Source organism: Osmerus mordax, chromosome 8 (assembly GCF_038355195.1).
Source record: "Osmerus mordax isolate fOsmMor3 chromosome 8, fOsmMor3.pri, whole genome shotgun sequence".
Classification (NCBI taxonomy): domain Eukaryota; kingdom Metazoa; phylum Chordata; class Actinopteri; order Osmeriformes; family Osmeridae; genus Osmerus; species Osmerus mordax.
Genome location: NC_090057.1, coordinates 14264859 through 14409037, shown reverse-complemented (window position 1 = coordinate 14409037; position 144179 = coordinate 14264859). Strand labels below are relative to the sequence as shown.

At 44.0% G+C, this 144179-nt stretch overlaps 7 protein-coding genes across 11 annotated transcripts; 4 read left to right on the top strand and 3 right to left on the bottom strand.

Moving 5' to 3' along the window:
- Nucleotides 1-53069: 53069 nt before the first annotated feature.
- On the top strand, nt 53070-55562 carry cited2 (Cbp/p300-interacting transactivator, with Glu/Asp-rich carboxy-terminal domain, 2). Its single transcript, XM_067242058.1, has 2 exons — nt 53070-53164; nt 53405-55562. Exon 2 carries the CDS (start codon nt 53413-53415, stop codon nt 54112-54114), a length of 702 nt encoding a protein of 233 aa, XP_067098159.1. The 5' UTR covers nt 53070-53164; nt 53405-53412; the 3' UTR covers nt 54115-55562.
- Nucleotides 55563-61657: 6095 nt separating this feature from the next.
- On the top strand, nt 61658-71504 carry txlnba (taxilin beta a). Of its 2 annotated transcripts, none has more exons than XM_067241826.1 (12): nt 61658-61741; nt 63342-63540; nt 63724-63838; nt 64685-64776; nt 66069-66239; nt 66651-66845; nt 67682-67801; nt 68349-68423; nt 69482-69574; nt 69800-69895; nt 70065-70217; nt 70408-71504. In XM_067241826.1, the coding sequence occupies exons 2-12, from the start codon at nt 63355-63357 to the stop codon at nt 71212-71214; spliced, it is 2103 nt and encodes a 700-aa protein (XP_067097927.1). In that variant the 5' UTR covers nt 61658-61741; nt 63342-63354; the 3' UTR covers nt 71215-71504. The 2 variants fall into 2 exon arrangements, with proteins under 2 accessions (XP_067097927.1, XP_067097926.1); XM_067241825.1 differs by lacking the exon at nt 68349-68423 and adding an exon at nt 68222-68296 and having other exon boundaries at nt 61659-61741.
- Nucleotides 71505-71870: 366 nt separating this feature from the next.
- heca (hdc homolog, cell cycle regulator) lies at nt 71871-80080 on the bottom strand. 3 transcript variants are annotated; one of them, XM_067241722.1, is made up of 5 exons: nt 79728-80080; nt 75485-76457; nt 74792-74958; nt 73176-73330; nt 71871-72371 (listed from the first exon to the last, which is right to left on the bottom strand). In XM_067241722.1, the coding sequence occupies exons 1-5, from the start codon at nt 79888-79890 to the stop codon at nt 72207-72209; spliced, it is 1623 nt and encodes a 540-aa protein (XP_067097823.1). In that variant the 5' UTR covers nt 79891-80080; the 3' UTR covers nt 71871-72206. The 3 variants fall into 3 exon arrangements, with proteins under 3 accessions (XP_067097823.1, XP_067097824.1, XP_067097825.1); XM_067241723.1 differs by having other exon boundaries at nt 75497-76457; XM_067241724.1 differs by lacking the exon at nt 73176-73330 and having other exon boundaries at nt 72220-72371.
- A 466-nt stretch (nt 80081-80546) lies between these two features.
- Nucleotides 80547-84077, bottom strand: abracl (ABRA C-terminal like). Its single transcript, XM_067241635.1, has 3 exons — nt 83996-84077; nt 83293-83358; nt 80547-81992 (listed from the first exon to the last, which is right to left on the bottom strand). The coding sequence occupies exons 2-3, from the start codon at nt 83351-83353 to the stop codon at nt 81808-81810; spliced, it is 246 nt and encodes an 81-aa protein (XP_067097736.1). The 5' UTR covers nt 83354-83358; nt 83996-84077; the 3' UTR covers nt 80547-81807.
- A 1049-nt stretch (nt 84078-85126) lies between these two features.
- reps1 (RALBP1 associated Eps domain containing 1) lies at nt 85127-99640 on the top strand. 2 transcript variants are annotated; one of them, XM_067241821.1, is made up of 19 exons: nt 85127-85814; nt 86877-87000; nt 88223-88422; nt 89773-89932; nt 90040-90101; nt 91397-91559; nt 91706-91769; nt 92038-92192; nt 92666-92787; nt 94129-94209; nt 94688-94775; nt 95334-95432; nt 95550-95646; nt 95744-95951; nt 96139-96297; nt 96514-96597; nt 96679-96827; nt 97688-97793; nt 97923-99640. In XM_067241821.1, the coding sequence occupies exons 1-19, from the start codon at nt 85662-85664 to the stop codon at nt 97989-97991; spliced, it is 2343 nt and encodes a 780-aa protein (XP_067097922.1). In that variant the 5' UTR covers nt 85127-85661; the 3' UTR covers nt 97992-99640. The 2 variants fall into 2 exon arrangements, with proteins under 2 accessions (XP_067097922.1, XP_067097923.1); XM_067241822.1 differs by lacking the exon at nt 96139-96297.
- A 273-nt stretch (nt 99641-99913) lies between these two features.
- clu (clusterin) lies at nt 99914-105416 on the bottom strand. The gene is made up of 9 exons (XM_067241824.1): nt 105301-105416; nt 103283-103436; nt 102775-102923; nt 102494-102664; nt 101802-102258; nt 101482-101622; nt 100902-101128; nt 100535-100710; nt 99914-100390 (listed from the first exon to the last, which is right to left on the bottom strand). Exons 2-9 carry the CDS (start codon nt 103392-103394, stop codon nt 100381-100383), a joined length of 1443 nt encoding a protein of 480 aa, XP_067097925.1. The 5' UTR covers nt 103395-103436; nt 105301-105416; the 3' UTR covers nt 99914-100380.
- Nucleotides 105417-108831: 3415 nt separating this feature from the next.
- On the top strand, nt 108832-123727 carry scara3 (scavenger receptor class A, member 3). Its single transcript, XM_067241820.1, has 11 exons — nt 108832-109060; nt 109186-109271; nt 114459-114494; nt 114747-114791; nt 116978-117097; nt 119077-119157; nt 119953-120071; nt 120273-120517; nt 120620-120928; nt 121319-121689; nt 122052-123727. The coding sequence occupies exons 2-11, from the start codon at nt 109265-109267 to the stop codon at nt 122498-122500; spliced, it is 1782 nt and encodes a 593-aa protein (XP_067097921.1). The 5' UTR covers nt 108832-109060; nt 109186-109264; the 3' UTR covers nt 122501-123727.
- Nucleotides 123728-144179: the final 20452 nt, after the last annotated feature.

The following is a 144179-nucleotide window of genomic DNA, read 5'->3' as shown; positions in this document are numbered from 1 at the left end:
AAATTTAGTTGGGTCAGTCATAGAGGGTGAGTGAGTAGGATCAGGAAACTGACTGCTAATATCCACAACTTTCTTCTCAAAGAAAGAGGACAAGCAGTCTGCTGTCAGGGAGGAAGGGGGCGGGGGAGGTTGGTTGAGAAGGGTGGAGAAGGTAGAGAAAGGTTTGTGAGGGTTAGAGGCAGAATTAATTTAGATCAGGAAGTAGTGGGTTTTAGCATCAGTTGTGTGAGCAGAAAAGGATTTAAGGATACTTAAATACTAATGGATCCTCTCAGCTGCCCGAAGGGTGGACACGAAGAACATCCATGAGCCACAGACAGGAGGGAAAAGACTGTGCAGGCCTGGTTGACAGGGGACAGAGAGTGTCAAGTGACGAAGTTAATATGGATATCAGGATGTTGGTGGCAGTGTCGGTGGGGTGAGTCGTGAAGTCACATAGGCAGGGTCGATGGGAGGCATGGAGGATGTTACTATGGAGGAGAATTGGGAGGGGATTAGGGAGCGGAGGTTGCGACGGAAAGTTACGAGGGGTGGGGAGGCAGGAGGAGTTGGAGGGAGAGAGACAGAGAACGGGATAAAGAAGTGATCATAATTGTGTAGTGGGGTTACAGAGATTAAGTCAGTGATACAGTTACGTGCCAGAAAAAGGCTTTTTGTGAGAAAACAGTTAGTGGTGTCTAAAATCTGATTTCAGAATAGCTTAACAGCAGGTCTGGACTGGGACTGAAAAACGGCCCGGGAATTTGAAACGCAGACCGGCCCACGACCGTTCGTTATCTGCCGCTTGTCCGGGGGTTGGGTCGCGGGGGCAGCAACCGAAGCAGGGAGGCCGAGACTTCCCTCTCCCCGGCCACTTACACCAGCTCTTCCTGGGGGACCCCGAGGCGTTCCCAGGCCAGCCGAGAGACATAGTCCCTCCAGCATGTCCTGGGTCTTCCTTGGGGCCTCTTCCCAGTGGGACGTGCCCAGAACACCTCACCAGGGAGGCGTCCAGGAGGCCTCCTGATCAGATGCCCGAGCCACCTCAGCTGGCTCCTCTCGACGTGGAGGTTCTACTCTGAGCCCCTCCCGGATGACCGAGCTTCTCACCCTAACTCTAAGGGAGAGCCCGGACACCCTGCGCAGAAAGCTCATTTCGGCCGCTTGTATTCGCAATCTCGTTCTTTCGGTCACTACCCACAGTTCGTGACCATAGGTGAGGGTAGGAACGTAGATCGACCGGTAAATAGAGAGCTTTGCCTTTCGACTCAGCTCCTTCTTCACCACGACGGACCGATGCAGAGCCCGCATCACTGCGGACTCCGCACCGATCCGCCTGTCGATCTCGCGCTCCATTCTTCCCTCACTCGTGAACAAGACCCCGAGATACTTGAACTCCTCCGCTTGGGTCAAGATCTCTTCCCCAACCCAGAGATTGCACTCCACCCTTTTCCGGTCGACAACCAATGCCTCAGATTTGGAGGTACTGATTCGCATCCCAGCCGTTTCGCATTCGGTTGCGAACCGCTCCAGTGAGAGCTGAAGGTCGCGGCCCGATGAAGCCAACAGGACCACATCATCTGCAAAAAGCAGCGACCCAATCCTGAGGTCACCAAACCGGACTCCCTCAACGCCCTGGCTGCGCCTAGAAATTCTGTCCATGTAAGTTATGAACAGAATCGGTAACAAAGGGCAGCCCTGGCGGAATCCAACCCTCACCGGGAACAAGTTCGACTTACTACCGGCAATGCGGACCAAACTCTGGCACCGGTCGTACAGGGACCGGACAGCCCCGATCATGGAATCCGGTACCCCGTACTCTCGGAGCACCCCCCACATGAGCCCCAGAGGGACACGGTCGAACGCCTTTTCCAAATCCACAAAACATGTGTATACTGGTTGGGCGAACTCCCATGTACCCTCCAGGACTCTGCCGAGGGTATAGAGTTTGTCCACTGTTCCACGGCCAGGACCAAAACCACATTGCTCCTCCTGAATCCGAGGTTCGACAATCCGATGGACCCTCCTCTCCAGGACCCCTGAATAGACTTTCCCAGGGAGGCTGAGGAGTGTGATCCCCCTAAAGTTGGAGCACACCCTCCGGTCCCCCTTTTTAAAGAGATAAACCACCACCCTGGTCTGCCAGTCCAGAGGCACTGTTCCCGATGTCCACGCGGTGTTGCAGAGTCGTGTCAACCAAGACAGCCCTACAACATCCAGAGCCTTAAGGAACTCCGGACGGACCTCATCCACCCCAGGGGCCCTGCCACCGCGGAGCTTTTCAACCACCTCGGCGACCTCAGCCCCAGAGATAGAAGGCCCCCCCCCGATGTCCTCAGACTCTGCCTCCACGTCGGAAAGCGTGTTGGTGGAATTAAGTCGGTCGAAGTATTCCTTCCACCGATCCAGGACATCCCCCGTTGAGGTCAGCAGCGCACCATCCCCACCATATGCAGTGTTGATAGTGCACTGCTTCCCCCTCCTGAGTCGCCGGATGGTGGTCCAGAACCTCTTCGAAGCCGTTCGGAAGTCATTCTCCATGGCCTCGCCGAACTCCTCTCATGCCCGGGTTTTTGCCTCCGCGACCGTCAAAGCCGCGTTCCGCTTGGCCTGCCGGTATACATCAGCTGCCTCTGGAGTCCTACCAGCCAATAAAGTTAGATAGGCCTCCTTGTTCAGCTTGACGGCATCCCTCACCTCCGAAGTCCACCACCGGGTTCGAGGGCCTTGAGACCGCAGCTCCAGTCAGCCGCTTCAACAATGGAGGCCCGGAACATGGCCCATTCGGACTCAATGTCCCTGGCCCCCCCCCCCCGAGACATGATCGAAGCTCTCCCGTAGGTGGGAGTTGAAGCTCCTTCTGACAGGGGGTTCTGACAGCCGTTCCCAGCAGACCCTCACATTACGTTTGGGCCTGCCATGCGTCCTCCCCCACCATCGTAGCCAACTCACCACCAGGTGGTGTTCAGTTTACAGCTCCGCCCCTCTCCTCACCCGAGTGTCCAAGACATTCGGCCCCAAGTCCGACGACACGACTACAAACTCGATCATCGAACTGAGACCTCGGGTGTCCTGGTGCAAGGTGCACATATGGACCCCCTTATTCTTGAACATGGTGTTCGTTATGGACAAGCCGTGTCTAGCACAGAAGTCCAATAACAAAACACCACTCGGGTTCAGATCGGGGGGGCTGTTCCTCCCAATCACGCCCCTCCAGGTCTCACTGTCATTGCCCACATGAGCATTGAAGTCCCCCAGGAGGACGAGGGAATCTCCGGGAGGAGCACTTTCCAGCACCCCCCCAGAGGCTCAGGTGGGTACCCTGAGCTGCCGTTTGGTGCGTAAGCACAAACAACAGTGAGGACCCATCCCCCCACCCGAAGGCGGAAGGAGGCTACCCTCTCGTCCACCGGGGTGAACCCCAATGTACAGGCGCCGAACCGAGGGGAAACAAGTATTCCCACCCCAGCTCGACACCTCTCACCAAGGGCAACTCCAGAGTGGAATAGAGTCCAGTCCCTCTCAAGGAGACTGGTTCCGGAGCCTATGCTGTGTGTCGAGGCAAGGCCGACTATATCTAGCCGGAATCTCTTTACCTCGCGCACCAGCTCAAGCTCCTTTCCCGCCAGCGAGGTGACGTTCCACGTCCCTAGATCTAGCTTCTGCAGCCAAGGATCGGCCCCCGCCTTCGGCTGCCGCCCGTCTCACACTGCACCCGACCCCCATGACCCCTCCTGTAGGGGGAGCCCACGACCCCTCCTGTAGGGGGTCCCACGTTGCTTCTTCGGGCTGAGCCCGGCCGGGCCCCATGGGAAAAGGCCCGGACACCAGGCGCTCGCCATCGAGCAGCACCCCCGGGCCTGGCTCCAGGGTGGGGCCCCGGTGACCCGCGTCCGGGAAAGGGCAGCTGGGAACCATTGTTGTTTTTCTTCATGGTGAGTTTTTTGAGCCCACGACCGTGTATTATAATTATAATATTTTTTTTGTGCATTATGCCGCGGCCGTTTGACTGGCCGTTCGGAAAATCTCCCGATGTTTTGCTCAAGGAAGCTATATGCCAGCAGCAGTAAGAAACTGCTTGCTCGTCATGTCATACTGCCGCTGCCCGAGCACTCAAACTTACCACAACGTTGCTGGGAGCAACTGTTACAGCTGACACACAGTTGTCTATGACTGACCGTGTCTGCAACTTAGAAATAGCCTACATTTGTGCACATTTATTGCGGAACATGACTTGTCATTCACAATTTCTTAGCCACTGGTCACCCTGTGTAGAAAACTAGTAGAAGACAAAAAAAGAGTTTCTCTCCAACCCCACCCCCCCAACAAAAAAAGTTCAGGCTCAGGATTTTTGTTTCTCACTTTAACCCCTGCATTTTACAGGGGAGGGGGAACTTAAAGATTTCAGAACAAGTTACCAAAGAGATCAACAGCTAAAGCAGCAAAAATATAATACCATTCAATAAATTAATAGTATATTATAGCAAGTGGGTGCAACGCGGGTGGTTTCGCTACTGAGTAGGCCTAATAGACAGTTACAGTTTTTGACATCTAAGAAAATTGTGCATGCTGACGATCTGCACGCGAGTATGGGCCATTTGTTAACAGGGTTGTCATATCAGCGGATTTCTAGACAAATTGGGCTACTTTGAAAACAGTGTCGCGGGTAGGGTTGCAACAATTAGTCGACATTATCGACAACGTTGACAATAAAAAATTGTCAACAGATATTTCTGTTGTCGACAAATCGTTTGATCTCATAGGACTTATTTTAAGTGCCTGCAATAACGCGATTTGACCAGTGCAGCGCTGTAGCGCTAGACTAATGCAGCCCTCCCGTATGCTATCCAATAGAAGAAGACAGCGCTAAAATGTCAGCGTGCAAACGGAGTCGCATCACAAAAAATACTTTCATCTGTAACACCTGGGACACACTGCCTGCGATCTGCTGTGAAGCGCCTGGAAGCGCCGCCTTTTTTCTTTCGGCGCCCATGTTATGAAATGGGACCGACCACACTGGCTGCGAAGCACTGCAATTTGCAGCGATCGTTTCAGCAGCTGGTCAACTTTTTTCGCGAGACTCTTGCGAAATTGGCTGCAGGATGATAAAATACACCATATTAGTTGATATATTTGAATAACAAACCATGTTGTTAAGATTTTACTACATTAATAGTAGACTACAGTGAACATTTGTAAAGTTGTAGACTTTATAATCATTTTTTAAATGTTACTTTGGAGGCCTACGTAGTTTGCCAATACTATTCACCCTGTATAAAACCTAACTAATGTTGGTATTACTATTTAAGACTTCAATGTCTATGTTCTGTAGAGCACTTATCCGCCCAAGTACATCTACAATGTGTGCCAAAATTATATCCTCTGACAAGCCATGCTGATCAATTTGATCTACTAAGGCTAGCATGCCAACACTGACATGACCAATGTCTTCCATAATCTCTCAAATCTAGGTGTCCCTATCTGCCTTCGATCTTGTGCAGCTGCGTTGGTCTGAAGATAACCACGCTCCTCTCGTTTGCATGTGAGACTGGAAATAAATACAGCACAGAAATTAATTTGGTGCTCGGAAATATATGTGGTGTTAGGAAATAAAAGTCTCAAAAAATAAATAAATGTGGCATTAGGAAATAAAAGTCCCATGAAATAAATAAATAAATGCTGTCTTTACAAAAAGTCATTTTGAAATAAATAAATGTATTTGTTGATGTAGGGAAATGGATTCAGCTATAAATTATATGATGCTATATTTATATATTTATTGCCATTGTCTTTTTTAATTTCAGGGTTTATTTCATAGCCATTTGTTTATTTCATAGCGTTATCTATTTATTTACCAATTTATTTATTTAGTTGTGACTAACATGGCGTTCCACATGAGTGTGTTCCAGCTGGAACTAAGCAAGATGGCCAGTTTGCGACACCAGATGATAAAAACGCATTACGCAGTATTTCACGCATACTAACACCGTAGCAACATGTCCACAGACAGCAGTTAGACATGCATTACAGACATAAAGCTAGGAATGTAAACAAATCTCTTAAATTAGGCAGCAGCATTAAGAGCTTCAATGTAAAACAGTGAGTAATTGGACAAAAAGAGATTGGCCTGTTCAGTTGGCTCAAAGTGCAATAGAAATATTTTTTTCAAAAGCTAGTCTTATTTTTTTGTTACAATAAGTATAACTCAATGTTTTAACAAATTGCAAAAGCTGAATAATCATTGAAAGCCTACTGATTAATCAGTGAAAAAATCGATGATTAGTCTACTACTTGTTCTAATAATCGTTAGATTAGTCGTTTATCAAAATAATCGTTTGTTGCAGCCCTAGTCGCGGCTGAAAATGTATTGGTCGCTGGTTGCGGGTTTTTGGGCTACTTCTAAATCTCACTGCGGCCGCTGCATTTCTGCCCTCCGCTGGGAAAGAGGGAAACAGCACGGATTGGGAAAGTGTGTTGGGAGAGTTCAGAGTTCATAACCTATACACACTTCCTTTACTAAAGTGTCTCCTCACTTTCATAAAGTAATTGTTGCTCTGTGTCTCATTTGGTGGTGATAGGAAGCGGCATGATTACCGTATTCTTCGGAAAATAATCTGCATGTTCTATAAACCGCGCCGCACCAGAGTGGGAGCAAGCCATGCACAAGTATAGGCGATCTTACAGCATGCTGTTGCAACTAGGGTTGCCACCCATCCCTTAAAATACGGAATCGTCCCGTATTTGAGATTAAAATAGCGTGTCCCGTTTTAAATCAATACGGAACAGGATTTGTCTCGTATTTTCAGAGTTGTCTTCAACGCAGCATCCCATGCAAATCATCCCACCCGCATTCTGTGAAAACTCGTCCTATTCTACCCCTGATTGGGTAATACTCGCTGCCATCGTTGGTTTGATCGGTTTGTTTCAGGGTCATGGCCGATCAGAGTCAGAGGAGGGCGGGTCTCTTATCGGAGAGTCGATTTGAAAGAATGGCCAGAGAATGTATAATATGTTTTATATATCCTTAAACAGGCTCTGGAATGGCGCAGGCCGTTCCAGATACCCCCCGCGTAATAAGAAGTACACTCATGAAAGGAAGTAGGCTTGACATGCTCCAATACTGCACACTACTACTTCTGGTCCACTGATGTTATCATGTTCATGGAAGATCCTTTTCAAGTCTCCTGCACTATATATATTTGTTCCCAATATACCTTTTTGAGTATCAAAACATTTGTTTAATTTAAAGTTATGGATCTGTTAATTGAATAAGTTAATAATATGGTTCACCTCTCACAAGTTCCTCCAAAAGCCTATTTTTTGTGGTCTCACTGTCAAACTTGGTTGGCCTATGTTTATACAGCTATGACGATATGACCACTTGAGTTGTGATAGAAAGAGACTGAGTGGATCTGTTCACATTGATTTCAATAGCAGATATATTTTTATTATGTTCATGTATCAATCTTCATATTTGTATGAAAACATGTTTTAAGTTGTGATGTACCACCACTGGCACGTCATTGGGCTTGTGGTCATCATGTATTGTAAAACAGCGCACATTGGTCAGACTTTCCACAACTCCACCAGACCCGAGTGGACATGTGAAACTCGAAAAACTCCATCCGACCTACACCGACAAACACCCACTGACGGCGCACACTGATCCGACAGTGGGCGTTGGTTGGAGTTGGTCGGCGTTTGTCTGGGCATTGTGCAAGCAGCTTAACCGTAACCCAGTCAAGATGAGAAGTTTCTGAATCCTCTGTCAAGGCTGTGAGCAAACCTCATAGTTGTGTTACCAAACAGACATACGTCTATGTATGAATTCTATTTGAGACTCATAACAAAGTGTAGCGTTGACCTGTCTTGTTAGGAAGTACTATGTTGCCATTCTGCTTCATAACACATCAATGAATGGTCTATGAAGGAATTATGTAGGGATAATTCACGATGAGTTGTACATTATCACCTGATAATGGACGATGCAGAGGCGCTGCGTGTCGGACGGTTCACATCCACTTCACATCCATTTCATATCCATTTCAAATCCATTTGAATAGCAAAGGGATGTGAGATGATCGCATCAAAGTTGACATATTCTCCAAACAGTAATTATAATTTGACAGCATGTTTAACAAGACTAGCCAGCTATCCAGCCATGTCATTGTTCCCAAATTAAATAAAGATTTTTACGAATAAAATAATCGGAATGTCGTGTTGGCCGCAGCTTGTCTGAAGTAGATTGACTAGCGAGGTGAATAGTGAATGGGATGTGAGCTGTGATGGGATGTGGGACGTGACACTGACACAGTAAATTCAGAAAAGTAAAATTTTTCCATTAAGTTAAAAGAAATATTGAAGTCACTCATTGTTGTAATTACATGTTAGCGAGCTCAAAATTGTAAATGGAGGCTTTGACCCTGTTATGGTTACTTATTTCAGACACTTTGTACAGGCTCATACTTTATAGCCAGCGCAATAATTTTGAGTGGTGAACGGAATGTTCTGTTTTGTTGGAACTACTTAGTAGGTGTACATTATCACCTGATAATGGACACCCCTGTGTGGAAGAAATTGGGATTTCCTGTGTGCTTACATTAATCACTAATCAATAGAACTATTCATTGGATACTAGTTAGTACGTTTATCATGTAAGCTTGCTATTAATAACAGTATATTGTGTCTATGTGTCAGGTTAAGAGATGTTCGGGGTCAGGAGAAAGTACTGGCTAAACGGTCCTTGTCATGACTACAAGGAGAGCGCCAACTATGAACTCTCTAGTGTAGAGTTGTTATGTGTTGGGAGCAGTGAATCTTTTTCTCTGAGACTGTTGTAACGTCATTCCTGCCTGACTGTCACAATCTATGTTTACATTCTTGTGCCCTATAAATTCTGGACTTTAATACGTATTTATCAATCTGCAGATTGGGAGAGAAAACATTTACATTTAGTCATTTAGCAGACGCTCTTATCCAGAGCGACTTACAGTAAGTACAGGGACATTCCCCCCGAGGCAAGTAGGGTGAAGTGCCTTGCCCAAGGACACAACGTCAGTTTGCATGACCGGGAATCGAACTGGCAACCTTCGGATTACTAGTCCGATTCCCTCACCGCTCAGCCACCTGGTCTTCTGACCATAAATGACAACACAACACCAAGCTTAGATCTCAACCAGGTCTCTCTCCGCTCCGAAAGCCGGAGGACCATCTTTTATAGGGCACAAGAATGTAAAACATAGATTGTGACAGTCAGGCAGGAATGACGTTACAACAGTCTCAGAGAAAAAGATTCACTGCTCCCAACACATAACAACTCTCACACTAGAGAGTTCATAGTTGGCGCTCTCCTTGTAGTCATGACAAGGACCGTTTAGCCAGTACTTTCTCCTGACCCCGAACATCTATTAACAGACACAATATACTGTTATTAATAGCAAGCTTACATGATAAACGTACTAACTAGTATCCAATGACTAGTTCTATTGATTAGTGATTAATGTAAGCACACAGGAAATCCCAATTTCTTCCACGGACAAACACTTTCTTCATCACCTGCAGCCAATCAGAATCGAGTATTCACCCAGACCATGGTATAATGTTATATAAATTGACTCCGAATTTATATATAATAGTAGTGACGTCTATTGTATCTGCAGCCCCGAGGCAGTGTAGGGGCCCTAAATAAAATTCTGGTTCCCAAAAAGGCTTGGGACGGACCTTGAATGCTTAGACCTATTATTTAGTTGACAAAGCATCAAAGATGGCGGCCCATTAGTTTATATGGCAACGCCATGCTCAGTGGTACATTGAAGCTTGCAAAAAGTAGTTATGGTCAACGCCATGTTGAACTTTCGGCCCGTCCGGGCTTGCGCAGTACATTTACATTTATTCATTTAGCAGACGCTTTTATCCAAAGCGACTTCCAAGAGAGAGCTTTACAAAGTGCATAGGTCACTGATCATAACAACAAGATAGCCAAAAAACATCGCGAGTAGCCAAAACATGAAGCACACATTGTGAACAACCAAAGTAAGTGCCAAAGGGAAGAACCATAAGAGCATGTAGTTAAACAAGTCACAACTACATGCTCTTATGGCAGTAGAGTGGTTTGCCATGCTTCTGGCTTAATGATAGGTCTATGCCATCTTCGTTGGCAAAAAAATGGGGAGCTTGTCTTCCTATTTTGGATTTGTATAAAACGAATCGCTCTAAAAATATATTTATATTATGAAAAAGCGATTATTTTGAGCCTGGTTCGAGAGCATTAAACTATAGTTTTACGATAGATAGTTTTGGATATTTTGTTAATATATCAAGTTAATATAAGTTAATACAATAAAATCACTGGAACGCTCCAGGTGCCTAAACAGAAATCCAATACCACCAGATCCATTGGGACCTTTGGTTCAAGCTGAGGAGTTAGGGGTAGTGGCTTGACTGGATACAACAACAGACCTCACAGCAGCTTAGTTATTCTCCCAACATGTAAAGTGAGGGGAATAACTCAGCAGAATAACTCATCAACACTTACAATTATATAATAAAAACTGAGGATGTTGGACTTCTGGTGACGCATTAAGCACACACAAGGTTTATTTCCATCCAGAGTCTGCAGTGTTTAGACAGTTAGTGTCTTTCCCGCTCATTCACCTGGCCAGAGTGACAAATGGATTCTTACATTTTATATTCATTCTTTGTGTTGTCATATGATGATACTATCATACTACTATACTATATTTTTTCCTTATGGAAGATGAGGATAGCACTTGGGTGCATTACCTAATCTTAGTTATATAGTACATTTGCATATTTTGCTAGTTGGATTATTGCAAAATGTGAAGATAAGAACATAACATGAACGAACAAAGTAGAGATAAGCAGTAGAGATAATAACATGGTGCCATGGGTTGGTTTTCTTTCTGTCCACCCCATAAAATAAAATAAATAGTAAAAATCTGTCAAGAGGCCAGATAACAGATGTTTGCAAGCAAGTCCTTCAATATCAACCCTGTCACCTGTGAAGAAGTCTTTGATGGCAGCAGGCATTAGCTACTGATGTACAAAACCAACTTGGCCGAGAAGCAGAGAGAACGAAGAGGAAGCAACAACAGGACACCACCACACCATCAACCTCATAGGGCTGGCCCCGAAATCTAACTTCTGCAGCCAAGTCACAGACACTGCTAAAAACCTAATTCATAGACACAAGAACTCTATGGTCTTCCGAAACTGTTATACCGACATTATACAAAAACAGAACAAACAAGTTATGCTGGGTTTGGACTATTATGGATGATGACAGATGCCTGAGAGATCGAATACAACTGTGACATCCAGCAAATTAGATAACAAAGCACATTGTGCTGCCAATACTCAACAATAATCCCTTTAAATTCAGACTACAAAACACATGGAGAGAAACACTTTTTCTGGTGGAGTGATAACTCCCTGAGAAAATGAAAGCCACCATTATCCTGCCTAATCAGGCTCTTTACACCCAGAGATAATTGATTCATTTATTCAAATCAGCCGTTAGCCTTTCAACTGTGAAACGAGCAGGCAGGCAGAGAGCCGGCTTTGATAGGTTATCTCAGCTGTATGTTTTTTGTTACAGCATCGACCAGATTTAGCTTGTTGTCAGCTTTAGGGAGATGTGAAGCACAATATCATCCACTGTAGGACATAAAAGATGTTACCACCGCAGGAACTTTCCCTCAGAATTCACTGAGATTAATTTTTTGTAATATTTGTATTTTTGTATTTTTATATTGTAATTTACGGCAACTTATATTTGATTGTATATTTAATTCTATTCTAATCCCACTTAGTACTGCTAGTTTATGTACCCTTAGTATAGTTAGTCCACATATTTAAATTTTAGGTATATGTTTACTGTATGCACCTTCCTGCCAAAGCAAATTCCTTGTCTGTGCAAACTTTCATGGCGAATAAATCCCTTTCTGATTCTGATTCTGAGATTCCACTGCTGTAACCTAGGAAATTGAGTTCCTGTGAGCAAAAAGCAGGGACCATTAAGTCCCTGCTCCGGGGGTGGTACCTTCCAAAATACAGAAACTTTGGGGGTGGGGCTAGCATTGCTGAACATTTCTGGTTGGTTGAGCACTTGCTGTAGCATGTATTTCAACCATATTTTATTTGTGGCTGCACACTTCGCCATGGAGAACAGAAGAACATATATTCAAGCAACGACAAAGTCCAGGCCTTATTAAGCACTTGTGCTGAGGACGGAATAGCAGCAACTGGAATCAGTGACCTGCAGTGACAAGTGAATTCTTAAATCATTGGTATATAGAGTGAGTTGAACATTTTTCACACCGCTAAACAGTGCCTGGAGAAGCTTAAAAAACTTTAAACTAAGATTACAAGAAATATTACAAGAAACACAATAATAGAAGGTTCTCTGGCCATAAAAAACGATATGTATATATCTCTTCGCCTCTCTGCAAATGTCAGCTGACTAATTTGCCTAATCCTCTGGGGAAAGCTCCAATGATGGAAATGCAGCTAAAGATGGGCTGAAGGAACCTACAAGTTCCTTGAAAGTTGTTCTGGGGAATACAAGTTCTGTGGTTTTGAGATAGTGGAGCCTACAGGATGCATCCTACAGATGGCTGGTCCACTAAGATAGCCATGGGTTCAACATGGCTTCTTCATACCTCATGGATAACTGAGCTCAACTGGAATATGTATTTAGTGTTTCACTGCAACAATTTTCATGCAATTTTCTGGGTCTTTTAAAACAAATATTTATGCTAACTTGAAACATATGGAAAATTCCAAAAGGCTGCTTGGTTGCCTATTTACTGGTGTTGGTTCAGTGCAATACCCACACTCTACTCACACTGTATTTCCCTGTATTTAGTAGTATATTATACATATGTCTTTAATCAATTAAATCAATGTTAATCAATCTTTACACTTAAGCTTACTAGTGAATGCTGATTTAAATTGCCCGTCTATTTGAAAATCAAGAACAGGCTGCATTACCCCCTTCTGTTATCCTGTCTGACCCAATAGTCAAATCAATTTGGATTTGTTCAGCTCTTTTTACAAGCCTTGTCACAGAGGACTTAACACACGCTCATATAACTGTTCCTAAACCAACCTAAAAAAAACAAACATCAAATGTTACTTTGATCTTTGGTTTTATGCTTTGCTTTCTTCTGCTTTTGGCACAAGAAGAACATGGATTGGTGAGGACATTAGGTAATGCTGTAGGCATCCACAGTTGAATGCATGGGTTCTTCCCCCTTCCCTCAACGACAAACATACGGTAAAGGAGTGTCTAGCTCAAAATATAAAATCTACAGTTTGAATTAGCTCTAGACAGGATTCCTGACCTGCCCTGCATCATAATAAAAATCTGATTTTATCCTTTTAACAGCTGTCACCCAGTAAGGGGAGAAACCTGCTCTGACAGTAGTAGTCTTGTTGTACATTCTTGGCCTTGAGAACTAAGAACCAAGTCCAACTAAATACCAAACATATTAACACAAGTCCTTCCTAACTCTGCCCCTTCTTCCTGTGCTTTCTCTCTCTCTCTCTCTCTCTCTCTCTCTCTCTCTCTCTCTCTCTCTCTCTCTCTCTCTCTCTCTCTTTCTCTCTCTCACACACACAAACAAGCACACACATACAGGACCTTGTAAGGCATTAGACAAAAATAATCTGTCTGGACTTGCACATAGCACATAGAAAGACCTGGGTATCTGTGATATTCACAGAGAGAAAGAATGAGAAAGGGTGTAGGACATATTTGTGTTGATAATGAGGTGTCCTAATTCTTGGCGCTGTATAGTATGACGCAAATACGGATCCAGCGGCATTGCATCATCTCTCCATTACAGCTGCTAACGATGCACATAATTATGCTACCCTGATGTTCAAATGGTCTAGAATCCCCCTCCCACTAAAACCATCCATATATTCCTTCAATCTAATACACACTACATTTGTTCATGTTGCTTATTTTCCATGTAAACACCGATTTCCTTTTAAGGTGTGTGTATGTGAGTGCAAAAAATGCAGACAAAACACATTCCTAACTAGTGTTGGCCTAGAGACTTAGACAAATGCTGAAATTATGCTGATGTTGAGGTCTGAAGCAATTAGCCAAACATTTACAAAGATATAATAGGAAATTATAGAATGGAAATTAAAGACTCTGAATTTCTCCAAGACGGTTGTAGTTGCAGCTGGAAGTAATATGACAAGATAATTTGGTAGGTCAACCTGAGTTTCACCTCACAAATATTTCATTCCAGTACTGCAGTTAAAACTGCAGAATCTGGCAACTTATTATTCTAATAATAAATACAGTAATCATCTAATTAAAATCTAAATGTATTTAAAAAAAACTTCTTTATCTTAATAAATGGTCATACAAAAGCGGATAGATTGCAAAAAAAGAGACTCAAACTAACTTGCATATAATACTAAGAAAAACACCTTAGACTGGGCAAAAAAAAAACTTGCAATGGTAACAAAGATGGATAAACTTTGCAAAGAGCAGTTCAGGTGTGCCATGAATAGATCTATATACAGGCGTCATGTAAATGACAGCTGTTAATGACGAGTCCTCATACTTGCATTGCCGGAGCAGTTGAGCAGCACTAATAGGGCTCTGTAGAGAAGGCAGTGCTGGGGGCATGTAGGGGGCAAGGCAAGCTAAGCTGCTCTCTCTGTTACTGGAAACAATGTCTCAACTTAAAATAACTAATGACAGAGAACAAGTTTTCAAATGTTCCTCAGCCGCCTGGAAAGGTAATCCCTAGCAGAGGAGAGTGAGGGGGTAGAAAGAGGGCAGGAAAGAGAGAGGGAGAAAGAAAGAAAGAAAGAAAGAAAGAAAGAGGAGAGAGCAGGGGGAGAGAAAGTAGAGAAAAGAGAAAAAGAGAGAAAGGACGAAGTCATCAAGTGAAGATAATGAGGCATATTTTCCACAGAGTAATTAAAGCATTACTTCTTTTTTTTTTATAAGTGAAGCGCAAAATGAATGTTCTAATTGGTTTTAGTGTACCCTTCATCCTGGCCTCTCCTCTTTACTAGGCAGGCGGTTACCCTGGGGCTCACTGTACATAGCAACAATGGAACAATTCAACTCACTTTCAGTTACTTTCAACATCATTTGTACTTTGAAGACTTTATCTTAAATGTTCATAGTTCAGGGATAATTAACCTAAATACATTTTAGGGGTAGTATGTATGTTTATTCATTTAGCAGACGCTTTTATCCAAAGCGACTTCAAAGAGAGAGCTTTACAAAATTGCATAGGTCAATGATCATAAACAACGAGATAGCCTCAAAAACATTGCGGGTAGCCAAAACATGAAGCATACATTGTGAAAAGCAAATAAGTGCCAATGGGAAGAAACATAAGAGCATGTAGTTAAACAAGTTACAATTAAACAACATGAACCTCAAAAGTGCAAGAGTGTATCTGTAGGAAAGCAAGGAACAGTAATATAATTTACAGCGAGTACAAGTAATTAAATCAGTTACAACTTTTTAGTCCTTTTAGCAGACGCTCTTATCCAGAGCGACTAACCAACAAGTGCAACAAGACCCTCGATAAGTGTCATTGGGTTCCTGGAGGAAATAAACTAAACTAACATCAGATCCAGCAAATCTTTCTTAAGTACCGTTGTACTCCCGGAACAAGTGCGTCTTTAGCCATTTCTTGAAGATAGAGGTGGGGAGGTTATTCAAGCATTGGGGGGCCTGACAGGAGAAGAGCTTGGGTTGGGAGAGGGCACTTTTGAGAGGTGGGACTACCAGACGGTTGTCAGAAGAAGACCGAAGGTGGCGGGTGGGGGTGTGGGGCTGGAGGAGAGGCTGGATGTAGTAGGGTGCAGTCCCTTTCACCGCTTGGAAGGTCAGAAGGTTAGAAGGTTACACCTTCTTTGCCCCAAAGGAAATCTAACTCTCAGCCTTGTTACAGCAAGCACCAACCACCTACACCTAAATCATCTTTGGTGTCTGAGCAATAGACTGTATGGCCATGTTAAATACATTTAACGAACTGATCTCAAAGTAAGATCTTTACAACACAGGAATTACATTTATGCTGTTTTCAAGTAAAAATATTTGTAGGGTTTTTAAGAGCATTAAGATAATAAAAAAAAAAATCATTTATGTCTGTAATCAGTTTGGGGTGTTTAGATCACAGGCTAAACACCTCCAATAGTCTTAACTCAACCCCTGTACCGCTGTGTGTGCCGGTGTAAATGTGTGTGTAAGGGAACCTGGCCGTTTAATGTACGTCTGTAACTGTCCTACATGCTGATACCACGGTATGTATAGACCATGCCTGCAAATGATAATCCTTCTTTAAAACATAATACATTTGCGTTCTCGATTGATAACCTTGATTGATAACATTGGCCCATCAGAGTCAGGCAAACGGGGGAGGGGGGGGGACTGAGCGCGTCAGTGCTGCATCTTCATCTCCTACCGTTTTCATTTGCTGCTTTTAGGTTTGACATATTTCATATTTTTGTTTTTGCTTCTTTTTTGTGATTCAGAATATGCTCTTAAGTCAGTTAATTGACAAATTGATAGCGCTTGGCAAGTCTATTGAACATCTGAGTAAAACTGAGATTATCTGAGCTCATACAGTCAGTTGTGTTTTGGTAGTTGTGTTTTGAGAGCTCAGCTTCTAGCAAGTTCCAGTGGGGTCTCTGGGATTTTGACAAGGATAGATTAAAAACAACTAGCTAAGCACATTTTAAAAAGCTGTCTTGCGGTGTGCACACAGTCGTATAGACCATAGAGCAAGTAACACACTGGTGTCCATAAGCTATTTCTATTGTTAGCCTGCCTCTATCCCTTCTGCACTTTCCTCTCAACTGATATTGTTCTGTCCTTGTACTACTGTAGCTTGTGTTTTTTACTTTAACCTGGTCCGAGACAACCTAAACAAGACAATACCACCAATGGGCTGGTGCCTGCCTTGGTTGTGAAGGAAAAGGGTATTCATTTTCACTGCTAACCAGCAGACACAACTTGATCCAACCTAGCATTTTAAATATTTGGGGAAACTGTATACTGACTTGAAATTGTTTGAAATTCTTAAAATAAATGGCCTAAATCTTTCTTTTGTATTTTAAAAACAATGATTAAATATCCAGTATGTCTTTCAGAATCCGAATCCATCTCAACTTCAATCATGTTATGTTGGGTTTGGTCGCACTCAAACACCAAAACATGTGTTTCCTCACTCATGAGGGTAATTATTAATGCATTTTAATGCTAATTTTATTGTAAATACCCATGTCAGAGGACCTTCATTAATACACATATTCATGAGCACATCCTTATGAAGTGCTCCAGCCACACACCAATCAAGCCTCCTGAAATATAATCAGCTGCTTGGCATGGCCGCCCGTCATCCGTTCATGGTTAACTAGATACCCCCCCCCCCCCTCCCTCCCCAACCCTGCTCCCCCAGCACACACACAGCTATCATGCCCAGCCTTCACAATTTCAGCTAGCGAGAAGCATGGTCCCCCCCAATCCCCATCTAACATGCCCCCTCACTCCAATCCCCAGCCAGAAACGCCCCATCCCCATCTAGCGTCGCCCTCCCCATGCAGCATCTGCCCCCCTTCCTCCCCCCTCGCAGATATGCAGATGAGGGACCAGCTCCCAACTGTAAACCATGTGAACCAGTGCTGCTGTGGAGGAGGATGCTAAGACATGCAGACCTGTAAAGTCTGAATAACAAGCCTTTTGTGACAAGGCTTAATCACCACTCACTGTGCCAGACTGGAACCCTGCTCTTCAGGCAAGCGGGAGCATTCTGTGTAAACTTCAATTCCCAGGCTGGGTCCGAAATATAAACCCTCCTTAAAGACGGAGTGATATATCAGGAAATCAGGAAAAAAAAGACGGTGATTACGTGCATGTATAAGTACTAGGTGTACTGACTGGCATAAGAAAATCTGACATGAAAATTATGTAAATCAATGAAGAAATCCAACAGGAATATGACAGCAGTCAGATAGCATGGAAAGGATAATATTATGATTGTGAACCAGCTGAAACAGAGCACACAGCAAAGAATAAATCTTACAAATGATTGTTTGGCTGCTTGAGTGAACTCGAGAATGACTTAAAAGCATGTTTTATGAATACCCGCAGATTAAAATATTTATGGATTTGAAATCACAGGGGTCTTTCTCACAGTTCCCCACACTAATTAGCTGTGTATTGAGTGACATATGAGGGAGAGATGACAGGCTGGAGGAGGGCGGGAACAAGAAGGATTCACATGCTGCAGGCCATTTTGTAAGGGTGAAACCAAAGCTGAGTATTTATGAGAAGATGTAGAACATTAAGCTGCGATGTCACTCTCTTCACATGATGAAGTTACCTTATCAAAATGGATACAGCCTACTGTAGTTGGTTTTAAATGAGATGAAAGTGAGTTAATATTTGACATTATCTTTATACATGTACATATCCTTTCCAGGATGGAATGATTTGAAATTGAATTTGTACTACCCATAATCTTTGTTTCCATGATTTGCAAACATTATGCAGGAATTGGGTATTAACAGTTGGCCTTCAAATAGGTGTTACTTCACCTGCATGAGGGTAGGGCTATGTGAAATTAAACTTATTTAAAGATGTTATTATTCATCCTGACCCTATAACAATGGGAAACCATGGGAAGTTGATTGTGTCAAGAAAATCATTTTCTGCATGTAATATTTTAGCAGCTATCTGCATTCAATAAACGCCTAAAGTTATTGTTTGTAACAGCTTGTAAACATGCCACTTCATTCTAGATAGAATCAAAATCCCTCCGGTCATATATTGACAACATGAAACATAATTACAGATGTCAGTATATGAAACTTTGAGAGATTGCTTTGTGAACACAGAGTTGTTCCTCAGGGCTTAGAAATACATTGATTAGCGCAGCAGTCTGCATTTAAGAGGTGATTTCATAAAAGAACACAGACTATTATTTACAGACTGCACACTTTCATTCCACTTACTTAAATCATCGTTTGTTAACTGGTCTGTCAGGCACAAGGACTACCAAAATTCCCAGGCTGATGTGTTATGGCATCCCCAAGCTAACATGGAACCCAATACCTCTCTAGCAAGGACCTTTCATCCCTAACTTCTGGTCCAACCAGGCTAGATTGACAGGCCTGAAGTCAACCAGCTTTCTTTTTCTCTTTGGCTCTCTGAGACAGGAGCGAATCAGACGTCCCTGTACATCATCTAACTCCCTGCTAGATATCGGCGGTTACCGTGGCAACGCCGCGGCAGCAGGGTAGTCAGGCAGGAAGGAAGTTCCTGCCTAAACGATTCTCAAGGTCAAACAGCAGCTACCTGCTTACTTAGGGCACACAGCTGAAATTAGAGACTTCATACTGTAGGACCGTAAAATCCCAAAAATGTCTGAAACATACTTTTTTCTCTCATTCTCAATTTTGTAGATGGCCTGTTGTAACTTCATGACAAATAAATGACACACTTTTGAACAGTCCGTCAATGCCGTTCGTACAATCTTAAGGCCAACCTCAAACAGTGATGCAGTCAAGAACAGAGCTGTTCATCCGCTTGGGCAGCCTCACACATGGCAACGACATTGTGTTCTTCGAATATGCTACACACAGTTGGTTTTGGAATGAAATTGTCAGCTCGTCAGAGCAGATCTGAGCTCCTCTAAGCTGTCCTCGGGCACATTAGATCTACACCATTAGACTGATCCCACATGAAGAGCTGGGAAGGGACTTTGGAACAAACCCCGATATTACATAAACACTCTGGAGAGGAGGGTAGAGCTGGGGGAGGAGACAGTGGAGAGAGTAGAGAGAGCGATACAGAGAGGAAAGTAAGAGTTAGAGAGATGAGGAAGGAAAGACAGAGAGGGGAGAAAGGTAAGAGAGAGGGAGGAGAGGAAAGGACAGAAAGTAATGAGACAGAGAGAAGAGAGAGTCCTGTGAGAGTGGGGCAGGGAGGAAGAGAGGAGAAGCAAGGTCATTAACATTTTAAAACCAAATCACAACCGCCGCAAGTAAACTTCCTTGCAATATCACAATCCGGTGAATCTTTTACGTCATACCCTCAACGCATCCTCTACTGGATTCTGTTGGCCTGCGATCTGTGACCTATGACTTTAACAATAACAGTGGTCAGTCTAGCCCAGCGCTGTCTCTGTCCCCCAGGTGATACTGCAGCCTCTCATCCAGCCTGCCGTCTGTGTTGTGCTGTCAGTGTCACCTTGAGAGCCAGGCTGCGGCTGTATTAGCCCTCTCTGTGGTGTTCCGGCTCCTAAGAGTCAGAGCTCCTTAATAAATCATCAGCAGCTTGTGACAGAGGTAAACTTCCTCCTGGACAGAGGGAGGGAGCGGGTGGGGGGGAGGGAGGGAATGGGGGGGAGGGGGGATGGGGGGTTGTTGGGGCAAGTAGGAGACCTTGCGGCTAGCTAGAGGGAGAGTTGTGCTCTGAAATAAACAAGAGATGATAGTTAACTCTTTGCTCACCTTTATCTCTGAGCCACTCAACACCTGCAACAGGACGAGCTTCTCTCGAGCTGAATCTCATGCAGAGTTGAAATAAGCCTGAGTCTCACCATGTATGTCTAATACAGGTATGTTACTCTCTAACCTTAACATGGAAAGCATAATTCCCAAGCCAAACCACACAAATGTAACGCTGTAACCAATACAAATATTTTTGGGGAACAAATGTCAACAATAAAATAACTATGCATTTGAAATGCTAACTGTAGAAATGTCATTTTTTGACTTAGACATCAACACTATTTTCAACAGTACTTTGGAAAATACTATAGTCTCTGTGAATCCCTGTTATAAAATAAATGAGGAAACTACATGGCTTAGTTGTCAATGCCGGTGAGTCCATTGAGAATAACACAGGGTACTCCAATCTAATCTAATGTTTATGGTCCTCTTATGGTGCTCTTCTCTCTACACTGGCTCTACTGAAGGTAGTTTAAGTGCAGTGCAACACACAGAGCTGTGTGAATAACCTTGTTAATCTCTTAAACCCATGTGGTGCTGGAGTAAACACAACAGTGCCACGCTAGTCTTTTCATAAAGCTAATTTAGCTCAATGACATTCACACATACACACACACATGCACACTTATGTCAGAGTAAAGCAGAAGGCTGAATTTAAATGATCCTTTAATAGCCCAGTCTCCTGTTTCTAGTCCAGGCTGAAGCGATTGTTTACTAGTAAACAACAGATGTGCTTGTTTTCCTTACTCATTTACATAACACAGCAGGTGAAAACTCTTTATCTCATATATCTGTTTACTGAGAGCCCAAGGCTATATTCACTTTCAGCATCAGTCAGACAAGCTTTGGGACTGTACAGAAACACAAGGACATGGTTGGCGTTTTCATCGTAATCCTTATCAGGTTGTCTGATCCGATTCTGCCAGATAATAATTCCCTGTGGTATCATAGACATGCCGGAGTGAATTTAACTTGAGGAAAATCTCCAGATGCAAAAGAAACGCTTGCATTCCATGGCTAGCTGACACTGACCCGATTTGTTCAGGTTTTGCCCCATCTTTTTTCATCCTCTTAATTTATTGGAGAGCTAGTTATCATTCCTGTTGATGTCAGAGTCGGTGTGCATGGACAGTGACACAGAGGAGACGAGCTGTTCTCTACCTCCTGGTAGCATGCTGATAGCGGGGGCCATGAGAGCTGTCATGAACAGTTCTGCCATGTCCGACTTACCCCCTGACCTCTGGGCTGCCTGGAAGCCGGTGTGGTTGATAACATGCTGTCCTTTCCTGGAGCCAGTTCTCCATACTAAATCCAGTATGGTGAACACAACACTCCAAATGAAGACAAATATCCTCTACACTTTGTTCAGTAAATACGCTGTTTTCTGTTTTCACGTTAATGCATCATAGAATTAAGATAACAAAGCATGCAAATATTCTGGTCCCAACTGCCCTTATAATTTTGGTGAGGAGAGACACTGAAATGTGAATCCCTTATTTGTACAAGCAAATGTGCCATAAGGCCCCTCACACCTGGTGGTTCTACCTTTGGATACTGGTGCAGACTCCAGATAGGACAAACAGTAGGATCTTCACCTATGAGTCAGAATGAGGAACACAGCCATTTGCTGGAGGAGGTGGGAAGGTAGACTGGATAGACAGGCTGCCAACTGCAAGACAAGTAAACCCGAAACTACTCTGATTATGTCATCATGTGTACCACAACAGATTATCTCATGTTGGAGATTGATGTACGCATAGCAGTGAAATTATGCACATCTCATTCTTGACAGTAACAAGAGCACACAAAATGAAGGTAAGGTGACCAGCAACCTAGGATTTTGTATGTTACCAATCTGTATTAGCGTTGAGTTGAGGTTATTTCATGCTTATCCCATCATCCATAGGCGTAGCAGTTCCAAATATCTATATCCATCAGCAGCCGCGATCAACTGACGTCCTTTGATATTTCTACTAAGGGACATTTATGCAGCAACTTCAAAGTTGACCATCAGGGACAGGCATGTTGAAATAGCCTGAATATCCTGTCTGTGAAGCACGGCTTGTTTACGAGCACAGCGTGTGTGTGTTAAACTAAAACCGCGGACCAGGACCGTGTTCCAGACCTGCTGGACGCCTGGATCAGCCCGCTGCCGTCGGATCTGAAGTGACAACCTGTGGTTGTTTGGAGGGAAATGGGATTAGGTGTTCTCTCTCTCTGTGACAGCACTGGCTTTGAACCACTCTAATCCTCCCACATCCTCCCTGCTCCAGGTCAGCATACACTAGGAGCTTCTTAGATACATTTGTTGGTTCTCTGGTTGTTCCCCTGTAGGAGAAGCCTGAACACAGTTGGCACAGGTTTGATTCAGGCCTGCGCCATTTCCTACCCCCATCTCTCCCCCTCTCTTTCCCTCAGTGTACCACATGATACCACAAATGTGTTTGATGGTGTATAGGTCACAGATCTGTGCAGTCCAATCACGTTTTTCCTCATCAAACTCAACAAAACATTTCTGCACGTAATTATGGACTAGAGTCTTTGTTCTACTGATGGATTTATTCCTGCTGAAGAGTAAAATGTCACTCTAGACAATTCTGTGCTACAAACTTGATGGCAACATTTTGGGGAACGCTCTCTCGTCATCCAGAATGACTGTGCCCCAGAGCACAAAGCTACGTCCATAAAGGCATGGTTGGATGAGTTCGGTGTGGAAGAACTTGACTGGCCCGCACAGAGCCTTCAACCCTATCGAACATCTTTGGAATGAACTACAAAAAAGGCGTAAAAATACAAAAGACTTTAATTGCTAATTGAAGTATCTCTTTGCATCCGACTTGGAAGTCTTTGTCTAAAAGGTTACAGACATAACACAATAGTACCAGTGTTATCCCTACCCCAGCTTGAGCACAGCTGGTTCCAGTGTTAGCCATTTTTGAACCCAATCGAACTACAGTAGATTACCTTGTTTAATTATACATTCTGCTCCACAGCTAGACATTATGATTTTCTTGGACTACAACCAGATCTAAATGACTGTGTGTAGAGCCTGTGTGTGAGAGTCCTTGTGTTTGTGCGTGTCTATAAAATTAAATCTTTGATGAACTTGCACATCCGCTTAGTCCATCTCCCAAGCCATCAGAAGACATTGTTCCACTTGCAGGTGCATGTCAATGCTCAAGGTTCATAGGGTTTTAGAAGGAGATCGTTAGCCTGTCATTTGCTACAGGGTTGTTAGACCAGATATGATGCTACCAGAAAGGTTGACGGTGAGCGCTGTCCAGTCCCTGACCATGAATTCTCTTAAAAACCCAAGCGCTCTAAAATGATTTACAATACAACCAATGGGAAAATGTTTTTAATGGCTGAATAGTATAGCCAACCAACACAGTCTGGCACATCGTCATATGCAACTCATATGTAAAAACTATCACCTGAAACCAATCTTTAATGAAAAAAGGAGTTCTGGCTATATTATAAGTCATGGAATATGAAGGTGGCAGGTTAGGGAGGATTGGAAGGTATATAAAGCTAGTCAGCAAATTAAGTTTGAGTCCCAGAAAGAGAGTGACCTCACTGTTTCATTAACATACTGTATCTATGACTGTTACTTGCAACGTGAATTTGCTATTTCTTTTGTTAATTTCCACCCAGTCAACTAGCGCTTTCCTTAACCATTTTTCTTTTCCAAAATAATTTGGCTGTAAATTCCTAAACTGAATGAAACATTGAAAAACCTTATTGAATATGTATTGATATTTAATATAATTGTGTGATGTAGACATTCAAGTAATCAGGAATTTAATATGCAAAGTAAATGCACTAATGAGACAGACATGTAACAGGATTGCAGGTCAGTAGGATAGTTCTAAAGGTAAGGAATGCAATGTAATTGCATTAGTTAGGCGTAGACCTTCAGCTTAATCACATTTGTACAATTAGCTGTTTATGAACATAATGCCTGTGAGATCTGCTTGTAGCAAACGCACACACATGCGCACACTCCACTAGGAGCAGAAACATTTAACACATTCTATTTTCTAATAAGAAGGCTCCTCTCTAAATCCATCTTAATATTTCATTAAGCAGCTCACCACCCCATAGGGAGGGAGTGATGTGGGAGAGAGGAGTGAGAGAGAGAGAGAGAGAGAGAGAGAGAGAGAGAGAGAGTGTGTGAGAGAGAGAGAGAAGACAAGGAATAAAAAGAGGGTGAGGACTGGGGGTGGGGTGAGTGTGAGACATATTTGGGAGAGAGAGGCAAAAAGACAGAGAGGGAGGGAGAGAGAGAGAGTAAAAAACGCAGGGCTCTTGTAATGGGAACAATCTGTGGAATGTTTCAGCCTGAGGGGAAAGAGAAAGGGGGGGGGGCAAGGGAAGGGGATAGGAGAAGAAGAGAAGAGAGAAAGCGGCAGCGTCTGCTTGTTCAACACTTATTACTGAAACGCTCCTCTGGGGAGACCTCCCATTGGCCCAGTACATAACAGCGGCGTGCGCACACTCAGGAGCACATCTACAAGAGCACACACACACCCAGGGGAGAGGGCGAGATGTACACACAACATATTACTCACTAGAGAGCGTTGTATGGCTCTATTTGATTTAAATAAGACTTTATCAGTCTTTATCAGCGCACCTCAGGAGCCTCAGAGGAGACCCATTCAGCTTCCTAATGATGCTGCTCATGGGGGTGGGGGCATGGGGCGGGGGGGGAGTGTATGTTCACTGCTCCCCTTACGCATGGTGCACAAGGTAAAACAATATTTACTGACATGCCAAATGGGCAAAGACTCCAGGCGGGTATTCCAGGTAGCGGGTTTAACAAACTCTGAACCAAACCCTGAACTAGAGTTAGTTAATTTAGAGTTACTCTAAAATGGGAAACTCCGAAAACTCGGTTCCAGAAAATTTGAATTTGTTAACTCAACTCAGAGTACGTCAACTCTCAGTTAAGCGCGGGCATGAGAACTATTAAAAGCCAACATCAATGGAGCTCCGATACTAGGATCCACCATGGCACCCGGCAACAAAAAACGTTGTCCTACTTCACCACACTTCAGAGCTAAGTTTTATTTCGTTTTTATTGTCAATCTGAGAACATATTCCGGAAAAAAAGCAACACGGCTGTAGCAGCGTATACAATTGGCGTGGGAGACAAACTGCCAAGTCAATGCATACATTTGAATGTAATAGCCAGTCCATACATTGAACATTTAACCCCACTGTCCGTTAATATTACAGGAGAAAAAGTGGTGGAATTAATAAAATATCATGTTCAATGTTATATTAAATATAAAAACATACTACAAACAGGTAAGACATATTTTGCTTAGGCTATACGCTTGTGATTGTAGCCTCGACGTCACCTTGGTTTTAATCATATTCGACATGATACAAAGTAAATATCAATGGGTGCTTATTTCAACTTGTAGTAGCAGTTTCCCCCAACAGAATTCTTTTCATCAAAGGATGATGATGATGATTAAGATGACGAAGAGACATTGACTGCTGCCGCAGAAATGGATGCAGATAATTATGTATGATAGTTACTGGTAGTTCTCGCCCCATGTACTTTTATTTACAGGCTTGTGTGGAATTGTCAGTTACACTGATATTATGAGAATAATGAATATAAAAAACGATTTGAACATTCTGATCCTGTTGAACAGAGCATGGATGCAGTATACCGTGAGATGTTCATTTATGTAATAGCAGGTGAATTCTGCATGTGGAACTGTGAAATGTAATGCAATCTCATGTATTCCCAGTTACAGGTAAATGAGTTGTACAAACTGCACCTCATGAAGAAAGTGCCAAAAACTGACCAAGAGATGGTGTACACCTACTTAGGGTAGAAGAATAAAGGCTAATCTTGAAAAAGATTTACTGGAACACCATTTACAGGAGGATTCCTGGTCACAGGTGGTGTTAATTGTAGGAACAATAGCCTATATGAATATTAATTGTTGAATTTGCTGAATTTCTATTTTGGTCAAGAGATGGTGTACTTAGGGCAGAAGAATAAAGGCTGATCTTGTAAGGCTATCAACCTGCCCCCACCTCTCATATGGTAAAGTTACTGGATGGAGTCTCAACTTGATGGCTCTCACACATCATCTGTGTCTTACTCCTTCTTCCTCACCTCTTGCTTTCTATCTCTGGTTTACAATAATCATGGTAGAGTAGGTAAGAGTTAACCTTAATTGATTTAGTTCATTTGCAATATGATTAAATTATTATATTATTTAACCTTACTTTGACCATTCTTGCTCTGATTTATCAGTCAAATAACTTTAATATCATTGGTATTGGCATTATTTGTATAATGTTAATACACTGTTCAGTTTCCCATCTTCCTTCAAACCATAGGGGAACTAGAGAGGGTACAATTTCTGGGGAAATTGTAGGGTGTGCTTACTTGAGTCGGTTGCAGATGGGTCCGTTTATTAACTGTAATTTTTACAACTGATATTTCGGTATTTTTTATATATCCCATCCCATCCCATCATCTTCCGCTTATCCGGGGGTCGGATCGCGGGGGCAGCAACCTAAGCAGGGAGGCCCAGACTTCCCTCTACCCGGCCACTTCCACCAGCTCTTCCTGGGGGACCCCGAGGCGTTCCCAGGCCAGCCGAGAGACATAGTCCCTCCAGCGTGTCCTGGGTCTTCCCTGGGGCCTCTTCCCAGTGGGACGTGCCCAGATCACCTCACCAGGGAGGCGTCCAGGAGGCATCCTTATCAGATGCCCGAGCCACCTCAACTGGCCCCTCTCGACGCGGAGGAGCAGCGGTTCTACTCTGAGCTCCTCCCGGATGACCGAGCTTCTCACCCTATCTCTAAGGGAGAGCCCGGACACCCTGCGGAGAAAACTCATTTCGGCCACTTGTATTCGCGATCTCGTTCTTTCGGTCACTACCCACAGTTCGTGACCATAGGTGAGGGTAGGAACGTAGATCGACTGGTAAATAGAGAGCTTCGCCTTTCGACTCAGCCCCTTCTTCACCTCGACGGACCGATGCAGAGCCCGCATCACTGCGGACGCCGCACCGATCCGCCTGTCTATCTCACGCTCCATCCTCCCCTAACCCTAACCCAACTCCTCCGCTTGGGACAAGATCTCCTCCCCAACCCGGAGATTGCACTCCACCCTTTTCCGGTCTATAACCATGGCCTCAGATTTGGAGGTGCTGATTCCCATCCCAGCCGCTTCGCATTCGGTTGCGAACCGTTCCAGTGAGAGCTGAAGGTCACGGCTCGATGAAGCCAACAGGACCACATCATCTGCAAAAAGCAGCGACCCGATCCTGAGGTCACCAAACCGGACCCCCTCAACGGACCTGGCTGCGCCTAGAAATTCTGTCCATATAAGTTATGAACAGAATCGGTGACAAAGGGCAGCCCTGGCGGAGTCCAACCCTCACCGGGAATAAGTTCAACTTACTACCGGCAATGCGGACCAAACTCTGGCACCGGTCGTACAGGGACCGAACAGCCCCGATCAGGGAGTCCGGTACCCCGGAGTGTGATCCCCCTAAAGTTGGAGCACACCCTCCGGTCCCCCTTTTTAAAGAGGGGAACCACCACCCTGGTATGCCAGTCCAGAGGCACTGTCCCCGATGTCCACGCGATGTTGCAGAGTCGTGTCAATCAAGACAGCCCTACAACATCCAGAGCCTTAAGGAACTCCGGGCGGACCTCATCCACCCCAGGGGCCCTGCCACCGCAGAGCTTTTCAACCACCTCGGCGACCTCAGCCCCAGAGATAGAAGGGCCCCCCCAATGTCCCCAGACTCTGCCTCCACGTCGGAACGCGTGTTGGTGGGATTAAGGAGGTCTTCAAAGTATTCCTTCCACCGATCCAGGACGTCCCCCATCGAGGTCAGCAACGCACCATCCCCACCATATACAGCGTTGACAGTGCACTGCTTCCCCCTCCTGAGTCGCCGGATGGTGGTCCAGAACCTTCAAAGCCTTTCGGAAGTCATTCTCCATGGCCTCGCCAAACTCCTCCCACGCCCGGGTTTTTGCCTCCGCGACCACTAAAACCGCATTCCGCTTGGCCTGCCGGTACACATCAGCTGCCTCTGGAGTCCTACCAGCCAACAAAGTCCGATTGGCCTCCTTCTTCAGCTTGACGGCTTCCCTCACCTCCGGCGTCCACCACCGGGTCCGAGGGTTACCGCCGCGACATGCACCGACCGCCTTGCGTCCGCGGCTCCGGTCAGCCGCCTCAACAATGGAGGCCCGGAACATGGCCCATTCGGACTCAATGTCCCCGGCCTCCCCCGAGACATGAACGAAGCTCTCCCGGAGGTGGGAGTTGAAGCTCCTTCTGACAGGGGATTCCGCCAGCCGTTCCCAGCAGACCCTCACATTACGTTTGGGCCTGCCAGGCCTGACCGGCGTCTTCCCCCACCATCGTAGCCAACTCACCACCAGGTGGTGATCAGTTGACAGCTTCGCCCCTCTCCTCACCTGAGTGTCCAAAACATTCGGGAAGCCGTGTCTAGCACAGAAGTCCAACAACAAAACACCGCTCTGGTTCAGATCGGGGGGGCCGTTCCTCCCAATCACGCCCCTCCATTTCTCACTGTCATTGCCCACATGAGCATTGAAGTCCCCCAGGAGGACGAGGGCATCTCCGGGAGGAGCGCTTTCCAGCACCCCTCCCAGAGACTGCAAAAAGGGTGGGTACTCTGCGCTGCCATTTGGTGCGTAAGCACAAACAACAGTGAGGACCCGTCCCCCCACACGAAGGCGGAGGGAGGCTACCCTCTGGTCCACCGGGGTCAACCCCAATGTACAGGCGCCGAACCGAGGGGAAACAAGTATTCCCACCCCAGCTCGACGCCTCTCACCGAGGGCAACTCCAGAGTGGAAGCGAGTCCAGACCCTCTCAAAGAGACTGGTTCCGGAGCTGATGCTGTGCGTTGAGGTGAGGCCGACTATATCTAGACGGAACTTCTCTACCTCACGCACCAGCTCCGGCTCCTTTCCCGCCAGCAAGGTGACGTTCCACGTACCTAGAGCTAGCTTCTGCAGCCGAGGATCGGACCGCCAAGGCCCCCGCCTTCCGCCGCCGCCCGTCTCACACTGCACCCGACTCCCATGACCCCACTGGATGGGGGTCCCACGTTGTCTCTTCGGGCTGTGCCCGACCGGGCCCCATGGGAAAAGGCCCGGCCACCAGGCGCTCGCCATCGAGCCCCACCCCCAGGCCTGGCTCCAGGGGGGGGGGGGCCCCGGTGACCCGCTTCCGGGCAGGGCAACTGAGAACCATTGTTTGTTTTCTTCATGGTAGGTTTTTGAGCCAAATATATATTATATATATATTTTAAAAGCCTACATTTTTTGCTGCTCATTTACAATTCAAAATAAAAAGTTAAGTGTAGAATGAAGAATGGGAAGCCACCTCCATGAAATGAGTTTTTGCAGGTTGGGATGTCTGAAACAGTACCATCTGCTAACTGAAAATATGCCCCCAAAATGTAAATAAGATTGACATTTATTTAGGGGGAAAGGACTTCGAAATAGGCTTTCTGAAAGCGATCATTCTCAGTAACAACCAAATGCGACCATTTGGTAAATTGTCCTATGAGCAAGCTGTTGCTAGCAAAACTTCACTGATGCGCCGAAAATTCGAAACGTTGGTAAAAACGCAGTTTGGCATGGAAAACCTGCAAGCGAGCAGGTTAGTTTCACAGAGTAAGTTACCATGGAAACTTACCAAAAGGTTTATTTACATCTCTTTCTGGAACGGAAAACCCAAAGTATGCCACTTTTCAGGGTTAACCAACTCAGAGTTTTCACTAAACTCGCTACCTGGAATACCCCCCAGGTGTTAGGGTCTGAGTCATACAGTTGAGAATTAACTGTATGTCAAACAAATCTTGAATGATCTAACTTTATAGCGGGGGATATGCTGTGTAGGCCTATAACAGTCAATGTGAATGAACCCAGCTCAAGAACCCAGACCAAGTCACAGGCTGGGTTGTATAGGACCTCAGATGTAAAGCCAATACTCTCCAGACTGGTTGTCTCAGCTCAGATCAATGATGTCTCCTGAGAAATTACACTTGCTTCATACTACTTTGGCACACCTCTCGGACTCTGCAACCTAACCCTCCATCTTATGGCTGGCTTCTCCCTCTGTATGTTCCGCCTATCTTTTGGAGTCTCTATTTTTATTTTTCTCCAGGAGTGCACTAGATGTATTGCTCCAGTAAAAGTCTGTAAGAGAGAAAAGGGCTGAGCCGCACTGGGCCCGGAGCCCCAGGGGGAGGCAGAGGATCACCTGACCATGTTGTGGTCACAACCGCAACAAAAACACATTCCTCAAGAGCCATTTGTTATTTCTCCTCTCATACCCAACCTTGGAGGAAGGGAGGGAGGGAGGCAGTGGGATGGGTGGAGGATGGAGAGACGGATGAGGAGTGATGAAGAAAGTGTTTTGTCCGTCTCTTCATAAACGGAGTGACTAAGTTCAGTTGAGTTCTGGATTTTAATACGTATTTATCAATCTGCAGATTGGGAGAGAAAACCAATCTTCTGATCATAAATGACAACACAACACCAAGCTTAGGTCTCAACCAGGTCTCTCTCAGCTCCGAAAGCCGGAGGACCATCTTTTATAGGGCACAGGAATGTAAACATAGATAGTGACAGTCAGGCAGTAATGACGTTACAACAGTCTCAGGGAAAGATTCACTGCTCCCAACACATGACAACTCTCACACTAGAGAGTTCATAGTTGGAGCTCTCCTTGTAGTCATGACAAGGACCGTTTAGACAGTACTTTCTCCTGACCCCGAACATCTATTAACCTGACACATAGACACAATATACTGTTATTAATAGCAAGCTTACATGATAAACGTACTAACTAGTATCCAATGACTAGTTCTATTGATTAGTGATTAATGTAAGCACACAGGAAATCCCAATTTCTTCCACAGGAGAGGTGAGCTAGTGTATGCAAGAGTAATCACAGGGCATGCAGCAGTCACAAAAACATACTAGCATATACTGCACAAGGACAACTCTGTGGGAGTCTGTCTGCAGTGCTGTTGACATTACACACAGGCATAAGCAAACAAGCAACTATGATATCTCTCACTGTGAAGTTTTTCTCAGGCCGACCAAGTGAAATCCTTTTGAAAAACTTTGGAAAAGGTCCATGGCCGGCAGGCAAGGCAGGGTAAGCACTGTCCACTTAGAGTTGGCTTGTCTCACCCTATCAACATTTCTTGGGAATCATTTTAAAATGCTGTACATTTTGTTCTGCATATTCGCAGCCAATTATTAAATCTGCTAATTATTGTCATTATAATTTTTCTGAAGAGCAATCCTAATCTTTGACTCCAGAAGCCAGGAGAGTAACAGTCTTCCATCATGTGTGCTGCTGTTTTAGAGGTCATCTCAATCTTGTGACTGAGAGACACACTTTTGAACAGATTGACACTGTTAGTTTTCTTTTCACCCTGTATTAAATATAAATAATTACTGATTGATTTTGAAAACATTTCACTCTGGTGTTAGCATGACTAGTGTAGCCGGCAAGCTTGAGCTCGCTCTCTTTATCCCACCCAGATGCTGAGGTTTTGCACAGTGTAAATACCCCTTTTCCCAGTCCACATCTGGCATTTGTGCTCCTGTTGCTGATGAAAACAGCTTTAGACATAACCACCTCAGACAATTCTTGTAGTTAACCCAAATTGTTGACCAGACTCAATATTTCGGTCCTGCTCCAGAACATAGATGCTGTTAAGCGTAATCTATGTATCTTTTACCCCTGCTACAAATGTAATAGTGCCACAAATGACAAAAGATATCCTTTCACCAAAATGTTCAGTTGGAAGATCGCATGAAAGTGTCACAGAGGACTTCATAAGCGTCCATCCAGTCAGTCCAAGTCCATAAATACAGACTGTTTCTTGACTCTGACTCCTGAAATACTGCCGAACTATACATTTCTAACCCTTGATCTTCAATTGTACTTTCTATATAACATGCACTATTTGTGCATCACTGTGGATAAAAACTAAATGAATGTAATGTAAAATGTAAACAACAAAATGTAAATTGTTACACATTTACAATGGGATGTTCAACAAACATAGCCTACTAGGAAAAGCTTGATAAACAAAATATTGCTAATAAATGCTCACTCTGTTGCAATGTATTTCTTGAAACTACTGAGGTAAGCCTACTTTTGAAACACTTGTACACGCAATGCGTTGAATAGGGGTGATTTAAGAACCAAAATGTTGGGAAAACACTGCCACATTTGAAGATCCTGTAAGGTAAATTCCATGTTTTGCTTCTAAGTACATTATATAAGTGTGAAATGAGTTCCTGAAAGCATGTGCAAAGCGCTAAAACTTTGTCACACTGAAATGTGGAGTTAGACCGAAGAACAGTTTCTCTTCCGTTTTCAGATCAGGTTTTAATGGGCGGAGCCAAAAAAATGCCCTATCTACGTCATTTCGCCCCATCTACGTCAGATCACTGAATGGCTGCTCCTGCTGTACTGTTATTGTAGCTTACATCGGCTAGCTAGCTAGCTTCAGGATGTCTCCCACCACCCGCAACGGCATCTTCCCTGGATGCAAGAACTGCAGCTGCGCTGCAACGCTATAAGTTCCCTGTTGATAATGAAAGGAAAAATAGGTGGATAGATTTTGTGAAGAGCCACGCCCATGGAAAGCTTCGGTTAAACTCCAACAGCCGCCTCTGCGCCACTGACCATTTCACGGCAGACAGTTTTAACATGGACCACAGACAGACGGGGTTCACCAACACACGGCTTCTCTTGCAGCGCGGAGCCGTACCGAGCATCGCCCCCCCCGGCCGTTCATCCTTCGGTCGCACCTGGACCATCCATCGCCGCCAGCAGTTCATCACTCAGTTCTGTGTGCTTGTTATCATTATACTAGATAACTTTTCCAGAGGTATCTCTGCTATGAGTTAGTGCAAACCGCTAAATTGATATTGGGCTACTCGGTGTAGAATGATGGTATTTTGGTGAAATGGTAGCTAATGTGTGAGAAGTAGCCTAGTTGGAGAGCTCACTGTCTGCTGTCTCTGGTGTCCATTTTACTGTTACAGCTCAGGGGAACATTTCATTTATATGCATCTGTATGTTTCACTCATTGAACAAATAAATTATAATTCTATACGGTTTTGTTCGGCTTGACATAGCGTCCATTATCTGGGTCAGAGGTAGGCACTAGGCAGGGAGGGGCGGAGCTTCAGCTCCTTCAGGCGACACGCCCCCCCCAGTCTCAAGAAGAGAAGACTGCTGATTTTTTCCCGATTTCAAAGCCTAATTTAACATACTTGTCGGTGTTATTTTTTCATTCGAATTTGGATGCGTAGTTAATAACACATTATTCTGTGGTGTGGCGAACTTAAAACTCGTTTCCAGGTCCACTTTACAGGATCTTTGAGTTTGATCAGCTGTATTTCTCGGATGGGTTTTGACACTTTTTTTCTGTCCCGCCTCATGATCCCCAGTTTGGGAACTGCTGCGGTTCTTCCAGTGTCATGAATCACAGAGCACATGGTCTGGATACGTTGAGGCATATGGTTTGCAACAAAATCATATCCTTTAAAGACTAATTGTACATGGCATATAAGTGAGGGTTATGATGGGAAATCATTTTTTGTGCCAAATTTTTATGAGCAACCTTTCTTCACAGGCAATAGATGGGTGAAAGCTAAACTTTCTTAGTTTGGAAAAACGTGTATTTGTATTTTTTTGTGCTTGCGAGGGTGTGACAAGCAATCCTCTTGCCAAGAGTCTTGGTAAAGCCATCTGTTAATAACGGAGAACATCATTGAGTAACTGGTTACATGCAGTCTGCATTTAGTTGATGTTGCGTAGTTTGAATACATTTCAGATTACCATTGTCTGTCCATTGCTTCTTCTAATACCAGCTAACATTTTCTAGCACTAACGATATTAGTGCTCTAAAATGTGAGAATTTCAATGAGATTTGAGAAGGCATTTCCTGGAGCTAGCTTACATGTGGAAGACCAACTAATCCACATTCTACTTTCTGATCTTTTTTGTTGTTCAAATATGATAGGAGGAATAAATAATTATTGGTTAATTTTCTTGTTTCTATATAGGATTTAAATAAGAACTATAGAATGGCTATTCTCGGCTTGCCATGCTTCGTGCCAGATAATTTGTTAAACATGCTCAAGACTGTAAACGTTGGAATATTTCTTGGTTCCTGAATCACACACAGCATATTTTGTCACATAAAATGTCTGAGATTCCATACAAAGTCAGAAGGTACTATATGATTTTATATGCTTTCCTCTCTGCCTTACAAAGTTATCTGCTGTGATACTTTGATGAATCCCTGATGCTGCAAGGGGGGTAGTCTGGCCTTCCTTCAGCCGGCTAGATACCAGCAAAAAGGCAGAGGTCTGGGATTATGTTTTTGTGAGCTGTGTACAGCTGTAGGACCCGATCACTGGCACATGATTTTCCATTGACATCCAGCACAAAGAGAAACTTGGAATCTATAGGTCTGTGGTTATAACCCTGCTTACTCCACATCTATGAAAGAGTCATATCATTTATGTGGACTGCTGTTACAGAAACCAGCTAGAGGGACTAAGCATGAAATGTATCCCACTTTACATTTATTCCTATAGAAGATGCTTTTATCCAAATGCAACATAAAAATAACAGCCCACATAGTCCTTCAGTCAAAGTGAAGATCATTTTAAGGTTGCTAGTGCTACCAGACCTTGGTCTCTGTTGTCTGTCAGCTGCTTTCGTATTTTTTCCATTTCTTTTTTTGCATGGATTGTGGATTAAGCTTTGTCCTACGAGTAGGATGAGCTGCTATAAATGTTTTTTTAAATACATTTTTGGATCATTGTAGAATTCAGCATGAATTAATGCAGACTTGTAACAACGTAATTTAATAATGTTGTACTATTTATGTAATTATCAGGAATGGGCAGGGCAGGCAGATAAACAGGAGATGAGGAGTATCTGTACAACAAGATATTTACGTTAGAATGAGCAGGAAACTAGAAATTACTCTTCCATATATTATATATATGGATATTTCCAAGTGGCTGTGAAGGAAATGTGCATGTAGCTTTAAACACTGATCTGACGTCTAGTGAGTGTCAAACTGGGGTTGATAGAGTGCAAGGCTGATGACATGATGAGGGGCAGGTGTGTCGACTGAGGGAGTGAGGAAAGATGTGGATGATGGGAGGCAGAGACTGCAGCCACGCCCAGCACACATACACACAAACAGACACGGAGAGGGAGAGACAGGCTGCCACTAGGAGGTGGAAGTGGAGGGCGTGACATCATAGTCCCATATGAATGGGCATGCCAAATGTTTACTGGTAGATTTGGAACCTATTTTGGTATTTGATGCAGATTAGTTTTAAATGTAGCAATTGACTGAACAAAAAACATAGCACTAACTTGTGAAATATTTTACTTCATTCACAAACTTGATATATAACAGTACACAATATGTAAAAACACTATATGATAAAACAATCCCAAAACATCGATAAAATAAAAATTTCACTCTGTCTTGCTGCATAGAAAATAGTTAGACATGGTTGTAACTGCCACAGACTGTTAGGTTTGTGCTGTTGCAGCGTTTTGTCACAACTGCCTAGTTTTATCTTGCAAATGACCTGACTTTGACTTACATCTGCTCTCCTGTTTCCAAAATACTCAGAAATCACAGATGTCGAATTCTTCTCCAGTACAAATTCACGAATCTCATCTGTATGTACAGTGTTGATAAACTGCATTTATTGTGTTGTATTTTGTATTTTCAAAATGATAAGGAATAAAATTGCAGTAAGAAATCCTACATTCAAAACATTTTTTTTATTATGAATGTGATACATTGTACAGCCCTAATACAGGCTACATCAAACTGCATTTCCCTGTAATTTAGCACCTTGTTGACAATGATTTTTACCCTCCTCACACTAATACCCACCACCTTTTGTGAGCCTGCCCTCTGTGACCAGACAACTGATTTCCAATGTCTGCTTTGGAGGCTATCCAAGTTTTTTTTAAACATGTTATCCCATTGTAAATGTATTTTTTACCCTCTTCTATTGTTTTGTTAATATTTCCAATCTGTCATTTCACACACAAAACAACTCTGGGTGGGACTTAAATTAAAGCATGGCTTTTTTCACTGGATGACAGCCACTCCATTTTCTGTTGGTTGTGATTGCTTGCAAAGCATGCTGGATTTTGTATGAAATCAGAGCTTGCTTCTTTCTGCTAGTTATTGGGTGTGCTTTGCCTTCGGCAAGGGCACAACCTTTGTTCTCTCACATATATATTATTGGGTGTGCTTTGCCTTCGGCAAGGGCACAACCTTTGTTCTCTCACATATATATTATTATTTTTATTTATTTTTGCCCCCCTAAAACTCAGTCAATATTTGAATTTACGTTCCGTTGCATGGTTTAGGCTTAAGTTATGTTTTTGTGGCGAAAAGTGAAGCTAACGGTGGCTAATTTGCTAGCCACAGTCACTGACGTTACTAACGTCACTGCGTCACTAACGTCATGAAAACACGCGTGACTACCTTTGGCAGAACATTCGTTTTGCATCTGTTAACTTGGGGGATAGCTAGGCTAACTATAGCTTTACTGCAAGGCAGCTGCAGAAACGCCACAAGAAAAGAGGCCAGGGTGATAACTATTTACTCATTTTACTTTGTGATATGACACACAATTGTGCTGTGTAATGTACAATATAAGCTGATATTATTAAGGAAGTACATCTACTTTCGGAAACAGTAGTCTACTATTTCACTGAAGTATTAGCATCATGACATTAGCCTGTGTTGCCCGGGCAACACATACTACAGTGGTCTATAATGTAGCGTTATCTGTTTTCAATCGTTAAAATAAACATTCCTCACATATACATTTTCGTTGTAGGATTTATTCTGACATTAGTAAACGATTTGTTGGTGAAATTACCATTACCTGTGGTTTCAAACCAGTGTAGCTCACTGCAACGCTGTAGCTTACGCGAGACACACTACAAAAACATCTACACTACACAGCTGTTTAATAGGAAGTCAAACGGCGACAAAACATGTTCGGCACTCCCCTTACTTAAATCAAAAGTCAAACTACTAACCTGAAGTTCATTGCCACAGCCTAAACGTTGTCAATCTGTTCATGAAAATAATTAATTTCAGCTTAAACCGTACAACGGAACGTTAAATCCAATTCAACCAACGCAATCGCTACCAAGACGAACACAGCAGTAGTCTAGTACTGTACCGTAGTAGTACAATTTACCGGGGCAGCTTCTCCACACAGGGCTATATCGCATTTTGCGTTGTTACTGACAATGATCGCTACCAGTGAGCTTTTTATGAATGAGCGATTTTCCACTAAATAAATGTCAAGCTTATTTATGTTTTGGGGGGCATATTTTCAGTTAGCAGATGGTACTGTTTGAATCGCGATTCCATCTTCTACTGCCGGGTAACGTCGTAGAATAATCTTCAAAGGGGGTTCTTTATTAATCATTGAATGCAATGAGTAGGCTAAATGCCTGAAAATATCATGAGAAGGGAAAAACTTAAAATGACGTTTAAGTCATAGAGATTAGGTACATTTTTACACCGGTCTGCCAAATTTATTCGTTTTGATTCAACGATGAGGCTGCCTCTTGCAGGGGAAATGAGAATGAGATCTATTTCATTCTACACTTCACTCGTATTTTCAGTTGTAAATGAGCAGCAAAAAAAAATGCTTTTAAATCTATTTAATCTTTATAAATAATAAGTATGCATTTTCATATAAAATATACAGAAATCAGTTGTAAAAATGTCATTCAAAAACGGACCCCTGTGCAACCGACGCAAGCAAGCACACCCTACAATTTCCCCAGAAATTGTACCCTCTCTAGTTTAGCTTGTTCTAGTTGCGTGTGTGTCCATCCCTCTTATTTTTGTAACACACCACTGCTACTATATTTTTTCTGTGAACTGGTTTTTGTTGATACTAAGTAGGTCCTACATGCTGACCAAATATTTTCTGTCCGGGAGTATATTCTCACCATGTGTAAATTAATACTCATTTGGAGTGGCTTAATCTTAATTACTGACTCACACTATAATTATCTGTGTAAACAACCTAGGTTTCTCAGGTGAAGAAGGGGGGTGTCATGGTGGGAATATAAAGTTGATGAATAGGCTACACTTTAAACTAAGATCGGTCAAGATTACAGTATCATTAGCTCATGTATGTACTCAGGCTCTGAAACATCTCCATGCGTGGGATGTGTTTGCATGTGGATGTGGTGGACTGTTTATTTTGAAAAAGAAAGAGCTTATTAAGTTGATGGGAAAGGATTACTGTGTAAAGAAGCACTTCATGTGTAGCTGCTCACACACATCTGCTGCTGTAGCTGCTGTCTTGCGGAGACAGTTAATGACAGCACACTACAGGGAAAAGGTTCATCGAAGTGTGACACCTAATGACGCAAAGGAAAAATGCTATGGTGTTTACATTCTATAAGCAAACTGTCTAATGAGTTGTTGCACCTTTGGTGAAGGTTATTTTTTGTTTCTATTATAAAGAATGAGCTATCCTGGCAGATATAAACAGATGGTAACACTTTTGATCCAGGTGCTTGTTCTGAGCATTACTTAATAAGTAATCAGACCTTATCACCTATTAACTAACGCTTATCTCATCTTACAATGACACTAACCCTAGCCTTAACCCTTACTAATATTATTAACACTTAAATCATTACTTATTTACATTTAGTCATTTAGCAGACGCTCTTATCCAGAGCGACTTACAGTAAGTACAGGGACATTCCCCCGAGGCAAGTAGGGTGAAGTGCCTTGCCCAAGGACACAACGTCAGTTGGCATGACCGGGAATCGAACTGTCAACCTTCGGATTACTAGCCCGATTCCCTCACCGCTCAGCCACCTGACTCCCATTTACTCAAATTATTGTTAATAAGCATCTTAAAAGAGCCTTATTACCTGTTAACTAAAGTGTATTAAAAGCACTTATGTAAAGTGTTACTAGACAGAGTTGCTACTGAGCAGACAATTGTGCCCATAGGTTTAGTTATTGCTAGTAAATCAACAAATATTGCCAATATTACTATGTTCTTGTTTCAGCCTTCACTGTAATAATGGAAAGACAGTATAGAAATACATTTTAAAAAGGACGTTTTCCAGCAAGTAAAGATGGCATTGCTTGAATAGCGGCAATATATGCCCACTTGGTCTAATGTTAAAGTGTTCAAACCCCGCTGTGAGGGAACAAAGACCAGTCTGGGAGATACCACTGAGGGAAAGCATGGCCAGCTGCCAATAAACACCTTCTCTACTACAAACAGGGTCTTTAGCCCAGTTCATCCACCCTAACAAGAAACCGATAGAGAGAGAGGGGGTCTCTTTTATTGGAAACACCTGCAGTGTCTCTTCCTCCTTTGAAGAACGATTTCCATGGTAATCACCAGTAGTGACAAACAGTGCCATCCACTGCAGAATAATTACATGGCCTCAGTGCTGTTTGTGTGTGTCACAGAGAGAAGACAAGTGGACTGCACTCTCACCAACCTTCAATCAGACCACAGACTCCTGATTGTCTAACTGGAGTGCCAGCCCTCTTGTCATGATGTTCACACATACACACATACCCGTTTGTGACCACATGACTGAAGGAGACAATCTGGAAGCCTACTTAACAGCCAAGAGCTAAATGTATACCCAGATTGTACAAATCATTAGGATCATCTTACTGATATTGAGTTTCTCCTGTCAAAACTCTTCTCTACTGTCGTATGTACTCCAAAGGGATGCTGGCCCATGTTGACTCAATTTCTTCCCACAGTTGTATCACATTCACAGGTCTCTACTATTAGTGTGTATGAGATGGAGGGATGACGGCTGCAGAAATGCCCTCAGTCTGAGACCAATTAAGATGTGTTTGAGACCATACGTGTATATACATTTTTCCGGTTGCTTCTGTATCTTTTTTAACAAGTCGATCGATCTATGGCGTACTGTAGTTACATTTACATTACATTTATTCATTTAGCAGACGCTTTTATCCAAAGCGACTTCCAAGAGAGAGCTTTACAAAGTGCATAGGTCACTGATCATAACAACAAGATAGCCAAAAAACATCGCGAGTAGCCAAAACATGAAGCACACATTGTGAACAACCAAAGTAAGTGCCAAAGGGAAGAACCATAAGAGCATGTAGTTAAACAAGTTACAATTAAACAACATGAACAGCTATAAGTGCAAGTGTACCTGTGGAAAAAAAGCAAGCAACAGTAATAAAACAGTATATCACAGCGAGAACAACATTTAAATCAGTTACCACTAACCACAAGAGCAACAAGTCTCTAAGCAAGAGTCATTGTGATCCTTGAGGAAACTAACATCGGGTCAAGCGAAACGTTCCTAAGTACCGTTGTACTCCCGGAACAAATGCGTCTTGAGCCTTGTCTTGAAGGTGGAGAGACAGTCAGTGTCTCTGATGGAGGTGGGGAGTTGATTCCACCACTGGGGGGCCAGACAGGAGAAGAGCTTGTGTTGGGACCGGGCGGTCTTGAGCGGTGGGACCACCAGGCGGTTGTCTGAAGAAGACCGTAGGTGACGGGTGGGGGTGTAAGGCTGCAGGAGAGACTTGATGTAGACGGGTGCAGTCCCGTTCACTGCTCGGAAGGTCAATACCAGGGTCTTGAATCTGATACGGGCCATGATAGGTAGCCAGTGGAGAGAGATGAGGAGCGGGGTAGTTCAATAGAAAACTGAGGCTGTTAGTCATAAAAAGATCACACAAATATTCTCTCTCTCCCATGAGAGGAAACAGCTTGTTCTCAGGCTAGTGACGATGAGTCAGGGTGTAAAATTGTCAGAGACAATTCTTTTAAATTGATTAAACGATGTAATCAACTGCATCTTAAGAGTTCTTGAGTTGTAAATGGGCTTGAATCACTTCAAGTGTTTCCGATATGTTTCTGTGCCCCAGCCAGAGTTACTGATTCTGTGATTGGTAGATGACACATGAAACTGCAGGGGAGAATCCTGTTCTTAATGTCCTGACCAGGCCATGCTCTGATTTGCACTAATTAATTCTCTCCTGTTAACACACTTTGGAGTGACTAATGGAGATGACTTTGGATTTCTTTATGGATTTTATCGAAATGCTTCTAATGACTACGAACAGCATGCTTAAAACTCAATCAAGTTTTTTTTTTTACTATATTCTTCTCAACCCTTTGCCCCTAAAATATCTGTATACAGTAAGGCAGTTGTAGTGGATACATCACAACAGAGGAGAGCTAACACCCATGTTTATAAGCTGTCTATTTCTAGGACTGCATTTTATCTTTTCATGAGATAAAGCTCTAAAATAGAACAGGTCTCTGACCCCACCCATAGCGTTTGTACACTGCCATTTATACTTAGTAAATGTTGTGCCGTTCTGAAGTCCGCTTTGTAATCTGTTCACCTTGGTGGACCTGCTGGTTCAAAGATCCCTTCATCTGGTCTCTCTAGGCAGCCCGGTAGGGGAGGACTGGCCTTTGAATGTCAAAGACACTTTGTGAAAGCCGGTCCTCTAGTGCTGTAACAAACACACATACACATACAACACTACACAAACACAAGAAAAAGAAGAATTTAGCGAGAGGTACAGAAATAAAGACACTGTAAAGATACTGTATATAAATTGAGGGAGAGAGAGAGATGGAGCTGATTATAGATTGACGAAGTGGAGCCGAGAAGCCATTTGCCATGATGTTTTCCTCTCCTCTCGCAGAACAGAGCCAAGAGGAGAGATAACCGGGCTGACTGATGAAGATTGCCAGGTGGAATCATCGCTCTAGTGCCGAGGTGGCACCATGCTGATGAGCAGAGGTCTGAGTGACAGGAGCGACTGATGGAGAGGGGGTAGGGGGGATGGGGGGGGGGGGGGGTCCTAAGGTCAGCAAGGTGGAGGAGGGGAGGTATGAGCAGTCACATCATCAATACACAATCCTCCAAAGCAACAACAAGCCCATGGCCTGCCCACAGACAGTGCTGATAAGAACAGCCTCTATCCCTTCAGCTGGACTACATCACCCTGCAGCCCTGATGGAGAGGGAGAGCTGTTCGACCATTCTCACTCCACCGGACCCAAGATGGACAGGGCCGGGCTTGACTGGGATGAGCTGATCTTTATAAATGTAACGTTTCAGACTTGATAGAAGTTGGTTCCAGAGTAATGTGAGACGAGTTTTTTTTAAAGCACAAGCACGTACCCAAACTCCAAATCAATGGTGGTTGAATATAAACATCAGAACTATCTTCTACAAAATGTCAATACTTCTAGTCCCTCAGTTCATTAATGCCGAATCCCAATACTCTGTCTTACCCCTACCCCTCAGTTTACCCCTAGCCCTTGTCCCTCGAAACTGAGGGGTAAGGGCTATATAGCCCTATGAAATGAGACACCACTTGGTTATGGTTACGTATATCGATGTCTCCAAAGCAAGTAATGTTATGCACTGATATCAAATGAAATTCGCTGCTAATAGAGTTTACTTAAAACTGTAGACATGCATGGAGTACATTCAAGGCTAATCAGAGAAATGCGGGACTGTTGTGCAAATCAGCAAGGTAACGTTAGCGTAGCAAACTAGCGTTTAAAACTAACGTTTCAATTAAGAACAAGGTTGCAAATAAATATGTACAGGACTGTGTAGAGCACAAAACAAGACTGTCGTAATTTTTTAATCAATTATTTAAGCCGAAAATATTACATTTATGGGACTCTGGCTGATCTGGCCACCGTTGTTGCCAGTTGCGCAGTATTCACATAGGCCTACCCCCGGTTTCAAGTAAGCTCCCGAAAACACTTGGTTTTAAGGGGTGCCTACCCCTTTGTCTTAGCTCTACCCCTCGATCAAAAAGAGTATTGGGACACCACTTACTCTCACTTGAACGCGCAAAACTAAGGGGTTGTGGTAAGGGGTAGGGGTAAGACAGAGTATTGGGATTCGGCCTAACACTTTAAATACAGATCTAGAAAATCTTTACAGATTAACGACACAGTAATATCTTGTGCCACCCTATTTTCTAACAGAAGAAAACTGATATCCTTGGTTGAAGCAGGTATCCCCTGACCTTAGCAGTACAGTGTCTGCTGTTGTCATGGTCTCAGGGGTAAGCCTTTAAAAACTGTTCATCAACAACAAACATGAACCCAGCCAGACCAGCCCAGCCATTCGTGCCCTTGAGCAAATAACACCTTCATGTGTATCTTGGTATAGAGTTCTCTAATTCACTCTAACACGAGTGAATTGAACAGAATCCATCAAACTCACTAGTAAAATCTGTAGGCTCTCTTTTTCTTATCTTCTATGGTCTCTCTTCTCTGTTCAAGCTCTGGCTCGGCTCATAGACTGGCTATGAGTTATCTTTTTCTCTGAAACACATTTTGAAAGGATTGCACAACATAGCTGAAAACAACAACAGTCTGAGGTTGAATATGACTCAAACAAGCTGTTTCTAGTAAAACATGAAATATGAGCGCCATAATAAATGAGTCTGTCGAAATAGTTTGCAAAAGCTCTGCTCCTAACACACACACTCTCTCTCTGCCCCTTTTCTTGCAGTTCAAAAATAGTAACCCTACACAGCTCTGTGCTGCTGACACAGCTAAATGCCAGCCATTAAAATTGCAACACTTTATTGTGAACAAACAGTGTGCTCAGCGCCGGTTGGCTTGGTTACATAGAAGAGGGTGTTACAGGAGGCTGGATGAGCCGTTATTGTTTACTCATAGTTTTTGGTATGAACACTCAACTATAGTAGAACCAGAAATTATTTTTCAGTTGTATCTGAGCAAGAACCCACTGTAGAACCATATTAGGTTCTGGGCAGAAACCCTTCCTCAAAGTCTAGGGTTATTCCCAAAAAATGCTCTTGCAGGGTACTCCCCTTCAGGGACAACCACCAAACCCTTCTGAAACCCTATTTCTTGGAGTATGGAAAACCCTTTGTGTGCTGGTTTGAAATTGCGGGGTTACAAAGGATGACTAATCTCATTTGAGTCTCTCTCTGAAGCTTCTGTGCCAACCAGCTTCAAACATACACCCCACAGGCGCAGTACTTTTTCAAACATTTACATACTGTTGAGAACTCCAATATGTCTATCTGATCACCAAGCAGACCTCACAGCACTGTCTTGTCACTGCATATCATTTACTGAAGTTAGAGGTACATTTATTAACAGCTCCATAATATAAATAACATTACATTAATAAATTATAGGAAAGGGGAGCATAGTAAATGCACAGGTTAAACATGTTGGTGATTCCAGCACCACAGGAAGAGCATGGAAAGTGTAAGATGTGAAAAACCATAGAAAGATTTTCCTTATTTTTTTCTCTTTATTTACAAGCAGGGTTCATTTTAACCATGTGTTTTACCATTTGCAAGGGCTGCTTTACAACCATATGGTTTAGTACAGCACACACACAGACACACACACACCAGCCTATCAGCTCACTGGCCTGAACAGTATTTTAAACTTGCTTCGCCCTCTCTCCCTCCTTCCCTCAATCTTTCCCTCCTCAGATACATTTCTTGTGTTTGTAAACTTTTTTTAAAAACTTTTCCTTTATTAAAACTTCAAAGATTTCCATGATTTTACTGTGTATCATATGCTGTGGCAAAATGTATTTAGCTTGTGAGGTAATTTGTACTAAGTTCCATCCCTTTGCTCCTTTCCTACACACATGAACACACACCCTTTCTCAAAATGTTTCTGCTTTGTTTTTTTGCCCTCGGGAAGCCAGGGCTATATTATACCACAAATGCAGTTTCCCAATGAGTTCCATCTGGTGGTGGTTTTTTTAGAGGTCATCGGAAGGTTGGTTAAAGCTTAGTGTTCTAGAACGTTCTGTCTGCCTTCTATCTCTCTCTCTGCATTCTACTAACTCACAATCAAACCGTCCGGTTCTCTCAACACAGTCAATAGCCAGCCCAGACGCTTTGTTCAACTGCTAGCATTGCATCCAGAGGGATCCTTTAGCTAAATCCCAAAGGTCAGATTGTGTCAAGAATGAGAACAGGTTAGGACAGAAAGCACCAATAGAAACACTGTAACCCGACAATAAGGGAAACATGTTGAAAAATGATGAATGTGAACTGCCTGGAGTCGGAAACTACTATCACTTCCTATGTGTATTTCTGTCTGTTTGGATCCCTCTGGCACATTCCAGGGTGTTTTGCTCCCCCATGACCTCCAAGTCACCACTAATTGACTCAGGGTTCAAGACCTGGTATGTTCTATTGATACAAGCCCACCTCTAACACACACACACCATCCTCTACCACCCTTATTATCCTCAGGTCTCAGGAGTGGAGTCACGTTTACATGGCGACTGGCATCTAAGAGGACCTTGAGTGTGCCCTCTCCTCAGAACAAGGCTGTCATAAGTCACTGTTATGAGGAGGAATGGCTGAGCAGTTAGGAAATCGGGCTAGTAATCAGAAGGTTGCTGGTTCGATTCCCCGGCCGTGCAAAATTATGTTGTGTCTTTGGGCAAGGCACTTCACCCTACTTGCCTCGGGGGAATGTCCCTGTACCTACTGTAAGTCACTCTCGATAAGAGCATCTGCTAAATGACTAAATGACAAATGGTTCTATATAGCCTGGAGCACACTATAATCCATAGCAGACTGTGTTTGCAGAATCATGGATGTCAGTGTGCTGCCTAAAAACATCCATCAAATCAATATTGTTCTCTTCGCTGCCTGTAAGACAACTTTGTATAGAGCCTGTTGCTGTAATAGTAGACTGATCATCATGCCAGCAGTGATAAAAAAGGCAATTTGCCGCCCTCTGTTTCTTCCTCGCTCTCCTTTTCCACCTTTTTCTCAGTGTTTCTCTGGGTCACACATACACAAACACACCATAATTGATTCTGTGTTATCTGGGGAGAGCAAAATAAACATGCTTGATACGTTTTACTTTTAAGCCCCTTTACAGACCGAAGGGCCCATTAATGGTTAATTCCTACATTTACATTAGTTTAAAACCTCAGAAAATCCACTTTCTGAATGTATGGGTTCTCGTATAGAATCAACTTCAGTTCAGAGATAACCATTTGGCATTTGAATCTCTAGCCAATGGAAGATACTGCAAATGTGACAAGCGGTAAACTGGCCCAAAAGGTGCGAAAATCTTCACATGGACTGTGACTGTTCTACACTAGAGAGGGTGTGACCATGCCAGAGTTAGGCATGGCCTGTCAGCCTTCCTCCCCTCCCACTCCCCCCTGGATCGGCTGAGAGAGGACTCCACAGGATCACTCTGTCCAGACAATATCGGTTCTTACAAATCAGTGTGCAGACACACATATTGATTTATAAACCTTGTTATGTTAGTGTAGTTCTCTTTCAGTACAAATCACGGGAAATACCTTGTACAGATGACAATAGGAGAGAGGGAGGAGGAGAAAAGAGAGGACAAAAGAAGGGAAGACAGATATTGGATGAAGCCAATCTGCACCAGACAGCCTGATAATGGCTCTCTCACCTGCCATTGGCCGAGCGTGAGACTGAGTCATCCACAAGTTCTGTTGCCGTAAACATTTTTCAGGATGTTCCACCGCAGTTGCCTGGCAACATCACCACGGAGATGGAGATTGAAAAGAGGGGGGGCGGGGGTGAGGTGGGGGGGGGATTGTACAGCGGGGCGGCCCACACTCTGCTAATCAAGCCACTGAGATGAAGGTAATTATTACGCTGGTTAAATTAAGGATAAAGAACTGCCTCCTTAATCTCCTCTGCAGCCAGACTCTGCAGGCAGCCAGCTGAAAAACATTGCTGTCAGTTTCCTGGAACTTTCTGGAAGAGTGGGTCTGTTACTCGTCTGCCAAGACCCTGGACATAGAGACAGCAAGTGGTTATTGACAAGTTTGATGCTTTCTTGTTTCTAAGAGAACCTATGGCAAACTGTTTTATATCACCTTTTATATCCAGACAGAGGCTAAAAGTCATATTGAACTGTGTAAACATTGAACACTGTTGTACAGTAGGCTATAACTCCTCAAAGTGGAATCATCTCATCCATCTCATCTCAATATTAGGCTTATTCATCAAAGATCTATCAAATGAATTTGCATTGGGTTGCAGCTATTGTCTCTGCACAGATGTTCCTTTGCATACCAGTCTGGATCATCAAACTTGCTGCTGGAAACCATACTGCCTGTTGGAAAACATGCTAGCTGTTGGTAAACATACTCGTTGATAGTCAACACATTGGCTGTGAGTCAACATTCTAGCTTATAGTCAACATATTCTCTATTACATACTAGTTGCTCATGAACAAACATAATAGCTTTTAGTCGACAAGCATACTGCTGGTAAACACACTGGCTTCTAGTCTATTTGTCAAAAACATTTATATGTGATCAAGAGCATGTCTATGTGGTTAAGCTGATGGACAAGTACTTTTACTATACAGTGTCTCTCATTGATAATATACCCTTACAATCTTGGACCTTAGTTTACAGAAGATACATTATTCATCAATGATGGCTCATATCTTATTGTATATTCACAGGCCATATGTTCTCTCAAACTCCCTCTTTAATAAACCATATCTCACATGCATTGCTAGGTGTGCTGGAATGTATTTGCATTCATAATCAAGAAAGAATTGCTAAACAGTTCTCAATGACGTGACCTAATGTATACATGCAGTGCACCCTGCTGTGTGAATGCATGCTTAAAGATGTGTGCAGATAAGTGTGTTTTCTTTGCGTCTTATTATTGTAAGCTATTTTTTCAATATCCCCTTTTCGGTAGATATCCACAGTTCTAATTTAAGCCAGATATCAAAACCATTTCCATGGCACAACCATACAACTTAACTGAATACCTCCAGGCAGACCCAGATACTGAGAGAGGAGTGAGCTAGTCTATTCCACACTGCTGGACACAGTATTTCCACTGGCTCTTGTTGCTTGGAGACCGGGGGGAAAGTTGCTGTCTGGTTCAGCTCAATGTTTATTTATCAGGCCTCGCACAACTGGGGTGATCGGTGTGTGTGTCTGTGTGTTTGTGTGTGATGAGAGGGAATATTCCTGACAAGCATAAAACGAGAGAACTGCTCTTTGCTTGGTGGATAGAAAACAGTGGGACTCTTATCTTTCTGTCTGTTTCTCTCTCTCAGTCTGTTCAGATGTACAGTAGATCATTTGAATTGTCACATGAAGATGTAGATATTACCATATAGTCCAGGTACGCTTAACTCCCATTAAATCATGGCGATATTTACAATGAACAGCCCAACAAGTCCAGCCCCAGCCTGAAAATAACCTCTTTGAGCTGTATAAGAAGTAGCTAAGAAGCTGTGTATTCCCTGAGTGTATTTTTTGGTATTTTAGGATGGTGTTATGAGAGTATGTATACATCTAAGGCTCACAGCTCAGCCAGTGTGCCAGTCTCTGCTCCCTGTGTCTGGCTATGCTTGGCGTGATTGGTGGTAGGAATGCAGCTGTTGTCTTTGCAGTAGTGGGATGTTCCTCTGAGCCCTGGCATGGGGTGTTTGCTCTGGCCGGCTGGTAGGATTCCACCATTGCCTGGCAACGCAGGGCATAAGGACACCAGACAGCTTGGCAGAGGGTATGAGGGACGGAGAGTAGAAGACTCTCAATGTTGAGGCTGCAGTCTGATTTTTCTATCATGTCAACTGACTGGAGCCAGCCAGCCAGCTTTGCAGTCAGCCAGCCAGCCAGCCAAACCCACACTATGTGGTTCAACCCGCCAGTAAGCTATCCTGCCAGCCTTCCATCAAGGCATTTGGGCGGTAAATAAGACAGAGCAGACAGCTAACCAGTTAGAAACGTATGGCTCCACAATAGAGTGCCTGGGACACATGGTCACATGATCACATTCCTTTTATTCTGACCCCTCTGATCCGACAGGCTGTTCGAGAGAAACAGCTCCTATCACGTGTGTGTGTGTGTGTGGGGGGGGGGTCATATTACTAAATTGAAGGATTGTGCTAGGGTGTGTGCAGAGTCAGTCACTGCAAACTACCTGCTCACACGGTATACATAGCAAATATTCTTAGTTTTCCTAAATAGGCATATTCTCTGCTACTAAATCTTCAAACTGTGTGTCTGTGTGTGGTGTGTGTCTGAGTAGAGAGAGAGAGAGAGAGAGAGAGAGAGAGAGAGAGAGAGAGAGAGAGGAGAGAGAGAGGAGAGAGAGAGAGAGAGAGAGAGAGAGAGAGAGAGAGAGAGAGAGAGTGAGAGAGAGAGAGAGAGGAGAGAGAAAGATTGAAAGTTCTCCTTATCATAACCTGATGGAGACAGGCCTGTTTATCTGCACGGTAACCAGAGCTGACTCCGATGTCTCCCGTTGATGTTTTAAACCAGGAAATGACAGACTGCTGCTTTTTTGCCTCCTCAGCACTTCTCTGTCCACAAACAAGGCCATGGTAGTAAATAAGAAAAACATGTTGCAGCGAAGAGCGATTTAGAGACCTGTAGGAAATATGGGTAAGCGTACAGTAGGTGAGAACTTGCTGAATTGTAATGTTGAGGCTGTGACGATCAAATTTGTGTCGAAGACAGAAGACAGAGAGGCGCAGGTCCAACGCAAAACACAGTTTTAATAAAACACACTGCTAACTGAAACAAGCCTGAGATTTCCGGCTGAGATATAAATAAATAAATAGTATATAATTCATGGATGGACAATATACAGCTTCTCCTGGAGGCTTGATAAAATATGTATAATGTTATTTGTCTGGCCAACCGACGGTCTCAATGTTTGAAGAAATGGAGTGGTTGAGGGTGTGTGTGTGTTTGTGTGTGTGAGGAGAGGGGTTGGGGGGGGGGTCAGAGCCAAGATAGTTCAGAGATAGGGGACAGAAAAGAGAAACACAGAGGCAAGAGAAAGGGGCCAGAAAGAAAGAGTGTGCAGAGGAGGAAGGAGGGGTGGAAAGAGTGAGAGAGCAGAGAAGGAGGGAGAGGTGGAAACAGTGAGGGATCTGAGAGGGCCGGCCGGACAGAGGGAGGTGTAATGGTTGTTGTTGTGATACGTGACACATGTTGGTTCCATGTGCTGTCTGGGCTCTAGACCTTTGCTCCACACCCACCCCCTTTACCCCCCCCCCCCCCCCCCCACACACACACACACACAGACACACACTCCCCTCCCCCACACACACACACGCACACACACTTTCACTAACAGGTTACTGTTTAACCTGTCCTTTCAACATGGTTTCACCTGGCTGGCCGCTGCGTATTTATGAAAAAAGTCTAATGTGGACACTGACTCCGGTGGGAAAATAACATTTGGGATGGATACAGCCCTCCAAGGTACCCCAGCCTCCTCCTCTGTTCATGAAGAGACGTCTGCCATTCGCTTCTGTCCTCCAAGGTTTGCCTGGATACACTCCGCCGCCCTGCTGTCAATACCATCGCGGGCGCCTCTGATGCAGGCTTGTACCCTTACACACCACGCTGGGTCCAGTGGGAGGAAGGAAACGTTTATTTGGTCTGTGTGGATAATTCTCTTATTTTTTTCCCCCTTTTTGGGGCAGAAAAAGAGACACAGAGAATTACATACAAGTGTCACATAAAACACAACGGATGGGCCAGCTCAATAATTAATAAAGACGGTTGTGTTTCCAAAGGACACTCACTGCTAAGATGCACTGCTGTTTTTCGGATTGGTGGTAGAAGCCATGAATCAAAACTGATTTGAATCGATTTTCACAGACAACCGGACCATGGCTGGTCCGGTTGGTCCATCTCTGTACCTCCAGAGGGTTTGTGGTATAACACATGTGAAGAGGGGATTCAAACACATATGGCCTGGTGGGAGCTGGAGGTGTCATTAGTTCAGTTCCCTACTGGGATGGAGTCAGGCATGATGTCTCTTGTGAACCCTTTGGGGTAAGGAGCTATTGTCTCCCTCCTCACTTAACGGCTGGCGAAGTCACGCAGCAGGTATTGTGCTGTAAGTCTGGAAAGGAAAACACACACACTCGCACACAAGACAAACCAATTAAGACTGGAGAGAGCGGTGGTTACAGCAAGGGGAAAAAGGGCAGCCTCCAAGAGCAGTACTTAATCATGAAAGGCTAGTGTGTTGGACTGTTAACACAGCCCATGGTGTAGAGGTCTTAAAAGGCAATGTTTTATGGTGCTACAACATAACAAACAATACCAGGCATTTGCCCAATCTCAAGCCTCTCACACTAATGCCCCCCTCCCTGGCCCCCACCCCAGGACCCCCACCCTCGGTCACATGGCCGTGAAAGTCCTGCCCCCTGAGCTCTCTACCAAACTGAAACACAATCCTCACATTCCTTTGAGTGTGTGTGTTTGCTATGTCACGGAAGGTCTTTTCATGCTCGTTCACTGTAGATTTATACATATTTACAGAGAAGTTGGCTCTTTCTCACTCTGCACGATGCTCACTATGTTTACACCCCTTTGCAGTCACCATGGGGGGGGATGTTTTTGTCCAACAGCAGTGGCATCATCAGGCTTGAGGTGTTCAGAGAGTGAGAGAGAGAGAGAGAGAGAGAGAGAGAGAGAGAGGGAGAGAGAGAGAGAGAGAGAGAGAGAGAGAGAGAGAGAGAGAGAGAGAGAGAGAGAGAGAGAGAGAGGGAGAGAGAGCGAGAGAGGAGTGGAAATGAGCAAAATATGGCAGGCTCTGTAAGACCAGAAGCTGCACATTCCACCGTCCACATGTAACGCTCCACAGACATGCATGTGTACTTAGAACTATACTTGGACATAACAGAGTATTATCAAACAATGAGACTTATTGTCTGTCCAACGAATGTAGCACCATTTGGGACATAAGATCCTATTAAGTCAAATAAATACCCCCAAAATCTAGTTAGTTAACTTTTTGACAGACATGTTTGGATGGAAATTACATAAGAACACTTCAGCGGGTTGATGAATATGAAATAAAACTGATTAATAATAAAACTATATATATATATAAACTATATATAATAGTGGGATAATATAAATAATTCCCATTTGAACGAATATAGAATGCTGGCGCTTTGGCACCCTTGAGAGCAGAGGGCCAACAGTGTTTGTTGATATTTCCAAAGCAGTGAAACGCGAGTCCGTGTGATATTTTCACTGCCTTGCTTCCAGCAGAAATAGCTGCAATGAGGTAATGTGTTTAGGTGCCGCTGCTGCTGTGCGCGCGGGGGAGACGGTGGATGGGGATGGGCGCGAGGACCCACACTCTGCTCCACGTTTTGCGTGAGCCTGGTTCCAGAATCCAGACTTGTGTCTCGTTGTCGGATCCTAGACCTGTCTCTCTCTCTCTCTCTCTCTCTCTCTCTCTCTCTCTCTCTCTCTCTCTCTCTCTCTCTCTCTCTTTCCCTTTCGCTCCGCCTCCGCCCATGACTACCAGTATATCAACGCTAGCCGGACACGCATGAAACCGTTTTTATGCTTCTGGCACAAAGGGTCCTAGTGGGAAAAGCTATCACCAGAATGCACCACGTCTACTAAGTTGTAAGGCATATCGCTTTTGGCTGGACTGTTTCTGACTTGTGTGGCCACAGCGGTGCAGCAGACAGGTGACTTGGAGCTGGAGGTAAATACAGTCTGTGCGTAAAGGAGCTACCGACAGGAGCGAGAAGGCAATAGCGAGTAACATCCTTGCAGAATGTAATTTGTCAAATGTGTTTTTGACATTTGATAATGTTTCGAACACTTAAAGTCGACGCTTAGCAGTTTGTTAATGACTTGTTTCATCTGTGAGGGCAGTAGTTTGTAAACGTCCTCCAGTTTTTAATGTTAATAAATACTTTTTGCTTTAACTTCATTCCCACAGCCCGGAGAATGGTAGAGTGCAGGATGGCAATGAACCATGGACGATTCCCTGAGGCAGTAAACGGACTCCACCACCACCAGCACCCAGCACGAAGACTGGCTATGGGACAGTTCTCCCACTCGCTGCACCATCAGCCACAGCCACAGCCTCACGGTTACACCGGAATCATCACCGACCACATGCATTTTGGAGCGGGAAACGTGTCGGCAAACCACGGCATCCGATCGGGGAGTGTAAATGCTGGACATCCAAACGGCAACGTGCCACCGGGTGCGCGCTACAGCTCGCAATATGTGGGCTCAAACGCGGTGGCGTCTCAAGGACAATTGGCAGCGAGCATGCAGCTGCAGAAGCTGAACACGCAGTATTACAGCCACCACGCACACCCCTCCGCCCATCACCACTACATGCACGAGATGCATCCCGCGAACCATCAGCTAAACGGAACGGGACAACAGTTCCGAGACGCAGGCACCAAACTCGGTGGTGCGTCCGGTCTCCCTCCGTCCACGCATCATGTACCCGCAGCAATACTGCCCCCTAACGTCATAGATACGGATTTTATCGACGAGGAAGTTCTGATGTCACTGGTGGTAGAGATGGGCTTGGACCGAATCAAGGAGTTACCTGAACTGTGGCTGGGACAGAATGAGTTTGACTTCATGACGGACTTTGTGTGTAAGCAGCAGCCTAGCAGAGTGAGCTGCTGACATCGTTCTTTTTTCGTTCGGCCGATCAGACTGGAACTATTGCTTTAGTCCCAGACAAGACTGACAAAGACCTTCCCAGTGACCCAGAACTACAAACACGATGGCCGATGTCCTCGGTTGTTTTGAGGATGTCCAAACTCTGCAGGTAGTCTAGGGATAGAGTTGACGTCACGTGACAGAGGAGTGTGTACCCCGGGGATATCGCTCCGGTGTCATTGATAAAAAGACAAAAATCCTCTGCAAAATGAATACACCATGTGCACCATGCCGGAGCAAGACCATACACACTAAGGAGATGCGACCAAGCCAATATGAGTAGAAGTACTAACAATAGGCTATGTTTTAAGTGTTTTGTGTGTGGAGGGTCGAAGTCAGCTAAAAAACAGTGTGCTTGATTGTTTCTTTTGCAGCGGCATTCAAGTATTATGAACGAAACAGAAGTGGTCTGCTGTCGTAAGATCACGAGGTGGTTAAGCCAACATGTTTGTAGAGGAGTAATATGTGATCGTTCTCTACAATACAGTGCTGTACTATTCTGTGGTCATACTTATTCACAACACATTATCAGTGTTCCCATTGCTGCTCATTGATTTGTCTGTCATGTTTAAGAAAAAAACACCAGTTCATGTTGCCGCCATTTCTGCAGGTGTCCCATAGTGTCCCGGACGCCAGAGTAAAAAAAGGGGAGAGAGCTCACTTGAGTACTTTGAGTCACAGTAAATGTTTATCAAAAATAATATTTTGTGATGATATCATGTGGTATTCCATTTTCAACGTGAGTCAAAACTGGGTGAAGTGTGCACAGTTTAACTAAAGGAACACTGGTTGACAATATGCTGTCCACTAGGAGAAAAACGAGTCTGTGGGGATGGACTTTTCTGGCTTCAAGCTGCACAATGCTGTCCCTACCCCGAACATATCCCCATCTTCACCTTCCCACTCCCATCCTCACCCCAGCACCTTCTATCCTAACCTCCCACTCCCCATTCTTACCCCCCATACCCTAAACCCATTCCTTACCTCCCCACCGTCCATCCTTACCCCTATCCTCAACCCAGCACCTTCCATCCTCACCCCCCCACCCTCTATTCTTACCCCCCCCACACCCCACACCCTCCATCCTCACCCCTCCACCCATCCTCACCCTCATGCTTTTATACGTCAACAGTAAATGCTGTTGGATGTTGATTTCTCATCCCTGCTTGTCTCTTCATCTTTCTTTATCACCCTTCTCCCTCTCGTCCTCTTGTTCTCCGTCTCTTGCTTTCTCCCTCTCTCCCTCTGCCAGATGTTCCCTATAGCAGCCACCACTGTGCTTCTCTAGTGCGCTACATGGCAATATACTACTGTGTTGGAAGCTTTCTAGGAAAGTTTTGACAGTATTTTTGTACATTTTTTTAGATGAAAATTTTAATTTATTCTATTTTAATTTGCAAACATGAATAAAGCAGCTGGAGTGCATTGCTGATCTAGTCTTATTATGGGATGTCAATGTCATGCATTTTCAATGACGTTCAATGTGTTTTGACACGCCATTATGCTTCACTAAGACTGTGGCAACACTGTCTGGCTTGGGTTTGTATTCCATGTCTTATGTACATGTATGTACCCACACATGAATTATTGGCTGTGATCCACATACTGTATGTGATACAATATGACAGAATTATTGAGGGGAAGGACAAGAAAATTATTTAGAATTGTAATGGATGGCAAAAACACATATCTACTGCCAGACTTTTTTTCCAGTTAAGAAAATTGCCTCTTTTTTTTGCATTCAAGTTTAAGCTTAACCCTCCACCATTTATGAGCTTACAGAGAGAGAGGTTGTTGTACTTCTCTCACTCTCTCACTCCCTCCCTCCGTCTACAAGCTCTGAGTCATGTGCAGGCGAAGGTAATTACACTGCACCCTTCAGTCTTCATTTATGCATCTATCTTTCGGCAAGTTAATTCGCAGAGAATTTTAAACATGGCTCGAATCAATAATTGAGACTAATAAAAAAAGAGAGGAGAGAATCCCTGTGTGGGAGATTAGCAACTGAATATGGAAGAGGAAGGAGAAGAGGATATTGACCTTGAGACTCTTGTCTCATTCATCCCTGATTCAGCCTTCCCTTTCATACGGGAGAAAGAGAGGATTAGATGCTCTGAGGAAAGTGAAAGAGAGCGATGTCAATGAATTTGATTAGTCAGCAAGGGGAACATTTTTGGGAATTGGGGAGGACTAAGGGGGGAAGGGGGTTATCTAATTGGATAGGTGTAGTTCTTGGCAGTCTTCAAAATACAGGGCCTTTTTTTCATTGGTGAGAGGACAAATCATAGAATTTTTACGACAAGCAGGTGACACAACGATTATACTCTCCCTCCAGTCCTTCCGTGAACAAGGAGACATAGTGATTGACTGTGAGGGAGGAAAAATGAAAATAGCAAATAGCAGATTCATAACACCAACATTAAATATTTACCAATACACTCCTGGCCAGACACTGTAGTGTGTCTATAGACAGAGCTGTCCTGGAGGCCCACTGAGAGAAGGAGAGGTAGAGGAGAGGAGGAGGAGAGGAAACAGAACACACACAGCCACTGTCCTGCATGTCAGCTGTCGAGGTGCCCATCTACACCTCACCTGGTCTTGTAAAAAAGTCAGGCTGCAGTGTCCACCCTGACTGTTTACTGTTTCTATAATGAGGAATGAATTGGCCTGTCTTTCCCGAGGGTTCTCAGACAGCCTAGAATGAACTGTTGTATCATTTATCCTGTGTCCAGTAGCAGGATGAATGAATGTATAAGTAACTAAAAGAAAGAAAGAAAGAAAGAAAATAACTAATGAATTCAACAGTGGCCAGTATCAGGTCCCCCAGAGTCCCGGATTCCAGATTTGTTTTATCATTCTACAACACAGCAAGAGAGACAGAGAGAGAGAGTTGTGTGACCACAGAGGAGACAGATGTCTGGCAAACTCTGTCGGGGAAAAATACAGCGTTGACCACCGCAGTCAAGGTGAACCGCATGTCCATCTATCTTCTCTCTAAGGTTTCCCGGCGAGTCTCTCTTCTGTCAGGGGTAGAGGACGGGCCACACATTTATCGGAGTGCCCACCTCCCTCCCCCTCGCAACCAAACAATTAGGCACATCGCCAGCGCCGGAATCACCCTGTCAAACTATTACAGACTCATTTGTAAGAGAGGAGGATGGAGGGAGGTGTAGAGACAAGACTGATGCTAGTCTTATAGTTAGTCAACCTGCAATCACTCACCTCTGATTGAGACAGCTAGCGTAGCTAGCATATCAAGGATAATTGTGAAGAGCTCAAGGCAGTGATGTTGGAGGATGGACGCAGCAGATACCATTGGTTCAGGTAGGAAGACTCAGTAGTAAGTTATAAGACACTTTGTTGACAATATCAACACATTCGTCTTGGCATTATGGTTCTGCTCACACCGGTTATCTGCCGATAAACCAATGGGATACTGTCTTGACATCCGTGGCAGAGAACTGCGATAAACATTCCCCCTTCAGACAGAGAGATACAGACCCACGGGTGGAAGCTGAGGTGGAGGAGGCAACAAGGAAAAGCGATGCACATCCTGCGTTGTACTGGAGCCATGTCTTTTTAAGACCAGAGTTCCTGGTCCTAAAAAGAGCGCCCTGGCTGTGAAGTAGGAGTTTCAAGACCATGTGATATGAAAGTGGTGCTGACTGAAAGAGTATAGGTCTCGGAGTCTCCTTCATGAACCAGCTCTGCCTGATTATCACAGCTATGGTAGGCTGTGGGGAGACAGCTAGCGTATCTGTGAAGAGCAGGCAGGCCAGAGCAGTGACTTCTAGATTCAGATGACTCAGAGTCCCTTCTGTCATTGATTGAGTTAGGATGCACTCATGAAAAATAAAAAAGAGAAATTGTTTACATGTAATTCCTTTGAACAACTGCAACTAAAACAAAATAGCAATAGATACTGTATGTTCACATTATATTTAGTGGATCCATTTGGTGTAATCTGGAAACAGTTTGGTCATAGAAATTTGACTCGTAAGTCTATTCCAAATTTATTTAATTCAATCCAAATATTTTATTCAAATATTTGGCCCCTTCCCAAATTCTCCCCACCTACAGAACCCAACAACTGGGTTTAGGATTATAATCCCAGTTCGGCAGCAGGATTGAGTGGGATTGAGCACATTCTCCAGATCAAGCCACATCTATCAGGCCATTCCTGGCTGTGTACCCAGGCAGAATGTTACTACAACTCTTACTACCAATCCAGCTTCATAATCATACACTGCACATGCAGTGATGAGTTCTATCGTCACACTAATCAGGCACATACCAATGTCACATGGCTGTAAATCCAAAACTGAGTTTAAGTGCACGACTGTATGTGTTTCCATTACAGTTTTTCAATTGAGAAAATGGATCACATTGACACAACACTCTTTGCCGTAGCAGAGCACTGAGGATAGTTATTACAGTTTTTCTCGATTGGTTACACACATTTTCTGAATGCATACCTCATACTCTCAGAACTCTACACACAAATCAAAAAAATACAAACACAATGGGCAAAACCCCTCACTTCTCCTGCAAAATTAAACTTAACATTCAAAACAATGTTATTTAATCTCAAAATGGTATTTTGTTTTCAAATGACAAACACAAACCATCATATGAATAGACATTTATAAGAACCATTTGAACACTGATGTGCTCAATGTAAAACACTATGATGAATGGAAAACACTTCTTCTTCATTCATCATAGTGAGTTAGGCCTTTTTTTGTTCAGTGTTACATTTACTACGGACAGTACATACATAAGTGTGTTGTAAATATTTGAGAATATTGTTTTTATACTCAGAACACAGAAATACACAGTAACAAATATATTTTACGTATTTTTCCCAGAAAAACAATGTACACAGTGTACATCCCAACCAACACAAAGTTGCACATACAATGGTCTACATACAAAACAACAGAATCATTTACTGTATAGTGTATACAGTTACATTATTATTACTTTTCTTTGTATTTGCCGTAATGTTATGGCGTTATTTTCTAGGACCATGTTCATAATTTCCGTTTCCTGTTCAGGAGACAGAAGACGTTCCCGACCACCTTGTGTTGGTAATCTTTCAGTTCTGCCAAACAAATAGTAAAATACTGTAAATACTGTGTAGGAATACAAAGTAGGAATACATTTTCCAAATACTTGAAACATACTTTATTTTTACAGTCCTACAGAATAGTCCACAGGCAATACTGTGGTACTGTATTCATTGAGTACTGTATTGATATGCAGTAGGCCTACTGCAATTTTGTAGTGAGAGTAGATTTCTTACCTATTATCATTTCGGAAAGTCTGGATGATGGATGCTACAGTGTACCTGCTCAAATTTGGCTGTACTCTTTGCCCAGCCTCCCTCATTGTTAGACCATGGTTGACTACATGGTCAACCAAAGCGGCTCGGATCTCCTCAGAGATTATGGTCCTTGGCCTTCCTCATCCTCGTCCTCCCCGTCCTCCTCCTCTTACTCTCACTCCTCTGCCTCTGTTTCCAATGTTGGCATCCATTGCTCAAAAACAGAAGAGGTCACCTGTTGCCCTTTTATGCTAAAGCTCTGATTGCTAATTGTAAAACTGTGTGACAGGTGTTTGTCCATGCGATGAGTCAGTGTGCGTATTTGAATGGCAGTGTTTTCCTTGTGAAAACAAAAGATTTTCTTCATGTAAATTGTGCCAAATGCAGAGAATTGTGTGTAGTGTTTTGAAAAAAGTGTGTTTTAGAACTGCAATTTGAGTGTAAAGCAGGAATTGTGCTTGTAGTTTAGCAGAATTGGTTCATGGGGTTGGTGCATGAGTTACATGTTGTGGTCATTGTGTCTCAAGTACCAGTATTTGTGTGTAAACAATTGAGAAAAACTGTAACTTGTTTCAAATGATGTGACACAACCAATATAAGCCAGTTCAGAGAGCAAACAGCTTGTTGAAGGTGGGAAAATATTGCTTGTGATGTTGACAAAGTGCTCTGGCCTAACCCAGCCCAAAGACAAGAAGAAGCACATTGATCATGTGTTTACTCCTTTGATTTGTGTCCCTTTCAGTATTGTATACTGTAGTACAGTGCATTGTAGGCTGTATACTGTACAATGAACAAATTGTATGGCCCTGAACATTGTGCTTTTCATTTGTTACAGTAACAGTACTGACTGCTCAATAGATTTTGACTGGTTGCAGGTTCATATCAACAAAGAACAAGAGTGAGTTGTGAGTAGTGAGATGCAGGGTACAGTACTGTATAGGGGTACAAGGAGGAGAAAGAACAAAACAATTGCAAAGAGCAAAGCAAAGTAGTAATTTCTGATCAATTTTGAGCTACTATGATAGAACATGTTTTTGTTCTTCAAAAGACAATGATGGATAAATATGAAATTTGTTTTGAGATTATGTAAAAATGTATATATACTATATATTTTGAACAATGTTTTCAATTTTTTGTTGTATTGTTTACTGACTGCTTGATAGTGTATATAATTTTGATCACTTTGTTTCTGATTTGAGAGCAGTGTTTGATTTTGAGCACAGGTAAATCTGTTTTGAGGCGAAAGTTTCATTTTGCAAGAGGATTCAGTGGTTTTGTAAATAAAGCTTGAAGATGAGGTTTTGTGTTTACAGTTTTGAGAAAATGGGTGACTGTTTCAAGAAATGTGTTTTAGCAATTGTGAAAAACTGTAAAGGCTCGTCACGGGGGGGGAAGTCGTTCACGGAAGTCGTAATCAAGCAGAGGTCGGCAAGACGGCCCTGGTTGCACGCGCGCCTGCCCTCTGGGGATCAGATAGCACACGTCCATCACTGCTAGCTCGCTGTCCCCCCCCACACACACACACTCAAAATGCTTTCATTAAAGTCCTTCTCACAACGTGAATGATTGATTCATGAATGGGCCTTGCACTCCAGACATTATCATCCATTTCAGGATTAAATCTAGATTCAAATCTAACTTATGAACTTGCACATAAAGATGTCGTTTCATAAGATAATATCCTGCATATTATACTGTGTCCAATTTCAACAGATTTAAATAATTCCAACTTAAACCAAATGGTCCCATTTATTTAGCTTTACATTGGAACCATTTGGTTTAAACAGGAATTATTTAAATCTGTACAACGGAGATTTGACACATAATCGAAACAGGTTTATTCTATATTTATTTTTATGAGTGCAGGAGTCACTGTAAAAACAACAGAGCCACTGGATAACTGTGTGTGTCTGTAGTACAGTGGGCTGTGGGCCCAGAAATACACAGCAGAAGCCCTGGAGATACCAGGAGGGCCCCAGGGGAACCGGGGGTGGCAGGTTACAAAATAGCCCTCCAGGAAAGCATGTTCAAAAAAGCTGTTGTGGGCTAGTCACCCATACACTAGCAAACACACGGACACGCACATGCATGCACACTCGCAGGGCTGCCTTTGATACCCTCTCCCCAGAGTGTGTGAGTTGCAACAAGTTATTTTGAGGGTCTGTCCTGTCACAGCTGTTGTCCCAGTCACTTGTGTCCGATAGGACCCTCTTCACTCCTCTCACTCCTTCCTTCTTTCTCTCTCTTCCCTTCCTGCTGTTCCGGGTGAGTGCTACAACCAAGTCTTTCTTGTCTGGTTTTGACTCTGAAATGTGTAATTTTGGAGGGTTTAACTGTTAAATATATTTGGAAGTGTAGTGTGTTTGTTTGCTTTAGAGTCTGCTTGGTTTACAGTGTGTTGACAGTGTTTATGAGTTGGTTAAGGTACCACTGCCGAGTCATCGCAAAGAATATTTGGTACAAAACCTCAATGTGTGCTGAACTGACCAAATCACTAGCAAGTTGATCAGCAAGAAGATAACTTGTCTTGTTTAATTTGACGGGTTTTACAAACAACATAAACATCTGTTGTGTGTTTTTATGTGTATATGTTTGTCAATATGTAACAGTAACAATGGCGAATTATTTCAAGCTGTAAATGTCAAACAAGCCATGTGCCTAATACAGGTGGTTAGGTAGCAAGGAACACAAGTTTTTCTTTCCCCTTCCTCCCATTGCTTCATTCTACGTAGAAGGGCCATGGTTGACATCAGCAGAGACGTGTCTAGGAGGAGAAATAGCTTGACCATATTTAGAGGCTCCCAAAATAGAGAGGGGTTGAGGAACAGGTGCTGTGTGGGGGAAGAGGGTGGAGTGGAGTGAGAGGTATCGAGAGAAAGAGAGGGAGGAAAGAGAGACAGAGAGAGAGCAAGATGAGGGGAGACCGGGTGTGAGGGCTTGTTAGGGGGTTGCGTTAGGTAGAGGCGGGAGGGTGGGGTAAGGGTGTGAGGAGGGTGAGCAGCGGGCTAATTTTATCCTGATAAGCAGGGGCAGCGTCGGCAGCAGCCGCAGGAGTGGCAATCATGTCGCAACAGAGCCGAGCCACTGGGATAAACAACCTCTGGATGCTCTGGGTTCATTACACATGAAATCAGCCGCCATGCCAGAATCTTCTGGGAGTGGGTGGGGGGCCTGATGGTGGCAGACCATATTTAACCCCCTCCACCTCTCTCTCTCTCTCTCTCTCTCTCTCTCTCTCTCTCTCTCTCTCTCTCTCTCTCTCTCTCTCTCTCTCTCTCTCTCTCTCTCTCATTGTCCTCCGGAGCTCTGCTGAATGCCAGCTGGGTCCTGGACTACTTTACCTTTTCCTCAACTCCCCGCCTCCACCCTCCTCCTGGGCACCTCCATGGAGAGTTGTGCTAAATACGCAGGGTTGAGCCACTGGTTTCCGCTGTTTACAATTTTACAAATGTCAGACCTCGGCATTTGAAGCAATATCATTGCAAAAGATGCATAGTTTACAGGGACCATCCCTTAGGCTAATGTATTACAATCTGGTAGAGGTCCCTGAGATGAACTTTGCTGTTCTGTGAAATACCATCCATGTTAATTCGGTACCATTTTGTAGTAGACTGTCGAGGCCACCCACCCTATCTGTAAATCTCCTAAAACGAACCATACAACCCTCTCTCGTTGTGCAGCTCAGTCATTCTAGTCAAATTTTGTAGCTTCATATTTTGTTCCCAGGTTATTATACACTTTTTAAACCAGCCAGCTTGTTGCAGTACGTTGCTCAACCAACCAGATTGTATCTGTTGGTTGTCCAACCAACCAGCTTGTTGGTGTGAGCGGTCAAAACTAACCAGCTGGCCGTTCTCTCTCGTAGCCAAACTCGAGTGATGGAGGCCAAGGTACAGACAGTCCAGCCCGGTCCAACAGAGACCCTGGCCCTGGTGGTTTCCCCCAAGACCCAGGTCCAGCCAGATCCTAAGAACCCTTCCTCAGACCCCATGGAGGAGTTCAGTCGGCAGCTTGAGGACATCATCAACACCTACGGTTCTGCTGACAGCCTGATGGACAAACAGGTAAGGCTGGCTCAGCTAGAGGAGCATGGCAGCACCAGCACCTCAGAATCGATTAGTGCACAGAAGGTCTTCCATCTTCGTATCGTTTTGAATGAAACTTGTTTGATGATATTGAATGTATTGACCAGAAAGAGTGTGAGGATTCGGAATGCAAGGTGAAGAAATTTGGATTTGATTTTTAAGATTGTCATGGTGGAGTCCGAGGAAGACAAGATGGAGGAGGACCTTGACAATGTCACCAAGGAGACAGGCGCCAACAAGGATCCGAAGGCCGAGAAGAAGTTGTTGAAGGGACTGGGTAGGTAAGAGTTAGGGTTAGGCCTTGGTTTGATTGAAGCTTTAAAATACTGCTACAAACCATGTTATGGATTGGGCTTCTACATAATTGAGGAACATTGTAAAGTATATGTGATCCCTGTTGTCAATTTTAGAGCCCTGTAATCTACATTAGAGTCCTATTGTCTATATTCAAGCCATCTAGTCTATATTAGACCCATGTTGTCTTAAAATTAGTAATGTAGTCTATATAAGGCCCATGCAGTCTTAAATTGAGCCATGTAGTCTATGTTAAGAGTCCAGTAATGGAGCTCCTAAATTTGAATTAGAGACATCCAGTCTATGTTAGAGCTATGTAGTCTATAATACAGCCATGTGGTCTACATTTGCACCCTGTAGTCTATATTACATCCCTGTAGTCTATATTTGAGCCCTGTAGTCTATATTACATCCCTGTGGTTTAAATTAGAGCCCTGTGGTCTATATTTGAGCCCTGTAGAATCCGGAAACACAAACCTGTCTTTCCAGCATCCTTTTTTATATACATAAAACAAGTCTTGTCTAACAGCATTAAACACTAGGTGCAGCATTCAGTGTGAATGCTATATAAAACCAGGACATCTAGTCAGTCTTCAGCCAGTCTTATCCACTCTCCCCAGCCGTGGGTGCCAGAAACCAAGCACTAGCATACTGGTGGGTGGGTGGGTGGGTGGGTGGGTGGGGGAATGGAGGGGTGATGGGGTCAACACAGAACATCCCTCTCTTCATCCCTTCATTCCCCGCTCATCCTTTCATCCCTCTCTTCATCCTCCTCTCAGAGGGTGTCACCAGTAGATGATGGGTTTGTCTCGTCTGTGTGTGTTTTCAGGGAAGGAGGCCTCGCTTCTCATGCAGAGCCTCAACAAGCTCCGGAAGCCGGAGGAGAAACTGGAGGCTGTTCTCAAGCAGTACGCTGAGCTGGTGAGTCCCTCAAGCCCTGGACCAGACACCCCGAAAACACACACAAATAGATCAACAAAGAGAGAAATTGAGGGATCGTTGGAGGGAGGGAGGGAGGGAGGGAGGGAGGGAGGGAGGGAGGGAGGGAGGGAGGGAGGGAGGGAGGGAGGGAGGGAGGGAGGGAGGGAGGGAGGGAGGGAGGGAGGGAGGGAGGGAGGGAGGGAGGGAGGGAGAGTGGGCTGGATGGAGGGAGAGAGAGAGGGAAGGAGTGGATGAGGAGTGATCTTCAGAAAGTTTTCAGAGCCTTAAGATTATTATTACAAAGAACGTTTCTAGTAGTCAAGCCTTAACACCAAGTAAATATTTTTTTGCCCCAGCCTGAGAGACAGAAATTAAACCAGCGAGTTGATTTTGTCAACACTGTTGAATATGAAATGCCTGGATTCCTTTGATGTGTCAACATTTACTGTCGTTTTATTTACAATTGCAGACACAGAACAAAACACTCATAAAAGCAATGTTATCTCTATTCTATTACATAATTACACTAATTGGTACGGTTTGATCTTGGACTTTTTTCCTTCTGCTGTGGGAAGCTGAGGCAAAAACGTTTCTCCTAAATATTCATGTCAACACAGCCCGCTGAGTTGAATTTAAATATTGAGAGGAAGAGAGAGAGAGAAACACAGAGACAGACAGATACATAGACAGAGAGAAAGAGACTGATGGACAGACAGAGATCGCATGGTGAGATATTGAAAGCAGCTCGGTAGTCACCACCTTGACGATGACCTACATATCCTGCCTGCCTCTGGCACCGGCAACAGATCAGAAGACAGGGCTGTTAACCACAGACAGATATACTCTGTAAAAACACACACCCCAGCCCTGCTCTAGGAGATAGCACATCAGGAACAGGTTCACACAGGGGTACACGGCTGCTTCTCTCAAGACATTTATCATCTTGAAGCACAATGGTTCGAAAAAACAGTTGTTTGACATTTTATCTCCAACCACTTCTCCGTGTCAAGAGAATGAAAGAGATTGGGTGGACAGGAATCGCAAGATATAGAACGGTCTCGGCGGATTAATATCCAGCCTTCTGTACTTGTAAAGTCAGCCAACCACAGTCAGCCAAGCAGCCAGCCAACCAGTCAGCCACACCAAATCCTCTTAGGACATGTCTCTCTGTGTGTCTCTTTCTCTCCTCGTCTAGTCACCCATGCGTTTGTTAGCCAACAGTGCTCTGGTGTGTTGAGGCCACCGACCGCGTGTCATGTATATGCATCCTATCTGTGTGTGTGTGTGTCCAGGTGGAAGAGCATCGGGCAGAGCAGAGGCAGCAACGCGTGCTCCAGCAGAAGAACACCCACATGCTGAAGGAAAGAGAACATCTCCAATCCGAGCACAGCCGAGCCATCCTGGCCCGCAGCAAACTGGAGGGGCTCTGCCGAGAGCTCCAGAGACACAACAAGACTCTGAAGGTCAGTCGGTTAGTCATTTAGGCCCAGTATCCCAGATGTGGATTAAGCCTAGTCCTAGCCTAACAACTTTTTCAAGGGTTTTTTCAGTAAATGTTGCTCTTAATCTATGTCTGGGAAACATGGCTGTAGAGAACTGCAGAAACACAACCACACCCTTTGCTTTGGTGATTTGGTAGTTAGTTTCGTAGTTTGTAAATTAGTTAGTTACCCAGGACTGGTCATCTACCTTATACTCTACCCAGGGAGTTGGTATTCTCAGGTTGACCTTGAGTTTCATATTCGACTGTTTCTTTCCAAACATCTGCATCACAATAATCACCCCTGACCCTTAAACGTGTATCCCTCCCTCTCCCTCTCCCTCTCTCTTCCCTTCTCTCTCTCCCTCTTCCCCTCTGTCTCTCTCTTTCTCAGGAGGAGACTCTGCAGCGCTGTCGGGACGACGAGGAGAAAAGAAGGGAGATCACAACCCACTTCCAGAGCACGCTCACCGACATCCAAGCCCAGATCGAGCAGCACAGCGGCCGCAACACCAAGCTCTGCCAGGAGAACGCCAACCTGGCCGACAAGCTCAAGAGCATCCTCAACCAGTACGAGCAGAGAGAGGAGGTACACACGCATCCACAGGCCATGTGTGTGCGCACACAAAAACACCAGACACGCGCATTCATACACACAAGCACGCAGACACATCACACACACACACATACACACACACACACAGGTCATGTGTGCACAGGCAAAAACAAAAGCACATGCATGCCCACACATGCTCAAACACAAAGGCCATGAGTGTGAACCCAAAAACACGCATACACACATGCACACAGGCAATGAGTGTCCACACAAAGACATACACACCCTCACACATGCACACGCACACACACAGCCAGTGATGATGAAACATTTGTTTTGGTCCCACCAAGTGGGTATTTGTGTTCAGCGAGGCAGTATGAGAAGTCTCAAGGAGCGAAGAGGAGCTTTGCTAATGTCCCTGCTCACGTCAGCAGACAGAGATGACCCAGCAGGGATGTTATCTAGTTCGTCTGTCATAACAATAACAACCTGCAAAAGAGAAAGAGAGAGAGGGGGGGATAGGGAGAGAGCAAGAAAGGTAGACAGACTCAAAAAGAGGCTGAATCATTCTGGAGCTTGTCAGGTCCAGTCACAGGAGAATACAGGAAAGAACATGACGAACTGTAAGTGACGCATACAAATCAGGTTCAGTCATAACACATACGCACAGACACACACACACATACACAGATACACACGCGAACAACTCCCTGCCAGTGTTGTAGCCTTTAATATCTACTGCCATCCTCTGGTGAAAGCTGAAATTTGAATTTCCATCAAAATTCTCCACCTGAAACCTCACATCTCACAACAGAACACTATCTCAATGCACCAATATCTATCTGTGTGTGTGTGTGTGTGTTTGACAGAGTCTGGAAAAGATCTTCAAGCACCGTGACCTGCAGCAGAAGCTGTCTGATGCCAAGTTGGAGCAGGCCAAGGCTCAGCTGCAGGAGGCAGAGGAGAAACACAGGAGGGAGAAGGAATACGTGAGCTCCCACACGTACATACACACACACACACACACACAAGCCTGATACACACACAGACAGGCCTGCATAAACACACATACACACACATGCGCATTCCTGCTCTCACATACCTGCATATACACGCACACATGCACTCACACACAGACAGGTCTGCATACACATAAGCACAAATACAGGGGCAATCCAGCATAAACACACCTGCACAAACATTTCATTCATTCATTTACAAACTCAATGCAATGCAATGTAAGTACGCTGCTACATTTATTACTGAAAGATTACATGGTGACCTGTAGATCCAGTGATCTTTGCCATTCAATCTGTTCCATATCGACCAGTGTGTTGGTGTTGCTTTCATGAAAGCATGGTGTATGACGGGTTGCACCCATGGTAACCCCTAACTGTCTCATTTGCTAGTTGCTTAGGGAGGCAATTGACAAAACAAAGAAATGCTACACAATGAAGGAGCAGGAGTTGCAGATGAAGAAAAAGGTAAAGGTTTCTCCCTTCCCTCTCCCTCTGTGTGTGTTCTGTCTCTAACCAGTTACTGATACAGGCCGCAGAGTGGAAGATACAGGCTAAGCTACTGAGAGAGCAGGAGACAATCATGCAGGCGCAGGTGAATATCTGATTATTCTGAAGCCCACCCCTGCCCCTCTCCGAGGCTTTCTGACCTCTGACCTCCTTGGGACGTCTCTTACAGGTCAGGGCCTTAAAGGCCCTAAACACTTCCAGTAATGAAGATGACTTTGTTTAGGGGAAATTGTCTTATCTCTCTCTTTCCCTCTCTCTGCCCCCTTCATGCTCCCCCATCTCCCTCTTTTTCTCTTTTCTCTCTGCTTTTTCTCTCTGGCTCTGTGCTCTGATGAAAGAGAGTGTTATTTCTATGGATATTAAATGTGACACAATCATGGGTGAGATTGATTATACAGTGAATTGAGCTGGGCTGAGGAACTACACTTTGCTAAATGCTAAATCATACAAAGATAAATGGCTTTCAGCTGGACACATAAATTACCCCTGACAGTTCCGTGCGGTCATAATGAACAGCTTAGAAGCCTGGCCATTGTTTAACACTCTGTGTTTCCCCAACAGGAACATTAGCCAGCCCTCCAACTAAATAAGTTACAAAAACAACATTAATTATATTATTGCAACCAAGGATCAATGATGATACATCATACCATTGGGCCAAGACTCCACATTTCCGATACAGTCATAGGAAACAGTCCTAATTTCCCCGTGCAATCACATAGTGAAGACTCATTCTGCACTTTTTGACATGGATACTATCCTGTGGCTGTGTTAGCTGAAATGTAGTAAAATCAAAAGCTTTATGCTTTAGATTGTATATTGTGAGATTTAGATTTTATGATGTGAGATTGCCAGTCATAGCCATGTCTATGTACACTGTGATCCATGGGATGAGCACATATGAATGGTTCAATTTTGTCAAATGTTGTTTCTATTGGTTCCATTCAATCAGATAAATAATGAAATCATGAGTCAATATTGTCATTCTATATAGTACTTGATCCCTGGTCTGGGAATTAACTGCCAATGATGAAAATGTATATTTTGACTGCTGATGACTAGCCATGTGATGTTATTTGAACATATGAATTTTGTGAGACAGTATACTATACCGAACACACTTGTGTGTCTGTCCCTCTCCAGCTGGTGCTGTATTCCCAGAAGTTTGATGAGTTCCAGACCACACTGTCCAAGAGCAACGATGTGTATGCCAGCTTCAAGCAGGAGATGGAGAAGGTATGTGGGCCCTCAAAATAAACCCTACTATTTAAATACCCTTGGCGTTTTTACAACTAAATATTTGCAGGCCATAAATTCTGCAATATACTTATACTCCTAGGTCAAGTTCATGAGGGATCATTTTAAATAAGTTTTCAAACACCCAGAAAATAACATTTCATGTATGTCTTACTGTCATTTTTCCATCCCTACTTAACCAAACAACAAATGCATATCATCCAGATGACTAAGAAGATGAAGAAGCTTGACAAAGAGTCAAATATCTGGAAGACGAGGTTTGAGAGCTGCAACAAGGCCCTTGTCGAGATGATCGAAGAGGTAAGGGCAGGAGCACACATACACATTTAAATACGCCACAAATTTAGATCCTGGCCATTCATCTCTCTCTTTCTCTCTCTTTCTCTCTCTCTCTCTCTCTCTCTCTCTCTCTCTCTCTCTCTCTCTCTTTCTTTTCCTCCACTGTAATCCTCCCTCTCTCTCCTGTCAGAGATCAGAGAAGGAGAAGGAGTTTGAGTTGTTCTGTCTGAGGATCGACAAATTGGAGAAGCTGTGCCGTGCGTTGCAGGATGAGAGACAGTGCCTGTACACGAAGATCAAAGACATACGCCACACCTCCGCTGAGGAAGCTACACCCACCCAGGTGATTCATTGGTTCATTGATTACATGATGAATTGATTGACTATAGATAGACACAGACATATTACTACACACACTATTTGCATGTTGCTTTGGATCAAAGTGTCTCCTAAACAAAGAAAAGTAGGTCGTCATGTAAAATAGAGAGAATCATAACATCCCAACCAACACCCAGTGGGTTCTGTTCACACAGACTGACCCAGAGGTCCCTGGGGCGTCTCAGGTGCTGATCCCAGACCTGGAGCTACCAGAGGATGATGTACTGACAGAAGAGATGTCCAGGCTGTCCGCAGAGCAGGCCAGGCTGCAGGCCTTCGCTGCCTCGCTGTTGGCGCCCTCTACTGCAGGGGAGGATGATGACGACTCAGACAGCGAGGAAGAGGGGGAGTTGGTCACAGAACCTGCCCAGACCGGGGCCCATGTCCCAGTTCCAGCCCTGCCCCATTCGGTCTCTGAGCCCAAACAAGAACCAGTTGAGGAAGAAGAGGTCCATAAGTGTTCAGAACCAGCTCCAGCCCCAGAAGTCCAGGTCGTTCCTTCTGAATCCTCCATATCAGCACCCGTTCAAGCTGACAAGGTCCAGGAGTCTCCAGAACCACAAGTGGTCCCAGATGTACAAGTCGTTCTTGCTGAATCCTCCGTACCAGCATCAGTTCAGACAGAGGAGGTACCACTGTCTCCAGAATCAGTGCCAGAACCAGAACCTGCACAGGTAGCTGTCACACTATCCTCAGCACCGCTTCCAGAGAAGGAAGATGCCAGGAAGGGAAATGAACCCATCCCCTCTCCAGCAGAACCAGTTGAGCAGGCCTCGGTAGCAGCTAAGGTACCAGTAGAAGAGGTGAAGGAGATCCAGAAACCGAATCCAGCACCAGAACCAGTACCTGGAGCAGCTACCTCAAAAAGCAACACAGCCAAGCCCGCCCCCTCCAGGGCACAGCCAACCAGAGGAGGCCCCTCTAAGACACCAAAGAAGAAGAACTCTAAGAAGGCTAGCTGAGAAGTGAGGGTTTTGAGTGTGTAAGTGAGCATTAGTCAAGTCTAGTAAGTACCTTCTGTGGCGGTTAGGATGTGCTGTATGAACAGCTTTGTTTGTCTAGACTGGTGCACCTGCAGAGTTGTCACCTTGAAGTGAGGTATATCAGATGGCGAAAGACACAGAAATGTACTATACTTTTCAGATACTGTACAAAGACCTTCCAGACTGTTGCCGGTGAATGGAAACAGCCACAGAATGTTGCGTTTTGAATCTACAATGATGTAACTGGAATAAAGGTCTTTGTATAGACACAGCTGGACTGGAGTTTGTCGGAATACACACACCTGCATGCACACACACACACCCAGACTCACACACACTCTCTCTGACACCTTTTACACTCTGACCCACCTGATTCACACTGACTCAGTTTGGGATCCACAGAACAGGTGTTTCCATGGCAACTCTGGCAAAGAACAATCACAGGTGCTGAGGAGACAGTCTTGTGCCCCGCAGTGTCAGCTATCCCATAATTTAGCTGTCAGTTACAACTTGAGGCCTTTAGATGGCGCCTGTGATATTCTGCATTCTCCTACCTACTCACCATATTTGTCTTGACCATATTACTAGCTAAAGATTGTTCTATGCTAAAACACATTGATCAAAGACAACACAGGTAACTTTCTCTCCTTTATTGAGAGATTATTTTCATTCTTTGAGTAAAAAAAGCAAATTTGGCATACAGATACATTCACTTGTCACAGTATGATGTGTAGCTTGTATTTTTAAGTGCTTGTGTTCAGATCTACCAGTGACCTTGTCAGAAATGGTAGACAGCGGAACCATACTCTTTTCTAAAACATACAAAAAGAAAATGCTGAAGACTATAGCTCGTAGTGTTTGTAAGGCCCGGAAAATAACTCTTAGATATTTTAGATATTTTTAGATATTTAGATTTTTTTTTTTACAAAGAAGAACTAACTAATGTAACTAACATGCATACACAACATGTGTCAATAGGCCTCCAGGACTTTGAAGGAGGAGAATGGCTTGACGAAGTGGTAGTCCAGGTTTCCGCAGTGGGGGCACTGCTGAACGTTGCTGTATTCAGAGAAGTACTGCATCCCTATGCGGACATCCACCACTGGTTTCCCACAGTGCTTACAGTTCAGTCGCGCCTGGGGAGACAGGGGGGAAGGGGTGGGAGAGAGAACAGAGGAGAGGGTTAACCTCCTATGGGTTGACATTCCCAGCCCATCCCAAGGGACCGTTTCCGTAACTGTTGTGTCAGAGGTGTTGGGTGGCTGGCTGGTTAACACTGATAACAAATCCCATCACCCCACCGCCCCCCACCCCCTCCACCCACCAACACATTTTCAAATGTTCTCTCTTCACAGTCATTTCTCTGTCGTTATTGGTGTGTGCATTGATGTGTTCGTCCGTGTGTGTTTGTGTGTGTGTGTCTGCATGGTGTGGTGTGTGTTTGTGTGTCAAGGTGAACTTACGCCACATTCGCATTCCAGTGTAGCGGTAAGTGTGTCCGTGTAAAGTAGGTGTGCTCATCATTTTGGAGCCGCACCGATAGGTTAATGTGCTGTACTACAATGCAGAGTGGTTCTTGGGAGGGGGGGGGGGGGGGGGGGGGGGCAAGACTTGGACCCCTTGTGGCCCCGCTAAATGTAGAGTCTGAATAATTACAAACATGGTCTTTTGCCTGTTAAGAAAACTACATGACGACAATAATGTTTAATATAACAGGCCCCTCTAACAGTACAACTGGCCCCCGCTTGGCCCCCAGTTGAATGTTCTAGAACCTGCGCTACACTCTCAAAAGTTGAGCATTTCAGCTGTTCAAACTCAAACGCCCCAAAACTGAGACAGCGTTTCATACAGGTGCACGCAGCAGAGAAAACATGGCGTTCCGTTCACCGAAGCGAGCGGGAGACTCGCCCGTCGGAGGTCGCGCGGAGGTTGCTACCCACCTGACAGCACGGCGACGCCGCCAGGATATCGTAGGTGTACATGGTGCCCAGTTGGTGCCAGCTCCCGTCCCACCTGGACTTGCACTTGATGCAAACGATCTTATGGACCCCCTCCAAACAATCCACACAGATGGCATAGAGATGCATCAGTCTCCCTGCAGTCCACACACACACACACACACACACCGGACTCAACTAAAATGCAGTACACACATACACTACAGCAAAATGTGCGTGCACTAATGGAAAGTCTATTATTCAGATGCATATTAGCCAGGTACATCAAACACTGGATCAAAGCATAGAACTGAAGCCCCCACATTGAAGTGGTGAACAGTCTCCACAAGGCCTATCACCATTGCATATGCATACTACACAAGATTACAGTCATGTGCCATAACAATTACACGTTTATTTATTTATTTCGGTATGAAAGCAATTAGTTTGGTCGCGCTTGTTAGGGCAATGGGGATACAGAATGTGTGTAGACTGCAGAGAAACAACCGCTATTCTTTATTTTCAGCACTCTCTTATATTACACAGGGATTGACAGTGTGACATTATGATGCAATATGATGGTGAGATCCGCAGTGGTCTGGCCTGTTGTAAGCCACATGTTTATGTCTAAATGTATTTGTTTGTGTCCGTATAGTTGTGTTGTCTTTCTTACCAAAGCAAATTCCTTGTACGTGTAAACTGAAACTGGATTCAGATCCTTTGGTTTCTCCCCTCTCTCACTTTCACATGTCAACTTATAACTTCCAGAGAATAAACAGCGTCTCCCGACCAATCAGCTGTTCTTTCTGCTTCCATTTAAAGCCCACCTGTCTCCTGTTGATCAGTTGATTGATTCTGTGTTTGTGCTGTTCGTTCCAGTCGACTTGGTTCGCTGTGTCATTCGTTGCTGTCAGCTATTATTTGTTAGTTGTGTTCGTGTTGAGCTCGGATATACTGTATATCATATATATCATATCATCCTCTTGTTTAGTGTTGACTTATTTCAGTTTTTTGCCTATATGTTACATGTTGCTTTTTGTTTGGTTTGGTCATTTGCAAAGGAGCAAGGGGACAGGTAAGCTGAACATGGGCATACACCACTTCACATAGTTTATACTTGTTATACACTACTTTCTAGAACTTAAAAGTGCCACCTTTGTACTTTTGTTACAGAGGCATGATTTGGGTTAGGAAGGTTATTAAGCACTTTTGCTGTTCCTTTGTTCCCCTGTGGAGATCATTTTGTTGACATACATATCACTTATTGTATTGAAAGCATTGTCACTCATAGTTGTGCAAGACGCACACTGCCAAACACGGTACATATTTGTCAGACCCTTCTCTCTCCCTTGACGGAGGCAAACCAAAGAGAGGGTTGTAACTGTAGCTGTGCTCTGAGAATATTTACTTTCTCACACACACACACACACACACACACACACACACACACACATACGCACACTCTCTCTGCTTGACAAGGAAGTTAATCACACTGAGTTCTTTTCAGCACCACTCAAATGCAAAATCTAAGAAATATCCTACAAGAAAGCTGCATACACAGTATCTATGCATTTGTACGTGAGTGTGTATGCATGTGCGCGTGCATATGTCACACCCACCTTGCAGGTGACAGGGCACGTCGTACTCGATCTCGTCGTGTCTGGAGGGGCTGAGGAACAGCGTCCCGTCCACCAGGGGGAAGTGCTCGAATACGGGCAGCGTCCGGTGACACAGGGCACAGTTCACCATGTTCCTGTGGCTGGCGCTTAGGGCTGACAGGATGAACCTGCAGGACATACCCTGGATGTTAGCATTCCAGCAGACCTACTTCTTAACCCTTGTGCTGCCTTCGGGTCACATGACCCAAAGGTTCATAACGAACCACCGTTGTGTTTACCCAATTTTACCTAATACAAAAAAAATAAAAAATAAAATCTTTGAACTTTCTCAATGTGGGGGGTCTGAGACAGCCCAACGGTTAAAAGAAAATGCTTCACTTTGTTTTTTTATGCGGTAAAGCTGTCGCAATACGACGGTGGGTCACAATGACTGATGGGTCAGAATGACCCGAAGATAACACAAGGATTAAGAGCATCTTACCAAACAAGACTGTAAACATGTTTAAGCATTTCATCGATGAATAAACCATGAGCTTGTCTTGGGTTTAAAACATTTCACCAAACCAAGTTTTTATTTAACCAGTATAATATTCTAGCAGGAACCAAATAGGGTTCTTTAGGGTTTTAATATCGTTCTACCACAGCATTGAGCTAAGAACATTTTTGGAACCCCTGAAAACATTTAGCAACAACCAGGTGTATGACCTGCGTAGCTCCTCCCCTTGGCCAGTGTGGGCGTCGTCCTCCATGCGGACATGGTAGGTGTTGAGCTTGTGGCGGGGGACGTGAGTCAGCAGCTCTGTCAGGTCCAGCCTCCTCAGGAACTGCACCTGTGCCTCCCCCCCCATCCCGCCGGGGGTGAGGCGGGGCAGGGGGAGTGGCAAGGGGAGGACCACGCCTGGGTCCAGGTGAGTACCTCCCATCCCACCCCGCCCCAGGACTCCGCTGGCCAATAAGTGCTTCCGGTGGGACTCCATGTGAACGGCTGTCTTCAGGAACTCCCCAAGGTGGCGGGACCCCCGGGGGCCAGTGAAGGCAGCGGGGGGAGAGAAGAAGGAGAAGCCCGAGGGGGGGGACTGTCCCGGGGAGTCGCAGGGTGACCGAGGGCCCAGAACGCTGCTGGAGAACAGGCCCCTCTCCAGCGAGCTCTGGTGTTCCAAGGACTGCCTGTGTGGTAGTTCCTGGCTGGAGGCCCGCTGGGCCAGCTTCCCTCCTCCTGCAGCTCCCCCAGGGAGCCTACCCTTCTTGGGGTCGTCCAGCGGCTCCAGTCCCCCCACAGCCCCGGCCAGCCCAACCGCCCCAGCCTTGCCCAGGCTCTTCTCTGGCTTTTTCTTGCGGTCGTCCTGTGTGCGTCTGACCTGGTACCAATCTGTGTCCTTCTTCAGGTGACCCTGACCACAGCGGCAGGAGCAGAACCTGAAGGCCAGGTCGTAGCCCTTCTTGGTCCACATGTTCTGTCGGCACTGCTTCTCGTTCCAGGAGCGAGCGCGGCCAATACAGTTGAACTGGACCAAGATGCTGCTCTCCCACTCGTAGAAGCACTGCAGGTGCATCCAGTTGCCGTAGGGACAGAGTTCGCTGTTGCACAGCACGCGCTGGTAGTCATCCTTGTCCAGGTGGATGGGCCGGCCCAAACTGCACACCAGGGGGGTCGCACATGGGGCCTCTACAGGGGTCAAGAGGTCAAATATCTTATATTAGACACTTACGGTATATGACACAGACTTCAGAACTTTAGAACTATACCAAGGGGGGTCACTAAGGATGAGAACCATAAACCTGTTCTTATTCCAAAAATAAAAGGTCAGGACACTTTTGGTTCCACTAATGGTTCTGGAACTCTCCATTATGCACGCTGCAATGTTTCTGTGCAGCTGTAGAAACATTTAGCACACACGCACATTCTCGGTCAGATGACACAGGTGAAGGAGATAATGTTAAATGCAACAAATGTGCATTGTAAATACATGTAAAGGGGGCTGCACTAGCAATATGCATTTACAGCAGCACAGCATCACCTTCAACACCGTGTGTTCGAGTGCAAGTGCAATACCTTTCCCACTCTCCTCACCCCATCCATCGATAGGCACAGCCTAGTGGATCTCAGTCAGAACAGCCGTGGATTATGCCTGATAGCTGGAGTACATTATCATGGCTTAGAAACATTTGCCCGCGCATTACGTTTAAGACGATCAAGTCCAGTTCACATCTTTCACCATCACTTCAAGCCCAAGACACTTGAGCTAATTAGGTGACAAGGCAAAGCCACTAATAATGTATTATTGTAATAGGCTACTGTGCTTTGTGTTGTAGAAATACAATCAATGTTTAGGGTTTAGTGGTCAGAGGTAATTGGTTAGAGACATGTATGTCGTCAGTCTTAATAATGTAACTTTATTAAACCGATTATGCATTGCTTTAAAGGGAGGTTAGTGTGGTATTACAAAAATACAATAGGAATACAACAAGATATCAAATGCATTATCTGAGGATGACATTTATCTCATTGTGTTTATCATAATGTCAACTAACAATTTAAAACACAAAAGTGGGATTTATTGGACATATCACACTTACTTAATTTAGTTGGGGTTTTTTGTCAATAAAATCATCAGTATCAGAATAGTGTGGAAGGATCCTACAGGCAGGGGAAACCATTAAGCCAAGGGAGTGAATGAATCAGGAAGAGCTTTTTTTTTTCTTCTGCTACCCACAGGAGCCCTCAGGAAAGAAACTCCTTGAATCCTAACCTGGTGTTCAGTTCTGTTCTTTATTGTCCCACCGGGGGAAATTCCATACACAGTTGAAGAAGCTACTGCTCCTCTTCAAGCTTCACCTTGGCTAACTACTCTTCTGCTTGGCCTACCGGCATCTAACGCAGCACTTCGGGTGGGTGCAGTCTGGCAAGAGACTGGACCCACAAAACTGGTTGACGTTGATTTTGCTGCACTGCACAATGCACTATTGTAATTGAGATGTTATTGTTGCACTGTCATATTGTTCTTATTGTTCACATGTTAACTGAGATGTGGTTACTTTGCTAAATACTTTTAGAACTATGTACATTTGATCCTTGATCTTCTGTTGTACTTTCAAACCACACTATTTGTATGCTGCTTCGGAGTAAGTAAATGTAACATTCAAATGTACTGCAGCTGTGGACCTAATACGCTAGGAGTCATGTAGGTCAGGGCCTGATCTAACATGGTGGTACCCTGTTGGAAGAAAACTGTCTCTGCATCTGTCTTTAAACCACTAGATGTACTGTAGTTACTGCACACATCATTGTACGCTTATCTCAGTGTGGGCTGGGGTAAGCAGTGTGAGGGGAGAGCAGTATTTATTATTGCTTTTGGTAACATAATTTTGTTTATCTGTATGATCTCTAAATTCAATTTGATTCGATATAATTTATCCCGGATGGGAAATTCAGATGTCACAGCAGTCCCAATAAAATTTACAAGTATCCCCAATCAAATGTACACTGTTCAATAGGCTACTCTGTAATCCAACTACCAACAAATGACAAATAACCATCAGCCAACTCTAACCTATCCAGTTAAATTTCAGAAGAGCTGAAGTTGGCAATCTGTAAATAGCTTCTTGATGGTATGAGCATCTACTATGGGTCACAAGGGACTCACATTACATAAAGTGTCATCTTGATTTTTGCCAAAAGCCAGTACAGATATATTACCATCGCCTATCACCCCACATTGTTAACATCTAGAGGCAAAACAAACAGTACCACCAAGGACTCTCTACCTTGCTTTGTTCCTTTAGTGAATACTAACCAAGGTAAAATAGCTTTTCATTTCTATGCACTTCAGAAGTGCAAGGAAATCCATATTACTTTTAAGATTAGCCACTCTGACATTGTTTTCCCATGAATTTTGGTTGAGCTTTTAATCTTTCAGAATCTTATAAGGATTGTCAGCATGGGCATTCAGCTTCAATGGGATTTTCCCTTTTCATAGACAATACATAAAAAGTCATCTTCAGTGATAATAATTCCAGAGAGGGCACAGTGACATGGTTGTAACCATGTTGTTTCTGGGTAAACTTCCCTTCACCAGAATGGCATGAGAAGTCAAATGAGGAAATGCATACCAACATAATTTACAATTACAAGATTTCCAGAGCAAGATTTGAGATTTTTACCAAGTTTGTGTGATTGTTTGTGTGTGTGTGTTCACGTGTGTGTGTGTGCCTCTATGGGTTTCCTCCTTTCATTTCCTGTATACCAACCAATCTTCCACAAGCCACCATGCTTACTGCACAGCCTTACAACGTAAGACAGTATTAGGCCTTAGTGCCTGACATACTGCAACAGTACCACAAAAAGAACTTATAGGACAGCCCTTTAACTGCAGTGCAGCACACCCTCAGAAGCAATGACCTCCTAAAACTGTCAGTGAGTGATTTAATCTGCGTCCTAAGATTCTGTGTCTGTACAATATACGGGTTCCAAACTGGCTGTGCTGCCATACTGTATCATATTCTGTTGATAGAGTGATTCTGTGAGGTTTTCAGATGCAAGCCTGTGTCTGCACAAGTGCATGCTTGGGGGGTTGATTTATCTAACCCAGGCTACACAATTACTATCAACAGCCAAGGTATCAAATGAGGTTGAACTTGAGAGCTCAGACAAGAGGGGAGGTTACCCTGCATCAAGGCCATGACTAAAAACAGTGATAATGTGCGTTGTGATATTACAGGATGTCAACACAAGTGGGCTATTAAAATATGTGCATGGTACCCGATCAAAAACACAAAACCATCATAAAACGTTCACGATGTTCTCTGTAATAGTGTGCAGATGAAAACAATGCATTGTGAAAGCAGTATGTAGCATCATGTGCGCACAAGCAAGACGCTCCCTGGTAATCTATTGCATTAATGACTTAAGTCGTGCATGTTTTGACACAACTCTTACCACTTGTGTGTTCGTTTATCGGTGCAGCTGTAGCCCCTAGTAATGCTGTCGCTAGTCCGGGCGCTCCTCCTGTTGCGGCTGCACTGGCTCCATTTTCTTGTTCGTCTCCACTACTGTTGGTGCGTTTGCTCCTTTTCCCCTTGTTGCTTTTCTGGTTGGGCATTTTACTGAGATCCACGTATCAATAAAATCCCCTATCAACGGCTGTTGTGGAATGACATCTCAGCAGATTCCATTTGTTTTGATTGAGGTATGCAATGATACTGCCGTCTTCTTGATGGCAGGTCTACAGTTTTTCCACAGCTACAGTATAACACCATCCCGATTTCTGCAGTTATGACAGCAAAGGTAACATACCAAAGAGGCGTGTCCGTCTCTTGTTTTGATTCCTGCTCTGAATGTGGATCGGTCAGGCGCTGTTCTCATCCAGCCTTCATGACGTAGCAAGCGCAACCCCGCCCCCCCCGACCCAAGTTGAGTTATTATTAGACTTCCCAGCCAGGGAGTCCAGTCTAGCGCGCTAGGGGAACCCAAATTATAGCATAACCCACAGTAGGTCGTAGAGTACAGTAGGCCTACTACCGAGGAAGTGCTCTTATAATGTGACATATCGAAGATGCATAGAACAACTATCTGCATTCTCTTGAGATCTTTGCCTGTATCCCTGTCAGGGAACCATCTTGCACATATTGGGAAATTGAGGACCTGATACTTGACATGCAAAAGTATCGAAAATGTGACACTTCCATGTGAAATACAAAATGAATTGATTTAGAGCTACAGGATGAAAGTTGTCAAATCAGACACAGAACTCAGCCATTAAGGTGTTAGGGTTCTGGTTTATTTTTTGCTTGCCATTATTATTGCCACTAAAACACAATGATGGACTTTCAGCTTTACCTTGGCCAAGTCTGGTAAGACAGGCAGGCATGGTGTTATGTCATGAACAGTGCAGAACCTTGTTACATTTGTGGTTCGTCTTGCACGGCACTTGCTTGCCCAATTACTATTGCTTACCATATCAAGTTTTACATGTATGCAAACTGTGACAGCAAAACACCTTGTATGATCAGGTCGTTGTTGGCCCATACACTGTGATCAGTTCACCATCAGAATTTGCAGTTACAATCAATTACATTAAAGTTCCATCCAAATAGCAAAATAAAAAACTGAACTGATCCCAGCCCTGCTTTACCTAGAAGGTCAACAGAGTGGATCCAGAAAACCGACAATGACATAACTTTTTAACTTAAATACATTCAAGTACAAGTTTTATGTCTTTGGGAACAAATGGCTACATTATCTGGAATTACAGAAAAATAACCTAACTGGACTGGACAGAAGAAAAAAGGGTTGTACACAGGCCATTGCTACCCCCCCCCCTCCCTTTTTTAAAGCACAGGTTAGTAACACAGTTTGGTCGTGTTAATTAAGCCCTGAGCAGAACCAAAGCAAAACCAACATTGGTTATTTGGCACAAATCTTTGTCTTTTAATACCGCTAAAGATTGCACAGAAAAACCCATTGGCTTAATCCTCCCTGCTTTGTCCGAAGGCAAAGGTTTGTATGGTAAATTTGAGAAAAAGACATTCTTGCTCTGATATAAAGCGACCGGTACTCAAACTTTTTATCTAAAATGAACATGTGCAAAAAGCCTTAATGGAAACACTTGAAATCTTTGTTATCCTATTTAAAAGTCATTTAAGTCTTAGAATGGCATACAAAGTCTACAAGAGGTAGCAAAACAACTATGTAAACAATGCATGGAATCATTTTGGTGACATTATCTTAACTTACAAGATTCACAAAGGAGGCGTCAGATTTGAAACACCGTAGGAGTGTTTGAATTTCATTTCTATAAAATACTTTCAACATTATGAAAAAAGCCATATTCCAATGTTTTGTCTGTGGTATACAAAATGTTACATTCTGAACCTGTACATTTAAAGTCCTGAAAGTGTATTAAAACGCAGACTGACATGTTACCCCCGGTATCTGAAATACCAACGCCTCCCAACAGGGTTCATACTGACACACTCCGACACATAAGCACATGCAAACACTGAAACACAACCGTGTATCATTCTTGCAGAAGAATGACATCCACATTGTCGTGGACACCTTGGAGGAGTAGCTCTCCCTCAAAAGTAACAATTTTCTTCCTCTTGGCTGCCCTCAGTGTTCCGACCAGTGCCTCAAAGATGTTGGCACACCTGTCATCACTGAACAGCACCCCGAACTTTACGCTTGTCTTTCCATCCGCATCTGTGAGACGATGGAAAAAGGGGTTCAACAGTCAAGAAAATATTACTGAGACAACTTAATGGACCTTCTTTAGTTTTGTTTCCCGGTGCCTTCAACACCATCCAGCCCCTCCTACTGAGAGACAAGCTGACAGATATGAGGGGGGACTCACACCTGGTGACCTGGAGTACGGACGACCTCACAGGCAGACCCCAGTATACCAGGCTGAGGGACAGGTCCTTTGAGACTGTGATCAGCAGCATTGGCGCACCACAGGGATACTGTCTCCTGTACATTTCTGACTACAAGTACAACTCCTGAGTTATGCCACATGCAGATTACACTGCAATTGTTGTAGTGAAGTATTTTGTTCCCCAGGCCATATGGCTGTACAACTATTCCCAGCAATGGAGGGGTAAAATCGAATGCTCACATGCATTTGTTCTCTAAGTCATTAGGCTGCTTGACTGTCAGTTACTGGCTATGTCATCTTTATGCAAAATGTGCACTTTTATGTGTTTAATATTTACATCCAGTTATTTTATCCACATAAATCATTATTATTGCATTGTTTCAGCTCTCAGTAGTAGTTCCGGTGGCTACATTGTAATTTCACTATAACATTTTTATTCTTATGTGTATTGGTGTTTTGTATGTGTCATATAAGCTACTGGATGCCTAAATTTCCCCCGGGATCACTCAATTATCTATTCATCTATCTATCTACTTATAGTTCAAAAAGAACCTTTCCTTGATATAACTATTGCACAATATTAGGCTACTCCTGTGTCAGCTGGGAAGCGTTTTCTCAAATGTACATTCTCAAATGACAGAAGACTTGCAGAATCTGCCAAATGCAAGTCCTTTTTGCAGTGTGTAATGTAAAAGAAGACATTACTGTCTCAAAACAACATATCTGGCAGCATATGGCTTGGCATTTGTTCCCTTAACCTTGCGGGGGCATGCCTTTGAACCCCTCCCTCCTCCCCATCCAACCCTCTGAGACTGAGCCATTCATTACAGGCACAGAAACACAGTGGAATAGCCATGCAGGCCATGGCAGCTGAAAAGTAATAAGAGAAAGCATGCCAATAAACATAAACACTCTTTGTGCTAGCCTGGGGATTCTCAATAAGAATGTGAAGTGGACATATGGAAAAGTCAGACCAAGCCCTGTTCAGCAGCTACAACCACCAAGCACTCCAGATCGTAGATTTGAACTAGCCTGGACAGTATGGATGAACTTCAGACAGTTTTCCTGTGTTATTAGTTTGATCTACTATTGAAGTGGAGCTAAACAAACACATTGTAACCTACTTACTTTTGCTGCCAAGACGCTGGATTTCCTCGACAAGGAGGGATACTTCGTGCTGGACATTCATTTTTACTATAAGAGAAAATGTAGATCTTCAGATCATTACTGTGGTTTATGAATTGTCCCTAACAATCAGCAATAACATTAGTAGGCTGTTGTGGGGGAGGGTTGGGGTGTTACAGTAGGCACCGGGTTATTGGCTGCCCTCATTTTTATAGGCTATTACGCCAGACATAAACCATCACTCTTACGAAAAGTGTTACGCTGTTCTGGATATTAAAATATACATTCCTACTGAAATTCTTATTAAGATATATCTCCAAAATTGTAACAATCTACGCGTTAGACTCGAGATTCAAACTTCTTTCAATGCGGAAGTGGCTTTGTGAATGTGAGTAAACCCTTTAGTCGGTTTATAATCACAATTAAATTATCTACACGCAGCTGAATGTCCGATGAGCTGTGGTCCATGGGCAAACACAAATGTATCTATCAGTTATTATAATCATCATAAATGACTATGTGATACACTGACACGGCTTGTATGGCCAGCTCTGGGCGGACAATAGGGAACATAGGCTGAGCGGTTAATTATTGGTTGAAACCAAGAAGTGAACAAATAATAATAATAAAAAGCTACACAAGCCTAACCAACTGACATAAATCAACACATCTATTTAAAGATAGCTTTAATTATCACAATATTTACCTGAGTTGTATTTGCCGTAGATTCTGGAGTTCTGCAGCAGCGCTGAAAGATACAAGCAGCCAGACGCGAGAACCTCACCAGGAATGGTGGCGCTGTTGCTGGTCACGTGCCATAACTCCTCCCTACCCTAGGTGGCACATACTGTGAATATTCATTCTAACAAGTGCCTGTTGTAAATAATTTGTTCTCAATTCTCTATCCATGTTCTTCGCAGAAATGTCCACCTATCCAGGGTTCAAAATGAGGGAGGCTGGGCGGATCCGAGAGCCTCTGTGAGTCTATAGGGACCCTCCATAATATAAAATCCTCCAAAAACTTCGGAAACTTCATTTCGGTCGATTATTCCTCCCCTTCAATAATACCAATTGGTATTTTATTTTATATTGTTGGAAAGCCTGATTAGTCACCTTTACAACGAGGTACAACTTGTAAGGATCGTGTATTCGTGGAATGAGAAACACAGCTAACCGTGTGGGTTGCGGCCCCCCAAAAAATGCCAAAATCCCCTGCAATATTCTATGGGGCGCCGTTTGTCAAAGGTTGCACGTCCGTTAATCCAGCTCAGTTTTCGCACATTTAGCACAAATAAATGCAGCAGAATTTTCAACCGTCACTTTTTTAAACATTCATCTAAATACATATCATAATTTATCCAGAGCATGTTCTCCAGTAGGCTACTTTAACAGCTAAATGGAAACAAACGCATGGGTAAGGTTTAATACTTGAGGTGTATTAAAAGTCATATTTTTACAATTACAATAGTGCAGTTATTTCATTTCTCACCTAAAAAAATATTTTATAGGCTATGTAATTAATGGATGAGGTGAAGGCATACGGAGGTACATTTTCTGCCGAAGATAGTAGCCTACAGAGTTTAATGCCACCAGCCAATCAGAAACACCAGCCCCCCTTCCTGTCCCCATCCTGGATTTTAGTACCCAAATGTTGACAGGTATGGTAATCTCACGCCCAAATTTTGATAAAACTGGAGAGCCCTGCTATTCAGTGCGCCTATGGATAATTTGAGTGATGCACTGTTGACATCCTTCATCCGGGTCCCTGCGTGCCCCTTCTGCTAAGCAGCGCTGACTACACAGTCTGTAGGATGACATCACGGGGCATAGGAATGGCGGCTGTGACTGATGATGGAGGAAGGAGTCAAGAGACCCTGAAACTTTATTCTAACGTCGCTTAGAAAGAATTCTGCTTTCAAGAGGCGTAGAAACGTTGTTCGACCATAGCATAGATTCAGAAAAGAAGTGTTGCTAGATCCACGGTTCGATTTAGACGTCCAGACCTGAGAGTGCACTACTGTTGACTTTTTTGAGGCTAGTTTTCTAGCTAGCTTGGCTGGCTTGTGTGGATTGACGATTGCCACAGCCTGTAGCTAGCTAGGCTAGCATTTGTTTGCAGGCCAATTCTGTCTAGGTTCTTTTCATTTGGCCTAACAAAGACCTGAAATAGCTCCAGCGTATACAACAAGTTTATTGCTTTATCATATCACAATTTGGATGTTTTTGGCATTTTTGCTTGCCAGAAGGAAGCTAAGCTAACCAGCATCGTCTGTCCCCTCTCGCCCTTTTTCGGGGATCAGTTCTGGCAAGTAACGTTAACTAGGACTCATAAACAGCCAGTTGTCCGCGTACTGGGAACATTTTATGCCACTATGGAAAGTCTTACTCTAAGCGACGTGGAACAGAAATACTACTCGGACCTGTTCGTTTATTGCGACACGGACAACACCAAGAAAGTGGCTTCGAACGGGAGAGTTCTTGACCTTTTCCGGGCGGCCCAGCTTCCCAGCGAGGTGGTATTGCAGGTAACCAGCTAATCATAGGCTGTCCACTCTGATATATCGGTAAAAAATATCAGTGCTTTTTCCCTATGTGTAAATATGTGACACATTAGTTATGTTAGTAAACTTGCTAGTCATGCATGTTTTATTTCGTTATTCGGCTAGCAAGCTAGCCGTGGCGTTCATGTTGACAGTGAGCCTGACTAGTCTGTGTCGAACGTGGCGAGACACACCTTCTAGCTAACTAGCACTGGCTAGCATTGTAGCAAATCGAGAGTAATTTATCACTGGATTTCAGATTCAACCTAGTGTGAGGTTTGTAACGTGACAGTATAGAGTATTAATTATTATGGGCGAATGTGGTGTCCACATTGAACTAGTAATCTCTATTCCAGGTCCACCATCATTCTACTAGTTTGTAGTTTGTGTGAAATGGGCTATCCATCTGTCAACAGAAACTACTTTACCGAAACAGGGGTATTGAATACGTAATTGTAGATAACAATATATTATTATAGCCTCTTACTTGAGAAGGACGGCTTCCACACGTGAAAGTATGCCGTTATGCATTTTTGTCTGATGATAATGTCACAAATATCTTTATTAATGCAGCCCTGCAGAAGTCAACAGCTGTCTCTTTGTCCTAGCAGAAATTATGTGTCCTTGAAACTTTCCATTGCAGTCTTTGGTGTAACCCCCCCCATCTCGTGAATTTTGGCACAGACTAAGTGTGTATGACTCAAACAAGTGGTAGATCTAGGCTCGAAACAAGATAATGTGTATAGCCTAATGGTAGTGAAGGGAGGGAGTGTGTGCAGCTGTTAAGGGCCTCTGACTTTTCGATCGCAACCCACCCACCCCACACACAAACACACACACTCTGCCTTTTTGCAACCTGATGAACTGCACTACCTTGTCTTTGTCAAACCCAATCGTCTGCTCTCCTGCCAGATTCAGACAGACACTTCTTCTTGCGTACCCGGCTGTCACAAAGATGACCTTGAGTGTCTGAGGAGAGGTTGTTTGTGTGAGGGGACGGGCCGGAACCACCACCTGAACCTCATGTCTGTTTCCCCCTCCCCTCAGATCACAGAACTGTGCGGTGCCACCAGACTGGGCCATTTTGGACGGAGCCAGTTCTACATAGCCCTGAAACTCATCGCCATAGCCCAGTCTGGCCTGCCTCTACGCGTCGAGAGCCTGAACTCCGGTAGGTGGCTAGTAGCTGCATGCTCGTGGAACGAACAAGCTCAAACGGCTTTAGATTGGCACGCTTTTACCCCAAAACCCTCAAGTCGAGGGGTTGCTTAAGGAGTGTTGGCTATGCCCTGTGGCAGACGAGATAACCAACCGTTGTTTTCAGTTGTTTATCTTTGGTGTGGTTCTATAAAAAATTGCCTGTATTTCAGGGAAGTTGTCACAGTCACGCTGCAGGCCGTGTTCTGCACAATGCCGCTTATTTGACTTCAAACATTGCAACAACAGAGCTGGGTTGCATAACTCAACCGTGTTATTTTCAGGAGAGGCTTAGTTAACTTCCTCACACTCGCAGCGAGAGGCAGGAAAAGGCATCACTTGACAGCCATGACATGATGAAAGCAGTGCAGGCAATGCATGTGTTAAGTCGCCATACTCCCGTATGAGGCGTCAGTAAGCGGCAGGGTGCAGAGACAGAGATGACTGTCAGTAAAAGAACCAGAGAACAAAATACAGGGGTGAAGGAGTAAGACAAACGTTTGTGTGGATGAATGAAATAGAAGTGTATGGATTACATACAGAGTCTTTGAGTGTAAGGGAGCCGGAAGCAGGACCCACCATTGCAGGACAGTTGATAGAGGGAAGAATACCCAGTATGTCAACAGGAAGTAGCTAACCTCAAGAGAGAGAAGGGGGAGGGAGGGAGTTGGCGAGAGAGGGAGATATCCTAACAGGGGAAAGACTGATGCCCTTGAGAACACAAAGCATTATTCTGGAGCTGCACTGGACCCATGGTGTGGCCTCGCCTGGATCATGTGACCAGCAGCGGACTGTGGAGAAACTAGTCTTTCAGTCGGGGAAAGTGTGACTCTGATGATTGTTTGTCTGCAAAGAGTCGACGTAAACATAGGGGCCTTCAGGGCCGGTCCCTGTCGGCTTTAACAGGCTGCCCTTCTCCTCGCCTTTCAGCAGTCAGATTGTAACACTACAACTAGTCTTCCCACCTCCTCCCCCTCTTCTTTCTCCCCTCGCTTCCTTCACCTCCACCTACTGTCCTTTCTCCCCTTCTTCCTCCTCCACCTCCTTTTTCCCCTTTCCTCCCTCCCTTCTTCCTCCACCCCTCCTCCACCTTCTCTCTTTCCCCCCTTCCTCCTTCTCCCCTAATCCTCCACCTCCTTTTATTCTTTTCCTCCCTTCTTCCTCCTCCTCTAACCCTGCCCCCATTTCCCCCACAGTGAAGGACCTGCCTCTGCCCAGATTCCTGGTGGGGAAGAACGAGCAGGAGACCAGGCACCAGGCCCTCTACCCGGACTCTGACAACCAGGGGCCTTACCCCGGGGTCATCCCCAGACCCCCCGGACGTGGCCAGGCCAAGAAGATTACCACCGCCCCCCACGAGGTCATCCAGCCCTGTGGGCCTAGCTTAGATACACAGGTCAGTACCACCAGAACCAGTCAGAACCATAGGTCATATTTCCCTTAGAACCACTGTCAGAACCATAGAGCCACTCTCAGAACCTCAAGTAAATACTTTGGTAGAACAATCATGAAGCCAAAGGTCAATCCCATCAGAACCACTTTAAAAGAGTGGGCCAGAACGTACAATAGAACACCTGGGGCCTCATGTATAAAAGATTGCGCAGCTTACATACCAGAAGATGGTTTACAGCCAAAACTTAACAGTACCTACGCACAGAAATATTCACATGTATAAGACCGGTCGTACGCTCGGTCCTGTGCACCTTTCCTTTATAAATCACAATCAACGTGAGATTGACCGCACGTGAACGAGCCACTTACCCTGCCTTGCCTCCTCCCATAAATGAATATGCAGATGGACTATAAATGCACCCCTGAGGTCATTTCTTTGTCTGAATTAAAATGGATAAACACGCCCAAATAATTCACAGACTGTAGATCGAGGTTCTAACAACAGAGATGGAAGCGAGGAAATGTGTCTTGTTTGGCGGCCTGTCATCAGGTATTAGCAACAAATGTTGGCGAAGTGGAACACTGTCACTAGGGCCGCAAATGCTGTGAGTTCAGAGAACCGGACCATGGCAGAAATTAAGAAGAAATGGTCATGTATGAGCCAGTTTTTTTATTTTTTATTGCATTTACCCATGCCAATCTTGTAATTGCACAGCACAGCGAGTATATATTTAATATGTGGTAAATAATCCGTGCTGCGTGCAATATTAACCATATACAGAGGGTGACATGCATAATGGCATTTCCCATTTGGGTTTTTGGCATTTTGATGTGAATCATACACATCAATGATCAAACTTTTATTAGCGGAGGTAATTATGTTTTTTGAATAGTCAACGTCATAGACGTATAACAGTAACTGTAGTGGAAACTTTATTTTGTAATGTTTGGTGAGTTTCAGCACTTCAGTTAGAATTGGCCACGTTACAGAGCCAGACAAGACTTTGCGGACAGACTGCTCAAAAGTTTGCGTGACGGCCCGCACATTCTCACATCAAGTACATTTTTCTACATCACACCATGTGCGTAAAAACCAGCGTACGCAAGCTTTTCGTGCGTACGCAACGTTTATTCATGAGGCCCCTGATGAGAATCTCAGCACCACTGTTTCTGCTAACTACCAAGGCCTGAAAGGGGGATAAGGGGTGAGAGTTAAAACCTCTGAAAAACATACACAGCTCCAGATACAGACATGACTGTATCTGTGTACCTCTCCTAATATTATTTATCTCTTTTATTATGATAATTATTATCATTCTCTGTAATCTGTTGTTACTCTGCTTTTCTCCCCCAGCCTGACTCCACCTCTCCGGTCGTGTCCCCCCACCAGTCCCCCCCCACCTCACCCCCCTCCTGGAGGAAGCAGCACAAACGGCAGGCCAGCGGGGGGAACGCTGACAGACAGCCTGTTGTCACCGGGGCGCTGTGGACGCCTTTCAGAGAAGCACAGTCAGGTGGGCAACGCACCCACACACACAGACAGAATCGTTCCATTGTCGAACAGCTAGCGCTAACTAATTTGTGCTTTGTCCTTTGGTGTGTCTCTCCCCCCCTCCTCCAGGACCAGTGTCAGCTGATGGGATGTGGTCGGCCCACTCCCCCCCACCCGTTCAAGAAAGCTGGGTCAGTTTCACAGACACCCCCCCCCCCCGCTCCAGCACACTTCCAACAATGCATCCCTCCTCCCCGCCGGTAGTGCAGCATAAGCTTCCACTGGCCCGCATGCTTGCCACAGCCTGCCCTCACTATGCTCCCCTCACTATGCTCCCCTCACTATGCTCCCCTCACTATGCTCCCCTCACTATGCTCCCCTCAGGCAGACAGCTATGGGGGGGGGGGGGAAGAGTTTGTCGTTCCTACCACATGTGGCGACATGGCACTGTTTTTTATGGTCCCACGTCCCTCCAGGGTGGGGAATCTGAAAGGCCCCCTGCATCGACAGTTCTTTTGGGCAGGGTTGGGGTCTGGCGGCGGGGCTGTAGGGGTTAAGGGGTCTGGGGTGCTTGCAGGCTGGGGGGGAGGGTCTTCCACTGCTTTAGATCACTGGCAATCAACTGTAGATTTAGGATCCCAGATATCATAGAAAGGTATGAGGGAGAAGCCTATGGCGATCTGGGATCCTAATATCCTAATGCAGTTCCACTGCAGGGCATTGAGACTGCGTTTGAAAGCGCACTAACTGACCACCCCGTCGACTGAAGCAGCTCCTGTCTCGCTGCCGTCTCGGCGACTGTCACACCCCTCCTCCCTCGTCCGTCTCCGTTTGAACAGCTGCTTGTTTCATCCTGGCCTCATCCGTCCTCTCTTTGCTGCGCTTTCCCCCGTGTCACGTTGATCTTTTCGGTCGGCAGTGCGAAGTCAGCCATCGTTTCCATGACATGACAGTGTCCTCATCATCATCTTCCTTCATGTGAACTAAGCTGCTGCTTGGGTGTCCCCAGTCATCTATCAACAGACAGGTTTCCACCCACCTGAGATCCAGCATAATAAAAAGGATGTAAAAATTTGAAAAGAATAGGAAGGTGTCATCTGCCAGTTCAGGTGTGGTTTCCATTAAACAGGTCATTCTAACCATCACTAAAACTTTGCCCTCCAAATATTCAAATATTCAATCAGTTGGCTTTTCTTGCAAAACCTAGTCTATTGTTTAAATCTGGCCCTATTCATAAAATAGTAGTTTCCATCATACCTGTTTTTTTATGGCTTGATGTAATGCTTACAAAAGACCAAAATAATTCAGCAGCTGCCATATCTTGATTCTTTATAGGCAGAACATATAATAAGATCGATCACCTAAATATAAAATACACTATCACCAGTCATCTCTTATAACAAGCAAAGTAGGCTGTTAGAATGATCTGCTACCTTTTTCAATCTGATTGTGTTTCTTCTCTCGGTCGTCACATGACCGGCCTTAGGAGAGCTCGTCGATCAGGTCGGTGGCCTCAGCTGCGACCACCAATGAGATCCAAAGACAGTCGAGTAGCTATGACGACCCCTGGCGAATCACGGACGAGCAGAGGCAGTATTACATCAACCAATTCAAAACCATCCAGCCAGACCTCAATGGCTTTATACCTGGTGAGTGAGATGCACACACACAAACACCACCATCTCCGGATACTGGAACCCCCCATTCAGCTCTCTATCCCGAGTCTGCTCAAGCTAGGATACCTGGTTCTCTCTCTCCCCCCCCCCTCATCACATTCTCCTTTCCTGTGCCTCAGGTTCCGCAGCGAAAGAGTTCTTCACCAAATCCAAGCTCCCCATCCTGGAGTTGTCCCACATCTGGTGAGTCCTCTGCCGATCTGTGCCAGCCCCCCAGGTTCACTGCTCAACCAAGCCACACCAACATACCGGAACCTTGAGGACCAACTGCCGCTATTCAATCAAATCTGGCATTTCAGAACATTTATGTGTTTGCAAGCCGTTTGTCTGTTCACTAGTTTCAGTGGCTTCTGTATGAATTGTTCATTTATTTTTGACGTGCCCAGTCAAAAAGAAAACAAGAAAAGTTTTTTTTGCCTGACCAGCTGGCTGTTTTTTCCGGGCGTTCCAGGGAGCTGTCGGACTTTGACAAGGACGGGGCCCTGACACTGGATGAGTTCTGCGCTGCCTTTCACCTGGTGGTGGCGAGGAAGAACGGCTATGACCTCCCAGAGAAGCTTCCGGAAAGCCTCATGCCAAAGCTGATAGACTTGGATGACTCAGCAGGTACATACATACACACACACACACACACACACACACACACACACACACACACACACACAGAAGCCCCAGATTCTCTACACACTCTCTCTCTGCTTCTCTTTCTTCTCCCTCTCAACCCTTCCCCCATTCATACCTAGAATGTGTCCAGGTTGTGTCTTCAGAGCAAATGCTGCCCCTGGAAAAGAATGTGGCCTTTAAACCCAATAGGTTTCCAATGTATCCCTTTTTAATTAAACTTTTTGTGTAGTGAGGCTCCTTTGAGACAGCTCTCTTTATCAACAAAGTCCTGCTAATACACAACCTAGAAATACAAAGTGCAAAAAAAAACAAAAACATTAATACATAAAACAGCATTAAATCACTGTAAAAGCTTTTAAGAGAGAATAGTGATGGGCCCCTATTCCTAATGTACATAAATGTGACAAATTTCATGAATGTTTCTTATTTCTTGCGTTTTCTGTTTCCTGGTCCAGAGGTCCCAGAGACGGCCCCTGACGTGGGTTACTCAGGGTCACCCGTGGAGGTGACCCCCAACAAGTCCCCCTCCATGCCCTCCCTCAACCAGACCTGGCCCGAGATGAACCAGAACAACGAGGTAGGACACACACACACACACGTCGTCTCTCGCTGTGACTGATAGCTTCAGCAGTAGGTCTGCCGACAGGGACGTCATCCTGTCTCTAATCCCTCCCTGGAAGTCCGACACTCCCCTTTTTCTCTTTCCCTCCCTCCCTCCGTCTTGCCACCCTCTCTTCCTCTAAGACAGCCCTGGGGGGGTAGTCCAGAAAGCAGGGCCCTGTTTCAGAAAGCGAGTTTACCGACTAAGCCACTCTGTCAGTTAGTCTGACTCATTTCCATTTCATTCGGTTCCAATAAAGCCAGCTCAGTGTAGTTTGAACTCAGTTACTATGACTACTTATGCTGCGAAACTAACCTGGTCCGGGGCAGGTTAACTGTCAGGCTTAGCCCGTGTTGTTGCTTAACCAGACGTTCCTGTAACACTGACCCGACTGGAAAACGATGATTCACAATTTCTGGCGTGATGCCTTTTTTTTATAGTTCTATGATGAACAATGATTTAAGAATGATAAAACCTACATAGCCTACTTTTAACTTATGGTTATATGGTGGTTTGTGATATCAAATGTTTAGGCCAATGCTACATATATAGGGGATCAGATGGCTGAGCGGTTAGGGAATCGGGCTATTAATCAGAAGGTTGCCGGTTCAATGCCCGGTCGTGCAAAATTATGTTGTGTCCTTGGGCAAGGCACTTCACCTTAATAGCCTCGGGGGGAATGTCCCTGTACTTATTGTAAGTAGCTATGGATAAGAGTGTCTGCTAAATGACTACAAATGTAAATATCTAAATATAAATTATCCCAGAATAATTATCATAGCTACATAATAGTTAACAGTAGCCTACAATTGCAAAACAAACCTAAATCCATACATCTAACCTCCATTTTCAAGACTCAAAAACCATGTTAAAAAGTTAGGCTACTGTATAATGCATTGGTTAATAGTATTTATTTTAATTTGTCAAAGTCAATTTAGATTGTTTGATATAGGGTGTATGTTTTTTAATAAATGAAGTGAAGGTCTATAAAAAAGGACCTCGACCTACTTAGCCTATCGTTCATGTCAATCATGGCGTATAGCCATGGTTCAATGATGTCACTGCATCTACTGTTGTTGTCGGAGTGATGATGTCACTGTTGTTGTTGTGGTGGTGGTGGTTGTTGTTGTGGTGGTGGTTGTTGTTGTTATGGTGTTGTTGAGGGGTGATGTGGTGGTTGTGATGGTGATGTTGTCTTTGCGGTGGGGATGTGGTGGTGGTGGTGGTTGTTGTTGTGATGATGATGTTGTTGCTGTGGTGTTGTTGCTGTTGTGATGTTTTTGGGGGGTCTGACGTGTCTCTGCTCTGTGTCTGCAGCAGTGGGAGACCTTCAGCGAGCGCTCGTCCAGCTCACAAACGCTGACCCAGTTTGACTCTAACATTGCACCAGCGGACCCAGTAAGTCCATCACCTACCACATCACCCCCAAATGTATGATGAACTTCGCCAATCACCTGCCTTCAACAGCGGTCACATGATGTGGTTCGCTTAGCTTGTTGGCTAACGTCACACACATTGTCCTGCTTGGAACGTCCTTTTCCTGTGACGCAGGATGTGATGTCATAGTATGCTTCTGTCAGTCTCCTGAGTCAGAAACTTAGGAAGATGGTGAAATATGTTTTACATAATGCTTATCAATCATAGTTGCCCTGCACAACTGCAACACCTTGGCTAACTATCTAACCAGTTGTTCCCACGCTACCTTACTTGATGTTAGCAATTAATGCTATTCTCTCCAAATAGAGAAGTTATTTATTTCATCACATCTAGATTGACTGCTTGATCCTCAGGGGATTGTGTGGTATTGTGTGATATAGCTTAACAATTGTCATAGTGTTTAGTTTGACAGATCGCGTCTCCCCTCCCCCCTCCTCAGGATACAGCCATCGTTCACCCTGTCCCCATCAGGATGACCCCCAGTAAGATCCATATGCAGGAGATGGAGCTGAAGAGAACAGGAAGTGGTGAGAGAGACATGCATGTGTGCATAGTGTATCACCAGGAACACAGTCTTAACCCACTACAGCTTCACCTGTCATACACACCAGGAACACAACTACAGCGTCACATGTCTTACTGCTATCTCACCAGGAACACAGTCTTATCTACCTTAACTACAGGCCACACCTATCACACTATCTCACCAGGAACAGAACTACAGATTTATCTGTCAAACTGTCAGATTACAATCGAGGGATGAGGACTTTTCCATTCAAAATAACCGTCAACTTCAAAAATGAGATTTTTCATCTCAACAGCAGTGACACAGTCTTACCTTTTGGCTGCCTTAAGAATAACACCTCCCCTCACACACACACACACACACACACACACACACACACACACACACACAGAGAGGACTTTAGCCTCAGACAACCACATCAATCCAACCCATCAATGTTCTACATCAAAGAAACCTTTTACAGCACTAAACAGTTTTACAGCAGTAACTTAGCATAAAGGGAACTCAGCTGACATGTTCCTCTTGTTAATCCCCTCTCCACCCCCCCCTCTCCTGCCAGACCACACACACCCGACCAGCCCTCTGATGGCGAAGCCCGCGGAGCTGTCGGAGGATGCCAAGCTAGCCAGCTCCATGAAGTTCGTACCGGCCAGCACAGGTGAGAGCGCGCTCAGAGGCCCAGAGGTCGGGGGGGGGTCAAGTCTCACCCAGTTCCAGACAGGCCGGTGACAATGCCTGCGTCGTAACTCCTTTTCTCTTCCAATCGTCCGTCCAGGGATGATGTCGTCTCTTCCCGTCGGCGATGGCTACAGCAGTTCGGACTCCTTCACCTCGGACCAGGAGCCAATCACGAGCGTGGTAACGAGACAACGGTAAGCGGCTTAGTTTTAAGCCAAACGGGTATAGCTCGAGGGGAGGGGGGATACAGTTGTGTGTGTGTGTGTCCGCTCACGTGCGCGTGCCCTGCAGGTCCCACTCGGGGGCGTCCCCCGAGAGTCTGAAGGTGGTGGCACCCCCCCCGCCGCCACCCCGGCCCCAGGCGTCCCACTCGCGCTCCTCCTCTCTGGACATGAACCGCAGCTTTGCCGCCGTGGCCCCACCCCCGGGACCGCCCCAACAGCAGGGCGGAGCCGTGGCCTATCCCCCCGCCGTGCCCCCCAGGCCTCTGAACACACAGGTATCACAGACACACACACTGAGGCGGGGCATAAACACACATGGATAGGATTTGCCCACATACAATACACATGTACAGAGGTAGGACATGAACACACACACAGGCTGAAGGAGGTCATAAACACACACACACACACACACAGGACTGGTGCAACCTCTAACCCTTCCTGCGTTCTGCCCCCCCCCAGACGTCGGGGCCCCACAGCCATCGTTCGGACGAGGGTCTGTCCTCCCCACAGCAGATCCCAGAGCAGCCCAACTTCGCAGACTTCAGCCAGTTCCAGGCCTTTGCCTCCTCCGAGCAGCCAGGCGCAGAGACAGATACACACCCAGACACACACACACGGGTACACCCAGTGCAGACACACACCCAGGTACACACACACAGGTAGACCCAGCACAAACACACACACACAGCACAAACACGCACACACACAGCTACACTTAGTTACTTACCATCTCCCTGTCACATCATGACATCCTAACCACGTGATCACTTTCAGTTTAAAGGCAAATGACAATCGCGTGTGTGTGTGTGTGTGCGTGGCTGCGTGTCCTCCCAGTCGGAGAAGCCGTCAGAGACAGCAGGGCCGCTGAGATCCGTGAAGAGCATAGAGGAGGAGAGATCCGCGGCCGCAGTCAACTCCGTAAGTTCAGTCCAGGACTCCCTGGCCTCCTTCACCCCTTCACAACACCACCAACTTCCTTGTTTCCCTCTTACCCACCAGGCCAAGGGCTCGAGCGGCCCCCTGGCCCCTCCCCCCAAGCCGGTGAGGCGGAGGCTGAAGTCGGAGGATGAGCTTAGGCCGGAGGACGAGCCACCCCAGAAGACCACCATCATCACCGCCGTGCTCGCCACACAAGCCTCCATACCCAGGTTAGACACACACTTGCACTCACACACATACTCACACACACTCACACATTCACACTCACGTTACTGCGCTCAAGTCTCAGGTCGCCCCCCCCCCCCTCAAAAAAAAAAGAGTAAAGAAAAGATATAGTAATTATAAAGATATAAAAATACAGAATGTCAATATTCGAAGGAATTTTCTTTTGCACTTTTATACTGCCGCACTTTGATAATGCCGTAATACAGAAGACTTCCAATATACACTACCGTTCAAAAGTTTGGGGTCACTTCCTTATTTTTCAAAGAAAAGCACTTTTTTTTTCAATGAAGATAACATTAAATTAATCAGAAAAACACTATACATTGTTAGTGTGCTAAATGACTATTCTAGGTGTAAACGTCTGTTTTTTAATGAAATATCTACATAGGTGTATAGAGGCCCATTTCAAGCAACTCTCACTACAGTGTTCAAATGGTACATTGTGTTTGCTAATTACCTTAGAAGACTAATGGATGATTAGAAGAATTAGAATTAGAATGCCAAAGGTATCCAATGCTGTAATTGCTGCAAATGGAGCATTCTTTGACGAAAGCAAAGTTTGAAGAAAAAAAATAATATTTCAAATAAAAATTATTATTTATAACCTTGTAAATGTCTTCACTATATTTTCTATTCATTTTGCAACTTGTTTGATAAATAAAAGTGTGAGTTTTCATGGAAAACTGTCTGAATTGTCTGGGTGACCCCAAACTTTTGAATGGTAGTGTATATATAAAAGACAATTCAATGTTCAGTAAACATTTTGAATACTGTATGTGTAGTACCTTCTTCGACCGTTAGACCACACACAGGCGAAACTCGAACTGAGGGATGTTCTCCACAGGTCTGTGGGAAAGGATAAGAAGGCCATCCAAGCCTCGATCAGGAGAAACAAAGAGACCAACACCGTGCTTGCCAGGCTCAACAGCGAACTACAACAGCAGCTTAAGGTTAGCAAAGAACTACAAACATGGTGCGCGGACTGCAGAAATAGGAACTGGACTACAAACATGGAATGAGAGCTCTCACCTTTGATTTTATTGCTAACGTGTGTTTGTGTGCTTCTTGTTGTTGTTTAGGACTTGCTAGAAGAAAGGATATCTCTGGAGGTCCAACTGGAGCAGCTCAGACCTTTCTCACATCTCTAACCAGTGTGTGTGTGTGTGTGTGTGTGTGCACGGAGGACGACTCCGTCAGTCGAAGATACTAGAACTCTGAAGAAGGGGCCTTCTGCGTGGCGCACATGCCCCAACAACTAACCCCGCCCCTTCGTTGTCTCCTCACCCCCTGAACTGTGCTCTACTCTGCCATTGGCTGATTGCTGGCTCCACACACACATTTAGAATGCACCAGAGAGGGGTCGGGTGGGGAATGTTACATGTACTGGCACTTTTATTTCTACCAGAGTAAACAAAGATGAGCAGATTCCGAATTCGACGAGGCGCGCACACACACATACATACACACACACACACATTGAACTGGAGTTAGTCTTTCCCCTGTTCACCATGACTAGTATTCAGATGATACGAGTGCCGTGTGTGTGTGTGTCCGTGCTATCGTGTGTGTGTCGGAATTCTGGTGGATGGGGTTGTAGGTGAAGATGATGCCTAATTCTGGATGGCCCATAGCTGATCATGGGATCATATGGGTGACAGGAACTCCTTATATGTTACCTCCTGCTTACTGTCTACCCCACAATGTAAAAGTGGACGTTGTGTGTTTGTGTGTGTACGTACGTGCGTGTGTGTGCGTAGTGGATGTACCTATGTGCACAGGCAACGGTTACATAAACGGCATGAGGCGAGGAGTGTATGCATTCTGTTTTCTATGTCAGCGACATTTCTTTTCTTTTTGCAATTTAGTTGACGTTTTGAAGTGCTGCGCCAGCCCGTCAAGTTCCATTTCCACACTTCTAGATCTTTCTCTCTCTCTCGCTCTCTCCTCCTCGCTCTGCTCTTGCCTCCTCAAATCTCCCGGAGCCTGGATGTCCAGCCAGGGCACATCATGTGACGTAAATCTGCCTTCTGTTGCCCTTAAACACCAGGGGGCGTGTTCAGAAGGCCCCGCCTTTATTAAAAGAGGTTGAAACCAGAGGGTTTCAATCCGCCAAGCTCTCCTCACGTCCATTCTGCAACGGTGTGCGGTGTTGAGCTCTCTTGAATCCCTCCCTCATGTCATGCCCAGTTATGGAAGTGAGACCCATACAACCCCACTGCACTTTGGCCCCCTTAACCTTTTTAACTGTCGTTCTGTCCTTGTCCAAACTCTTGACACCATCTAAACCTGCATGTCCTCCTTCATCCGAAAACTGCTTACAATTCAAACCGAACCACTCGATTTATACCTGCAAATCCTAAACAAAACTAGTATGTGTTGGTACCTTAATAATTAGTTTGACTTTTTTCAGTTTTTTTGTTGTGTTGTTTATTCTTTGAACTTCCTGTGTTTTCGAAAATAACCTGTCCTCTAAAAGCCTTACTCCTTCCTGGCGTTCAGGTTGTCACGGTAACCTCCTTGTGTTGCACCACGGCTAGCCTTCTTTTTCTGTTGTTCAGGACGATGATGAAGATGTACTGTACGAGAGGAGTATGTTGTATATTGTATATGATACACACCTTTTGATCTCATGTGTAAATTTGCATTAATTGCTGACTAACAGCAAAAAATATTCTATTTAATTGCTTCTATTATGGCTGTGGGATCCTAGATGTTATACTGCATGGATGTATCTCTGCAGAATAAACTAGCAGCTGTGTGATTTTTACACAAAAATAAAAACGGCACCATATTTTAACTTTTACTTTTTTTTTTTACTACAAGAATGTCTAACATGAAATAGGTCCAGCTTGCTTTCTGGGTGACTTGGTTACTTTGAATGAAAAGTTCTCAAATCAGTTCTCAGGCCCTGAAATTCTCAGAAAATCCAACCTTCCAAGGCATCATTTTGCATCAAACTCTAAGTTGAATATCTCTACACAAACCTTGAGATTATATTTAGTATTTAGAAGATAGTTAACACAGTATAAACATAATTTGAAGATGTTCTAAAATCAGGAGTCAAACACAGTTAAAGGTCTCACCATTCTTTTAATACCGCGTGGCTCTGTAGAATATATACAGAAGCACAGTACAGTGTTGGACCCTGGACGTGAGCAGAGATAAGCAGGGGTCCGTCAGGGCTAACAGCACTACTCTCTGTTCGAGAACACTACTCTGGGAGTCTCCGAAGGCTTAACTTGGCTCCTCGCCTCCTTTCCTTAACTCCTGAGTGGGCATGGGGCTTCTTCACATTGAATTCTCTCCTCCAATGTGATTCCAGAAGAGACCTCACCACAGGGTGTGAGGAACTAAGAAAACAACATTTAAGAGACTCCACCTCGCATGTCTACCTGCTGGTTAGATTCCTACAGCTGTGCTGACGTTGTTCTAATGTTATTTGCAAAGACAGGGATTGTGAGACTACGTTTACATTCGTGTGTTCTGGCCCAGCGGGTATTTCTTCAGCAGACACTGCCCTGTGTCCTCCGCTGCTCACTATGCAACTCTGCAAGAAAAGACAAAACATCAGCCTAGCAAAAGCGAGACCGTGCAACCAATAAACTACACCATGGAGGTCGCCAACTACAGCTGCTGCTGCTGCCGGGCCCAGAATCCAATAAAAGGCTCCCTACGTCCACCATGCACTCACACGGTCGTCTGCTTGTAGCGTTCCAGGGCTCCCTGGGCCACCACTTCATAGAACTTGGGGTCGCTCCAGGAGATGTCACCGGGAACGGAGAAGGTCATGGGCGGGGCATCGAACAGCTGCACCGACACGCTGGTGTCATTTGAGTCGCCTGTGTCCTTGTTGTCCTGGGAGATCACCTGGTAGGGGAGGGGGTTCATGTTTAAGTCGATGAGAGATCCATGAGAATGAACGCAATGGACAACAACATCTAATCCCCTTAGTCTGCCTTTAATAAACACAAGCGCAAGATTAAGTATGCGTATTAGCCAAACAACAGGCATTTTTTCCATTTTATTCTCTCTTTTTTTTCGTTTTGACTTCATCTTACCGCCTTAATCCTGAAGATGCCATCCTTGGTCTTGGTGCTGTTGGCGAGGGAGGAGACCCAGCCAAACTGGTGGTTGAAGAGGTCCAGAAGGGAGGAGGTGTTGAGCATCTTCTCCTCAAATTCCCTAAGCAAGGAGTTGTACTCCTGGGTGAACCTCTCAGCCATGGCCAAGGCATGTTCAAGCTCCTTCTTGATGGGACCTTCCAGAGGCTTCTTACCTGAGCAGTCTGGAGGGGCAGAAAGTAGTATTTCAAATGACTCCAAAACATAGACACAGCCTTGACCTTGATGGCCAGATCTGTGTCAAGCTCTCATAGTTTTTGTGATAGTTTTTCTGTATCTACAGTTATCAGCATCCAAAGCGAAAGTTTCTTCACTGCTCAGTGAGATACTTGGCAACGGGGCATACAAGGCCAAACATGTTGTATAATGGACGTTGTCTACCTGTAATGGCTGTGCCAGTGATAATCCAAGCTATTGTTTAGGCCTGTTTGTGCCTCCCTAAATCCACTGTAGATTTACTTGCTTAGTGACTGTTGCAATATTGACAACAGCTTTGAGACACAGAATTCCAGTTTACCAACGGACTGTATCTCCTTGCACTTCTCGCACTCCTCGCGTAAGTTGATACAGCCGGCGGAGTTACGGCGAATCTCCCTGCAGGTCATCTGTCCGTTGCCGAAGGGCCGGGTCAGGACCACATCTTCGTTCACACTCCCGTCTGAAGGAAACAAGGGAGTAGTGTTAGAAATGCAAACATTACTAAACTGATGGCTGCTGAGGAGCTTTCAAAGCACTGTCTTGTGTTTGTCTATATAATGTGACACGTTTGTGGTTAAAGACCTATTGATCCTGGATAACAATACGGCAAACCACCACAGCCCACCGTCTGGGCCTTACCCTCTGAGGGAATGGTGTCCAGGTTGCTGTCAGGATCCATAAGGGGCCCCAAGGATCCGAAGATGTTCTTTGCCATGTCCATCATGGGGAAGAACGTGTCGTGGAACCCGTGGAACATTGGGCCCTGAAATGGGGAGCGTCTGACACGAGAACCTCCCATGTCCAGCTCTGCAGCCACCTGGACCTGCCCCTGACCCTCCTGGCCTGCCCCTTGCCAGAGGCTGGGCATGCGGAAGGGGCTGGGGAAGAGGGGGCCGGGGTTGAGGGACCGCATGTGGTCAAAGACCTTCATGCTGTCCAGGAAGATGCTGTCTACGCCTTCCGCCACCTCTGAGAAACGCTCTTCCAGGTTCTGGAACTCCTGGCTCTGTCTCCGGTCTTCCTGCTCCAGAACGTCCATGTTTTGACCGTTAATCCAGATGGAGAATGGAGAGGTTCTATTGAGAACCCTCTCCAGCTACGAAAGCAAGAGGAGACAATGATGGAGATTAGGATGTCTTCTAAATTTCAGCTCAATGTTAATAAACATATTTATAATGATATTCAATTCCTTTTCATTCACATTTGCCTAAAAGCATGTGGGGGTCACAATTGTCTTTATGTATGAAAGCGTGAAAAAAAGGGCATTCTTGCTCAATACACATTCATGTTCTATTACGATCTGATTCAAACATGTCGTCTTCTGGACCTACCTGCCTGCCGACCATGCCAGCTCCACTGCTGCAGGTCCTGGAGTAGAACTTGACGCAAGTGTTCTTCAGACAGGGCTTACACTCCTCCCACAGGGCCTGCATGGTGTCGTTACACACCTCCTGCTCCTCGTTCAGCTTCTCCTCCATCTGCTGCGCCTCACGTAATGCATCCTGGGAAACGCATGCGTGGGGTGGGGGGGGGGGGAAACGAGTTACTGTCAGAACGCCACTCATAAAACATGTTTGGGAGAGTTTTTGTAGTTGAAGGAAATGTCATTGACCTCTTTCTGCTGTTTGGTTTTCTCCAGGGCCCTGAGAAATTTATTGTGTTCCTCTCCTGATTTTTCCATCACCGTCTTCATCTCCTTCACTCCGTTGATGGCGTTATCGATCTGCTTGTCCAGGTACTTTTCTCCCAGCTGGGAGATTTCTGATAAGGAGACAGCTATGGTCATTACAGTCCTCATCGGGAACATCCCCAATACTTGACCCCAGATCTTAAACCTGACTCCTGGAACAGATAAAGCAGTCTCCACATTCTCCATCTCTTTTAAGGGGATAGAGTAGCGACAGTATCCACCACAATCCACCATCAATCACAATTATCATCACATGACTATTATATTCTTCAAACTCCAATCGTCTCACCCAGAAATGTCACCAGCTAATTTTTTCTTCACACTGTGGAGGTCTTAAAGAGTGAAGGGGGAAAGACACCAAAAGGTCAACTGGAGACAACTCGTCTGTAGTGGGCGGGGTTTAATGCTTGCTGGCATCTGTTTGACTTACGTTTGAGCTCCTCACTGGATGGAGGCAGCAGACTGTGGGCCGAGACCAAGAGCATGGCCACACCCAGCAGACGTGTAGGCAGCTTCCTCTTCATCATCATCATCATCAACATCTCGGTGAGGTCAAGGGAGTTGGAACCAAACGAAAAACAAACCTGCCACACAGATACAGATAGAAGGGGCATGTCACTAGGAAGTTGCATACCTTGATGTGATCACTATGTCAGACCCTGAAATCCTGAAATGGAATCTCCATCCTACAAAAGGGAGTACCTATAGGAGACAAAAAAACTGGATTAATTTCCGAGTCAGCACATTCGGTCTTAGGAAGCAACAACTGGAAGTGTCACTGGAACATGACATCACTGCAAGACCTCATCGCTGACATCTGACCTTGGTGTTTTTGTGATGTTAGGAATGTCCACTAGGGGGAAACTTTGCTGAACAAGAGATTGAGGGAGGGAGGGAGCGAGGCATGGTGGGGGGTGAGAGAAAGACAGCTACGCAGCATAATTTAACACTGAACCCGGTGATGCTGATCCTCACTTTTTAGCTCCACGGGACAATGTATTCAAATTACCGATCAACATGGAGTTGAGTATTTGACATTTTTTTTATTTGATTCATTTCTAAGATGCTTTAGTCCAAAGTTATGTATAAATGGTGTATATAGACAGTACAGTAGAGGATCAAGAATAAATGGATTGTTCTAACAGTATTTCAGTGGTCAGGGTCAAGAAACGGCCTGCATTTATTAGCGGCATAGTGGCATGCAAAGTAACCACACCCTTCTTACTGAGTGGAAATGACTGATGAAAGTTTAAACAATTTCAATTTGGACCAGATCTAATTTGATCATTAGGGGATCCGTGTGATTAATCTGATCAGTGGTACCCCAAACAACATTAAATGATGAATATTAGATATCTCTTTATATTACTTTCTCTTTCCTGCGCTCTCTTTCTGTCCATCCATCTATCTGTTTTACCCAGACTAATCTCTCTGTTGATAAATCCTTCAGTCTCACAATGCTAATCCCTCCTTTCTGTTCGTAAAAGGTTGGTTCTGTAAATCTCACAGATTTAACAAAACCTTGATAACATTACACAGTGATAGCAGCAACAAGGTTTGCCAACATATATGTACGTGATGTCCTTATTAAGACATTTGTGTCCATGAGTGGGGTAGTCTTTTTCAAACTGTTCATACTCAGATAAGGGACAGAGTGACTCAAATAGAAAGGGGTTAGGCTGAGTGAGCAAACAGAGACTGGATGGAGGTTCAAACTCTTAGCCAAACTATACTGCAATGAAACCAAGTTGTATCATAGGATAGGAATCTCTGTTACTCTGAATGTTTAATGGGACTGTGGTCAGGTGTGTCTGCTGGGATTTTTTATGATTCACCCAACACCAATCATTTTGTTTGAAAGCAGGAGAGACTCTAAACAGAATCCTGCTAGCTAGCAAGAACATGCGACATACTGAGACCTGCATTGAAGGGAATTTTGTTGTTGTTAATTCTCTGCTGGTTAGTACATCACGGGGTCACCGAGTAGGCAGCTGTTAGTATTATTGGCAAACTGCAGTAAAACTCCTACTTTGATAATGTGCTAGTCATGATTAATAGGCAAACGTGTCTTAAAATATTGGAACTAAATAATCGTATATAACTAACAGTAACAATAATGTTGCATGTTTTGCAGCAGCATGTGATAATAATTACATAAAATGATAGGCCGTCGTTGTCTCCCAAACACACGCAGCTAACAAATAAAAGGTTCTGTCGAAGGTCACTCATGAGTGAGCATTCTTGTAGAATAACGGTACGGCATGGGATGCGACTAAACTAATTCGTTGCCAGATTCTTTCAAATCTAAGCAAGTTTATTTCTAATGAGAAACCCAAAACTTAATGACAAGTAACATTAATCAAATGCAAAAAAAACTGTTACCCTGAAATACGAAACGCACAATATGAACTTCGCACTGAGGGAAGGGAAAGCCGCAGGACCACTCACCTTTCTGCGGATCCTGTATCTTCAGTAAGGATGAAGCGCAGTTTCGCCGCCCTCCGCTAGGTATTTACACAGCTGCTTGGAGCGATGTTGACTCTGTGATTCACGCGCAGAGAATGCCGTAGCTATAGACCTTTCGAGAAATTGTGTAATTTCTCGTCAGCGCCTAGGGCTGTGTGGTGAACATGCCATAAGGAGGCAGTGTTGGATTGTCAGTCTCTCTCTCTCTCTCTCTCTCTCTCTCTCTCTCTCTCTCTCTCTCTCTCTCTCTCTCTCTCTCTCTCTCTCTCTCTCTCTCTCTGAGTAAACAGAGGGGGAAGGGTCAGAGAAATGTACAGGTTTGTAAACACTGGGAACATGGTTTTAAAGATATATACACAACATTGAGAAACTTCAACATGACAACATTGTCCCAAACACCATGCCATTATGCAGGTTGTAGACAATTATTAGTGGTGGACCATCCACAGCTACCTATCATTTTAAACCTTTTTACCTTGAACTAGATCCCTATAGTTAAAAGCTAGACTGAATCACACTCTGTAGGCCTTATTAGCTTTAGGCGACTGTAGTGTTTGGGATGTCTTCCATTCAAGACACTGTGTTGTGTATGTACAAAAATGCCATTCCTAGTGTCAACTTGAACTGTCCTGTACAAATTGTACTGGCTTGGTCTGATGTCCCCAACTCTGCACTTGTCTGCAGTGATCGATAGCACATTATGCTGTGATGATGAATTGTGAAAGCAGTCGTCTTTTCATTCCCCCACAAGGTTGCATAGCTCATAGTAGACACAAACCTGCCTCACTGCCCATGTGTGTGTATGTCTAGCCAAGGTCAACTTCAGCCGCAGACAGTTTCATTATCACTTTCTCTGGAACACTGAAATCTGCAGTTTGTAGCACACATAAACACACACACACACAGGCTCTCTGAGAACCCCCCCCCCCCCCCCCCTTGCTCGGCCGACAGCTGGTTACATGCTCTACTTTGAAACAGGGTTCCTGCAACCCTCACCAGCAACAACACAACTACAACTGTTAGTCTCCACTAGGAGGCAGACAACAAGTCCTCCTCATTGTCCTAATTTCTTATCGTCCCTCAGGCAAGACCTGTTTTGTTAAAGAGAACAATTTGAATTAAAAAATAGCTTCTTTAGAACCCTAGCCAAACCTAACTGCACGCTCATCAGTGGTCACAGCAGTCGTCAGCTCCCAGTAATCATAGACAAGCCTGTTGAGCTCTGTGTTGTTGAAAGAATCTGTTGAATCAGGGCCTTCAGTACAAGTAATGATGAAAACAGGAAGGTATATCAATGATACTGTTAGGTCCATGTGTTCAGGTCTCTTGTGTTTGAACTTATTGCACAGAGTTTACTCATCTCACATCATGACCAGATGTTACTGTTTGTTTCTGCTCTCTCGCTCTCGCTTTCGCTCTCGCTCTCGATCTCTCTCTTTGTCTATTTTGGATATCAAGATAATCAAGAAAGCCTGAAAATCTCTCTCTCTCCCTCCCCCCTCTGCCCCCCTCCCTCTCACCAGTCTCTCCCTTTGTCTATTTTGGAATCTCTTTCAGCTTGCATTCTGAAGAAATGGCTCTTCAAATTGAATCAAGCTGGGATCCATGTCTTTGCAAAACAAATTGCTGTCAGAAGCCGTTCCAGAGGGCAGATGGACTCCTGGAGCGTCCGGCCGTGTTTGTCAGTCCGTTAATTTACAACCTTAGTCAGTCTTCTCTCCGGTCCAAGGTCACCGCCTGCGTGGTTGGAGGAAACATCAGAGGATCAGGATGAGCAGAGAGTGACATCATCGCCCAACTGTGACGAGGAACAAGCAGCTGAATGGGATGGAACCGGTTCTTGTTGTTTTTCTGGTTCTCGTGGACTTTATCATAGGAGTCTTGGGACTGGATTTTAAAACAGAGGAGTGAGACCATTACAGTGGATAGTACAGGGCCCTTGAGGTCGAGAGACACTGTCAAGCATCAGTTCAAATGAAGGTGATGGAGGCTCACAGTTGGAGACAGCAGCGGTAGCAAAGGTAGTTTTGCAATGAGAAAACTTGCTGATTAGTTTGTTTTTCCTATGGGAAATCAGGTTTCAGGTCCAGGTGATTGACTGAGGTACATCCTCAGGTGTCACCAAACCACCTCAACTACACCAACCCATCCGGAAGCTGTGTTGGTTTGGACAAAACCTCCCACCTACCTGTTCCCTAGTAATAGGGCTCCTCTCCTTCCTGCCCTGAAAGATTGGGGCCCCTCCTCTTCCTGTCCTCTGGTTCTGGGTCTCCTTCCTTTGCTGATCTTGATTCTAGAACCTTCTTTGTGCTCCAATGCTAGGTCTCCTTGTCATACTTTACACTGTAAACCTTAATTCAGAGTACTCAAAACTTTTATGGAAACTGTTATTACCTTAAACTAGTGATAGTGAAAAGAAATCTAAGCATTTTCTTCAAGAAAACTACATTTGTATACAATCTAATAATTGTAGATTGATTAAAATGTTTACTGAAATCGATTGATGTAATCAGTTTCCACAAAAAAATTATTGTAAACCCCTTATCGGTGTACTAGGTCTCTTCCTTTCCCTGATCTCACTGTCCTGCAGGGCTGGTCTTCTCCCCATGGTTAATGAATACTGGCATGATCTAAACTCTGCTGATGGAAAGCAGATGGATCCTAGTTCCAGGTTTTCTATTATTGGTGGTCTGCCTGTGTCTGGAAGGTACTATGATTCTGATGAAGAGAATAGTGTTATGGTAGGCATAGTATTTAGGGATCAAAGAGAAATGGTCAGCATGGTCCTTACCAGGTAGCCCTATTTCCACCTTATACCAGGTGTGCAGAATTTAGGAAAGGGAATTTTGCATGATCTGTCTTTTAAGAATGTTCCATGATGTTTAAGCTAAACTGGGAGTTGAAATGAACATCCAGTGTGCTCTAATAAGTCTTTCTGACATGTAATCCTACAGCATGACAAATAGATGGTGGATGTACTTTGTGGTAAGTCAATTACACAGATGTTAGAAGTGGTCTGTAACCTTCCACTGAAGACATACTGCTCTCTGACAGGAGCTAGCTACCTCTCCTTTCATTTGAATGTGGAATATGTCTGATATGTAGGGTAGGAGGATTGGAGGAAACAATTTCATTTTCAAACGGCAGAGACCACAGACTTTTAAGGTGGCCATTCCTCAATGTTCAAACATTTGTTAGCAATTAGGCTGGACCAGACGAACCTGACTCTATGACATGTGGACCCACCCACTCGCCTTCCTTTCCCCTTCTCTTTTCTCTCTCCCTCTCTCTTTTCTCCTCCCATCCCTCCTTTACCCTCTCTACCCTCTTTAATTTTCCTTGTTTCTCAACCCCTCCCATCTCTCTCTCTCTCTCTCTCTCTCTCTCTCTCTCTCTCTCTCTCTCTCTCTCTCTCTCTCTCTCTGTGTCTTTCTCCCTCCCCCTCTTCTTCCTCTCTAAACTGCACATGGTTTCTGAGCAAGGTATCAGTTTATTCTGGCCATGGAGGAGAAAGGCAGGATGTTGAAAAGCTGCAGCCTGTAGTGAAGCCAACATAGCATGCAGCCTGGGAACGTTGGTGTGTTCGGTAGATACTCAGTCTTTGCATGTGCTAGTGGACTTACAGCCTGCCTCTCCTGTTCCTGTCAGCACCGGTAGTGAACTGTCCATGGGCTTGATGAGGAAGTCTTACTCAAGTTGTATAGATATAAGCCAAGCTGGATAGCTGTTGTGGAAGCAACACGTAAGTCTTATTATGACCACACAGCATCACCTCCTGAGTTACATTTTGTGAGGTAAAACGACTGACCTTACATGGACATGTGTGCACTGTCAGTTGAATTAGTTCCTATCTTGCTTCTCCTTCAGGACACCAAGACTTAGTGAAGAGGACAGTTTTCTTGGAATCTGTTTACATCCTGATTCGAGGCATCCTTAAGAAGTCACCATGAAAGGTAAGAGAATACCATGTCTGTGTGGAAATCTGCAACCCCCAATGTTGCCCTTGGTTTCTGCGTCAGCGTGAGACAGCAAACCGGTGTTGTCCCACAGTAGAGGGTGGGATTCGGGCTGGTGGTAGATCATGTGGGGGACTTGAAAGTGCACCAGCACCCAAATGTGCAGACAGACCAGTTTTTCGACCGCGCTAGGCAGGATTCTGAGTGAGCGCGTCTGTGTTGTTCTTGGACGCGAGACTTGGGCTCGACTTTGAACACTGAGCGGCCTCATATTTCTTAGAGGCCGTGTGGACTCACAGTCCTCGGATCTGCCTACGATCATTTTTGTGGGGTATCTTACACAAACCATACTGAAAGGTTAATGCTACATTCTTAGCTTTTGTCAACATTGCATGAAATGAGAGCCTTAAAGGATTGGTTTAGCATGTAGCTTAAAAAAACTGTATGGGGGAACAACCACTATATAAGTACGGGTAAAATCATATTGGTGTGTTTTGACGGAAGAACCCTCTAAGGGATATTAAAGGTTGTGAAGTGAGAGGTGTCCTTTTCCATCATGGGAAGAAGGGGACGAATCACACGGTAATGGATATTTAGGAGGTGTCATAAACCTCTGGAAAGTGTAGTAAAGTGTGTTTACAGGCAATGCATGTTGGGTACGCTGCTTGTATACTGCTTCGGGGTCAGTTCTAGACTATTCTCCTTCTGGGAAAAGGTTTTGACCTGTTGTAACTGCTGGGCACAGGTCGGTGCCCTTTGGTCCAGGTAGGAGGTCTGTCTGAGTCTTGTTTGGAGTGTGCTTCGCTGGAGCAGGGCAGTTTGCAGACCCAGAACATGCAGGTCTACACATTCCTGCTGAGGAACAGGAAAGAGGCACCACAGAAGAAGGAGGGGAGGAGTGGGCAGCAGGTGTGTAGCTGGCACACAGAGAGGTGTTGGAAAACTACAAGGCTAAGGACCAGTCAAAAGAAAACTCTAGAATCACAGAGAAGGATGAATCTTATATGGTCTGCTGAAGAGTCTAGAGGGAGGATTGTTTTTGATGTCGTTTCTCTCTCTCTCCCTCCTTTCTTTCCCTCCCTTTGTCTTCTATGTACTGTTTTCATGCGAGGAAACGTTTTCCTGTTCACAGCTCCAACTCTCATCTTTTGACTGTTACCACATTAAGGCAGTTTCTGTGTTATTTCCTTCAAGGCTAAGCAGTTTACATCAACACATTCCTCAGTCATTTCATGGCCCAGAGGACAACCACTCTGCCCCATCTGGGAAAGTCAGAACCAGAAGGGTGTCAGCAGGAGTTTCAGGAGACACTTGTCTTTATGAGTTGTGGTAAAGACCCCCTGCTGGTTGGGAAAACCTCCCCTTTTTTGTCTCTGTTTCCATTTGAGGTTGAAGTTTTTGTCAACATTTTTTAGTCGGGCCCCTCGTTAAAAGAGGTGAACACTTGTGTAGTAAATCAGTATGTTTTGTCTGTGTAGTGTTTTGGGATGAAGGATCAGAGGTGAGAGAAGGGCAAGTATGACGTAGTGAGCTAGTGGGTCATTAGGCTTGTGGACACAACACAGTGTTAAGACAGTGCTGCTTGCTCTTAACATGAAAAGGGTCTCGTATTCGGGAGTTTACTCCTATTAACAGTGTCAGATTCCCTGGTGGGTCTGCAGAAATGAAGTCAGACTATTCTCAGGTCCAGACAGAAGGACCTGTCAGTAGGTTTCTAGACTGCAGAAATGTTCTTCAGTCTTGTGTTAAATGGAAAAATTATCTTGCATGTCCCTTTTTACTTGTTTACAGAACCCTGTTATTGGTAAAAGGGTCCCATCTTGAACCAAAATCAGTAGAACCCAAACTGGGAGTTCTGTGGTCTGAGTTCCCAGTGTGTGCTGACATAACAACAATAGTGGTGGAAGGAAGAGAATATAGTTGTGAAGACTCCACACTGGGAACGACACAGCATAAATATGGAAGTGAAGAACTAAGGTTTCATGACAGGACTAAAGCCCAGATGTTGCCCTCAGACCCAGAAATCACATATTGGTCTACGGCAAGGTTCCAAACCACCTGGACAGGTACACCAAAACAGTTAATAGCAGAAATTCTATCAACTCTTACCTTTCACCTACACAGGTATGCACATGGTGCTGGTTAAAGACAATCAGACGATGTTTGGAATAGATGTACTGTGTAAGGTAATCTGCAGTGCTAATGTTCCTGGACTAGTGTTTTATTATAACTGTACCCATGTTTTCATAGGTGGCTGCTGGGTATGCACTGTACAACATTTACATTTAGCAGACGCTCTTATCCAGAGCGACTTACAGTAAGTACAGGGACATTCCCCTGAGGCAAGTAGGGTGAAGTGCCTTGCCGAAGGACACAACGTCAGTTGGCATGACCTGGAATCGAACTGGCAACCTTCGGATTACTAGCCCGACTCCCTCACCGCTCAGCCAACTGACTCCCTAACAACAACAACATCTGGACAAGCTAGCAGACAAATTATCTGTGCTACCTTTCTTTCATATGAGCAACCTGAAACATTACCAAGTTTTCACAGAGCTAATCCTCTCTGTGTAGCACAATCACACTATCAGTGCTTTCACCTCTATTCTGCAACATCCACTACTGTACCTATACCTGTTACTATACCCTTACAGTTAGCATGCTACACAACTAGCATGATAACCATGCTAGCACGATTACCAGAGATACCCACTTAGGCACGAAACAGTTCCCCATGCAGGAATTAAACACAGCACTTACTATTAGTTGGCAGTGTCACCATGCCACTTGACATAACTAGAAGGATTCCAGGGTTAGTATGTTACACAACTAGCATGTTACCATAACTTTAGTATCACAGTAACATAGGTATTCTTAGCTACAGCTAACTCTAACCCTAAGTGTACCGGAGTCCATCACTAAAGCAGACAGCGTGCAAGCAAACATGCATACTTATGAAAGTTAATGATAGCATTGTGGGTTGTAACTTTTTATACAGCAGGCCTAACCTTGCTGCATGGAACTGTAGCCTACCTTTCTTTTTGACCACTGTGGTCAGGAGAGTCCAGAATAACTGAGAACGCAGGAAAAGTAGATCCCCCTTAATAGCATTAGCGGAGGATGTTTAAAACAAAAAGGAAATAATATTAGTTTATGGATGCTTTTAGTTCCTTTAAACTACTAAACCTAATTGATAGTTTTGTATTACATGGAATATTGTACATGATTTGACTATGAACATTATTTTAGATGAGAATGTCTGCCCTAACTCTTACTTTGAAAGTTCTGAAATGTTCAGGTTTTGTTGAACATAGTTTTTCCTATATTTCGTCTTGAGGCACCTGTGCTCATATTTGTTCAGTATATTTGTTCATATTTTAACACTCTGGATATTCTCCAACTCAATTTTTCCAATCACAGCCTCATTTCAAATTCAGGCAAGCGGCCAGTCTCCCCACACCTGTCTGGCTCGTGCTGATTCCATCTTAGAAACACATCTGGTGTTATACCACGAGGTGTGTGTGTGTGTGTATGTTAAATGTAGAGTTACAGATTGACGCAGTAGACTTGTTTTTCCATTCAAGGCATCTAAGGCAGAGTAGGTCTGACTTTTAGAGGTCTGTGTGTGTTGGTTTGTTATGATGTGTGAGTCAACTGAAACACCTGCGTGACTTACTGAGGAACTCTAAGTCTGAGACAACTCACTCTCGCTCTTTCTCTGGGCCATCACCAGACCTGACTTCAGCTGTTCCACCAGCTCACATAAACACACTCTCAGTTCTCTATACCCCAGCCTCATCTCTCACTCCCTCTCTCCCCTCTCTCACAGCCAGTATGATTTCTCCCCCCTGTGCTTTGTGAAAGTGCTCTCTTTCGTTTTTACACCTTTATGCTGAGTCATTTCCTATCCCAATGTAGGAAGCTTATGTCTGGTAATGTCGTTACTGGATCAACTGGCTATCATCAATCATTACTGGCTTGTGTCTAAGCTCTATATTTTAAGGTTTGAGCAAATCAAGTTGACAACCATGATTCTTGTTTTTTTTCTTTTCAGAAGTACATTACTCATAGACAGACTTGGGATCATTTCAGAATAGAATGTGTTAGGGTAGATGCCCACAGCAGCCTTATATTTGTGTCATTGTGAATTTGTGTCGACCTCCACCAAACAGAAATGTATTTATATTAAGTCATATAATATGGGGAGTCAGGTGGCTGAGCGGTTAGGGAGTCGGGCTAGTAATCTGAAGGTTACTGGTTCGATTCCCGGCTGTGCAAAATGACGTTGTGTCCTTGAGCAAGGCACTTCACCCTACTTGCCTCGGGGGGAATGTCCCTGTACTTACTGTAAGTCGCTCTGGATAAGAGTGTCTGCTAAATGACTAAATGTAAATAAAAAAATTGTGTTACAGTTTGTTTTATGGTCTCATATGCAACACATTTTTAGCATTTGTATGTTTCTGGTCCAAAGTTATGCACCTTGACAGCATGTTCTAGTCCTAAATGTCTACATATCTCAGTTAGATACTATGCCCACACAGAATAAATCACATTCTGGACATTATTCAGCATCTGTCTCTATGAAGCATGAACTGCAGTTTAATAAGAGTTTCAGCAGTTATTTATGTGAGTATGTAGCTGTCCTGGCATATGTTTAGATTGCCTCTGTCTCAGTCATCATTTAGCCTCCACCCCCCTCTGCCCTCTCCTGTCGACCAATGGGAAGAGAAAGAAATGACGGCATTATAACAAACCAATAACATGAACACGCAAACACATTCTCACACACACACACAAACAGAAAATAGCTCCCTCTTTGGTAGTTTCTGTAATGTTGCATTGGGGCCCTGCATGTGTTTGACAGCTCATACATTTCCATGCCAGCCAGTCCTCTACAGGAAGTATGTGATATATTGGTCAGAGACACAGATTCAACAGAACCAAAACATTGCCTGTTCAAGGCATCTAATTATAAGATGCACGCCAACTATGACCTCACGTCCATACCCAGCCCCAGTTAGGTGCACTGTGTTTTGGACTGGAATTTCTGTGTTTTGGACTGGAATTTCAGCACAGTCCCTATCCGGAGATTTATGAGTGCTGTTATAAACTATGCAAGTTGGTCCCCATGACAGTGTCAGGTGTGACTGCAATTTTCATGTCTCTTTCTCTCTGTCTTGGCAGATAGCTATTGTGGATACGAGAACCAGCTCTTTAAAGGTAAGGATAAATGTAATACTGAAAGCTAAAATGCTGCCTTGAATTGATTAGGTTTTTGGAAAAGCAGCTGTTGTCAACAGATAGTACTTCCATCATCTTCTAACTTCTTCCTGTCGTTGCATGAAGAAGAGGTCAAAGTCTGAGGTCAAGTTTTCCAATGACGATATTGAAGATATTTTACTTGAGCAAATGTGAAGCTGATGATCGCTAGAAGTGACACTTATCCTGTGTGTGTGTGTGTGTGTCTTCCAGAGGAGGACCTTACTGGAGAGGAGGAGGAGATGCCTTCCTTCAGAGGTGTGGAACATCGTATTAACCCACATACATCAACCGTATACATATACTCCATCTGTCTATCCTCCTGACCACTGACCATAGATTCCCATCTTATAACTTACCCTTTTTGTTACAACTGGATATTTGCTAAAAAAGGAGCTCCAGTACATGTGTACCGTATTCTTCGGAAATAATGCAGCGGTTTATATCCCGATTAGAAATTTTTCTTGTGGAGGTGAGGCTTATATTTCGATGTGGCTTATAGCAAGTTTTTAAATAAAACAACGGTAGAAACACTTTTTTCGTGAATGCTATTTAACCATTAGGGTTAGGGTTTAACCATTAACCTCATTTTGCAGAAATTGTGTAAATGTTTAATGTAACAAATATTTTTTTTTTTATAACACCTCAATTGTTATCATTTGTATAATCTTACAGCTCATCTTCGTTGGTCAAAGGCACAATCTTTACCCTGACATGACTTTTGTGCATGGAAAAGTGAAACGTAAATGTAGGCAAGTGCCTCAAAAAGTTAATGTCAGGCCCTGAATGATCACCGTCTCTAACTATAAAGAAAACATTGACTTTCACTCGGTGCTATTCACTGACAGTAAAAAAAATAATTGTATATGTGCACTGCTGTTCGTAGACTAGCTCCAGAGCTTGTTGCTGTGTTGCTAAATGATAGCAACTCACCAAGACACTTCACCAACTCTCCCCTCATTCTCCTCGGACCATCCATTTAATTGGCTTTGACGGCCATTAGGTCTCGGCAATTCCTCATTTGCCTCCTCATGTCTATTTGGTTCAAAATTATACGGCTGCGGGCCATCATACACATTTGTGTTTTTTGCCACCTCTTCTTCATCCCAGTCAGACGCCATAGTTCTAGTACTAGGCTGAGGCTACTCTCCTCCACGACTCCCCAACGTGACGTTATCGCTAATATGCTAATGCTAACACCAAAAACAAAAAAAAACTGGTCTTTAACACCATTTGGAGACACCATTTGGAGATATTTTAAATGATATATATATATTGAGTGCTTCATGTACCCATTAATCAACAGAAGTGTCTAACCTGCCATATGGCCTTTAAGGAGTAGCGTCGCACATATGTGATCGTTCGAATGCGGGTCTCATGTATACGATTTTGAACATTCCAAATGAATATTTTCTGATGGACAAAAACGATGTCACAAATGCTGTAGTATGGCATCAAAAAGTACTAATGAGAAGGCTAACAAGTAACACTAGCATGGAAGTAGCATTGCTACAAGTATTATGCTAGCTAACTTAACTTAGCCCGGAAGCTAACTAAAGCTAGCTAGCTATCGTTTCGAAAAAATAACTTACGCTTTGGGGACCGTCGGAAATATTTAGAACTCACGCGTCTAAAGGTAAATGTTAGTTAATTCCCGGGCAATAGAAAACATACATTACACACTTTCGTTTTCAAAGTGTGTTACACAATGGAATGCTGTAAGATCGCCCATACTCGCACATTGCTCATATTCCAGTGGGGGATTTACAAACACAAAGCTCCCATTCTGGTGGGGTGTGGTTTATAGAAAATGCGGTTATTTTCCGAAAAATACGGTACTATTGCGCTGTTTTCAAGCATTCAAAATAACTCTTAATGTGCTGTGTTCCCAATGCATGTTCCATGTCCCAGTGCAATGTTGATTGTCCTGAAGACATTCCCTCCTAAACAGTGACACAGATGAGTAACATCGGAGCAGCCATTTTGTGTAAACAGGAAGCCGTGTAGGGAATGTATCCTTAGCGTGTCGTGGTGTGCATGTGTGTCTGCGTGTGTGTCTCCACGCACCTGCAATCACAGCTTTGTTTTTGTGCGTTCTTGTTACATCTGGTTTACATAGTTCGACTTAGAGGCACGCAATCAGTCACACACACAGACACACACAAATACACACACACACAAACACTTCTACTCCATTTGATTATGAACAATAGCCAGTTTCCCCACATTGTTACAGCGAGCCTAGATATAGATATTACAGAAGATATTGTAATATTTATTTTGGTTGCTCTCTAAGTAGTCATGGGGTCTCCACTCCCTTCATCCCCTCCATGCCAGTGAAAGACTTAAATCTTAGGCTAACATAACACTGCATCTATAACTCAGTCCAGACTCATCCAGACTCATCCAGATGATTCTCTGTGTGTGTGTGTGCCCGCCCTCAGGCAGGACCCGGGGTGGGTGTGTTAAGTGCCAACAGACCCGTTCCCTCCAGCTGGCTGTCAAGGTCCTCTATGTCTTTTTTGCCTTCCTCATCATTGCTGTGGCAGTGCTGGCATCACTGGGTAGGTGGCATCACACTATTATATTCTAGAGTTAAAAGTTAGCTGGCAATTGACTGCCATCAAAATTGAGTTTTGATTGGTTTGTAACTGTTCGCCCCAATAGCTTGTGTTTGGAACATTGAAGGAGATCGCTGGTTGGTTGGGCTCAGTCTTGCTTTGGGCTTAAGTATTCCACTGACACTCCATCCACTTTTGGCTCAATTCACTGCACCCAAGCTACAGACTACAATGAACTAAACCAAAATTGAATCCAGATTGACTCTGGATTGTGTGAGTCATCTTTGCCCAGAGCTTGGCCTTCCAGCAGGTATCATGCGTCCAATACCGTCTGCAAACTCCTCTGGCAAAGCAGAACCTGGTCCCTTAGTCATGCTTGACTGACCACAGTGCTCCTCTATGAGCCATAACAAGGGAGAAGCAGGATTGTGGTAGAGGCTTTCAAGAGTTCTGTGTAAAACAATAAGGGTCACTGGTTTCCCTGGATCATATGAAGCTACGTTTCATAGCAGGTTTATTGTGTCAAACATGACAAATATTACAGTAATAGCAGATGCTAGATGCATCAGGAGGTCTTTGGGATTGAGAGGGGAGGCCGTAAATCTCTTCTTTTTTTTTTACAATACCTCAGCACTCCCTGGGAGATTTCTGGTTGTAACTGTGAGAAGGTTAAAGTGGAGCTGAGGTCTCCTCACGGCAGTGGCAAAGCCTTGGTACCGAGAGGGTCCGCCTCACAGTTTATGTCAACGAACCCACACCCACTCAGCCGTGAAACCAAATAAGAACAAAGAATTGTAAACTTTATCATGGAGAAACTCTGACATTGTGCTTGGCTGAACCTGTCCAAACAACGCGGGAGAGAGGGAGAACATGAAGCAGTGATATGTTGAGGTTTCCATATTATGTCCACTTACTCCCACATCTGTTTCATATTGGTGAAATTATAGAATTCTATACTTCATTATATAACAAGTGTTCGCTATCAGTGTCACATTTGTGTGACCTTTACCAAATTTTAAAGTCCAAGTTTTAGACCAAGATCATGTCTTGAAGCTTTTAAGTGCATCATTTGACAAACCACTTTTGTTTAAACACTGCTTGTGGCTTGAGTATTCACTAGATTAAATAATTGAGAGAACAAAACCCAAAGGGATTTTCAGATAACTAAAGAAACACAGCGGGTCTTAGTATCTGAGAGTGTATATCTCATGTTTCTGGCTCAGGCAGGGCTCCAGCCTGCCTTCCTCAGCAGTGTTTACAAAGTGTATGTTTTTACCGAGTAGCTTCTTTCTTTTCCAAACCTCCCTTAAATTCTGTAAACTTTAGCCATCTGCTTACGACATCTAGCAGAAAGGGTTGGAGACAATAGTTTATGCTCCTATAAGCATTCTGACTGTTTTCAAACATGCAAAAAGCTCCATGGACAGTGAATCTCAATGCATGTTGATCAACCCCCATACCTAGACTATAGAACCAACAACACCTCTAGTCTCCAATGAGTCATGTTCAAACTCAGTACACCACGATCCTAATGCGGTTAAACAGGTGGTATGTGGACGACACATGGAAGCATTTGTGAGGATAAACAGACTCCAGCTCTGCCGTTATTAATCCCTAGGCTCTGGGATTAGGACGTTATAATACGCAGCACGGCCTCCTCCAGCCTGTGTTTAAACATGACTGTGGGTCCTTTGGGAGCTGTAGTCCACGAGGAAACGAGCAGCTGGCTAAGTCATTTCCTGTAGTTGTGTGTTGTAAGTTGTGTGTTGTATTGGGAACTAGCGCTTATAACCTCTGCCTCCTGTCAACACATACTGTAAATCTCTACAACCCAAACTCGAAAAATTTGAAAGAAAGGTCCCAGAAATTACCAAATAATTAAGCTCAGTTGAGGCAGAAAACAACTACTCATACTGGTGGATTTCTCTTCATTCCTCATGAAGCTAGCCTTGCTAACTAACAATTTCTTCATGCCTCCTCAGTTTTCCGGAAAGTTGACAACTTATCGGAGGAGGAATCATACTTTCACACGAAGATTACCAAAGTTCAGGAGAGTATTGAAGGTACAAGACATTCTAACTGTTCATCAGCATGTTCTGCATAATGGACAAGCATACTGTAGCTGAGAAGTGTAGCTATTCACTGTACTTACAGCACTCCAGCACAAGTATGGCGGACGTACAATATGTATATGAACCTTTAGGGACTTGAACCCAGGACCTGTAGACATGACCAGCACCATACTCTACCTAACTCAGCCACACTAGACAATAAGCCCATATTAGCTGTGTCAGCAGGCCTCGGCAGTTCATCCATTCCCAGAGAGGTGAAGAGTGGTAAACAGAGATTAGTGGAGCATACCAAGACTTCCTGCAGACACCTTTCGAGCAGAAGTCGCTCCCCCCCCGTCAAAAAGAGAGACATCTCAGTGTCCAAAGTAGGTCGTCCGAAGAGTTCAGAGATGTGGGTCATGGAATATGGAAGGAGGGAGGGAGCATGTAAGGGTGTCTCTTGATGGAGGGGGGAGAAGTTTCTCTAGCCCCATGACCTGGCCTCCTGAAATGGGGAGACCCTGGGGAGACATGAATCTCTGAGCTCGCTCTAGGATACATACTTCTCAGTTACCTCTGCTGGGATAGAATCTTTTTTCTGTTCCATTGACCTCAAGGAGTTTTTGAACACTGAACTCTGGTTGTGTGGCATTAAATTACACGTTTCTACACCAATGGGATGTTTGGAGCTATAGACCTTCCCCTGACAGCATAGGCGATTGGAGCATGGTGTTAGTGGTGTATGTAGGTTGTGGGTTCATCATCAACAGATCACTGTATAACATTGGTTCATCCCTCACTCCCCAGATCTGAGCAGTACCAGTAATTGTTCTGGCTGTCTGGATCTGGCCCACTATGGGCTGGAGGTGGCTCGACTCAAGAGAGAGTTTGAAGAGTTGCAGAAGATGATCTTGGGGCAGGAGCAGGTCAGTAGAAAAGTAAAGCAGAGAACAGAAAAGAATAATATATATTTTAGAAATATTCTTATTAACCTTTTTATTCATCAATCTGCAACAGGAATGAAAGGAAATATGTTATTCATGTTATTACCAATTGTCCCTCAAACAACAAATCACACAAACACTGCTATTGGCCGAAATGTTGAATGAGTCCACCTACATCTTCAGGTATTGGACCAGGCATCTCAGACCCAGCAGACCCTGAAGACAGCGAATAGCAGGATGACTCGTGACATGCAGAACTACTCCATGTCAATCAAACTCATCAACCAATCGCTTGAGAGGTACCTGGACCAGGTGGATGGCTGGAAGGCGGTGATCACAGAGACAGATGAGAGCATGAAGACGTTGTCCCAGGACCAGTACGACCTCAAGGCCACCGTCCAGCAGGTCAACACCACGGTGGCCCTCAGGTAGGCGCCGGCCTACATAATTCTGAACCAAAACATGCTAGCTCTTTAAAGTTTCAAAGACAAAAACGTTTGTTTGATGTTGGACGCTCTTTTCCGACCCAGCGCTCTGTGGATGGACACCCTTCAGAGGAAGACGGATGAGGAGACCCTAGTCCTCCAGAAGATGACGGCCGACTGGCAGAACTACAGCCGGGTCCTGAGCAGCCTTAAGTCCAACTCCAGTGCCACCACCCAGACGGTGAGGAGCATCCAGAGCGGCATCTCCGCCACCCACCAGCGCATCAGCATGAGCTCCGAGATGGTCCACGACCTCACCCTGCAGGTCATGAACCTCCAGATGCAGCTTGACAATCTTACCTCCTTCATGGATGAACACGAGGAGAACATGCACGACCTCCACTACCACTCCAGGTTTGATATTGACCACCCACCCTGGCATCATGAATGTGTATAAAACAGCTATACATAGACAGGATAACAACATGCACAGCATCCAGGAACATTCTAGACCCTGATTGGACCCGCACTATCACTTCAAAGTGGGTGAATTGGCTGGGTGTCTGAATTAGAGATTGTATGTTTTTTGCTATGAGAGAAAGCCAAACCTGATTGGCAAAATTCTCTAGAAATATGTTTCAAGAGCAGGCACAAACCAGGCCCTTGGGTTAAAAAGTACCAGACTTTACCTTAAGGGATAGTACATTCAAAACACACAAGCAAGACCTCCACTTCCTCAACCTGCTCAAGATTTTAACAAACTTTTAACCATGACCCCTTTGGTCCTGTTCTGATCCCCTGCAGATACTACGAGAACCGCACAGGAGAGCGCTTCACCACGTTGGATGCCAGAATGATCTCCATTGAGATGGAGATCGACACCATCTCCTCCAGCATCAACGCCACGGTCAGCCACGTCCAGAGCATGTACAAGTACATCAACATGGAGAGCTCCTCCTGTCAAGCTCGGCTCTCCAGCCACACCGAGGACCTGCAGAACCTCAACCGCACCGTGGACCTGCTGCTGCACATGGCTGACGTTCTGAGGCAAGAGGACCTGATGCTCAGGGTGAGGTTGGACCTGGACGTTCGGAACCTGTCCATGGTGATGGAGGAGATGAAGCTGGTGGATACACACCATGGCCAGCTGATACAAAACTTCACCATAGTGAAAGGTAGGGTAAATTCAGTAGGACACACAGACACACGCATGCAATGTTAAGGGGCGGATGGGGTGGGGAGGGTTAGGGTTAGGGGAGGGTGAGCGGATTGGTCTTCGAGCAAGACACTGAAGGCCAGCGCCTTTGCATGGCAGTTCTGCCGCCAGTGGTGTTTGTGTGTGTGTAATTGAGAGGCAAAAATGTACAGCGTTTTGAGAACCGTTGAGGTAGAAAACGTCCCATATGAGTGCAGTCCACGTGCAATCATAATTTTACTGTACATTTTTCACTGTAAAGTTATTGTGTAAGTTACATTGTAAGTCATGACTCGTTAAGAGATTTCCATGTTTACCTGTTTGGCTCCCCTCACTCTACAGGTATTCCTGGTCCTCCCGGTCCGAAGGGTAACAGAGGGGAGACAGGGGCCAAAGGTCCTGTCGGCCTGACAGGTAATAAGGGGGACAGGGGCCTAGGAGGGAACAGTGGCCCGCTGGGTGAGAAGGGCATCATTGGATCCAAGGGAGCACAGGGTGAGGGGGGGCCTACTGGGGCCAAGGGCGTGGTGGGCATCAAAGGAGCTAAAGGTGCCTTGGGTCCACCTGGCCCCCGTGGGCAGATTGGACAGAAGGGTGACATGGGATCCATGGGCAAAGACGGGATTTCAGGACCCAAGGGACCTGCAGGGATCCAGGGCCAGTCTGGTCTGCCAGGGGTCCACGGCATGCCAGGACCCAGAGGGAAGCCGGGGCCAGTGGGGCCCCCAGGTCCCCCGGGAACCCCTGGACCTCCAGGACTACCAGCACATGCGTCCCCCACAGTCTCCTGAGGGAAAAAGGACCTTGCTTCCTCTCACCTGTAGACTTAACAGGACACGCTACAGACGTACAGTTTGGTACCTTCGAAGGTACACTTGGCTTTGCCTTACCTTGGTACCAACTTTTTTCTTTTGGCTTGGCAGACCTTTGATACCTATACACACTCGTGTGGGACTGGCCTTCCTGGGTGAAGATGATGAACTGGCAGACAGGGGATTTCAAGAACTGACACAGTTCAAAAAGAAATGAAAAAAAGAATGGATTTGCCATGAGTTAATCTCTAATCTCTCTTGTGACTCTGTCCAGTTATTTCTTCACACAAGTAAAAAAACATTAAATCTCATCTGAGAGTTTAAGAGACTGATTTTAGACTGACGGACAAAGGCTAAGTCACAATATTACATATGATTGAATGTATTATACAAGAGGAATGGTTGAAATGGATGGTTGGATTCACACATTCGAAGAACTTCCAAATCCAAGTGAGAGCGATGTACAGTCTAGGTTTACATGACCATGCACTTTCATGGGGTCTCAGAATTTATTTTTTAAGAATCTAGTCACATTTATATATAGTTTGTGCAGCATTCACTCATTAATTTCCATTCTCTTTATGATAGCACTTTACCGGTTTTATAAAGTGTAGAATTTATGAAGGAGGCAGTTTTATAAGTGTAAGTGTTTTACATGTGTAACGTTTCAGAGCAGGCACTCTGAATACTGATCTCTAAGTTTCAAGCTGTTGTGGTGTAGTTATGGCTCTGTTTTGTGTGGATGAATGGTATTACAGACTTTAAACTGATGCGCTTTAACAAGGCACATGAATAAACATTTAGTTAGTCATCATCTTAAATTGTATTTCACTGGCTTAGATATCACAGATCACATATATTTGTTTTAGTCAGCATTTTACAATCTTGAATTTAAACGGTTTAGAGGTTGTTTTTTTTACATTGTATATAATTGTACTTACAATTTAATGTGTTTGTTTATAGTTTTGATCGAACCGATGTACCAGTCAGTTTAACAACTATGAAATAAATCCCATATTAGATTGTTAAATCCATATTAATCTATGCACATAATCCTATGTTTTGCTCTGTATATTTCTAACAGCAACTAAAACATCTTGAAAAGCGAATGGACACTTCTTTTGCTAACCTTTGTGTCTGTATAAAAAAATGCGACTGGCTTGCATCAGTGTTAAATAAATGCCTTCATTGTACGGCGTACTTTTATCCTAGAATTCAAACACAGTTTTATTTATTGTTGTTTTTAATACAGTCCATGTTTTAGCTCTGTGGGCTATAATCCACTGACTGTCCTTGCTGTGTGATGATGTGGTGACAGTTGTGGTCTCTACTGGTTTCCCTTCTCGAGATATCTGAAGGACACAAAACTCCCAAAAAACTTCATATAAAGTCTGTCAGTCACGGTGGTTAACGATTGCGAAAAGTTTAAATGGGTAACTTTCTATTCACATCTCAGAAACATTACAGAGACACAGATTTCCTTGAGATACTGTGTGAATTCATTCTTGTCCTTCAAAGGCTACAAAGATCAAGTTGAAATTTGAGAAAGTGTGTCTGGGTTGAATGCTTGGGTTGTCTTAAAGTACAGTTTCTATTCATGTCTCTCTCTTTCACTCACTCTCTCTCACCCCTCTCTCTCTCGTCTCCTTGTTTCACACATGTGGTGTGCAAACTGTCTTAGAGCTGCTAGCTAGCTGACCTCCAGCAGCTTGTCTAAACCATTACCACATGTTGGACCATAAATCACCACACAGTTGCAGAGAGTTGGGACAGACCTTCTCTGGACGCATCATTACAGATGGCACATTTCAGGCTGAAACACAACAACAAAGCTCTCTCCAGTCTCCTGTCCAGTCCCTAGGGAGCCTGTGCTATACCAGAGTTAGTGAAGCTCCGCCCTGAAAGCGATGCCTATCCCTGAAACAGCCCTTATTGGCTTCATGGCTCCTGCTCCAATTGTGGTTTGGTTTCACAATAACCACTACCTGATGCAATGTTACTTAAATCCAGTTTCCACTGTTAGTGTTGCATTAGCGACCACAACTGGGGGTTAGAATAACATTAAGCACTCCCTCAGACATGCTGTATTTCAATTAGATTTTTTATATGGGTTTACAATGCATGGCTGAATACAATGTGTAGAAGTTCTGGAGTTTGTGAAGAGTAGCAGTTCTTTATAATATTCTAGACTTGGTGCCAGCTGTTATTCTGAGGCTGTAGAGTTTGTAGCTGGCAGAGCTGGAGTCATCTGCAGCAGATACACACATACACACTCAGCTGAACCTCAGATGCACTCTGCTTCCATAGAGGAAGACTATTCCAACCCTATATCTGTTTATATACATTTACATTTATTTATTTAGCAGATGCTTTTATCCAAAGCGACTTACAAGAAAGAGCTTTACAAAAAGTGCATAGGTCAATGATCATAAACAACGAGATAGCCCCAAAAACATTGCGGGTATAGCCAAAACATGAAGCATACATTGTGAAAAGCAAATAAGTGCCAATGGGTAAAACCAGAAGAGCATGTAGTTAGCAAATTACAATTAAACAAGATTATCCTCGAAAGTGCTAGGGTGTACCTGGAGGAAAGCAAGCAACAATAATAAAATTCACAGCGAGTACAAGTAGTTAAATCAGTTACAACTAACCAACAAGTGCAACAGTTCCCTCGATAAGTGTCATTGTGTTCCTGGAGGAAATAAACATACATCTGATCCAACAAAGCATTTCTTAAATACTGTTGTACTCCCGGAACAAGTGTGTCTTTAGCCTTTTCTTGAAGCTGGAGAGACAGTCAGTATCTCTGATGGAGGTGGGGAGATGATTCCACCATTGGGGGGCCAGACAGGAGAAGAGCTTGTGTTGTGAGCGGGCGCTCTTGAGAGGTGGGACTACCAGACGGTTGTCAGAAGAATACCGTAGGTGGCGGGTGGTGGTGTAAGGCTGGACGAGAGACTGGACGTAGTCAGGTGCAGTCCCGTTCACCGCTCGGAAGGTCAGTACCAGGGTCTTGAATCTGATGCGGGCCGTGATGGGTAGCCAGTGGAGAGAGATGAAGAGCGGGGTAACATGGGAGCATCTGGGTAGATTGAAGATCAGGCGGGCTGCTGCGTTCTGAAACTTCTGGAGAGAGCGGTTGCGCATGCTGGGAGACCGGCGAAAAGCGAGTTGCAGTAGTCCAACTTGGAGAGGACAAGTGCTTGGACTAGCAGAATATAGAAGAAGACTAGTCCAATCCTATATGTGATTATATAGAGGACTAGGACTATTATGGGGACAAGACTTACATTTATTCATTTAGCAGACGCTTTTATCCAAAGCGTCTTCCAAGAGAGAGCTTTACAAAAGAGCATAGGTCACTGATCATAACAACGAGATAGCCCCAAAACATTGCCAGTAGTCAAACATGAAGCATACATTGTGAAAAGCAAATAAGTGCCAATGGGGAGAACCATAAGAGCATGTAATTAAACAAGTTACAAATTAAACAACATGAACCTCAAAAGTGCAAGAGTGTACCTGTAGAAAGGCAAGCAACAATAATTTAATATAATTCACAGTGAGTACAAGAAGTTAAATCAGTTACAACTAACCAACAAGAGCAACAAGTCCCTCAGTAAGAGTCATTGGGCCTCATGTACGTACATTCGCAAACGTAGTGTTATTAGCGCCATGGCCAACCCGCAGATTGCGCCGGCTGTGATACTTCAGTTTACGTCGAATTTACGAAACCTGTAGGTCATCGGGTAATCAGCGCCTTTCTCCGCCCACTATACCGTACATTGCGAGCATTTAAACGCGCAATTGAATGGGCCTCCTTCTCTCTTTCTATCATGGATAAGCCACCAAAGTCAAAACAGCGATGACTGTTTGAAATGATCCTGATGCCAATATTTTTTAATGTAGCGAGGAGTAACAACTGCTGGAATGGAATGTGAACGCTGATTCGGAGATTCGATGTCATCTTTGATTTCTTCCAGTAACTGTAATATTGCATGGCTGCTTACAGTTTTTTTTTATTCGCTTTGGTACTATTTTCACAAGGTGTACATTTTCAAAACTCTTAGTACAAAAATCCAAACTGATCACACTTGTAACGCAGCTAGTCATTCTTTCAAAACCTGATGGAATGCATCAGGTTTTTTTCAGTCCACATAATCATTGTTTCAAACACAAGGTTATTGTAATATGTAATGGGAACATTTAGTGTAATGACCGAAACACAACAGTATGATCTTCTTTCAGTTTAGTACTTTTAACAATCAGTTCATCCAACAGCAAACAATGCAAGATACATGTTTCAAATCGGCCTTAGAAGTAGTGAAATTTTAAAAAAAAGTATTCGCTTTGGTACTATTTTCACAAGTAAGGTGTACATTTTCAAAACTCATAGTACAAAAATCTAAACTGATCACACTTGTAACGCAGCTAGTCATTCTTTCAAAACCTGATGGAATGCTTTCAGTCAGTTGCACATGTTTTCCAGTCCACATAATCATTGTTTCAAACACAAGATTATTGTAATATGTAATGGTAACATTTGGTTTAATCACCGAAACACAACAGTATGATCTTCTTTCAGTTTAGTACTTTTAACAATCAGTTCATCCAACAGCAAACAATGCAAGATACATGTTTCAAATCGGCCTTAGAAGTGCTGAAATTAATGTTCCAGTACTATGTAAAAGACAGATTACACAGTTTCACATTAGGCAATACACTTACATTACTCACATTTACATAATCAATCAAAATTTCCAAAATATCCATCCTATGTCTAATCAAGTGAATTATCAATGAAGACATCGTCTACAATCATTTGGGCAAATTACGTAGTTTTTACTATTTTTCAGATATACCGTAATTGTAACATAGGTATACTTTCTATTATGTAACTAAATGAGAACAAAACATAACATTTAGAGGCCCCATGCCCACCTCTCTGACCTCTCTGTTGGTGCCCATGCCCACCTCTCTGACCTCTCTGTTGGTGCCCATGCCCACCTCTCTGACCTCTCCGTTGGTGCCCATGCCCACCTCTCTGACGGATCCCTTGTCCACAAGCTCTTCCTATTCCTTGCTGTCTATCCTGCTATGTTGAAAGAAATTGCCAGTGTTTACGCCCCCACTTTTACGTATATCTAATGACCAATTGTGGTTACCCCAATCTGAAATCAAGTAGCAATAACGAGTATTCATCATGTGTGGTTAATTTATATGTTCGTACAAAAACACATTTTATTTCTGTAGTTCTCAAAATTAATATACTGTTTATTGCTGAAATGAAAATATATAGGTTTACCAAATGGTTCAGTGATTAACCATTAACATCAGTTGGATTAAGTGTTGGTCAAATGTATTTACGCAAATTAGATGAGAAGCATATCAAAAGTATTGTGAGCATTGCATTGTGAAAGACAATTACTTCATATGAAAGGTATTTCTTTGATGACACACTGATTAGGTGTGGTGAAAAAGTGATTGTGTAATTTGTGCATTGTACTTTGTCAATTGAACATGTGATTACATGTTTGAAAAAACATACTTTTTGATGATCTGCTTTGAGTTTTGTACTAACAGTTGTGAGGTTTTACCACATACTTGTGAGAATAGTACCAAAGCGAAAAAAAAAAACTGTAATAGGCATATTCATTTTTCAACCCAACGCGTTAGCATGAGCGAAGTAGGGCTAGGCCAACTTACGTTTTACAGGTGGTAGGCTACATCATATTCAACGTCCAACTATGAAAAATAAACCGTTGTTGGCAGAGTTTGGGTTCAACATTTTTCGAGTCACCGGGTACTTTGTAAATGTACTTTAATTAAATGCTGTCATACCACAGATTTCTATGCCATTTTGACTAATAACACCGACAAAGTAGGCTATGGCAGAGTTTGTAGTTCTGCAGCCAATTGTGCTCATGCCGTGTGAAAAATAACAAACCAAAACAAAGCGCAGATTAACGAAAGGGAAAACAGTAACACCTTTTCTCTTAAATTATATATTTTTTGAGTTGCTTTATTTGTCCTAAATAATATAATCTACAATTTTTGTAGAACATTTAGTTAATTCAGCAATGATGACACAAGCGGGAATCAGATCTCACACTGCCATACGGCAGCTCAACTAAAAAAATCTTAGTCGACCAAGAGCATATCGACCAGAAAATCGACTAGTCGACTGAGTGGGGACAGCCCTAGTAATGATTTCGTGTTCACTCAACTCAAAAAGTGTGATCCTTGTAGCAAAAATCCTTTGGCCTATGTCTTTGTCTTGCTCGGGTTACGGCTGCCATTTCACCAGGAGGCATATGCGCATCCTGGTTTATGCCTTTTGTTAATAGGCGGAGAATTTTCACCGCAAAATAGAGGTGCGCTTTCACAGGCGGTTTTTGTACATACCGCGGAATACATAATTATGCACACTTAACGCATCCCCTCCCATCTCTTTATGGGAAACTCCCACTTTCCCCTTGACCCTCCCGTGAATGCATATGCATGACACGGAAAAGCGCAATTTGCTATTTTCAGTTCCTGCGGCAGGCAGTCTGTGCTTTTACCTCAGTGCGGCATGTTTGTACATACCTCGCCATGCTTTTACACGCAAATTGTGAAACAAATACGCCTAAAGTGGGCGCAAAAGCGTTAGTACATGAGGCCCATTGTGTTCCTGGAGGAAGCTAACATCAGGTCCAGCAAATCATTCCGAAGTACCGTTGTACTCCCGGAACAAGTGTGTCTTAAGACTTTTCTTGAAGGTGGGGAGACAGTGTCTCTGATGGAGGTGGGGAGTTGATTCCACCATTGGGGGGCCAGACAGGAGACTTGTGAAACCCTATATCTGCTCCAATAGAGAAGACCCTTTACAAGCCCAAGAGGACATTCTGGTTCATAATCTACATTTAGGTTACCAACACTATCTCCCATAAGGTCAACATCCTCATTCAGACTGTATCATTAAGCACAGAGGCTGACCACTTCTATAAAGAGGAAAGCCGCTGAATGAGAAATCGCCTTATTCCAAATTGTTCAAAAAGAAAAAAAATTGATAAAGAGAGGTGGATGCCGGAGGGCGTTGGTGTTTTGACTGAAACAGCCACCATGCCAGAATCAACGGCGCCAGATGTTCCTCCTGGTGTGCAGCCAGCATCCAGCTCTCCTAGTCCCGAGGTGGAACACATTTCACACATCCATTTTCTCCCTCCTGTGCTCCACATCACAGCTGGCCAGGCTAAGGTAGGAGTTCTCACCTCTAAACCTGCCATATTTTCCAAATGTCATCACTCAGCCCCATACAGCAGGGAATGGGGGTCATGGCCATTTGAGAGATGGATTGAATAGGTGCCAACAGTTACTGTATAGTGCATCTTAATTACTGGAGTGCTGTTCATGAGAAAAAAGAGTACTTTGTGACACCTGTAGCCGAGGTTGACTAGCCATCAGTCACACTGCCTGTTCCTTTCCCCTTTCTGCTCTCTCCTCCATCTTTCAGTTCTGGGTTCTTTCATCATCCCTCTCTGTCTGTCTGTCTGTCTCTCTCTTTTTTGATTACATATTCCCTCTGTCACACACACGCTGATTCAGCTCAGTGTGATGTATTGATTGTTTTTGCATGTCTTCCGTCATTAAGATTTCAGGGTGGATAGTTTGCGACGATCAGTTAATTCAGTCTTTTTCCAGGTGACCAAATCTAGGAGACGTTACCTAACTCCAAGCACACATATAGACAGACACACGCATGCAGACACGCACACACACACACACACACACACACAGACAGAGAAACATGCACACATGCACATATTCACACACACATACGCGTTAACACACATCCTGGGAGACGTTACCTAACCATACTCCTGACAACACCATTCTAGACCATTACAGGTACAGCTGTTCAAACAGGCTGTTTTCAGACTTGCTCAAGGTGACCAGATGCTTATTATTGTACTTGGTGATATATAAACACAGGCTGCACTTGTCTTCAAGTAAAGGCTTAGGATAGTGAGTCAGCAACTTCCTCATGGTGTAAAAGTAGGATGTAGAGTCAGCAGTTTCAGTGTACTTTTCTTCGCTGTGTAGAGTTAGAATAGTGGTGGTCAGAAGTGTAACTAGACCTTTGTCATTCTTCAACTGGGCAAGGAAGAGAGACCCATGTGGAAGCTTATGAGAATCTCTTGCTGCAGATCTCCTATTCAGAATCACAAGCAGAACAACCGGCCGGATGCAAACCTCTCCCACACCCCTCTCACTGCAGTCCACATGAATGCACAGACATCTCGTTTCATCTTAACTGACTGAAACCACAATCAGATTAGGGCAGTTTGAATTCCAAAGAGTCTCACGGCGGCTGATCCTGATTTTTCCTTCAGCAGAAAGCCTGTTAACCCTCCCCAGAGATCTAAGAGTGTTCCCTGACAGTATTGTTATTCCAATCCTGTAATGAAATATATAATTGGAGGCTAAATTAAAGTATTATCTGTTTGTTTGCTTTCACCGACAGAGGGAACAATGCAGGTTTTCGTCATTATATAAACCACATGTCTGGCAATGGGCCTGGACTCACTCCCATTTCAGACTGGTCAGTTTCCACTCCCCTGGTTGTGCTCAGAGTATAGCAGATATATATGTTTTTTTTCTCTGTATTTTGAGGGTCTTGCCTCAAATATTGTACTTTGGCCCCAGGGATTATCCAGAGAGACTTGTTTTTATTGTTCGTTTGTGTTGATTGAACCAAACAATAAAATATTATGCAAGAGATTAATTATCTGGTATTTACATTAATTACTGAATAGAAGAGCACATTCAGAATTCAGAACAGTACTTTACAAAAAATCCGCCCACAATTATAATACACGCCTAAAGTTCTTTTAGTGGGAGCGACAGAGGACTAAGTAAATCTGCAAGGGCAGTGTGCCAATGTGCGCCTTTCCACGAATGGTAGGCTTGGAGGTGGGGTGAAAACGATTGAAAATGTTAGCAATCATAGACACATTTAGCATTTGAGTGAGCTCGATTTTTGCTCACAACTACTCAGTAACTCTAACTTCTATAACATCTAAGGATTTGTTGTGGATGCCGATACCAGTGCATCAGTTTTTTCACAAACCCAAAATTTCTGTTTTTGTTTTAATCAGTTATATGCATAGTCCTGTATTTCATGCAGGGTGTCCTGTCATTGTATCCTTTCAAACATTATAGATTTTGTTTATGAACTTAGAAAATAGAGAAACCTACTCATTGTCCTAGTCAAACATCAAATTATAAACAACCAACTTTAATATATATGTATTAGTCACAACCGAGTTAGAGGTAGATGGGATAGTTAGAACCCTGTTCCCCTCAGATAGCATGTAGCATTATTGTCCTGATAGTAACACCTAGGTTGACCTGTGTGTGACCTGGGTGCAGAGCACAGCTGGGCACTCGGTTGTGACAGATTGTTGTGACAAACTGTTTTATCTTGACAGGTGGTCTTTGATGGAGGTCTGCAGTTTTTCACTCTGGTCAAACGTCAGAGCCACATGGCTGACATTAGCTCTGGTGCACATGAGGGTAAAGCTAACCACACTCTGAAGTTCTGCTACAACATTTTCTTTGGACCACTACTCCTAACCTAACCCTGCTCTCACATGTTACCGTTCCCAACTTACCTTTAAAACAACTGTAGAAGGTTGAACACTGGTTGTCGCTGTAGATTATCCCTAAATTCTCTTAGACCTATTATCTATATAAAAGAAAATAAGTCCATGTGTTTATAATGTAAAAGATTCCTATTCACAGAACTGTAAATGATCCAACTATCTAGTTTGGTTAACGTCTATAGCGTGACCTTAAAGATACAGAATCAGGCCCTGCATCTACACAGAGCCATATTAGATATTCCAGATCGACTGAATATCCAGCATAGCTAGCATGATAGCTTAATAGTGAAAGGTATGCAGAAAGGAAAGAGCCAAGTAGGAATATATAACTCACATCAATAAACAAAATCACAAGATCCCTTTAAGGATCAGAATGGAGAGATCAGACAGATGGAATGCTGAACGAGATGGAACGATGGAACTAATTATGCAGTCCCATGGATCAGAGCGACGAGGGGACCAAATGTTCAAGAAGTCACAGGGGTCACGGAGGCTTGAATACTTCCTCGGCGGTACATTTTGAATGGTTTTCTGTTGGGAACTGTTCCAGCAAACCTCAAAACTTGAAAAGTGGTTTTCAATTCTGCGGTTTTGAAAGGATTTTCTGGCATTCATTTTCCTTGTTTGTCATTTTCAGAAAAACATTTACTGGAAACCTTAGATATGTGTTGAGATTTAATGATGAGTTCCCACCTCATCATCTTTTAGGCAACATTTGAGGTGACGTGAGCCAGCCAGCAGTTTGTTGGCAAATTCTCCACAGTGCAAACACGCCCTGTTTGAACTTCTCTAGTGTTATAAGTCCATCATTGTTCTGGGTTAGTCTATGAACTCAATGAGTCCATATGATTTATGTCATATTTTTCCAATGTTTAGTTGTAGCCTACACTGCTCTGTTATTGATATGTCTTTGTCATTATTGAGTTGTGAAGACTGAAATAAAGCAGGATTCACTTCTCTTCCTACGCTGGCCTTGAAATCCACCAGCCACCATGAGAGGAGAGGCACCGTTAAATTGCTTCTTCATTTCCTTGTTTCAACAAAACTAAGTCTGTCCTGCTGCCTTGCTCTGCACAGCCTCGGAGCTCTGTCTGCTTGTCCTGCAGAGAGGCTGTGCTCCTTAGAACCAACATGGATGTAAACAAACTCTGAGCCTCACATTAATGGGGTCCACAGTTAAAGTTGTTTAGAGATGGGCACAACGCCATCTCCACACCACTGTTTTGAGCGGTGGTTGAAAGGTAGTATACCTTCCTGAGACGGTTCTAACTCTGAAAGCCAAAAGAACATGTTGTGAGGGTGGGCTGTACTGGAGTGTAGCCATAGCTGCTAGGTTTTCTGTGATGTTCTGGTAGTTCTGTCTTTGAGCTTGGACATGCTAGTAACTCTACAACTGTGGGAACTCTGCAGTGGAGGACTGCCCGGAACAGGCAAGGGAAGCCTGAGATTGTGGGATTGGGCGTTGGGGTCTTATAATTATTGTTATGGGGTCTGGCCCTTTCTTTTCCCCTCCCTTCCTCTCCTCCTAGTCTCCTCTTTTCCTACACTCCTCCCTCCAATACTCCCTTCCACCTCTCCTCCCTCTAAGCCTGCACTCTGTTTCCCTCACTTCTCCCCTACCGAGCCCCTCTCCTCCTCTTTCTGCTCTCCCTCTTACACTCTCCCCCCCTCAGGCATTTGGTTTCTGCTGAGCTCACCATCTGTGGTTAGCTGTGAGAAACCCTCAGCCAGGGAGGAGAGAGGGTAAGGGTGTGGGGTGCGGGGGGGGGGGGGGGGGGGGGGTCAGAAGGGTAGAAAAGAGGGGAATAAGGAATGGGGGGTTGGGAAGAGGGTAAGAGGAGAGGGAGGTAAACTGAAGAAGGAGGAAGGTACAGGATGGCTGGCAAAAAGCAGGCTAACATTAACCAGATGATACCCTGGCCAGTCAGGAAAGAGGAAGGGTAGAGGTAGGCAGAAGAGAGGAGAGAGAGTTACCATGGCCAGACCAGGCAGGAAGGGGGGATGATAGAGGTAGGTAGAGAGGTAGAGATGGAGAGAGAGAGGGGAGAATGAGAGGAGGAAGTTTGGCTCCTTGGGAGATGAGAAGACGTGGAAACTTCATTACTTATTGTTGTGAAAGTTTGTAAATGGGGAATGTGACCCACCCAAACCGAAAAAAAACAAAACAAAGAAAGAGGGAGAAAAAGAGAGGATGACTTACCAATCGCTCATTGGATTTTCTAAACATTGCAATTTTGAGGGACCATGTGACTTTTCAGCCTATACCAACAAAGGCTTGGTACAGCAGAAGCTGAAAAACAGCCTACATACAGGAATAAGACATTTTTGGAACTGATGACTGTGTGAAAATCTCACACACAACACCAACAACCATTCATTAACCCAGTTTATCTGCTGTGGTCTTAACCATCTGTGCCAGGCTCATTCAGTTTAGCTGGTGGGGCTGTTTTTTCATCACAATAATTTTTAATTGATGGAATCTTTGTGATGTGTTTCTTTCTTCTCTTGCTTCTTTGCTCCATTGAACAATAATGGTGCTGGTAACAGCTTGATGTATGTGAAGTGTGCGAGAGTTGTATGGAAATTGACGCAGAGTTGACAATGCCAATTTCCCTCATTTCTTTCTTTCAGCAGGTCCCATTCTTACTGCTACTGTTCCAGCCAGGCCTTCTGTTTTCTTGCTTCCCTGCCTCAGTTCCCTGCATCAACGTGCAAGCCATGTTCACAAAAGCTTAGCCTACAGTCTGTTGACAAAGGCACCACTACTCCCACAATGCTTGCATTCTCGCTACTGGTCAAGAGAAAGGTTTAAGAAGTAATTTGGGTGTTGACCAGGATAGTTGAGAGGTGGTCATCAGTGGTTGACTGAAATAGTGGTTGACCATAGGTTGACTACAGTAGTGGTTGACTAGTGGTTGACCAGTGGCTCATCAGTGATTGACTAAAGTAGTGGCTGACTAGTGGTTGGTGGAGGACTGTGGGAGGACTGTGGGAACAGAAGCAGCAAAGAATGTTTCATTCCTCTTCGACGTGTGGTTGACCTGGGAGATGTTCTGCTTGTACTTAGGACCTGTCAGCATTTAAACGTTTATTACAGTAATGTTCGCCTTTCACTCCTTCAACGTCAAATTTGCAGAGTAAGTGCCAAATGGGGGTTGGAAACCACAGACCATCTGCACAGAATTCTAGAAACATCTAATGCTAAACCAAAAAGTATTCCAAGGTAGTCCAAAGGAGATATTTATACTTTCCACTCATTGGCACTGGAGTAATAAATCTCACTGCTTCCTCGAAAATTTGAACTCAGATTGTCATAATAGTGTAAACAAGGGAGTCAGGTGGCTGAGCGGTGAGGGAGTCGGGCTAGTAATCTGAAGGTTGCCAGTTCGATTCCCGGCCGAGTCAAATTAAGTTGTGTCCTTGGGCAAGGCACTTCACCCTACTTGCCTCGGGGGGAATGTCCCTGTACTTACTGTAAGTCGCTCTGGATAAGAGCGTCTGCTAAATGACTAAATGTAAATAAGATTAATTCAAAGCACCTATCACCCTTTTACAGTGTTACCCCTATAGTAATCTTCAAAACCACTGGAACCACTTCCGCAGCATTCCTGCAGTCCCATGGCCAGAAGATGAGGACACACAGATGAGGAGCAGACGGAAAGCACATGACAACATGTCAATAATGACACACTGGATGGTGCAATATAAGGTCTAGTTTTGTTTATTGTTTTGTCATTTCTGTTCAGACAAAGAAAGTGAAAGACAAATAATAAAGATGAATCAATCGGTGAGGTCAGGGGGGTTTTCCAGGTAGCGGGTTTAACAAACTGTGAGTCTAACCCTGAACTCTGAGTTGATGTACTTTAAAATGGGAAACTCCGACTTTTCGGTTCATACGTCCTTGGAGTACGTCCGCTCTGAGTTACAGTTTTTTACAATCGCTATGACAATTTTTTCAATACTTCTAACAAGTTTCCCAAACTCTTAACGAGCCAACACACCTACGACACACAATTTGCAAAACGGTTTATTTCATGCTCAAAACATTAATTGTCAAAACACAAAAATACAATAAACATTACACCATGTCTACCAAAACACTAACACACGTTCTCTTTTCACAGGAACATTTAGTCAATCATAGCACAATGTTATAAAAAACACTAACATCCGATGGAATTACAGAAACTGCATTATTTTATATATGTGTCAGGTCTCAGTGTATGGATTATAGATTGTGTTTGCAATGCAGTTTATTTTGAAGCCTCTCTACATTTTGTTTTGTTGGGTTCAGTAAATGCATGCATTTAGTTTCTTTTGCTGCAGAAATTCAGAACAAAATATGAATGACCTATCTCAGAGTAGCTTTATAGAATGTATTGAAAAAAAGACAGAGACATAATTTCTGCAGTAAAGGCTTCATTTGCAGCAGGACATTGCTGCAAGAAATATGCAATATAGCTGCCATTTACCCTAGCTCTTGCCCTTCTCTGAGCGCCACCACACATTCTAACTCCTCTCCCTCTCCCTTGTCCCACTCCTCTTCCTTGTCCATGGGAGCCAGTTGGCTGAGCGGTGAGGGAGTCGGGCTAGTAATCTGAAGGTTGCCAGTTTGATTCCCGTCCGTGTCAATTGACGTTGTGTCCTTGGGCAAGGCACTTCACCGTACTTGCCTCAGGGGGAATGTCCCTGTACTTACTGTAAGTCGCTCTGGACAAGAGCGTCTGCTAAATGTAAATGTAATGTCCTGGTACTTGTCTTCCTCTCCCTCGTGCAGGCATTACTGTATTCTTACTTTCTTTGTGTTGCTCTATATTGTTCTTTTTCCACACAAGATCAGCCCAAAGAGGTCCTCTTTACTGTATATACCATATGGTCATGCCATTGAAAGAACCTCAACACATGAGTGTTTCCCAGTTGGGAATCAGCTGTGATTTACAGTATTTGCATAACTTCAAACAGCCGTTTCTCAGTAGCAATGGAATAAATACAGGGGATATATTTGTGTTTCAATTCACAATAGGAACAGCTGTTCACTTTGACTTTGGCCAATAAGTTAGGTTTTGAACATGATGTTATCTGTTCTGACATACAGTGTGAAAGCATTGGTAAATTGGGCAATAAAAATCGATTGTTTTGGTCTTGGTTGAGCTTCTGTGTAAAAGAAGTTCAAGCATTTTAAATTTGTGTTTTCTCTATGCATTTTGTGTCAAAGCAACAAGAAATGTGTTACAGTTTTTTACAATCACTTTGACACAAATGTCAGAATTTTGATGTCCTTTTTCAAAACTCTAGATACAAAACTTGAAACAGTCATTACTTGTAACACACATTGTCACATGTTCAAAGCAGAGGATTGTATGTTCATATCTCTAAAGACACCTTGCGCATGCAGAATCATTAGTTAAAAAAACGAATTTATCATGAAATACCATAGGAACATTCACTTAGATCATCCACACACAAGATACCCAGTTTCACCATGTAGTTGTTTGTACAATCATTAAATATTGTACTACAAAATATGTGATACATTTTTCATAAGATACTACATCACCATAAATGGACTAAGAAAGAATACTACAGACAGTGGAATCATTGAGCAAAATCTGAAATGTATTGATGAAGTACAATCAAATTACAAAATGTCTGTATTTTTGTATCAAAGCAAACATAATTAGAATCTCCAGGCATGGCTAATCCAGGCCTGACACTGGTCTGCCGTGATGTAATTGTATCCCTCATCCATGGCCTGGAGAAGAGTAACTTGTTAATAAGGGTGCCTATCGTACACCTCCGTCTGAAGAACAATTCCTCAATAGGGTTGAGGAAGAGAGAGTATGGGATCAAGTACAAGGCTGTCAATTGACATAGCAATTACAGTACAAGGCCCGCATACCAACAGGTGCTGCTGGTTTTCAAATCTGAAAACATGTTGGTTTAGTCCAATTTGTTCATGTTAAATAGTACAGTTTTTTACAATCACTTTGGATTGCTGAGTGTAACATAGGATGCAACAGAAGATGCTGAGAGCAACACAGACCCCTTGCTGGACTACCCCTCTCTAGGACAGCTTCTCTTCAGCCCAGACCCCAGGACAGCTTCATCCAGCTGGCCTGCCCTGCCTGCAGGCCCTGCCTGCCCCTGCCTGCCAGCCCTCCAGAGACAGACAGTCACCCCACAGACACAGTAACTCTGCAGACTGCTTTTTTGAGGACATTGATGAAAAAGGACAAACCAATTTTTTTTACTTTGATGAAAGTCTAAATGTTTAATACTTTCCATGTCCCAACATTCCAAGCTGCTGACTTTTAGTGTCTTAAGTGATGAAACCAGTTCAAGTGATAGACTTTTGACCTGAATCCAATGATTATTCATCTAAATAAAAACCACTCAAGAGAAGTACTGCTTCTTGGATGATTTGTGCTCCACATCAGTACATCTCACACATTTGCCTTTATTTCCATGGGATTCATGAGCTTTTGGGTCTGTGGATGCACTTCCATTTGGCCAGTCACTAAATCCTCTTTTCACAGGGGCCTGGTGTTAACAGCTTCCTCCTGAACATCCTCCACACCCTCGTCTTCCAAAAGAAGAATAACGGGCGGTTCCCCTTTTGCAAACATGAAGTAGTTTTGCTCTCTTGTTGTCCAACTCTCGATCTTCTAAACAGAAAGCAGCACTTCGAAACAACCATCACTACTTTATTTAAACAACTATGTATTTAAGAAGAGCAAGACAATACGATACAAAATTCAAGTTACAAACATAACAAGTGAGGATATCGTCCACTACCAAAAAGCATGTTAACTAGCTACTTGAACATCCAGCCAGCCAACTCCGTTTCGCATAAAGAGCAGGGAAGAAGCCCTGGTTGTACTAGTAGCTTCGTCCCCGGTCACTAGCCTTCTGCTTCGTCCTCGGTCACTGGCCTGCTGCTGGATTTGTAAATCGTGTAGGTCCGAGATCCTTTATCCTCTTTTTTCTTCCAGCGAACGTCTTGTGAAAGGTTTTTTTTGTAAATCAATGACAGAATTTGTTTTGACGCACCGCCACTGATTCACAAAACCAACGTTTCTGCTAGCTATGCTGCTCTCGTAGATGCTTGTTCTGGTAACTAGGGGAATTTTAAAGGTCGCTGATGGTCACCGAATCAGTCCAATCGCGTTGAAGTAAGAACGATAGGAAACCATGTCATTGGTTAGGGCGCAAAGATTTGCGCCCCAGAATCGAACTTTCAATCCGCCAATGAAAAGCTGTTCCTGCTGACTAGCTTCCATAGACTTTGCTGTTACCGGCGCCCTTCACCTGAAGGAGGGGCTTTTCTCAGTAATGACGTATGGCAATATATTATGTTTGGTCACATTTAAGTGGTTGTTGTCAGGGGCTTACGGTCTACCATTTAACGCGTAAACACGGTACATTACTTCTTTTTATTTTTTTGTATTTAATGTTTTTTGACATGTCTTTTGACATATTTTCATCTCAAAATTTTAAGTGGGCCGGCGCACTTGCGCCCACTATTGACGCACCGCCACTGACTTTAACCCTTTATAGGGCACTCATTGAAATCTTTGGAAATTCTCCATTTTAACCTCAGAAAGCTAATAAGGTACAGGACATTTTTTGCATTTTTTAATTTATCAATATTTTTCATCTTTGCATTGCAAATCAAGGTCAATAAAGAGCTCATATATGAGCACTTGCCCGTCTAGGGTAAAAAAGATTACAGAGAGTGAACACAAAAAAAAGACAACAACACACACAAACGGCAAGGAACATTTATTTAGAGACATCTCTGTCTTGAGGTACCGATACTGGCTTGACTGTGATACAAGAAAAACACATATTCAACAAATACACATAACATTCAGTTCGGAACCGTTTTGGAACAGTCTCCCACATTGCTGCAGTCTCCCGGTCGTGTAGATTCACCCTCTACAACATCCGGAAGATCAGGAGATACCTGTCTGAGCACTCCACCCAGCTGCTAGTCCAAGCACTTGTCCTCTCCAAGTTGGACTACTGCAACTCGCTGCTCGCCGGGCTCCCAGCATGCGCAACCCGCCCTCTTCAGAGGATTCAGAACGCAGCGGCCCGCCTGGTCTACAATCTATCCAGACGCTCCCATGTTACCCCGCTCTTCATCTCCCTCCACTGGCTACCCATCACGGCCCGTATCAGATTCAAGACCCTGGTATTGACCTTCCGAGCAGTGAACAGGACTGCACCCGACTACATCAAGTCTCTCCTGTAGCCTTACACCCCCACCCGCCACATACGGTCTTCTTCAGACAACCGCCTGGTGGTCCCACCGCTCAAGACTGCCCGGTCCCAACACAAGCTCTTCTCCTGTCTGGCCCCCCAGTGGTGGAATCAACTCCCCACCTCCATCAGAGACATTGACTGTCTCCCCACCTTCAAGAAAAGGCTCAAGACGCACTTACTCCGGGAGTACAATGGTACTTAGGAATGGTTTGCTGGACCCAATGTTAGTTTCCTCAAGGATCACAATGACTCTTGCTTAGAGACTTGTTGCTCTTGTTGGTTAGTGGTAGTCAATAACTTGAACCGCTTGGATGACATCAGGTTTGCAACTTGCGGGACCCTGGTCTCCATTGCCAAGTAGTCATCAACGGAGGGCAGCTCAGCAATCCCCATGAAGATGAGTATAGCCACAAAGTTCATCATTTCATCCTCAGTGGTGGCAAAGGTGGTGTTGATGTTCATCTGGGTTGCATACAAGTTGGTTTGATATGTTATGTGCGAGATTACTTCGCGACTGAAGTACCTGCTGAAATAATCAAATGGACTTTGGATGAAGTCAGGGGGAATGTGCTGGTATTCAGGCAGGTGTGGGTTGTCCAGGTCAACCTTCTTCCAGAGGGTTCGCCGGGGTTCTGGCTTCCTTTTGTTGGTGGGTCTCTGTGCTGTTGGTGCCGGCTCTTGATAATTGTCATAATTTTCATCCAGGTCCTCATCTGCAAGCACCTCCACTGCAGGCCACACGCACTTCCTTTTGGCAGAAGGGCCATCAATACCCTTACAAAAGAGAAGTATACTTCAAGTTTATTTTGTAAGTATACTTAGTATAAAAAGTATACTATTATCATGGTACTTAGGAGTATACTAGCAGTGTACTAAAAGTGTACTTATTTATATACTATTTTTGTACTAAGTAAACTGAATTGGCCCACTTTTTAGGTAATTTAGTACACTTTAAAGTACACTTATAGTGTATTTGAGGTTTACTTTTGAATACTGTAAAGTAGCCTGTGTAGTGCACTTTCAGTTCATAAAGTATATTTCCTAACGTACTTCAAAGTATACTTTGGAATACTCTAAAGTAACCTGTGTAGTGCACTTTCAGTTCATGAAGTATATTTCCTAAAGTACCTCAAAGTATTCTTTGCAATACTTTCAAGTGCACTTTTAATTAATGTAAGTACATCAAGAATAGTGATGGGTCGTTCGCAAACGATCCGGCTCTTGAAGGTGAACGTCGGGAGCTGGCTCGCATTTCTGAAGAGCCGACTCTATTTTTAATAGATTAATACAGCCTATAAAAACAAAATGATTATGAAATAATAAATTTTAATTGTATTTAAAATAATTGACTAATTCAAAGAACAACAAAAAAATACTTGTAGGCTTAAAGGTGCACACAATCATCCTCACATTCTGTTCCTGTCAATCCTGCATGAGGGAGGGCCGAGCCAACTCACACACAGTGAGAGAGTAGTCAAAACTCGGAGGAGAGCCATGACAAATCAATGCATTTTTAAAGATATGTGGTTACGGTCGAGTATGATTTCATTTCATAATTTAATTCAAATTGTTTTCTCACCTATCATAGTCAAATTCATAGTTAAAACATGTATTTTTTAAAGAGCCGTTCGGGAGCCAAAAGAGCCGGCTCTTTTTAGTGAGCTGAGCCATACGAGCCGGCTCACGAAAAAGAGCCGAAAATTGCTGAAAGAAGCTCAGTTTTGTGTATACACAAAACATGAAATAATCCAGCTCTTGTTATGAAACGTAACACTCATTTAACTCATGGTTACAATGGTAAACCGGCACAACAATGACAATTACCACGCAACAAAACACTTCATTCTAAGCAGACACAAAAAATACGAAATTCATGAAGTTACATTTGTATTTCGAACAAACGGCAATTTTTTTTACATTGTTTACCGCCTTGCATCATGGGAATTCTTTCTCAAGTAGCTTTTTCGTTTTTTCCATTAATACTCCAATTGATAATTATTAGTATAAGATAATTTTTTTGTAATTTTTTTGGCAGTAATTAAGGTTACAGCTTCAGTACGAAAGATTCAATGTGCAATGCATAATAGATTTTCGTAGACATGAATAATTAGAATGAGATGGATCTAAAGAATTTAACCTGTAATGTAGGCTACTTAAAAATTATTTTGACTGTTTTTGCTGTATAATAATAGAAAACGTACATCCTACTCCAGAAGAAATGTATACAATTTTATGTTTCAAAGCATACTTCTTAAAAGTATATCAAAAGTGAACTATTTTCAAAGCATACTTAAAAGTACATCAAAAGTGAACTAAAAGTGTACAATCCATATTTTAGTATACTTATAGTATACTTCTTTTTTGTAAGGGTATCCAGGTTGTGGGTGGGTGGAAGGTAGTCGGGATCTGCCACATCGTTGTCTTCTTCCTCTGAGCTATCATCATCGCTGATGGCAGGGTTTACGGGAACAACAGCGGTATCCCTCTTCCCATAAAAGAGCCGAACAGACAGCTGCAAAAGGAATATGCTTTTAAGTCAACATTAAGCCAACTCTAATTTATTTGTTAAAATCAATTCAAACAGAACTAGAGAGGGTACAATTTCTGGTGAAATTGTAGGGTGTGCTCGCTTGCGTCGGTTGCAGGTGGGTCCGTCCCCTAAGTTTTTTCCCATCTAGTGATATTTTCAAGCATTTAGCCTACTCAAGAACCCCCTTTGAAACAAGCGAACCCCCTTTGAAAAAAGCTACTGTAACAACGTTGTCATCGGCAGTATATCAGATGGAATCGCAATTCAAACAGTACCATCTGCTAACTGAAAATATGCCCCCAAAAACGTAAATAAGCTTTACATCTATTTAGGGAGAAATGGCTAATTCAAAAGAAGGCTAGCCAAACTTCAGAGTGAGGGGATTGTTTTTAAGCGCCGGAAATGAGAATGTTTCTTTTGACATAAAGTTTTGTCTGTGGCACTGAAGCCAGCGACGCACCACACAAGCATCAGTTTAAATACATTCTTTAATGTGACATTACTTACTGTACATGCAAGTCTTGATTTGCTTAAATGTACATGTATGATGCTGCTAGTACACCACGGCACGATACGATACTCGCTGTGCAACAGCACATCTATGCACGTTGTATCCATGCGTCGTTGCTAACGTAACAACGTTGTCACCGGCAGTATTTCAGATGGAATCGCGATTCAAACAGTACCATCTGCAAACTGAAAATATGCCCCCAACAACGTAAATAAGCTTTACATCTATTTAGGGAGAAATGGCTAATTCAAAAAAAGTTTGCTACGAGCAAGCTCGTTGCGGTGGCTAGCCAAATTTCACTGAGTGAGGGGATTGTTTGAAAGCGCCGGAAATGAGAACGTGCACCAGCAGATACTATTTCAAAAGAAATTCCTGCATTAAAATAATGTTTCATGACAGTTTGTATGATTTGGTCATTTATTATCACACTAGCATTTAATTATCACGGCAAACAATTACACTGCACTAAACTTTAAGTGTAAATGTAAAGTGAAAATAACAAAACCAGTCAGTATATGATGACGATGATGCGAATATCATTCACGTCTTACTGAAACAGCGGCCACGCGAAAGGGAATGAGGAAACAGTTTCCTCTACTAAAAAATACAATGCGGGTCACGTGAAAAAAGGATCCAAAGACTCGTAGAAAGACCGAGTCGGGAAATGAACGAATCGTTCGTTTCCTCCAGCTACCACCA

Coding starts and splice junctions, on each gene's coding strand:
- cited2 (XM_067242058.1), top strand. CDS start 53,413: ATGGTAGAGTGCAGGATGGCAATGAACCATGGACGATTCCCTGAGGCA.
- txlnba (XM_067241826.1), top strand. CDS start 63,355: ATGGAGGCCAAGGTACAGACAGTCCAGCCCGGTCCAACAGAGACCCTG. Junction 63,541..63,723: donor ACAGCCTGATGGACAAACAG/GTAAGGCTGGCT, acceptor TTGATTTTTAAG/ATTGTCATGGTGGAGTCCGA. Junction 66,846..67,681: donor AGTACGAGCAGAGAGAGGAG/GTACACACGCAT, acceptor TGTGTTTGACAG/AGTCTGGAAAAGATCTTCAA.
- heca (XM_067241722.1), bottom strand. CDS start 79,890: ATGCCCAACCAGAAAAGCAACAAGGGGAAAAGGAGCAAACGCACCAAC. Junction 76,458..79,727: donor GATAAACGAACACACAAGTG/GTAAGAGTTGTG, acceptor TGACCCCTGTAG/AGGCCCCATGTGCGACCCCC. Junction 72,372..73,175: donor CGGCGTCGCCGTGCTGTCAG/GTGGGTAGCAAC, acceptor CTGTCTCCCCAG/GCGCGACTGAACTGTAAGCA.
- abracl (XM_067241635.1), bottom strand. CDS start 83,353: ATGAATGTCCAGCACGAAGTATCCCTCCTTGTCGAGGAAATCCAGCGT. Junction 81,993..83,292: donor CCAGCGTCTTGGCAGCAAAA/GTAAGTAGGTTA, acceptor ATCGTCTCACAG/ATGCGGATGGAAAGACAAGC.
- reps1 (XM_067241821.1), top strand. CDS start 85,662: ATGGAAAGTCTTACTCTAAGCGACGTGGAACAGAAATACTACTCGGAC. Junction 89,933..90,039: donor TTTCAGAGAAGCACAGTCAG/GTGGGCAACGCA, acceptor CCCCTCCTCCAG/GACCAGTGTCAGCTGATGGG. Junction 95,952..96,138: donor CCAGGCCTCTGAACACACAG/GTATCACAGACA, acceptor GCCCCCCCCCAG/ACGTCGGGGCCCCACAGCCA.
- clu (XM_067241824.1), bottom strand. CDS start 103,394: ATGTTGATGATGATGATGATGAAGAGGAAGCTGCCTACACGTCTGCTG. Junction 102,924..103,282: donor ATCCAGTGAGGAGCTCAAAC/GTAAGTCAAACA, acceptor TCTCCTTATCAG/AAATCTCCCAGCTGGGAGAA. Junction 101,129..101,481: donor CAAGGAGATACAGTCCGTTG/GTAAACTGGAAT, acceptor CTGCCCCTCCAG/ACTGCTCAGGTAAGAAGCCT.
- scara3 (XM_067241820.1), top strand. Junction 114,792..116,977: donor GGAGATGCCTTCCTTCAGAG/GTGTGGAACATC, acceptor GCCCGCCCTCAG/GCAGGACCCGGGGTGGGTGT. Junction 121,690..122,051: donor AAACTTCACCATAGTGAAAG/GTAGGGTAAATT, acceptor CTCACTCTACAG/GTATTCCTGGTCCTCCCGGT.